Source organism: Zalophus californianus, chromosome 10, assembly GCF_009762305.2.
Source record: "Zalophus californianus isolate mZalCal1 chromosome 10, mZalCal1.pri.v2, whole genome shotgun sequence".
In the NCBI taxonomy this organism is placed as follows: Eukaryota; Metazoa; Chordata; class Mammalia; order Carnivora; family Otariidae; genus Zalophus; species Zalophus californianus.
This window is the reverse complement of record NC_045604.1, coordinates 9,710,171-9,854,349: the sequence shown is the minus strand read 5'-3', so window position 1 is coordinate 9,854,349 and position 144,179 is coordinate 9,710,171. Positions and strand designations below refer to the sequence as shown.

At 46.8% G+C, this 144,179-nt stretch overlaps 1 protein-coding gene across 1 annotated transcript; it reads right to left on the bottom strand.

Annotated features, from left to right (window-relative positions):
- Positions 1 to 74,916: 74,916 nt before the first annotated feature.
- UCK2 (uridine-cytidine kinase 2) lies at positions 74,917 to 141,114 on the bottom strand. Its single transcript, XM_027613941.2, has 7 exons — positions 140,704 to 141,114; positions 90,828 to 90,987; positions 89,469 to 89,565; positions 84,588 to 84,730; positions 78,693 to 78,790; positions 76,645 to 76,693; positions 74,917 to 75,358 (listed from the first exon to the last, which is right to left on the bottom strand). The coding sequence occupies exons 1-7, from the start codon at positions 140,800 to 140,802 to the stop codon at positions 75,219 to 75,221; spliced, it is 786 nt and encodes a 261-aa protein (XP_027469742.1). The 5' UTR covers positions 140,803 to 141,114; the 3' UTR covers positions 74,917 to 75,218.
- Positions 141,115 to 144,179: the final 3,065 nt, after the last annotated feature.

The window sequence follows — 144,179 nt, the reverse complement described above, 5'->3', positions numbered from 1 at the left end:
CACAAAAGGACTTATAGCCCCACAAACTGTATAGTGTAGCAGCCACCTTCATACCTCTCCTAGGGAAACCTCAAGAAGGTACTGCTTAGCCCCCTCCCTCCTGCCTGTCCCCAGATCAAACCCCCTCCACCACCCACTCAGAAGGCCGATTCCTGTGGCTCCATCCATGTAAAGAATTTTCCAAGACTATTAGATCCAGTATGGGTCTCTAGGAGGCAGACCCCTAAGTGGTACTAATTCCATTCTGTGTGCGGATGTCAGAAAGGCTTTCTTATCACTCACCCGGCATAGGAAAGTGAGTGCGGGGGAAGGAAAGGGCCCTGGCATTACTGTCCTCAAGTGCATGTCAGCCAAAAAGAGACCTGTCAGGCTTCAGCAGGGGCTGTTGATGGGCTAATTCAGTTAAAACCTCTCATTTCATTAGGGGGAGGAGACCATAATTATATCTTGAAGCCTATAAGTAAAGGGTCATAATACTTAAATAAGTGAGGAGGGCTCCAGAACATTCAATAATAAAATCAGGTTAGGACCAGAAAGAAAATATGATCATTGAGTCAGAGAGGACCCTTGGTTTTCATTAGTCCTTGCTAAGATTGCTGGTGGAGATGGTTTGTTTTCCATTCATTTCATCGGGGCTCTAAAGAGTATGCTATTTCCTTCAACAGCCCCGCCCCCATCGAAAAATACCATGAACCTCACCCAAGTTCATAAAACCAATGACAACAACAAGACTCGCTTTCATCAGAAATCGCTTAGGGATGCGGAAACCAACTCAGAGTTGACATGACCAGGTATGGATTCAAATCAACCGTTTCAAATCTGTATTGCCCTTTACCATTTACAGAGTTTTGTCCTGTGCTTTCATTTAATTTATCCTGACAGCAGCACTTAGTCCCATGTTGCAGGGGTAGAAAATAAACTTGGAGATGCTTAGATCAACATTCACTGAGGATCTACCCCTAATTAGGCAATATGTCAGGTGTGGGTAGGGAGGGTCACACAGATGACTTGCCTGTGGTCATACATCTAGCAAGAGGCAGGGCTAGGACTGGAGACTTACTCTTCCACCTCTTGATCTGGTTCTGACTGTGTCCTTGAAGCTGGGCCAACTGAATCAGCCCCTCTGACTGAGGGAAAGACATGCTGTCCCATAGCTAAGTACACATTTGCCTTCCTGTAACTCCGATCCTCTATTTTGAAAGATCCATCTTAAACCATTTAAGTGGAATTAATTTTAAAATAAGAGATTCTTTCTTTCTCTCTCTCTTTTTTTGCTCTTAAGGAGGATGAGCAGCCTGGAAAGATGAATGGAAATGTTCTGAAAGTAAATTAAAAAGTCCCATCATGTGAGCATCAGGATTTTGTAGTGTTCTGCATAACAAAGCTATCTGCCTTCCCTTGTAAATGGTTTTTGAAGCCTGGAATGTTCTGGTCTAGGGGACCAATATTTCCCTAAAAAGAATAATTCAATACAACAAAAGCTATGTCCTGTCACCAGTCCTTCCGTTATATGCATATGGAATTATCTCATAGGAAATAGGGTTTGTCTCACTTATTACACCACAAATTCCTCAGGGCAGCAGACTGTGCCTAGCACAGTGCCTGACAAACATGTGGAGCCCAATCAGTGTTCGTTCAACTTAGGTGATCTCTATAAGACATCTGTGTGTTTTAGGACTTCAATTATAGAACACACTCAGAAAATTAGGTTTTCTACATGTAAGAGAGTTTTCCAAGTAACTCGAAAATACTCAACTATAGAGAACACACTGATGGTTACCAAGGGGGAGGTGGGGCGGGATGAGTTAAACAGGTGACGGGGATTAAGGAGGGCACTTGTGATGAGCACTGGGTGTTGTATGGAAGTGATGAATCACTAAATTCTATACCTGATACAATATTGCACTGTATGTTAACTAGCTGGGATTTAAATAAAAACTTGGAGGGGGGAAAAAAGGAAATACTCCTTTATACACCAAAACTTTGCACATGAAATTTTCCTTAATGTCCTCAGGTGGAATTACCATCCCTTCCTCTCCACTCCTCCTCATTTTATTTTTACCTTATTATTACATTTGATTACAGTTGATAGGTTTACACTGGAAACACCTCAAACCCAGATCTAACATATGCTGATAAGGATGCCCCCTCCGTGTAAAGGTCTCTCCCACTAAACTATGAGTGCCCCATGTCTTTGCATCTGCTCCCTCATCATGAGGCCCAGCATAGAGTACATGAGGGCAAAGAGTATGGAAGGAAGGACGGACGAACTAACTGAACTGCTAAGAGAATAAACAAATCTATAAAAACAGGGGGAGATTTAAATATACCTCTGTCAGAAATTGATAGAACAAGCAGGCAGAAATCAGTAAGGATGTAGAAACTTTGAACAACATGTTTAACAAACTGAACTTAATTGACATATTTAGAACACTGTACCCAGCAACTGCAAATTACACATTCTTTTCAGGCACACTCAGAACACTTACAAAAATTAACCATATGCTGAGCCATAAAGCAAGTTTCAACACATTTCAAAGGACAGAAATCAAACTGAGTATCTTTAACCATAATGCAATTAAGCCAGACATCAATAACAGAAAGATTACAGGAAGTCTCCATATGTTTAGAATGAAAGAACTATACCATCTAAATAACCAATGAAGAAATCACAATAAAAATTAGAATATAGTTTAAATAACAGTGAAAAAATACTGCTTATCAAAACTTCTGGGATTCAACTAAACCACTGATGTATTAGAAAAGATATCATACCAGGGGTGCCTAGGTGGCTCAGTCGGTTAAAAGTGCTGGACTCTTGGTTTTGGCTCAGGTCTCGATCTCTTGGTTGTGAGATCGAGCCCCATGTCAGGCTCTGCACTAGCGGGGAGTCTGCTTGAAGATTCTCTCCCTCTGCCCCTCCCTGCACTTGTGCCCCCCTCTCTCAAATTAATAAATAAACCTTTATTTTAAAAAATATACTATACCACACAATCATACTATAGAGTTGGCAACTTTCCCTCTCAAAAGGCCTCTCCAAGTCCAATCTCCTGAGCCACACCCCAGGCCTGCTGAATGGACTCTGCCACTCTCCAGGGCTGGATGCACCATTTCCTGTCTTAGCATAGCCCTACATTCAAAAGTGGTGCACTCTCAAGCAACTTCCAGAGAAAACACGCATGGGAGATACTATTTCCCAGCCCTTACAAGTCGAAAAATAATTCTACCTTCATGTGTGATGATTAGTTTGAGATAATAGGACTTTAGGTTTAAAAATTCTTTTTCCCTCAGAACCTTGAGGACATGTCTCAATGGAATACTGACATCCAAGGTCACTGATGAGAAGGAGATGCCAGGCTGTTTCTTGTTTCCTTGTGGACTTTCTGTTTTTGTTTTCCTCTTTCCTCTCTGGAAGCTTTTAGGAGCTCCTTCAGTTTTGAGTTTCACGATGACAAGTCCAGATTTGAGTCACTTTGCACTGATTGCGTTGCAGGCTCTTTCAATATGGAGATGTTACTCTTTGACTCCAAGAATTTGCTTCTATTGTTTCTTTGACAATTTTCTCTCCTCGATTTTATCTGCTTTCTTTTTCTGGGACTCCTAGTAATCAGATGTTGAACTTCCTGTATTGCTTGATCTGCCATTCAGTTCATTTAACTTCTTTAACAATAATTCCCATTTTTTGTTTTTATGTGGTTGTTTGCCTAAGTTGAGAGAGTGTGTGTCTTGAGGCTAGACATTCAGTGTAGGGAGTACGGGAGAGGCTGACTTTCTGTATGTAGTTGCAATTACTTCTCCCCTTACAGACCCACAAAGCACGCCCCCCTCTGCTAGTCTGAGGTTCTCCTTCCAGTGCCTGTGGGCATCTAAGCTTTCCCCTTCCTTGTAGCCCCTCCTTTCCTCTCCTTCACCTGGTACTCCTTTTCCACCTATTTTCCATCTTCCAGAAAATGTTGAACTCTCTCTCTCTTTATTGTAGAGCGACGATAACTTTTTTGTGATTTAATATTATTTTAAGGGGTCTTGGGGGAGAAAAGATAAAGCTTTGTATTCAGTCTATCTTTACTTGGAAGCTCAGTTTCTATTTCCTTACCTGTTTGCCTGCTATAGGGCAGTAAACAAAGAGCTACCACATGTTTTTTTCTTCTGTCCCTAATTTGAGTGCCTAACACATGTGGCTAAACATCATTCCTTGAGTGTTTGCTGAATTGAATAGGAAAGCCCAGTGCATATTATGCATGCTCAGGCACCCTGAGATAACCGCCAAGTCCTTAAGGAAACCTATAAAGATATGCTTGTAATAACCTGAGTCTCCAAACTAAAGTCAGGATGAAATTTCTGACAGATTCCAGTGCACTGATGAGGACCACATAAGTGAATATTTTAAATCTGGACGATCCTAAGAAATCTAGCACTCTGGCTTAACCTGCTACTCCCCTGCCACTCCAGCACCTAATACAGCGCGCTCTACTTACAAGAAACCCTGTTAATGTGGCTTTTTTGGATGATAAATGGGGTTAGAAGAAACGTCACTTATGTCAATCCTGAGAATATCAGGCATTTTCCAAGTTGAAAGCAAGAATTTCTTCTTCTCTCAAAGTGAGTAATTGCTGAGTATTGTCCCAAAGGTTACTGCTTTTATTTTATTTGAGTTGATAAAACCCCAAGATTTTGATCAATGAATTGGGAGGTCTTCCATCTTATCAATGATATAGAATCTGGCTGATAGCTGATGAAAGAGTTTAATTCACAGAGGATTGATTTTCTAGGTATTTACAAGGAAGCAGCCATTCAACTCCCGGAAAGAATTATAGCTCATTTTTCTCCCTTTGTCTGAGCTGGCCAGTAACCTGGAAGAACCAGAGAACAGTCCAGATGGAAAGGTCAGGCTGGCAGTGTGTACTCAACTCTATGTGAAGAGAAAAGGTAAACCTTTGAAAGTCCTGAGATAATAAAAGCCCAGTGAAAATACAAGTAAAGTCATACGGGTCAGAATGTGAATCTCCTGGCTGCCAGTGTCTCTCCTGTACAGATGTTTCGTGGTACAGTGGAAAAAGCAAGAGCTTTGGAGTTGCACAGATTCACCCAACTCTGCTACCAACTCTTTGACCTTGGAGAAGTGTCTTGACCTCTCTGAGCTTCACTTTCCTTATTTAGAAGGCTATTGGAGGAAATTAAATAAGAAAGTGAATGTTAAAGAATATATCCAAGGCCCCATACATAGTAGTTGCTCAATAAATGCTAATTCCACCTTTCCCTTTATGTCCATGGAGCCTCACTGTGAAGCCACTCCTGTGGATAGACTACATTCTCACAGATCAGCCCTCCGCTCAGGCAATCAGAACTGATAACTCCAATCTGAATTTCCCTGATGGCTAATGATGGTGAACATTTTTCATGTGTCTGTTTCACTAGCCTAGTGAAATAAGTCAAGCAGAGAAAGTTAATTATCATATGGTTTCACTTATTTGTGGAACATAAGGAATAGAATGGAGGACATTAGGAGAAGGAAGGGAAAAATGAAGGGGTGGAAATCGGAGGGAGAGATGAACCATGAGAGACAATGGACTCTCAGAAACAAACTGAGGGTTCTAGAGGGGAGGGGGGTGGGGGGATGGGTTAGCCTGGTGATGGGTATTAAGGAGGGCACGTACTGCATGGAGCACTGGGTGTTACACGAAAACAATGAATCATGGACCACCGCATCAAAAACTAATGATGTACTGTATGGTGATTAACATAATGAAATAAAATTAAAAAAAAAAAAGAACTGGTAACTCTATGGGCAGATATGACACTGCTTCTCCATTTCCAGGCTTCCTTCCCATGACTCTTCCTCGAGTCCTTCTCCATTTTCTCCTTCTTTCTTTCCCTTTTCCCCTCCCCTCGCCCACCAAGTCCCATGTCATGTGATAAGAAAGGACATGGAATGCAGGCACAGTGTGACATCAAGAGTGGGAAGTACAAAGGAAAGGGAGAGAAGAGAAAGAATACATGGCCATCTGTCTCTTGACGGTTCCTTTCCCTCTCACTCAAGGCACTCTTGTCTCTGCCTTCTATTTCATCTGCCATGATAGGCTGGTGGTTTCCAATTCTGTCTCCATCCCAGACCTCTCTTCTCTAGATGTATATCCGACAGCCACTCAACGTCTCCACTTCTGTGTCCGTACACTCTTCATGCTCAATACTTTTAAACTGAACCCATAACTCCCCCAGCTGCCGGCTTTGTCCACAGCCCACTTTACTTCCAGAACAGCCCATTTCAGGTAGTGGCACTGCTGTCCACCCAACTGTCCAAACCAGAAGCCAAGGAGAGAGACATCCTTGTCATTTCTTCTCCATCCACTCCTGCTGGCACCAATCACCAAACTCTCCCTAGTTTGCCTCCTCCAGACTCCTATCATTCCCATGCTAAGCCTCCTGTATCTGCTCTCCAAATTTTATTTGCCCCTCATGATTTCTGTCTCTTTGTATTTTTGATCTTGTACTAAGATATTTCTTTCACTTGAACTTTTAGGTCATTAATATTGTTTTCAACAGTGATCATCCCTTCCTTAATTTTTAAATTCAAAAATTGTAACTATTGTTTGTTTTGGTTCTCTTTTTTTCCCAGTTCCAGGAGGTCTTTCTTTTTTTTAATGTTGTACAATTCTCCTTAAGTGCTTGTATTATTTTTAAATTAAGATCGATGTCTATCTCCTCTAGCAGTTTTATTCCAAAGGAGTTGCCTCTCTGAATGTTCTACTCACTATTGCTCTCTGCAGCTGTTGTGCATCCCTGGGCTCCTTGCATTTTCCTTTGTGAGCTCTTGGCTTGTTCTGTCTTAGAACCCAGGTCATTGCCTATCAAGGATGACAATGAACTTTGAAGCACTGGAAAGCACAGCAGCCTCTGACCCAGGTGACGAGTTGTCTCTCACCTGCTGAAACCTTTGGAGAAAGCGTCTCTGCAATCTATCTCCTCAGCAATAAAGACCACATCCCTCAAGGATGGAAGAGCCCAGTCCTTGCTGCAGTTCTACCTCAGCTCCTTCGAAGCAGGCACGCCAATAGGTGCCCTTAGAACCACACCAGGCTGGCAATGATTTTCTATGGGCAGTGGATCTCCACGGATCAAGCTCCCCGTAATAACTCTACTTTTTGCCCCATGGCTTTTCCGCTATCTCCTGATGTGCTCAAGAAATCTGGGCATTATTAACTGGACTGGAGCTAGGGCAGCAAGGCAGTAGGATAATTGCTCTAGCCACCATCTTCCCAGAATTCCTTCTACTCATCTCCCCTCCATTGTCATGTATCTAGACAAGGCACCATCATCTCTTGCCTTAACTACTGCCTCCTGAATGTTACCACTCCTGCCTTCCTACAATCCATTCTCCCCACTGCACCCAGATAGCTCTTTAGCAAATAAACAAAAATCTGTTCATCTTATTCTCCCACCTAAAATCTTTCAATGACTTAGGGTTCTTGGGATAAAGACACACATCTTTGACCTAACCTACCAGGCTCTGAATAATCTAGCTTTCTTTGAAGCCCATCTAGTCAGAGGCAAGGGAAGCAGCTGTATGAAGGGGGTCTCTTTCCTAGAAAGAGGAACAATGGCTCTAGAATCAGAATACCTGGGTTCTGGTCCTATTTCCTCCATTAGCCAATTGAGTATTATTGACCACACCACTTCATCTCTCCAGTCGTCCGCTTCTTCATCGGAAAAAAAGTGGTAAAGTCTACTGCCTACTTCACCAGGTTTTGTAAGCCTCTAATAAGAAAATGTTTGCCAGGGTGCCTGGGTTACTCAGTCAGTTAAGTGTCTGATTCATGATTTTGGCTCAGATCATGATCTCATGGGTAGGTAAGATCAAGTCCTGTGTCAGGCTCCATGCTCAGCCGGGAGTCTGCTTGAGATTTTCTCCTTCTCCCTCTGCCCATCCCCCTGCTTGTGCTTGTGCTCTCTCTCTCTCTCTAAAATAAATAAATAAATCTTTAAAAAAAATAAAATGTTTGCCAATATATGTTTTAAGAACCACAAAGCGGTATAAAAATTGAGCTCCCATAATAAATGGTGTGATTTTAGGGAAGCTATAACTTAAAAGCTGACTTCTATCAGCTTGTGACTGATGCCTCTAAGGGGCCACCATAAGAGGTGCTCCCTTGGACTGACACAGTATGTGACTCCAGTAAACTACTATTAAAATGCACATGATTCAGGAGAACGAAGGGAAAAGGAGAAAGCATTAACTGCTATGGAGTACTCTCACGGAATTCTTGCTCAGACTGGCCAATTCTGTGACGCTGAGCGATAGCAAAGGTAAGGTTTTATGAGTGAGAGAAGGAATAGAGAGGTTCCAGGTGACACCGAGACAGGGAGCCCCAGGTAAACACAGAATGGGCATCCCCCAGGCCAGTGCAGTGACAGCCAGAAGGCCAGCACCCTTCATCCTGGAACAGTGACTGTCTTCCTCTTAGTTTTATTTTAGGAAGTGTTTCTTCCTTTTAGACAACTATCTTCCTCCCCGTAAGACAGAATATTTAATGTATGAAAGACAAAAGTGAGAAAAAAAAAATCACAATCCCTAGCTTCCCCTCAGCCAAGAATGCTGTGTAGTATTTTACTCACAATATTTCATTTAATCGAAGACATCATCAATTGTAAGACACCAGTTTCATGTAATACTATGAAAGAAAAATTGTTTCCAGTTTAAACTCTGACATGACATCGATTACAAGATTTATCCCAATTTCAGAGATGATAAATGGGAAAAAAATGTACATCTTAAAATCTATGAAGTGTAACACCTATACATTGATTGGGTCAATGTGTCTAGGCTGCTGCCACTGCCGGACAGAATACCATTCATCCGCTAGAGTTGGGATTACAATGTGAAATTTTCCATATAGTCGGAGTAGAGAACAGTTGGTTGCTACCAAAGACTTTTGATCATGATTATGGTGATGGTAATTTTAAGCTTCAGTTTCTCCTGAAGTAAAATGGAGAAAATCCTACATACAAATACAAAGGATTTTATAAAGTATACAAATGGCTTTATTCCAAGCCATAAGAAACAAAATTAGTTCTAACCAGTATTTCTGAAATTGAGGTTCAGAGCTCTCCTGTACACCCAAATTGCCTTCCCAGGGTCCCTGAGAGCAATAAGCAACCCAGATCCCATGTGAAATCCTACAGAGGACCCACTTCAGTTCACAGGCCCCTGAGACCTCATCAGTCCACCAGTCATCTTGATGCAGGAACTCCCTCATTCCAAGGGACCCCGTGTACTGTAGGGACATTTAGTTCATCTTGTCTTTGTTAAATAATGACTAGGAGTCCAGCACCAGGTAATATTATTAGAGGTGAAAAGGAAGTTGACTACCCAGTCCCTGCCCTACTCTTCATGGAAATCCCAGAATAGAGAATAGGTTCTCAGCAAATGGTGAGGTCAGGGTAGTCTCTGGAAAAAGCCAACAGGATCCCCATAGTCAACATGGATGGTTGAAAGGTGCATCATTACTTAAGTGAGTTCACCCGCAATCCAGGCTCTGGCCCTGGCCCTCCCAGGGCCAGAAGCATGGCTTGCCAGTACAGAGAGAACAGACTCACTGTATAAAATCAGAATGTAAGTTCATTCACTTACAAGAGGAATTATAATTGCTCCATGGACTTGAATACTCTGGTCCCCATGACCTATGGGAGAGACCTATGTGGGAAACCATACCACAGCTAGGCTATTTGTTGAGCCTAGAAGCAGAAAAGGGTGTTAGATGGATCAAATGTGCAATGACAATAGGTTAAGTTTGCCCCTGGGGCACCTACTTCCATAGCAGGGTCTCACCTTACAGAAATTCTATAAACCCAGTGGCTGCAACTCTTTCTTACATCTCCACATTAGATACAGCCTTGCTTAATGGGATCGGAACAAGCAAAATTCCATGGCAAAGGCACCTCCTCCTGTATGCTGCTTGGATGGGCATTGTTCAAAGATCTGCTTTTTATTATTATTCGGAGGTGCCCAGCCCCCTTCTTTCTTTAGGTATGGTCCCTATTTCCATTAGGTCTTATTCTGGCCTGAGAGGAAATTTGTCTCTCCAACTCATACCCATTTCACCACTCATTCAACAATCAATCACTAATCGAGCAACTACTATGTGCCAGGGTTCAAGGCACTATGGTAGGCACTAGAGGCAGGAGAGGGAGCAGGTGTGACAAGTGTTACAATGGAGGAAGCACAGAATGGACTGGAGGCACACAGGAGAGAACCTGGAACAGACTCTGGGATGGAGAGCTGCGTGAGAAAGTTGATGGGAAGGTCACCTAGAAAAGGCTGAAGGATCTGTAAGGAAGTGACAATGATATAATTGGGCAGAGAGAGAAGCTGAGCTTCAGATGATCCTACAGGGAGCTCTGAAATTAAGAAGGCCCTTCAGAGTGCTCCTGTATCTAAATAAATACCTCTTTACCCAACTTCATGTTCTGGAGCCTTGACCTAGCACCTCAGGATTCAGTCCCGAGTGCAGTCCTCCAGCTCCTACTGGTACCTGTCAGACAGACCCTGAAGCACCTTTAGTGTAGAATCAGTCCCTCTCCTCTTTAGTGGGCCCAGCATACCCTCTGTCGAGTTGTGCTGGGATTTGGCCCTTGTGATTGGTCTGGTTGCCAGGAGAGGAGCCAGAGGTAGTTCTGAGAGAAACAAGCATCATCTTGGAAGACACCCGCCTCAACGGAAGCCTCCACATAATCATCAGCATCCACCCAGCAGAGGAGTGGGTCACGTCTGTGGCTCCAGGGGAATCTGTAAGCCGAAAATTCCCAACTGCATCTACCCAAATTTCCCCACTTGGTCTCAGGGTCACTTTATTCTCTATTAGGGCCCTGACTCTGGCATTACAGACCCGCCAGGGCTAGAATTCATCTTTCTCTGAAGATCTGTTCCTCCTACAACTGAGTTCTGAGCCTGATTCTCCATTCTTCCTGGCCCTTCTACAGAGATTAGGATTGTCTTAAATGCTGCCAAGGAGGCCTCTGGCTCTCACATTTTGCCTAGAATCGGTGATTAATCCCGCTCTGAGCCTGCCGTTCTCTCTCTTCAGTGAAACAATGGCATTCAGTGACTGACACCAATTCCATAATCCTACTAGTTACTATTGCCCTCAAACCTCTCTAGGGCCCAAGACACTACATGAGCCAGTGCAGCCCCTTCCACCAGTATCCTATCCTAGGCTTGACAACTGCACTGCTGCACACACCTGGGGCCCTCCTTCCTCCTCCTGCCATCAGTGTTGAGGTCCTCATTACCAGATGACTGGTTAGTGGGAGCTCCAAGATGGCATTTTAATATCTTCAAGGACTATGCCTGACGCCAACTGTCTTAGCTTGGGTTTCAGGGAAACAGACTAAGATGGACAGATGTGTACAGAAAGTTGAGTGGACAGTTTTCGAAGGAGATACACGTGTGAGAAAATGAGGAAGGTAGGGTTGGGAGACGGAGAAGCTGGACAGCAGTGAGGCTGAAGCCCAGGTCCCCGCCAATTTTATGGGGACTTGGGAGCTAAGACAGCCTTGCAGAGCAGGCCTGAACAGAGGCAAGGGAGCTAAGCCTCTAATTCCCAAACTAGCTGGTCACTGACTGTGTGCTGCCCCTCGGAAAGGGCACAACTTTGGGGAGGTGGTTCCTGTGGCTCAGAGCAGATCTCAGTGATAGCTGCAGCAGTTGCTGCCGTGCCCAGCATCTGGGGGTGAGTGCACTGACGCCAAAAAGGGGATCTGGGCGGAGCCCTATGGTGTCCACCCCCAGGGATATGGGATCCAGTCAAGAGAAGGGATTAAGGGAAGGGGGAGAAGGAGAGAAGGAAAGTATCTCAGGGAGAAGGAGGAGCATGTCCCAGACAGGGACAGCAAGTGGAAAGATGTTTGTTTGCTGGGATGCAAAGTACTGGGGGGAGCAGGGTGGCAGATGAGGCTGAAGAGGAAGGTAGGAGGAGGGAGGAGGGGCATGGGGTGTGTATGCATGGCATGCTCATTCCACCTTTCAGAGGGCATTCCTGTTTCTCCCATTTCTAAATTTTTGTAGCAGTAAGTCACTTCGTCCCCAAGTATTGACACAGAGCCCCTTTGAAGAATCTAGGCTTATGGACAAAAACAAGAAGAGCTCAACACCTGGCAGTATAATTGGAATGCCTGGAATAGGTAGAATGCCCTGAGACACACCATTTAACACACTCCACCTGCCCTATGCTGTGTTCTATGGGAGGGGCTGCAATTATTTCCCTGCTTTAGTGCATACAGAGCCAGAAAACTGAGGAGAGAATTTGCTCTGGCTTCCCTGGGCCCCACATAGGGCCCAAATCAGCATGCTCCATGAGGACAGCTGAGGACAGCTAAGGGCTGCAAAGGGAGAGAGAAAGAGAGAGAGAGAGATGTGAAAGAAGGTGCTGGACAGGAAGATGGGCAGAGTCTGTGGGGCTCTGGAAAAAACCCTACACCTCTTACTTAAGGCTCTAAAGAGTAGGAATAGATACAGTCCTGTGAGTTCAACGATCCTTTGATTGTATATTTCTGGTAAACATTTTACAACACACTTAATGAAAGCAAGACATCATCCTTTGATGACCAAAACAGTGTCTTTTCTTTTGGGTGAGGTTTGTGATAGTGGAAAGGGAGACCAGGTGGCCTGTAAGGCCTGTTGAGGGGTTTTTCCCCTCTAAATAATGGGATCAGTGAACCAGTTAAGCGTGTAACTCTCCAGTCTAAGGTTCCTTTCTGGACAGCACACTGACTTTCCACTGGGGCATCCCATCCCTCAGAAAGAGTTAAAGTCCCACACCCATCCTTACCTTCGTACCTCACCTAGCAATCAGCAAGCAGATGGCCCTTTCTGATTCCACCTGACTTCTCCCTGGTACATTCTTCTCTACACTCTCCTCCCTTTGTCCCTGCCTTGCAGTGTATGTTACTTGATTCACAAAAGTACTGCATTCTCGGCTCAGGCAAACATGTGGCAGGGCTTTGTTGAAGCAATAGGTAGAAAGGCAAATGCTACATCACAGATTTAAATTAGTAAAGCAAAGATCAATCTAGTATTTATAAAAAGAAGAAATCTATTAATTCCTTATCCTCAAATAGGGCAAATCGATGTCTTAAACAGTCTCGTTCTCTTAATAGCTGGTACTTTAAGACTAGCTTACTGCACTAGGCACCAACACACATTATCGGATTACACATATTATTGATTTTACCAATGTACTTCATTAGTGAGTTCAACTAACAATACCTAAAAACATAACTTATCTACCTAGCAGGTTTGCATCTGCCCCAACTATTCATTACCAATAGCAAATTTGCTTTACAAGAAGCCAAATGCTTCTCACAGTGACCAGATAATTTTGGACAATCAGCAGCAGTAGCAGATGGCATGTCTATTGGTCAAGCCACCCAAGGGGCTCCCATGTAGAAGATGCTCCCTATGATGTTTGTAAGCATCCTTCCACTCATCAATGAGCACCTGAGGGGCATCTGTTCCGTGCCCTGGCTGTGCGTGAGCAGGAGATGCAGTGAGAGGCTTGGCTTCTGGAATCCCTAAATCCAGTTCCTGTCCCACTGCTGTCTCCTGGGAGCTGCATGAACTCTGGCAAGGCTCTCCACCCCTTTAAGCTTTAGTCTCCTTGCCTGAAGAACAGGGCTGCCTTCAGTACTGCCATGAGGATTGACCACAACAGTGAAGTGAAGGTGCTGGGGAAAACTGAAAATCATCCTCTGGGGGACGTTGTTGCTGTTGCTGTTTTTGTGGTTGTTAGACATAAGACAACTTTTGCTTTTCCAGTTTTCTAGTCTCAATTATGTCACAGGTTTTTCCATGAAACACTAGAGACCGTCTTATTCATCTGATATCTTCAGTGCCTGGTATATCTCTGACATTCCATAACTGTTGGGTGAATGAGTGTTCATTATTAGTGATCATTTGTTTTATTTCTATTAAATAGATTTTAAGTAAAATAATTATAATAATCAATACAAATGATAATTATTAACAGATGGGCCATCGTTTGACAAAATTAAAGACAAATAAGATATTATATTGTACATGCATGCTTGCAATAAATACATATCAAGTCCATGCTAAGTGCTCAGCCCTGTCCTTGGTGCTGAAGACAAGAACAAGACACATAAGGTTCTCGTCCTAACAGCCGGGGCCCTATAGAAAGGGAAGACAAACAGGGGCATCTAGGTGCCTCAGTCATTAAGCGTCTGCCTTTGGCTGGGGTCGTGGTCCCAGGGTCCTGGATCGAGCCCCACATCCGCGGGAAGGCTGCTTCTCCCTCTCCTACTCCCCCCTGCTTGTGTTCCCTCTTGCTTCTCCCTCTCCCACTCCCACTGCTTGTGTTCCCTTTCTTGCTGTGTCTCTCTCTGTCAAACAGATAAAATCTTAAAAAAAGAAGAAGAAGAAGAAGGGGAAGATAAACAAACAGTAAATATACAGATATCGAGATAACTGGAAACGGGTGTAATGGAGGGAAGGTACGGATACTTCAGAGTGACTTCTCAGAAGAGATGATATTTGAGGGATTGAAATTTTAAAAGGCAGCTTGGCCCCTGAAGTTCTGCAATCAATTTTGTAGACAGAAGGAACAAGTGCAAATGGCTGTAGGCAGAAGTGAGTTGTTAAGTTCAAGATACAAACAATAACCTTGTGTGGCTAGAATGAAATGAAAGAGAGAAAGAATGATATGCGATGGGGCCAGAATCTGTACCATGCTGAGCTACAGGAAGGATTGAGGATATTAATTTAAGTGGAGTGGGAAATGAACAAAGACTTATAAGAAGGAAGGACATGATCCACTTCACATTTTTAGAGTTTCAGTCTGGCTAATATGCAGAGAAGGATTTGTAGGAGAGAAGAAGCTATTTCAACAAAACAGTCTTAGTTTGGGTTCCCCCAGAAGCAGCCCCTTGGTAGGACTGTGGGAAAGTGATACAGAGAAGGGGAGGCAAGCAACAAACAGCTCATTAATAACTATTACCATGTGAGTATCTGAAGTTTTAATCCTTTAGAGAAACTCAGGAAATGCTTTTTAAAAACCTCTGAATAGTCCCACCTAAAAGGCATGGGAGCTGGGGTATTTAGGCACCAACTCCCAAACTGAGGTTGCTCTTAGGGGGCAGTGGGTATTAACCCCCCAGCACTTCTAGCCTACAGCAGGTGGGCAGAGTGGCCTTTCAGGATTGGAGGAGGACAGCCCTCGGGCACTGGGATACCAAGTCTGAGGGAGAAGAGTGGGCATCAACATCATCTGCTACACCAGGTCAAGTGTAATGCTGGCTTGGAATAGGAGATAGTGCTGCAGATGGTGGGAAGTGGATAGATTTGAACTTGAGCTGACATAGCTTGCTAGCTGTGTGGGGACTGATGGAAAGAGAGAAGTCAAGGATGGCTCTTGGAGTGGGAACTTAATAAGCATCTGGGTGGATACTGGAGCCACCTTATGAAATGGGAATGACTGGAGGAGGCATCAGCTTTGAGGGTAAAGAATCAAGAAATTTATTTTTTTTTTTTTTAAAGATTTTATTTATTTATTTGAGAGAGAGAGAATGAGAGATAGAAAGCATGAGAGGGAAGAGGGTCAGAGGGAGAAGCAGACTCCCTGCTGAGCAGGGAGCCCGATGCGGGACTCGATCCCAGGACTCCAGGATCACGACCTGAGCCGAAGGCAGTCGCTTAACCGACTGAGCCACCCAGGCGCCCAAGAAATTTATTTTGAGATGCTTATTAGAAATCAAAATGGAACTGCCAAGTATACAGTTAGAAACAGAGGTTGAGCTTATGGAAAATGTCCCTGAACTCTGCCTCCCAACCCCCTGCAATAAGATAACATGCTTTATGCCAACTTATAGCCATTTTCTAGGTTGGTCTCCTTGAAAGATGTCATCTGAATTAATGATTCTGCCACCTTGGAAGTATTTGCAAAACACTACCAGTGAAAATAGGCTGGTTGCAGAAATTTGAGATCCAGTACTTACTGAACAGCTGTCATGTGCCTGGCCTTGTATTCCACCATGTCACATACATTATTGCATTTAAGCTTCCAGGAACCCAGGATATAGGTTTTATTGTTGCCATTTTAGAGCTGGGAAAACTGACTCAGAGAGGTGAGTTGACTTATCCAATATCACACAGCTAAGGAGAGGAGAAGCACTGGGCTCCCAGGCTCTAGATCCATGCTCATATTCCCCTGGCACCATGTTGCCTGGCTCAAGAGTCAAGAGCTAACCTTGCACTCCAGCTTGGATCCCAGAGTTTGGCTGCTGAAGGATTTCAGCATCAACTTTTAGTCTTTTGCTAGAGACCCCACCCAGGAGAAACCAAAAAGGAAGGTACCAGATGATCATTTCCCAGGTTATGTCTGAGGAACAGTGAAAACCAAATAAAGATCTCATGATCATCAACCTGAAGACTACATAGCATATTCTTTTCTTGGTGAGTCACAATGCACATTGGAACGTTAACAATGTGGATAACACTGTAGTTTAACAAAACAAAACCCGTCTACTTTTGTTTAATGTGGCATTTCCCAAATCTCCTCTGCCATTGTACCCTGATTTTATGACTGCCCCATTAACATAGCCAGAATTAGTGTTCTGAGGAACAGGCTCGAAAATCCCACACGTGAATAAGTCAGGATACCTTAGTTTTCATCCTGTCTCAGTCAGTTCACCCCTCCCCACTACGCCCATACACCCATTGCTCTATGACCTTGAATATTGTGCTTACGCTCTCTGAAACTCAGACTCCCCATTCTTAGGATGGCAGTCACAATTCCTCCATTTCACAAATGTTTGTTGAATTGGGCCAGGCCATGTAATAGGACTGGCAAGTCAGCAGTGAATGAATGGGCTCTTGACCGCTTGGCTCCTGGTGGCTCACCTCAGAAGAGGGGGCCACCTGTTGCCCCTAGATAATCTCCAGAGCTTTCTCTTTTACAAGAATGAACTCAAGACTTTTACCAAAGCAGATGAGAAAAGTGATCATTTTTCCACAATGAGTCCTAAGGCTAGCTGAGAAGTAGCCCTCAGAGCAGGGCTATTTACATAATTTGTCTGCCAGCACAAAATAACAATGCAGGGACACTTATTCAAAAAGCAGGGGGGAGTGCAACTAAAGGTACTAAAATATAAAGCTTTTCTCTTTAAAAATATTGTATTAAAAATATTGTATTACCTATAAACCATAATAGGCAGGATAGTGATATGTGAATAACATAAATTTATAAATTACAAAACCAATATTTTGGCATCATAATTTTATATAACACATTAAATAATACTTTATTATTTATTAATAATATAAATCAAATATAAATAAGTATAATAAATATAAATTAATAAATAATCTTAATGTAATACCTTGGTTGATATTTTTCCGGCTTGCTTTACTAGAAATTCATTTACTAGGTTATTGAAATTTATACTTTCAGCAACTTCATTTTTGCTTTACATAGGACTATTCTGAATAGTCTCTCTTGGCAAATGCAAGATTGCAAATAACTTTTGGTAATTTTTTATCTTGAGAAGGATCTTTCTGATGATGCAACTATTACTGGAACTGTTAAGAGTATTTTATAAGCTGTGACAACACTAGGATGCATTTCTGATAAATTCTTTCAAAATAGAAGTGTTAGTCCATCTAGAGCTGATAATTCTTGCAAAATAATTTTTCTAAAATGATTTAACCCTTCATATAATTCAGTTTTGTGTAAGTCTGAATTTACTTTTAAATACAAACTTATACAATGGCATTTTAATGTTTCTTCTGACATTTCTTGTAACTTATGGAAGATGTACAACAAATCAAAAGTGGCATCATGGTTTGTGTATCATTCAAAATGTCTGCACATGAATTATATGGCTGGATCTCAATTACAAGGAAAAAATAATTTCTCAATTTTCTTTTTTATTAATAATAGGTTCAGTCAAAGCATCATATGAAAGTATGGTTCTAGGGGCACCTGGGTGGCTCAGTCAGTTAAGCATCTGCCTTCAGCTCAGGTCATGATCCCGGGGTCCTGGGATCGAGCCCTGAGATGTCTCAGTGGGCAGCCTGCTTCTCCCTCTGCCTCTCCACCGGCTCATGCTCTCTCTCTCGCAAATAAATAAAGTCTTTTTTTAAAAAAGAAAATATGGTTCTTTTCCATTGAATGTGATGATCTTTAAATTTAATTTCTATTTCTAAGCCTGTGGATGTCTACTTTGCAATGCTGCAACAGCTTTCAAACCCAGAGGTTTAAAAGTCTTTGAAGAATTGTAATAGCTCTCTTGTACGCTTTATTGCAATGCCCATATGGATGCTTTCATTCTGTGATAATTTGCTCACAAAGTTTACTGCCTGTGCCTACAGTTCCTATCCAGGCACTCAGAGTTAATATCTGCTCAGAGGCCACTGGGATAGGCTCCAACTGCAGACCTCAGCACTGGCCAACGGGGAGCTCCTCCTGTCTCCCAGTCACGCACTACCACTGTGGCTGCAACAATCACCACCCGTCTGGCCTCAGTGCCCTGGAGTGCCCCAGGCATGCATAGGAGATAGTCAGGCCAACTGCTCAGCATGTGTGTTGCCCACTGCCTGCCATGTTTGGAGGCTTGGCCTACACTTGCATGTGTGCTGCCTGGAATATCTCCTCTGCTCACATGCGTGCTCCTTCGTACCATCAGACTTTCTTACAAAACACAAGTTCAATGATAAAATCATTACAAATTCCAAGATGGTAACAGCAGAGCATAACCAAGAGCCTGGCTCCTTCTGAGAGTAGACTGTGCAGGTCTCACTCCCATACAGCCAGCCCCTCCCCCCACCCCAGAGAGGCAGCAGCAGTAACACTATTTATTTGGTTTTCCAGAAACCCTCTGGCATCCTTTAGTGTCAGTTTTGCAGCCCTACCATGTGAGTCCACCTTGAAGAACTGCCTTGAGATGAATAGCTTGGCCTGGGGCTCTTCCATCAGATCCTTTGCTTGTGGGCATCAAATCAAGGCGTTTGCCATGCTGGATTCTTTGAGACCAAACCTTAGCCTATCTTCCTTTGACTTCCTAATTTACCCCTACCCAATAAAACCCTGTCTTTACTTTCAAAACCCTCCACTGGTAAGTCCCTCTGATCCTAAGATGTCATCCCTCTTGCAGGTTTTGCTCACTTGGCTTTGCTGGATTCCAACTTGGTTTTTCCAATGGCAGTGAGATTGGGTTTAAAAATAAAGCAAAGGAATCATAATTGTGATAAGAATTAGCCCAGGAGCAGTGACTAATGGAGGTGACTATGAATTAAGTGACTAAGCGTCAGTGGGCCAAGTAGCTATTATGAGATACATCTCAGCAGAGATAAAGAGCAACAAGCCCTGCTTCTCCAGCCCTTTTTCCACACTGGCTCTCTCTGCTCTCCACTGCTCTTGAAATTATGAATTTTAAATAGGAAAACCATCATCTTTCTCCTCACTGAGACAGCCCCTTGGAATGCACTATGAAACTGATGGGAACCAATATTCGTAAGCACCCACTATATACCAAACACAGTACTGGGCACTTTGTAAAATCTTACTTACTCTTCATGACAATCCTATAAATTGTCTGACTTCCCTCCCAAAAAGGCAGAGCCAGAGCATTCAGAAAGCCTGGCCCACACTGCCATAGTGGCCTGGCTAATTGTGTCCAAGGAGACCTGCTGGGTTCTGGGCCTATTCTATGAGGGTATCTGGCCTGAACCAAAGTGACAAGCTGATGTAAGGGTGCCAAATCCCACTAGGTTAACCAAGAAAAGAGATAACCAGCCAAGAGAGTGAGTGGCCCAGGGGACCCTCTTCATGAGAACATTTGAAGAGGATGCCAACAAGTCAACATCTGGAGGGCTCCCTAAGCTGTAGTTTGGGGCTGGATTCATGTGGTGCCCACAGCTACTGATGTGGGCAGGCTGGCACCAGTCAAGGGAGCCATGGCAGAGCATTCAATTCATAAGGTTAAGCAGGTTGCCCACAGTCATACCAAGAGAGCTTCAATTCCAACCTGGACCTGGCACATGAAGCTTCCACCATTAACTGGATATGACATTGACGCAAAGGGGTTTTTTTGTTAGCTTCCCCCACCCCCGTTCAGCTGAACTATAGGAGAACATAATCCTCCACCTCCATCTTGACAAAGTGCTTCATACAACCAAACTAACCTACCTGGGAGGCCTGGGGTCCCTGATACTCTGAGTTAAGGAACAATTCAAGTCCAAGTTACCCAATTTGCAAACTGAATAATAAAAATAGGCCATGTTTATTTCTCTGGATGCCAACAGACTTTGTCAGCCTGGCTCTTGCAAATCAGTTTTCAGACTGCTGTCTCTGCTATGGACTTAAACTCTATTTTTCAACAAAATGCTATTTTGAAACAAAACTGAGCAGTGATTCTTTTGTCTAGGCCATGTTTATTTTTCTCTAGAAACAATGACTACTATTGATTTAACGGGCAGAGGCCCTTGAGGAAAGTAGGAACTAGGAACAAACAAGATTTACCAAGAACAAAAAATAAATCAGTTAATATTTCAAAAAACATTATGCTATTCCATATTTAATGGAGGACAGTCCATGTGCCAGGAAGTGACTGAGGGAGGTAGTTGACGAAGGAGGAAGTAAATAGAAGTCACAGTGAGACTGGTACAGAATTAAAGAATGACACAGCGGGCTGGGGGGTGGGGGGCACTTCTTCCTGCTCCTGTTGTTTCTGTCCATGTGTGGCTGCGACACTCCTGCCACCCCCCCCACCTCTCATTGCTCTTCTCCAGGAGGCCAGCTCTCGTCCGTGCTGCCTGTGGCTGAGTGGATATGTCTGTCCAGTTGAGGGGTTTAACTGGTTCTCACACCAAGCTAAGTCTTCCAACTTAGCCTTTATCACGAATAAAGATGATGTTTCAGCTCTCATCTGCTCATTCTTTTGTCTTCTATCTCACTGTATTCAGAATGCAGGTAGGAAAGAGAGGTTCTTGTCATGGGGTCCATGCTGTCTGTGGCTGAGTGGATAGGTCTGTCCAGTTGAGAGGTTTAATTGGCTCTCATACCAAGCTAAGTCCTCCAACTTAGCCTTTATCACGAATAAAGATGATGTTTCAGCTCTCATCTGCTCATTCTTTTGTCTTCTATCTCACTGTATTCAGAATGCAGGTAGGGAAGAGAGGTGCTTGTCATGGGGTCCATGCTGTCTGTGGCTGAGTGGATAGGTCTGTCCAGTTGAGAGGTTTAATTGGCTCTCATACCAAGCTAAGTCCTCCAACTTAGCCTTTATCACTAATAAAGATGATGTTTCAGGTCTCATCTGCTGACTCTCTTGTCTTCTATCTCCCCATGTTCAGAACGCAGGTGGGGAAGGGAGGTGCTCGTCATGGAGCCTTCTCACACCCTAGCACCATCAGTCCCTTTACCAACACATTTTGGGAACAGGCATTCAACCTGCTTCCTCCTGGAGATGTCATTCAGACCGTACTCCTTCTTCTCATTCACAGGTTCATTCTGAGGAGCAGCACCAACCTCTTTGACCACGTGCTCTTCTTATCCACCACTCTAGTTCCCATCCCAAGAGAGGTCTTATGGTTACCTCAACTTACTTTGCCTTGTTTCAATGAACTTATACCAGCTCCACAGGGACACTGTTTCCTCTGCTAAGTCTACTTTGACTTCATGGTATGCTCGGGGATCTGGCCAAGTATCAGTACCAGGTCTTGGGAACCTAAGTTTTCCCTTTAGGAAAGAGAGGGAAGCCCACAGTTGTGTGGCCCCCTCATTCTCCGTGATTCTTCAGAGTTCAGGGCAGCATTTCTTTGTCACATCTGCAATTTCTTCCAGCTCCCTTGGAAGTAAATCATGGGGGTTTGAACTCATTTAAAGCTGCTTTGCACTATCACTTGACCTATCTTAGATTTCAGGTCCCTCTTAATCATGTTTGTTCTACCCTTTGCAGTTTTAAGTTCATCCTGCTTGACAGAGAAGACAGAAGCAAAACCAACTGCTTTCTCTGTCATCTGTTTACATCATACTATTGGCCTAGCATTTCAGCCCTTGTTTCAGCTTCTTGCTTCAGAGGTAGCTTCAATTTTGTTGTTGTTGTTGTTTGTTTGTTTGTTGTTTTTGGTCAGGAACAACTTCTGCAAGCTGCATCTCATCCTGGGCTTTACCTACTCTGATATGGTTTTTGTACATTCGTACTTCTCTTGTGCTTTCCTAGTTGTTTTGCAATTGTTCTATCTTTTATGAAAGGCTTTTATATATCTGAGTTCATGCAGGAGCCCTCTGTGGGGTCACTTTGCGCCCAAGTCTCCCCCTGGCTATACCTGCCCTTTTGCTTCCTCATCAAGTTTCTGTATCTGAGATACTCTGCGATCTTTCTTTGTTAAAATGCTAGAGTTTCCTTATTGATTCTCTATATCCTGCATATCACTAGATCTGTACATGAGACCTTAGTTATTGTCCGTGTCAAACTCCCTATTTCTCCCTCCTTAGAATAGCTGTACCTTTCCACTATTCTTCCTTCAGGGTCAGGACCCTTGTTCTCTATAGTTAACAATTAATAGTCTGCTTTTGCTCCTTATCCCCCAATTTTTAAAGCCACCTTAGTCAGGTTAACAATTCTCTTGCAAAACGCGTTCTTCCCCACCCTCCAAGCGTCTTCGGCTGCTGAGTAAGTGGCGAGCAGGTGGGATGCTCGGGGCATGCACAATGGGTCAGGTGTCCATGTGGACAACCCTTGCAAAATCCCCTCACCTCTCCAAAGACCTCAGGTTCATTGTCTGCAACATGCATAACTATCTACTTCCTACTTCTTGTCATTTTGTGACAATTAAATCAAGAGAAATCTATAGCCATCTATACAAATGCTCCCATGAGTCCATCTGTCTTTCTCTGCCAACCACCCCAAGCAGCAGGCCTGTCAGTTCTTGCTTCATCCTACTTCATGGATTTCTAAACCACACTCTTCTCTCTGACACTATATCTACACAGCTAGAATCTCATACAGGTCTGGGCTTCTAGGCCTGCTTTGTTCTTATTATCCTGAGGGAGAAGAAGACAGGCAGGAATAAGGGGCTACCCCAGGGCCTGTATTTTTTCTGAGTTCCAAAGTCTGATGTCAACTGCTCTTGCAGGAAGTTCCAGTGACCCTCCTCATGGGAGAAAAGGGAAAGCTGGCCTTTCCTAGATGAACACCATCTAGGGACATGGGCTCTTCAAAGAGAAGGCACCTGACCTGGTGCCAAAAGTCTCAGGGAATATCCTCTACTCATACTCTAAAAAATACTATAATGATGTAGGGAGATTCCAAAGGCAAACACGTCACCTGCAGAGATGTCTAGGAGGATACAGAGTTTGCTCACGGCTATAGTGTAAGAGAGAGGCGTACCTTCCACTCTTCGTGTTTTTGTACTATTTGAATTCTTTGTTTCAGGGCAAGCACGTGTAGGTCAGTGTTCTGCTATGACTGGCTGTGACCCTTGGCAGGGAGGTCCCTCCCAACCCAATGCCATGGTGGCTGGGATTAGGATGGCAGCTTATAAACTCTCCTGTGAGAACTGAGCTGATATTTCTGCAAGACCACTCACTGAACACTTAGGTACTGTGCTTAGGGCCTTACGTATAATCTCAGTCAACCTTCATGAGAACTATGAGAAGTCACTAGTGGCACTCCAGGTTTTCAGGTGAAGAAGCCTAGACTTGGTGAGGTTAAGTGACAGCATGTGGCAAGACACAGGTTTGAACATACACCTCTCCACTTCCAGAACTGATTCTGTTAGCCACTTCTCTATGCTATGCTGCCTCCTCCCCAGCCTGAATCTTCACCCCCTATACACACACACATACACACACATACATACACACACACACACACACACACACACACCATCACCATCATCAGCCCTCCACCTCAAAGTGATGTTTGAGACTGCTTGCAGGTGATCAGGGAGTGGCTTAAACACCATAGACACTCGTCCATGGGTGGAGAAACAGCTGTCCCCGCCCCGACTTGTCTCTGGAGGGTGAGAAGAGTTTGGTGAAGATGTCTAACCAAAGGGCTGTCTTTCAAGAGACTAGTTCCCTCATCTCCCTGCTGCTCATCTGAGGATGGTCCTGGGGTTGAAGTCCTGGCTCGGTGTAGCCCCTTCTCAAGCTTCTTACCCTGTTTGGCTGCTTCCCGAACACATGCTGTGTGACTTTTCAGAGGCCACCTCCTCTGAGCCAGCATTCCGTCAGTTGTAAAACGAGAAGTGTCATACTGAGTGATCACTAAGAACCTTCCAGGACTCCCTGACTCCTCTTTTCTAAATTTGAGCCTTTGTCCAGAGGAAGTACAACTGCTACCTGAGCACCCAGGTACTTTGGTTTCCTCTTCAGTAGCCACCTTGTGGGGCATGTGCCCAGGTCACAGCCCCTAAGAAGTAGGCCTGTGGCACAGTGTCTCTCTCTGTGGGCAAGGACCAAGGCTTGTACTAGTTTGGTATCAGGGAGGCAGGACATCAAAGTGGTCAAGCGAGAGGTCTCTGGAGTCAGAAAGACTTCAAGTCCCAATACTGCCTCTTCCTAGCTGAATGACCTAGAATACATTATTTAAAATCTCTGAGCTTCAGCTTCCTCATCAGTAAATTGGGCATAACATTCCTATTCCACAGAATTGTGAAAATCAAATGAGAATATGCATGTAATTAATTTAAGTGCTTAGAGCCTGGCATGCACATATGCATATACACACAAACACTCAATAAATTGATGGCTATTATTCCTCACAGTGCCTTGCAGGGAGGAGAGCACAGTAGGTGTGTAATTCTGCTGCTCTGGTCCATTGCTGTGCTTCAGGCTCCAGACCCATAGAGAGAGTGTGGTGAATGCCCCTCCGCAACAACGTTACTCTAGTGAGATTCGGCCAACACTGATGGGTCCAGAGTGGGAAGGTGGGGGTGGTGGGAAGGAAAGAGGGAAGCTCTCACTAGTCATAGACACCTCTTAGTCCAAGGACAGACACAGGAAAATCCTAAAATGGTCATCCTCTCATCCCCCGCCCCCAAAAGCAGAAATGATCAGTTCAGCAAGTTGACCAACAGGAGACCCAACAGACACACTATTATACAAGTGAAACAGTGAGTAATCTCAGCATGTCCATCTTTTCCATTACTGGAGGCCTCAGGGTCTCAGCTAGGCCAGCATTTCCTAGCATCATGGTCATTAGACAGAACTTGGGGATAAAAAGGGTGCAATTAGTTTGTATCAACTGAAAGGTCCGCTCAGTGAAACCCCATGTGCTGTCCTCTGCTCACATATAGTCCACATCAGGGGCCCACGTTTTGTTATCTTCCTCTAGTTTATAAGACAAGCCTTGGCCTGAAATTCAGTAAGAGTGAGGAATGACTCAGCAGGGGAATATATTGTTTGAATCCAGCTGTTGAAATGTGGCAGTTTGTGAATAATTAGTTGATTTGCTCTAGAGAATACACTGAAAATGCCCAGGATGGAAGCCCAGGATCCACCAGCTGTATGGAGTTCACCTTCCCTCTCCCAAGTTGTAAATGATTGTATTAGCCTATTCGAGCTACTGTAATGAAATGCCACAAAACACCACAAAGTGGCTGTGGATTTGTCACACGTGGTGGTTCCCGATCATCTCTGACCATCACCCTCACAGTCCTTCCCAATTCCTGAAGAGTAGCCCATGTTCCCCACTGACTGGCTACAGTCCTGCCCCATATGATCTAAGAAGGCTGACAGTCCTCCTGCCTGTTGTCGCATTTCTTCTTTCCCTTTAGTTCAAACTGTCAGTGTCTTTGCTGGCATAATCCCAGCTCTATTCCTGGCTTCTGTTGAAATGGCTGATTAAGTCCATGAGTCACACCCATGATTTGTTTATCAAACGGTTGTTCAGCCATGCTGTTCTCTTCACAAACTTTCTCACTTTCTGCAATATGGACAGGCTGAGAATTTTCCAAATCTCCAAGTGCTGGTTCCCTTTTGCTGAAAAGTTCCTTCTTCAATTCACCTTTCCTTTCCCCTTTCACTCTAAGCATTCAGAAGGAACAAAGCTGCTTCTTGAGCACTTTGCGTAGGAACCTCCTCTGCTAAATACCCAATTCCATTGCTCCCTAGTTCTACCTTCCACAAAACGCTAGAACATAATTCAACCAAGTTCTTTGCCACTTCCTAACAAGGATTGCTTCTCCTCCAATTTCCAACAACATGTTCCTCTTTTCTCTCCAGGGCTCACCAGAATCACCTTTAACATTTCTATAGCACACCTCTGGGGTGCCTGGGTGGCACGGTGGTTAAGTGTCTGACGTCGGCTCAGGCCCTGATCTCAGGGTCCTGGGATCAAGCCCCGCATCAAGCCTCATATCCGGTTCCACGCTCAGTGGGGAGTCTGCTTCTCCCTCTCCCTCTGCCCCTCCCCCTGCTTGTGTGCATTCTCTCTCTCAAATAAATAAAATCATTAAAAAAAAAATTTCTATAGCATGCCTCGAAACTCTTCCAGCCTCTACCCGCTACCCCGTTCCAAAGCTGCTTCCACACATTTAGGTGTTTTTTACAAAAGCACCCCTCTTTTTAGTACCAATATCTGTACTAGTCAGCTAGGGTTGCTATAACAAAATACCACAGACCAGGTGGTTTAAATAGCAGACATTTACTTCTCATAGTTCTGGATACTGGAGGTCCAAGATCAAGATGTTGGCCATTTCAGTTCCTGGTGAAAGTCCTCTTCCTGGCTTGTAGATGATCACCTTCTTGCTGTGTCCTCACATGGTAGAATGATATCTCCTTCTCTCTTCCTCTTCTTATAAAGCCATTAATCCCATCATGAGGGCCCCATCCTTATGACCTTGTCTGATCTTAATTACCTCCCACAGGCCCCATCTCCCAATACCATCATATTGGGGGTTAGGGTTTCAGCATAGGAATTTAGGGGTGGGGGACACAATTTAGTCCACAGCAATAATTTAACAGCTATTTTTTACTAAATCTTCACCTGGTCCTAGGACCCTCTCCCCTATATTATTTGACACCCATGAATATTCTTAAGGAAAAGTAAAAATAGCTGTGCCTCCCATTCTCCCCCATCCCTCTTTCTTTAATTCCTAAATATTTGGTCAAATGATAACCACTAGCATTTGCTGAGGATTTACCATGTGCCAGGTGCTGTTATAAGTAACTTACAAGTATCAATAATCCTCATAACAACCCTATGAGAAACGTATTATTAATAACTACACTTGACATGAGGAAACTGAGGCACAGAAAGTTGTGTCTTGAGCTGTCTAACTTCAGATTCTGAACCCTTAACCAGCACACCATATGTCTCTGAGCCTCTTAGATGCTGCCACACCTCTGTGCCTTTGTCCATGTTGTTCTCTCTGTCTAAACATCTCTTCTGCTCCTGTTGCCCATTTAGCCAGCTCCTGCACTACTGTGAGTGCAGCTCATGTGTCTGTCCCTCCCCAACCAGGTGAGACTGAAGATCCACAGCCACAGGCCTACATAGTCTTCATCTTTGTAACTTCAAAACCAAGCACTTGGGGTTTAGCACCTTATTGCTATTTTAAAAATTGTTGAAATTAAATTTAAAGAGCAATATTTAGTAATAAACTGTTCAAATTCAGCAAATTTAGTAAACTGCTTGAGTTCAAGATCTGACCCTCATAATGAAACAGCAGGCATCTAATTTTTCTGTGGCGAATTTGCCAAGGATGAAATAAGATCCTGGGTCCTATCAACTCCTGAGAAATAGTTGTTCCTCCCCTTTGCCACCACCTTCCTCAGCTCTTGACTGAAGAATTGTACTGTGCTCCTCCTGGGCCTCTGGCCTCTTGTCTTACCCATTCCAATTCATCCTCCTCAGCACCATCAGAACGATCTACATAAATAGATCCAATCATGTCATTTCGTACCATCCCTTAAACATCCCCAGCTCCCCTTTTACTTCCACACACCCAAGGATAACCCTCATACTCTGCTGGTAGGTGCGGTCCACTCATGCAGCTGCAGTGATGCATTTTGAAATATTTAAATTATATCACATTTCAACACTGGAATGCAGGGTTGAGGGAAGATTCTGAAGTCATCTTGTGGACTCAGAGTGGAGAAATTTTAAACTCATTGGTTTTCCATGCTGATCAAGTTCTATTCAGCTGGAAGCAAACAAATCAATCGCATCATTTTTCACTTAATTAGCCTTGAAGCTGCTGGCCTGGGCATTCTCCCTGCCAAGCCAGCAGAGGCCATGCCTGCTTCATTCTCCTCCATTCTTCATTAATCAGCAGAAGATGTCACCCCTCTGCAGTTAGCTCCCAGGCCTGCAGCCACTTCCCCACGACTCCTGTAGCTCTTTGCTCACATCTATACTGGGAAGCTTCTCTCAGTCTGCTTCATGGACTAGGTATCTGTCTCTCCACGAGGGTCTGAATTCTGAAGGGGCAAAGACAATGCTCACCCATGATATATCCCCAGGACCTGGCATAGAGCTGGTACCCAATTAATTTTGAATAAAGGATATCACATCCTGAAGCAAAATTCCCAAGAGCCATGCTTAAGAATTAAATTTAAACTTCTCATTCCACTAGAAGAACCTGATAAAGGTCTTGCTGGTCAACAGTGCAAGGTACTCTCTCTAGCTTTTCTCTTTAAGTAGGTATACACACTCTCTATGTGTCTAGCTACCCAAAGTTAAAGCCACACCCTGGCATCTCACTGGCATCTTCTCCTCAATCCATGTGGATAAACTCCTTGTTGGGTTGTTAAAAAATTAGTAACCAGCCTAAGGTCTTTCTCGTCTTAGGGGCAGTCAGAGAGTTAGAGGACAATTATGATAGGTGTCATGCAGAACATGAGTACTCTTTTTTGGGTCAGAGGTTTTTGGATGGTCCTAAGAAGAATGCAACCCAGAGCTCCTCCTTGATCCTAGTCTGCACATGAACCAATGGTTGCCAATAATAAGTCTATTTGTGCTCCTAATCTAAGGCCAAGCCTCCATTTATACAGTGGATCCTATTCCCTGCCACTTATGGAAGGACATCACTCTAGCAATTTTCCTATTCTCTCCCATATCATTTTATTTTTCTCTTTACTGGATCATTTTCATCATTATACAAAAGCACTGTAATACCTCCAATATTTAAAAAAGAAAATCCTCCCTTGACCCCATGTCTCCTTCCAGCTATATTGTCATCGCAAAGACTTGGTCTTGGTTTGTCTATACTCATGGCCTCTACTTCCTTTCATCCTCTTATTTTCAACCCATTCTGATTGAGCTAATACCCAACATTACACCATAACTGTGCTAATCAAAATCACTAAAGACCTTCATGTTGTCAAAAGCAATGCCACTTCTCAGTCTTAGTTGACAAGACCCACCAGCAGCACTCAATATAGTTGATTACTCCCTCCTTCCTGAAACTTTTCTCACTTCACTTTTGGGATACCAGTCTCTTGGCTTTCCTCCTCCATCACTAGTTACTTCTTCGTGACCTCTCAGCCTCATTTTCTACTCCTCCTCACCTCCCTACTTGTGCATGTTGCAGAGCCTCAAGGATCAGTCTTAGACCCCTTGTCTGCCTTATCTACATGCATTCCCTAAATGATCCCATCCTGTTCCATGTTTTTTAAAAACCATATAGTACTGATTTACGTATCTTTTGCTCTACATCTTCCTTAAACTTCAGACTCATCTAACCAGCTGACTACTAGACAACTCCTGTTGAATATACAAATAGAGCATCCCAAACCTCATATGACTATTGGTAACTGACTTAAGCCTATTTGGTCACACATAACACTCTGTTTCTCTTTGGAAAAAAAATTACACATCAGCATGAAACAATAGGAAATTAAACAAATATTGATAAGACAACTGGTTTTTCATGTGGAAGAAAATCAAATTAGAATTACTATAGGAGAAAATAAGCATGACATCTTTATGATATTGAGATAAGAAAACATTTCTTAAACAACACACAAAATCATGGATCATAAAAGCAAAAAAAAATCTAAAATGTAACTTAGAATATCTATACAACAAAAGTTACCCACCAGCAAGAGGCTGAGATGGAGAGTAACAAATGAAAGCATAAGTTAGAGGAGGTGATGAAGGAAGGCCTTTCAGAATGGCAATTTTAAGATGAGATTGGAAGGACCATGTGAAGAGCAGGAGAGAGACTGTTCTAAGCAAAAGGAAGACCACGCACAAAGCCCCACAGGCAGGAAGAGCTTGGTAGTTAGGAACTCAAAAAGACCAGTGTGACTGGAGGTATAGGCAAAGAAGAAGAGTCATGAATAATAAAGTTGAAGAGACAACAAGGAAAAATCCCCTGGGGCCTTGTGAGCCACAGTGAGAAGCATGGACTGACTTGAGGTGTGACAGGAAGCTGCTGAAAGGCTATGAGCAAGGAGCCCCATGAGCTGATCATGTACAGCAAGTACACACAGTGCACATTGTCACTGAAGCCTAGCTGACAAGGAGCTCTGAAGACCTCCCCGCTCCCATAACCTCCAAAACATGAGGACACATTCTCTGTCATCAGAGATCTCATAGAAGAAAGAGAAGGTCTCCACAAATGATGCCTCCCCCCAGATATATACATATGAATGTGAGCTTAGTCTGGAATGTCTGAAAATGCAGGTCGCAGAGGTGGGAGGCCAAAGCTTAAGAGGCAAGGATTCAGAGTGGGAGGGCTTCGGTGGGTGGTGAGGAGCTAGCCTAGATTGTTAGGAATTCAGAATGTGAAAGTTTAACTGATTTCTGTTAAGATTATTGAGGGGATTTTGATATTTAGGTAAATAAATTTAGGTGGGAAAGCTGAGATCCGGACTCTTGCTCTGAGCCAAACCTTCTACGTAGGCTTAAATGGTCCTGTTTCCAGGCAGCCCTTGTCCACTGTCTAAGAAAAGCAAAAGCAAACCATCTCTGCAGTAAGTTTCCCATGTTGGGCCTACAGAACTTCTACAAACTAAGATCAAGCAATGAGCTACATTTTTAAAAGCCTTAAGTACAGGAAAAGCCACTCTGAGTGAGAATCAGCATTGAAACAAGAATCAGGGGCGCCTGGGTGGCTCAGTAGGTTAAGTGACTGCCTTTGGCTCAGGTCATGGTCCTGGAGTCCCGGGATCGAGTCCCACATCGGGCTCCCGGCTCAGCGGGGAGCCTGCTTCTCCCTCTGACCCTCCCCCCTCTCATATGCTCTCTCTCTCTCTCATTCTCGATCTCTCAGATGAATAAATAAATAAAATCTTTTAAAAAGAAGAATTATTAGATTTAGATACCCAGAACCCCAAAGATATAAGAATGTATTTTTTAAGTTACATTTTTATGTTATATTAAAGAAATAAAAGATACAATTACAAAGATGAGCATTCAATAAGAAACTATTAGGAAAGAAGAAACAACTTTAGGGGGAAAAAACAAATAGAACCATTTAAAAATTTAAAAAATTACATAAAGGGGCACCTGGGTGGCTCATTCAGTTAAGCATCTGACTCCTGATTTCAGCTCAGGTCGTGATCTCAAAGTCGTGGGACCAAGCCCTGCATCAGGTTCCATGCTCAGTGCAGCATCTGCTTGTACCTATCCCTCTACTCCTCCCTGAGCTCTCTCTCTCTCTCTCTCTCTCTCTCTCTCTCTCTCTCTCTAAAATAAATAAATAAATAAAACCTTTAAAAAAAAGAAAAGAAACTATTAGGAAAGGAGAAACAATTTTCGGGGGAAAAACAAATGGAACCATTTAAAATTTTTAAAAAATACATAAAGGAGTGCCTGGGTGGCTCAGTTGGTTGGGCGTCTGCCTTCAGCTTAGGTCATGGTCCCAGGGTCCTGGGATGGAGCCCCACATTGGGCTCCCTACTCAGCAGGGAGCCTGCTTCTCCCTCTCCCTCTGCTGCTTCCCCTGCTTGTGCTCGCTCGCTCTCTCTCTCTCTCTCTCCCTCTTCCTGTCAAATAAATAAAATCTTTTTTAAAAATACATAAAATCAAAATCTCAGAAGACTGGCAAAAACAACAGTTTAGATGCAATTTGGGAGAGAATTAGTGAAGTGGAAGGTATGCAGAGAAATGTCAGAATATAGTGAAGATAAATGAAGAAGAAGGAAATATAAAAGAGGGCCTCAGAGGAATTGAAAATAGAATGAGAGAGGCTAACGTGTATACAACTGGAATCCCAAGAGGAGAGAATGGAGGAGAGGCAATATTTAACATGATGATTGTTCCACAGATTTGATAGAGCTAATGACAAGTACTGATCCAAAAATTCAGGAAGTAAAACATTCCAGATATGATCAAGAAAAGGAAATCCACACTGAGCATAGTAGTAAAACCGTGTAACACAAAAGACAAAGACAACATCTTTTTTTTTTTTAAGATTTCATTTATTTATTCATGAGAGACAGAGAGATAGAGGCAGAGGGAGAAGCAGGCTCCCAAGGAGCAGGGAGCCCGATGCGGGACTCGATCCCAGGACCCTGGGATCATGACCTGAGCCGAAGGCAGACGCTTAACCCTCTGAGCCACCCAGCCTCCCCAAAGACAACATCTTGAAAGCAGCCTGACAATGACAGATTACTTACAAGGAAGTGGTCATTAGAAAGCTGACTTCTCCATGGCAACAACAGAAATGAGAAACAGTGGAGTTACAACTTAAAGAAGTTGAGAGGAAATACCTGACAATTAAAAGTATATACCCAGAGGCACCTGGGTGGCTCAGTCAATTAAGTGTCTGACTCTTGATTTTGGCTCAGGTCATGATCTCAGGATTGTGAGATCTAGCCCTGTGTAAGGCTCCATGCTCTCTCTCCCTCTCCCTCTGCCCCTTACCACCCTCCCACTCATGCTCTTTCTCTCTTAAAAAAAAAAAAAAAAAGTATACACCCAGCAAAATTATCTTTAAAGAAAGAGAGTAAAAGAATAACATTTACAGAGGCACCTGGGTGGCTCAGTCAGTTAAGGGTCTGCCTTTGGCTCAGGTCATGATCCCAGGGTCCTGGGATCAAGCCCCACATGGGGCTCCCGGCTCAGTGGGGAGTCTGCCTCTCCCTCTCCCTCTGCCTGCTTCTCCCTCCGCTTGTGTGCTCTCTCTCTCTGTCAAATAAATAAATAAAATATTAAAAAAAAGAATAACATTTACAGAGAAACAAAAACTGGGAGAGTTTACTACTAAGAAACTAAAGGACATTCTTCAAAAAAAGAAAAAAGAAAGGAAAGAAGACTTAAGATGCAAAAAAGAATGGACAGCAAAGAAAACAATAAACATAGACAAGTTAAAACGAATACTAAGTAAAATAATAATCATGTTTAATTTGTGGGACTGAAAAGGTTATAACTAAAAGAATGAACAATAGTACAGAAGTTGATGGGCAAAGGTTAGAAATAAAGGGTTATGAAATCCTTAGAATATTTGGAACCTGGGGTCAAGATGCTGTTTAATTTGTTTTAATGATATGAGACTGGCAAAACTGGAAGGGGGGAGACATAGGAAGAGGTGGTTGCAGAGGCCCGGGAGGGAAATAGGGGTTTCCTGGACTAAGATGTGACAGTGAGGATGAAAAGGAACAGTTTTAAGATTTATTTTTAAGAGAAAAGGAATGGGAAGACCCAAAGGATAACGTGTAGGTTTTGCACTGACTCGCTGGGTAGATGGTGGTGCTGAGCAAGATGGAGAACCTGCGTTCAGTTGGGTGGGGGAGGGAGAGGAAGTCAAGTGTCCCCCTCAGACATGATCGAAGAAGTCTGTGAGATGATCAAGAAAGTAGGTAATGGGCAATTCTGTAGTTTTAAGTCGAATTCTGAGCTGGGGAGGTCAATGTGGTCATCATCAGCATAGAGATATCTTTTTTTTATTTTTTTGAGAAAGAGAGTGAGAGAGCATGTGAGCAGGGGAGAGGGAGAGAGAGAGACCATCTTAAGCATGTTCCATGCTCAGCGTGGAGCCCGACATGGGGCTCAATCTCACAACCATGAGATCACGACCTGAGCCAAAATCTAGAGTCGGACACAACCAACTGAGCCTCCCAGGTGCCCCAAGATGTCTTTTTAAATTTATGGAACCAGATAAAACTATTTAGGGAAAGAATTTAGAGAAAGTTGGAAAATGACCCAAGGCAAGTCCTAAGGTTCATTGGCCTCTAGAGGTCAGGTAGAGCAGAAAGAGCCAGCAAATAGGCTGGTGGGGAACAAGTAAGGGAAGAGGAAAAGGGGAGAGCATGGTATCAGCAGATCCAAAAGGAAAGAGTGTTTCAAGAATGATTTCACTGTGCTGGGAGGTCAAGTATGACAGGGACAGAATCAAGTACAACCCCGACAAGAGTTAATTCAGAGAAATGGTGAGTGGTAGAATTGAAGGGGAGGGGAGGAAGCAGGGAAGTATCTGAGACCTGTTCATAAAGGCTGGGTATGAAATGAAGCAGAGAATTGTAATAGTACCTAGATAGCAAAGTGAGGTCCATAGAAGATTTGTTAGATTGGGAGCTGTCAGAGTGTCCCTGTATAGTCTAGGGACGATTCAACAGAGAGACAGTCGTTGATGGTGCAATGCTGGAGAGAAACCAATCATCAGACAGGGTGTGATCCTTGAGGGAACTGAGAGGAGATCCAGAGAACAGTGGAAAGATTGGCTCTTAATGAGAAATAGATGCATGTTCTATTGCTAACTCAGGGGGAGAAAATGTGTTTACATTTTGAGATTTAACGGCGGGAAGATGAAGGAGTTTAAATCTGATGGCGCCTATTTTCTCAGTATGGCATGAGGCTCCATGATCACCTGGGGGTGAGGAGAAAGAAGCTACAAGTAACTGGGGGAGAAAGGTTCATTTTCCTCCATATCACAGCCCTCCACTTATCTTCTTTGTGGTAGTTATAACAATCTCCAAGAATTTTGTTTATTTTGCCATTTACTCCCTTATTATCTGCCTCCTCTACTAAAACAGAAGCTCCCAGAAGGGCAGGAACCAGAACTGCCTTGTCCAGTCAGACCCAATGCCTAGCAGAGAGCCCGGCACACAGTACATTGTGGAAAAATATTAGCTGAGAGCTGAGTGAATAAACGTATTTGTGCATCCATGCCCAGTGACTGTTGGAGAATAGAACACTGCTACATGGGGGTTGTTGTTCTGCTGAGTCCTTAACCAGAGCTGCTCTGTGACCAGGCAGAACAGCTGGGATCCTGCTTGGGCTGCCAAGAAGCAGACAGTGACCTGGACAGTGATACGAGCAACCCAAGGAGGACAACTGCCTTGACTGAAACCAAATTACCTTCCTCGGGAGGCAGAAAGGGGATTTATACCCCTGTCTCCACCTGGCCCTGCACGGCAGCCTCTGCCTGCCCTGGGTGGGGAAGGAAGAGAAGCCATTAATTGCATCAGGGCCCTTTAATCCAGGCACAATCTAATCAGGCTTGGGGCTGTCAGCAACAATGCAGCTTTCAAAGGACACTTTGATCTCCTGAGCTGTCCCTGCCAGAGCTGCCCGAATCAATCTCTCTGGAGCCAGAAGCTACCAGACTCATGTACCCATTAGACCAGGGACTGGTAAGAAGGCCAGCATTCCAGATACACCAGACCAGATGGGAACAGTCCCCAGATGATGAAATTGGGCATAGGCCCCTTAGGGAAGCGCCTGATGAGAGGAGCAAGCAGCTCTCTTCTGCCTCCAGGAAATTACTATTTTGCTTGATTTCTAATTATTAACACTGATGGCCATGTACACTAGAAATGACAAAATATTTCCCAATAAAAAGGCAGAATCAACTCTAAGGAGAGTGTCTTCCTTTCTTTAAAGTTAAGCGGGACAAGTACAGTAACTCACCTCCCCAGGGTTCAATCTACCTTCTCTCTAATCTATCCTTCAAAAAATAAACTTGTCTACCTAACAAATCTCGTTTGAGCATCCAATCTGTGGACCATTGAGGGACAAGATGAATAAGACCTGGAAACCAACATGGAGCAGACCATTCAGGGTAATATGGGCAACAATGGGCATGTGAACTTTGGGCACCCAGGCAGTTCAGAGGGTCATGCCACTCTCCTGTCCAAAAGCTTACAAGCACATCCCATGTCCTCCCTAACTGTAGTAATCAAGATTCTCTTCACCAGTACCCCGTTCTCTTCTTTCCACGTCCACAGTGGCACCAGCCTTCCCTGCCCTCCCCATGACCATATGACTTCCTTGGATCAAAAAATGTGAGTGGAAGTGACATGTTACTTTTGAATGGAAGCCTTTAAGCACTGATGGGTAAATTTCCGTGTCCCTTCCCTCTTACAAATGACAAGATTGTAAATGGTCGAGCTCCATCATTATCATGAGCCAGAGTGAGGAAGACAGGGAGCAGATTCCCTGCTGACTTGAGATGGATTTGTAGCATGAGTTAAAACGAAGCTTTGTTGATTCAAAGTCTTGACAATTTTAGTCTTTTTGTCCCTACAGCAGACTGCAGTCCAGCCAAATTCCTTAGGTTGGCATCGAAGGCCTCCGCGTGTATCAGAGCACTTACCCGTACAGGCTTTTCTTTCACAATACTTACAGGAGTCCTACACTCCAGCCAAACTGGTCTATTTACCATGCTCCAAACATATCCAGCAGCATCTGACAAGCAGGCCATTTCTCATGCTCATCCCCTTGCCTGAAATGCCACCTTCCCATCTCAATCCTACCAGCTTATAAAATTCACGTAGCAACTCCCTCTTCAAGAGGCCCTCCTGGATGACCTGAGTTAGAAATGAGTCCTCCTGTGGATTCCAACAACCCCTTCAGTGTCCCATTCATGGGTATTTATCTTATGGAGTTTTCTAAAATGTTTGGTTATTTGTTGACTGTGTTCCTGCTGACTATGAACTCCTTGAGAACAGGGCTTTGGGTCTCATTGATCTTTGGGACCCACACTCCATGTAACCCGCACTTTGAGTGCCTTCCACATCATTTGCACAGGCTGGAACACTCCCTAAACCAATGTTCGTGTGTCTATATAGAAAATATAGTGAGCTCTCTCAGTCACATTATAAATCTAAGCAGCTACTAAATTCAACCTTCCAGGCTTTATCTCAAATTTCTACTTTTTGGTCCACTGTCTTAACCTTCACTTTGCCTCCATCCTCAATACTAGTTGTTGCTTTCTTTCAAAGAGACCATTTTTCAACAAGACAGTAAGCTGTTATCATTTAATGAGTTATGACTTCTTGATGGGTTGAGGTGCGGACACAGAGCAGTGAGAAAGCCTCCTTCACTGGCTGAGTAACTCCATCTGCACCCAGCCTCACAGACTCCGCCTTGGCAACACCACAGATTGCCGCATACAGTGGACCTCCAGGTTTCTCCAGAATTGCTGAAACTGTAAGTGATAAATATTGTAATTCTCACCTTGCAGGGTTCTTGTGAGGATCAGAGACTAGTCTGGGCAATGCCTAGTACACAACAGGTACTCAAGTGACAAGTGACAACCATTGTTGTTACAAGGTAGCCTCCATCAGGCCACATGTGGACACACAGGTGCCCTAACCTAGTGGCCATGATGGGATCTAAGGGATGATCAGTAAGACCTCTGCCTTCTCACCATGCCCCTCCAGCCCTGGTGCTCACTCGCTCTCTCTCTCTCTCTCTCTCTCTCTCTCTCTCTCTCTCTCTCTCTCTCTCACACACACACACACACACACACACACACATGCTAGTCAACCCAATTCCTTTTAGTGTCTGAAATTCCAACACTAGAAATTCTATCTTTTATGTTTGGAAGTATTATATCTGTCCAAGAAAGGCCCCAAGGAAATGAAAATAAGCTTATGTGACAAGGTAAGCCTTCATCGCCTAATATCTAATAGACGATTTGTAGCCAGAACAAACCTAGGAAATGGGGCATAGGATTAGGCCCACTATCCCATGTTGGGATAATCAGGAGAGAGACCCAAAAATATGGAAAGAGAATCATTAGCAACAACTAAGCAACAACTAGCTTCTTCTAAGCTGACCTTAGAAGTCCTTTAGGTCAACCTCTCATCGTGTATATGAGGATGCTGCGTCCCAGGGATGTGAAGGAACTTGTCCACAGTCCCAGATCCATTAACAAGAATGTGGATTCCCCGTTCGAGATCTCCTGACCCCATTTACTGCTCTTCCTATACCATGCATCTCCTGGAGACTGAGATCGAAGGCCCCAAAGGCCATTTTGCTGAGGCCCACCTTGCACCACCATCCCTATCTCTTTCTCCCTCTGCCCTGGGTGTCCTCATCCTAAAAAAGTTCACACGCCCACAGCAATCTCCTTTCCTATATTATCATCATTGACAGAAAATTCCAGTAATGCAAAAAGGAAAGAAAGTTGGTAGGGAGTGGGGAAGAATGAAAAGGGGGCATCCTGCATGTACAAAGCCCTGGCAGGCCCCAAGGAAATATACAGCGGCTCTCACTTTCTGATTTGAGCTATTAGCAAGAATTCCAGAAATTCAGCTGCTAACAGCAGCAGCGGAAGTCTTGTCTGCTCAGCCTCCCACATCTGCTCCCAGGCTCCAGAAGGGAGAGAGGAGCCCAGCCCAGGAGGCCTCCGAGCAGATGGTAGCTCTGCACCCTGCGGATGACTTCACTGGGGTAATTACGACTGATGAGGGTGTTGGGAAGCCTCCCTGCCGAGGATAATTAGTCAGGATAAATAAACTGAGCCCTGCTCAGAAGTCTGGGAGAGCATAAAATATTAATAGTAGTAGCTGCTGGTCATGGAGCACCTACTAAGCACAGGCATTTTACAAATCTTTTTTTGGTTAATCCTCCCTACAGCCCTACAAGGTGTAGGCTTTGTGACTCCCATTTTACATGGGAAAAAAAACGAAAGCCCAGAAAACACTAAAGCAGCATGCCCAAGATCACACAAGCAGTACATAGCAGCTTAAAGATTCAAACCTTAGTCTGACCAAAGGGGGAGCGTAAGGGTTTTCTGGGGTGCCACACACGTATCATGTTGTCATGGTGGTCTAACAATGTGGGTCTCTTTAACCAGCACAAATCTAGTCTCTGTTCTGTGACAGACACTAAAATGGCCCTGAGCTTCCAAAGACAAATAAGACACCATCCCTCTCCCAGGGGCTCACAGTCTAGAGGAAAAATAAAAACAAAGACATCAAGAGTAATTGTACCACCAGGTGGGAGATTCCTTGACACAGGTGGGTAGTCACCTGGATGACTTTTTTTAGTTTGCTTCTTTTCCAATGTCCTCAAGATCCTAAAGCACCATAAGGACGATGGATAAATAATAAAATGTTTCTGAGATAAAAGAAGAAAGTCATAATAAATGCAGGAAAGAAAAAAAAGAAAAGGGAATTCGATATCTATGTGTGAGCACAGGAATCCCCAAACTAAACTTAGAGGATATAAGAGGGTACTAGTCACAGCCACTCAGGCCCTGGGAGAATTGGCTACAATAACCAGAGGTTCCTGCCACAGCTCAAAAACATTTATGGCATATAAAACGTAACTCAGATCAGACATCTGCCTCCCTTATTTGACAAGAGACTCTACGGCTTAACTCATGTCTTCCTACCATTAGTCTCAAAAAGTCCTCAGGTCTCCCCATTGCAATAATCTTTCCCCCTGAAAAGCAAGAATGGAAGTAGAGCAATTTCATACTCTTGTCAGCTCCTAGAAAGATCTGCAAAGGTTGGAAGGTCATCTTCCAGGATGGGACAGGAGGCTTCCTGCACTGAACAAGTCCAAGGATTAAATAATCTATAAGGTCCTGTTACACTCTGAGGGTCCTGTACTATGTAAGGTGATCCCAGTCAAAGAAAAATATGACAAGAAAACAAATCAAGGTTTTGCAGTTATTGGAAGATGACAAAGACCAAAAAAGAAAAGGCCAAGAATGTAAAAAGCCAATTGCACCTCTGAATCTATTTACTGAGCACTCATCATTCACCAGTCAGCAGTTCTTAGGAGCAGTGACCAGTACAGACCAGAAATATTCACCGTCAAGGCGCACGCATTTTAGTGGGAGGAGATAGACAATCAGCACATAAACAAACAAAAAAATGCAATAAAGTAATTTCAGGCACCACTAAATCCCAAGAAGAAAATTAAACAGAATGATATAGAGGCATTGAGAAGCAGCCTAACCAGAAAGCTCAGGAATCCATTCTCTAAGAAGGTGACATTTGAATTGGGTTATGACCCATGAGAAAGAGGTAGCTCAAAAAAGACTTGGGGAGAGAATATGGCCCAGGACAGAGGAAAATTAGTATGTTTAAAACCAATGCTGCCGGGGTGCCTGGGTGGCTCAATCGGTTAAGCATCTGCCTTCAGCTCAGGTCATGATCTCAGGGTTCCTGGATTGAGCCCCACATCAGGCTCCCTGCTCAGTGGGGAGTCTGCTTCTCCCTCTCACTCTGCCTCTCCCCATGCTTGTGCTCTCTCTCTTTCTCCTTTTTAAAAACAAAAAACAAAAAAAACAAAAAAACGCTGCTGAACTAGGGAACAAGGGGGAACATGGAGAGAGAGTTAGGGGGGAGTTAAACAATAAATGGTCTTACAGGTCAAGACAAAGAGTTTTATTTTATTCCCATTACAATGGAATGCTAGAAGTGTTTAAGCAGGAGAAAGACATCATGTGACTTATGCTATAGAAAGATAATTCTGGCTGTTTTGTGCAGTTTGGATCTCAAGAGTAGAGGCAGGAGGACAAATTAAAATATTACAAAGGGGATTTAGTACATTAAAAATAATCCTCAATAATAAAGCAAAGTTTATCCCATAAACATAAGGATAGTCCAACATTAAGACACCTATGACTATATCATATCACCAGTTATATCTGACAAAATGTATGAAAAGGGCAGTTGATAAAACTTGAATGCATTCTAAATAAACATTTTAAGATGTGAGACTAGATGTGTTTCTCAATAGGATAAAAAGATCCTATTTCCAACTGACATAACTGTTGTGTATAAAATACCAGAAGCCCTAAACAAAGATGCCCACCATTTTCTTTACAGTTTATTACCTTGTTCATAAAGTTCTAGACAATTCAATAAGACGTCAAAGAGAAATAAAAAGCATCCATTTGAAAAGAAGAAATTCATCATTATTGATAGTGTATTTATTCTCCTGCTGAGAATTTAACCCTTGACAGAAGCCTGTGTTCCAGATGTTTCTGATACGCAACCTCTCTGACTCCCACAACATGTTAGGAGTGACATCTTTCTTCATGTAGGTAAAGATAAGTAGTCTTCCTCACTATTAAGCAGGGAAACTGAGATCTGAACCTAAGACTGTGATTACGAGGTCTGTGATTACAAGGTCTGTGATTACGAGGTCTGTACTCTTACACCATGTTGCCAAGACATAAAAAGATAAAGCCAGAAGCTGTCAGCACTTTCTCTGTCCTGTGGCCCCAGAGCTGTGGAAATTTCAGCTCACCCGCAGGATCAAGGTAGGAGCTAGAGACCCCCAGCATCTCAGAAACTCTCGTGCCAGAAGAAGATGATATAGCTGGCAGTTGCTTCCTTCCCTGCATCCCATGGCCCATTCCAACTGGGAAGAGGCCCCAGAACTTCAGCTGCTCAGTATAAATAATGTGAGGAACTTCATTTAAGTGTGAGTCTTGGCCCTTCCAGGAAATATTTAAATTTTAAAGGAAGAACATTTTTTTTACCCCGATGAATCTATAATTGGTTGAGTTGTGTGAACAATATTGTAATGGGGGGCACGGGCGGGGGAGGAGGTAGGTCTCTGGGTCTTTGTAGTTTCTACTGCCTCCTCCATGTGGCTGCCAAAGTCACTTCCCTTCTACACTAGAAGAGGGTATAACCTTGGCCCCCATCTTTGGAAGTGTGCCAACCCTGCCCAGAAGTCACATGTTGCTGCATAAAGTGACTTGAAGAAAGAGCCCAGGCCCTTGAGCTATGACTACACAACCTGATTGGTCTCTTCAGACCCTGTGGAGGCTCTACCCAACACCCAGGGATGCTAAGAGTTGTCCTAAACCAAGGAACTCTGCTGCCCAAAGCTCCAAGTTCCTGCCAGGACCACAGAACTTTCTCTTTCCATTTCTGATGGCATCAGAGTAAAGTATATATCTTGCCATTTTCAAATGAAAACCTCAATTTAAGGAAGTGAGGCCTATTGAATGAACTGACAGCTCTACATTTTCCTCATTTCTCATGAAATGCCAGTGTCAGGGGCAACAGGTATTCCACCAGCTGCCTCCTATCTGCCTGAATCCAAAGTTGGCAGCCCAAACAGGCCTCTTCCCAGTGCCAGTCACTTTGAAGCTTTTCAGTTTCTTTTGGATGTTTTCTTTCCTCCCACCCTGAACAACACAATACCCACCTGCAGGCAGCTGCTTGGCCCTTCTTCCATTTCAGCCCTCCAGCATGTAGCAGGTGTGAAACTTGATATGGTAAAAAGGAGATGGGAGGGACAGATAGGGTATGGGGAGGGAGAGGAGGAGTATCTGGAGAAGGGCCAAGAGGGCACCAACAGAAGACTCTGAATCCACAAGGTGGTGGCTCGCAGCACCAGCTGTGTCTTAGAAGCACAGGTTGTAGAAGTTTCTGTCATAGCCTAAAGCACCTGTTGCTGTACCATGAGGGCCAAGCTGTTGCCAGTTGCCTCGATTCATATTCCAACCAAGCAGTTGGTGGAATGTGGTACTTTACCCTCCTGGAACCTAAGGAAATCTACCCTCAAGGAGGGCACTGAGGAATGTGGTACTTTACCCTCCTGGAACCTAAGGAAATCTGCCCTCAAGGAGGGCTCCCATTTCCTCCTAAACAAATCCTGCTGGGCACCCTGGAAGGAAGGCCCGCAGCGCCTGAGCAGCTCCTTCCCACCCCATCCAGTACCTTGGACAGCTCCCTGCCGCCATGCAGCCCATCCCTTTCAGATTTCCAGCAAAGCTAGGCAGTTTGCTTCTCTTGGAGTCCAGTCACATAAACAATAAAGACAGACAGACTTTAAAAAATAAATTTGGGGCCACCTAATCCACAGGCAGGGTTGGTTATTCTGCAGAAAAAGTCTCTTTAAACATGGCTCCCACGTCCCCCTCAAGTTGCCCCGTTTATCATTTATGACAAGATATTTATTAGCAGCAGAGCAGTAAACGGTGAGTGAACATCTGAAAACAGGGCTATAAAATCCTGTAAATCACAACTCTGTGCAGGCAGCCGGCAGCACTGGGACGACCCCTCCCTCCCTGGCTCTGGAAACCATGGCAGACCTCCATCTGTACTGGAGTCATTTAACCCTGCTCAGGTGCTGCGTGATATGATGTGGATGGCTTTTTCCTAGGTGGATTCACTTTGTCTCCTCCTCACTTTGTTTGCAGAGACCCTACTCTGAGTCAGATGCTGCACTCAGGGTGAGGACCTGAAAATGGCTCCAGCTTTCCAGGAGCTAATAAACCATAAGCAAGAGGCAGAGAGCCAATACCATAGTTGTATCCTTTGCTCTCAGAGGGACCCAGTCCCTGCTTCTTCTGTCTCCCATCAACCAGCATGCCCCCTTCATCAGCACGGGCAATTGGGACCACCACTGCAGCTGCTTCTGGTCTCCTATGCTGCTCCAGGCTTGGTATGGCAGTGTCGCTCATGTATCGCATGCCATGTCCCATGCCTCATGCACCCAACCCCCTACACTGCAGCACCCACTCAGTCTCACTGAGCTGCTATGCATACACACTGGCTGGCCCACAAGCTTCTGCTATAGGCAGGCAGGGAGGGAAGGTGTGCCTCTGGCTCACACCATAACCACCTATGTCATGGGCTCTGGATTCCCCAGCAGCTGCCCACAGGGGCAGGTAACACAGCCTGAGAATACAAAGGAATTAAGGCCTCATGGGGGAACTTTGGCTGATCAGAGCAGGAAGATAAGAAGGAGACAGTGGATCAATTCTTCTCCTTTCCTCCTCCCAACAGACTACTATCAGACTCAGTATTTCTTTACTATTATTATTATTACAAGATTTTATTTATTTATTTATTATTTATTTAAAAGAGGCAAGGGGAGGGGCAGCAGGAGGGAGGAGGACAAACAGACTCCTCGCTGAGCACAGAGCCTGACACGGGGCTCAATCGCAGGACCCTGAGATCATGACCTGAGCCAAAATCAGAGTCAGATGATCAACTGACTGAGCCACTCAGGCACCCGAGAGTCCCCTCCAGGGGCCTCCCATTTGATGAATCAATAGTAATCCTTCTTGGTTAAACTGCAGCCAGTTTGCTAACACTCCTCCCCATATTTGCTTTCCCTTCCTACTTGCATTATTTCACTTTCCCCTCACTCTAACTTCCCTGGGGTTGCATTCCTGCACCCCTGTGAGCATTAGCTCATAAGTTTTGCCTCAGGCTCTGTTTCCTAGGGAACTCAGGCCAAGATTCTTTTCAATCATAAATGACCAAAAATAACTTCCTGACAACCTCCTAGCTGCCCTGTTCAGCCTGTCTCCACAAAGCCTGCTTCAGACTTTGCCTCAGAGCCAGCTCCCTGCTACAGGGTGGAGAGGAAACCAGGAACTTTTTAAATGGAGTCACAATGGAAGGTGAAGAAAGTTTACTCTCTAAAAAATAGAGTAAAAGCCTTTATCAGCCTGGTAGGCCGGGCTCCTCTGTCCCAACCTAGGAAAGCTAGCTTATAACTTATACACCAACTGTTATCTTAAGTTCTCAGGGAGGATGATGGTGTGTGGGGGGGAGAAGGCAGAGAAGCTATAAGGTTCCCTTCAATTTAGAGCACCATGAGAAGCCACTTCCCAGCCGGCCTCTGATGGAGCAGTGCTTGCATTAGTGGGTCCTTATGACACGCTTGGCCCTTTACTGAAGATACAGCAGTAAGATTGTGCCTGATTTTTAGGAGCTTACATTTCAGTAGAGTGCATCAGACTTCAAAATTAGCTATCCTTTGCATATACCCCCTAAACCTTAACAAAACTGATTCAGACCCATAGTCTCATCAAGCTCCTCTTGTGATAAATGGCATGCTCTTGCAATACAACGGTCCAAGATACAAGGTGAAGAGTTAGTCCACAAAATGGCCCATTGACTGAGGTAAGGTGAAGGCCAATTTGCAATATGAACCTATTTTTAAAACCTGTATTCTGTGCTTACTATATACCAGCCCTCTAGAGGCTAAAAAATACCATGATAAATAAGACCGAGATCCTGACTTCAAAAAGTTTAAGTCTGGGTGGCTCAGTTGGTTAAGCATCTGCCTTCAGTTCAGGTCATGATCCCAGGGTCCTGGGATCGAGCCCTACAACGGGCTCCCTGCTCTTTAAAAAAAAAAAAAAAAAAAAAAAAATTTAAGTCTGTTCCAGGGCACCAACACATTCAGTTTTAGTATGATATGTTATCATAATGGAAATGCATGCTGGGAGTAAAAAGGAGGCTATCTGGTCTAATCAGGAATGCTGAACTAAGTCTTGAGGGATATCTAAGAGGCAGTCTGATAAGAGGTGATACAGGACAAAGGAATGGTATATGAAAAGGCTTGGAAGAATTAAACCATTCCAGAATCTCCTACCAAACATTACTCCCAATGTTCCCCATTCAGGAGCCCCTTGCTGCGGCTGCCAGTGCTCTTACTACCCTACCACCAGTCACACCCTACAATGACATCATCTGCCAAATCTATTAGGGACACCACTTACCTCTGGCCATTTCTCCCAAAGCTCTCATGACTATTTACTCTACTTGTACATGGAACAGTGGAAGGATGGGTCAGGCAGATACGTAGGCAGCCTCCCACATTCCCATCTGAAACACTGGCTCTTCTGGGCAGTGATTGCCAGGCTTGGGTGGGGGCAGGGACAAGGCAAGATATTGGAGCACGTGAAGTATAAAAAGAAAAATCTGAGGGGGTTTACTAGGAAGGCCATGAGGGACTTTCTGGGAAGATAGAAAGTTCTATATTGTGATAAGGATGGGGGCTACAGGGACATAAAGATCTGTCAAAATTGAACTGATAAAAGTTATGCATTTCAATGTATACAAATGTTATAACCATCAAAGGATAATGAAATGGAGTGTAAGTTGATGAGTAGGTAGAGGTATGGATGAAACAAGGGTGGCAAAATGTTGATAATTTTGGACACTGGATGCTGGGCACATATACTATTTTGTTTACTGTGTATATGTCAAGACTGTATTTTCTGTCATGTGTGGCCACTGACGTTTGTTCTGTTGGCTTAATGCTTACTTAGCTAGTGATTTGACAGAGATGTCCTTAAACACCTGGAGGCAAAAAAGTAAAGTAAAAAAAAAAAAAATTGTATGCAGGGCCTCTGAGTGGCTCAGTCAGTTAAATGTCCAGCTCTTGATTTCAGCTCAGGTCATGATCTCAGAGTCGTTAAGACTGAGCCCCACATTGGGATCCGTGCTCAGTGCAGAGTCTGCTTGAGATTCTCTCCCACTACCTCTGCTCCTACCCGCCCCCCACTCATGTGTGTATGCATGCTCACCCTCTCTCTCAAATAAATAAATAAATAAATTTTTTAAAAAGATTATCCTGATTTTTGCATTTTGGCTGTGTGTTACTCCTTCTGTACTTAGCCAGGTGTTTACAACTCTACCTTAGCCTTCTCTTCCTAGAGGATGGAACCTAAAGGTTACCCAGAGGTGAAAGCTTAGGTCTTCTCAGGTCTTTTCTGAGCATGTGTCCATCCTTGGGCACACGTGTGGCCTTCTAGGTGCCCTGGTAGATGGGAGCTTTTCAAAACCCTTATTCTGTATCTCCTTCCCAGCCTTTTCCTTTCTGGGATTTCCTGTCTGTCCCTGCCTGTCCTCACTGTCATCTCTTGCAGCAGATGGCTGCAGCTAGTATATTTGCCTTTCAGTGCTTTCAAAAAACCCCATCCAGGGAAGCTGCTTCAGCCCTGAGAAAGCTCAAAAGAAGGAGAAACAAAAGCAAGCCATTCAACCTGTCTTCAGGAAGCTATCTGTCAAAACACACGCCACAACCCTTTGAAAATAAGGTCCACAGGGGCGCCCAGATGGCACAGTCCATTGAGGGTCCAACTTTTGCTTTCAGCTCAGGTCATGATCTCAGAATCGTGAGATTGAGCCCTGTGTTGGGCTCTGCACTCAGCAGGGATCCTGCTTGAGATTCTCTCTCCCTCTCCCTCTGCCCCTCCTGCTCATGCACTCTTTCTCTCTCTCTAAAATAAATAAATCTAGAAAGGAAAGAAAGGAAAGAAAGAGAGAGAAAGAGAGAGAAAGAGAGAGAGAAAGAGAGAGAGAAAGAGAGAGAGAAAGAGAGAGAGAAAGAGAGAGAGAAAGAGAGAGAGAAAGAGAGAGAGAAAGAGAGAGAAAGAAAGAAAGAAAGAAAGAAAGAAAGAAAGAAAGAAAGAAAGAAAGAAAGAAAGAAAGAAAGAAAGAAAAGAAGGTCTGCACTGCTCCCTCTAGTACACCAGCCCAGTTGAGGAGTGGGGGTTGGGAAGTGGTTAACTTAACACAATGCAGTGTTCTCTTCCTGAAATTCAGCAGCTTCTTTCTTCATTAGGCATGCCCCTAGTCATTGAAAGTTTTTTATTAGGGTTCCACAGTTCTGAAAAAATTGATCCTGACAGTTTTTGCCTGCTTAACCATTGCTTTAGTCAAGAAACAATGTGTGAGTTCCCCATTCTGTCATTTTTGATGATGCCACTCCTGTTTATTCTGTAGGTGTTTCCATTTTTCTATAATAAAAAGTTGTTTTGTAAAACCTTCAGGTAACTGATGAATTACAACCACTTCCCCTCATCCAAGCTATCAAAACTCACTAGTTTAAATGAATTCTGGCTTTCTCTTTTTCGGTTTGAGCAACTTTAACTCACTGTCCCACTGTGATTGTTTGGGATTAATGAACCCTAGAACCACCAGTTATCAGTGCCCCCCACCAAGTCTCCAGGGACCTCAGGTTATTCCCTGGGTGGCCCAGGACACCCTAGGTCAGCCAGCTCTGCTGGCTCATCTACAGGTCCAGAGGATGGGAAGTGACCAGGCATTACACAGAGCACACAGACCAGGGATGATGGCTGGGGGCGGTTTTCTTCCCTCCCAAAGCGGAGCACCCCAGATTCAGACTTTCTTCTCTTGTGAGAAGCAGCACACAAGAGGAAAATGAGGAAATTGTCCTACGGGTAGCACATCTGCAATCCCAAGGACTATTCCTTGCTAAACAGGGTTTAGTTTTGTTGTCATTTTGTTTTGGTTTTCATCGGTGTGAATGTTACTCACTCCCACTTCCCCAGAATCCCCACCAGACCCCTGGCAGATAGGCACTGAAGGGATCAGGCATTTCTCCTCTTGAATACCCTCAGAAGAAATCTCTTCTAACAGCCACAAACACTGCTAAGCAGCTGAGTACTTTTGAATGCTTTCTCTGACTTCTTTCTTTCTTTTTCATTTAACCATTATAGGGGCTGTTTCCGGCCACCTAGAGGGAACTCAGGAACAAACAGCTCTCCACGTGCTTGTTTTTCCTAAGCCAGATGCACACAGCACCTGGCAACTGAGTGAACTGGGGAAAACAGCTTCTCGTCACACCTCTCTGCACTCCGCAGTCCCGGGAATCATGAGGGATTTCAGAAATGGCGGCAAGGAGCTTGGTTTGGCCACTTCTTCCTCTTCACGAAACTATGAGGAATGTGAAACGCTGCCATCCTCCTTTTGTAGAGCTTCTTGGTTTCGTCTCAGAACAAGATGGGAGTATATTCCTTCTCACTTGTTAATTAATGTATAACTCTATATATCATGCGACCCCGTGCCCAAAAGAAACTTCAATGCTGCCCCACTGCCAGCAAATTCAACCCAGCATCTTTTCAGGTCTCAAAACAAGCCGAACCTGACCTGTTTTTCTAATGGCATTTCATGTTGCGTAGGACGTTGTGATCCAGACAAAATCAAACATCGTTCATTTTCTGAACTTGCCCTTCATTATTCCTCCTGAGCAGTTTTGCTCGTGTCGGCCCCTCTGCCTCTGATACCCTCAGGTACTCACTGTGCCTACTGCGCATCTGGCCATCCTTCTGGAGACAGTGCTAACGCCAACCAAGCCACAGCTCACCTCTGCCCGACCTCCACAGCACTTTGGGGTGGGTGTGGGGGCTGCTCGCTTACTGTCTTCCACATCCCATTTCACAGTTACTGTGACAACCCCCTCAGCAGTTACTGAGCCGTCTGTCTGATCTCTCACTGTGTGAAAAGTTTCTCCCAGTTAGGGTAGGTGGTAGAGCCCCTTTCGTTAGTGACATCATCTCGTATGGACTAGGCCCTCAAAACTGTTCTCATGAATGAATAAATGTTCAGTGAAAAGAAAACGAACAAGCATGTCCCCCATCTCTCTTGGGCATCCAGCAGCCCCCCCAAGTAAAACGACACCAACATCTGCCTCCTTGCAGTAATCTATTTAGTGCCTGCGAAGGTGCTGACTTTACTGCCCCATCGAAGTCCTGACCAGCCAGTGTAGTGCTCATGGAATTGACTGATCAATGCCTAAGGGACTAGAAAAACTCTTTTCTGGATGCACTGCCTCCTCTCTTGCCAATTATCTTCAGTGTCTCCCGAACAAATTGCTCCCTAATCAGTAACTTCATCCTCTGCAGGGAGGGAGCCTGGGTCTAACTTAAGATGTCTGAAAACCAACTCTGTCCTCTCCCACCTCCACCAGGGATGGGGCGGGGGGGGGGGGGGGGGGCGCAGTCAACAGCCCTGAGCATGGGGCCTTGGCACAACGTGGGCTGGGCACACAGAAAGGAAAGCTGCAAGAGCCCACAGGGGGCTCTGAGACTATCTGGCCCAGTGCTCTCCTTGTAGGCACCAGGAAAATGAAGGTGGAGGCTAGGTGTGGAGGGGCCCTTGTCCAAGGTCATGTGTGGCTCCCTAAGGGTGGAAATGGGACCAACCAGCACCCTGGAGTCCTGACTCCTGGGACTGCTCTTGCCAATCACTATGCCAGCATTCTCCCAAATCCACGTGGCACACAAATCACCCAGTATTTTTGTTAAGAAGAAAGAATCATCAAAACTTTGTTACCACGGAGTTACGGATAATAGAGATTGCAGGCTGAAAAGTGACTGAGGTTTCACGCCTAGGGTACTGGAAAAGAAGAGGGCTTTAAACACAGAACAGGAAACCACAGGCTGATGCTGAATTCCGGAGGGGAGCAGAGAGGAGTTCAGGATTGGGCACATTGACAGTTGCCAACCAAGCCCTGAGCTGGACACTGCAGGCAACTCAGAGGGCAGAAAAATGTTTTATGATCTAATTGTTAAAAACTAGACAAGGGTATGCCATGCCAGTGGCTTGATGTGGAGCATTCCTGACGTTAGGAGAAGAGACGTGCGTGCTTACTGAATGATTAGCAAAGGCTTCTTGGAGGAGGAAGCAATGCTTGAGCGAGACCTTGAAGGAAGACCACGTTTCAGGAGGTTTCAGGGCTGTGGCAGGAGTGAGGGGCTGTAGCACTGGGCATCTGAGATAAGCCATCACCAACCAGCAGTCAGGGAGACTTGAGAAAAATGTTAGAATGCTTCTCTTCCAGTTGTCTCCTCCCTCCCCTCCTCGTGGTACTGCTTACACAGCCCTGCACACCGGCTTTCCCCACCCACATCACCCACTGCCTGCTCTCAACAATGCCCCACTTCCACCTGTCTTGCCCGAGACAATGCCCGTATTTCCAACCTTCTTAGTCCTTCTCCCACATAAACCAGACGCACTCCACTTCTGATCACCCCCTGGCCTTTCCAAATGGCTGGCTGATAAAATACCAATGTGTCGATGGTAGAGAGTAACTCAATATTCCAATAATAACTAGTTAACAGTTACTGAGGGCTTCCTATGTGCCAGGATCTGTGCCAAACAAAGGACATACAGGATCTAATTTAGAACTCACAATTTAGGCTCAGTCAGTTAAGTGTCCAACTCTTGATTTCAGCTCAGGCCATGACCTCTGGGTCATGAGATCAAGCCCTGTGTCAGGCTCCATGCTGGGTATGGAGCCTGCTTGGGATTCTCTCTCTCTCCCTCTGCCCCAGTACCTCCCTCTCTAAAAAAAAAAAAAAAGAAGAAGAAGAAGAAGAAGAAGAGAAGAAAGAACTCACAATTTAGTACTTATAATAGATATTATTATTATTATTGCTGTTAAACAGAATAAATCAGGAGTTGTAGCCCAAAGAATGCCCCAATCAAAGATGCCCACATCCCAATCCCCAGCACATATGAATCTGCCACCTTGCCTGGCAGAAAGGACTTTGCATATGTGATTAGTATCTTGGGATGGGGGGATTATCCTGGATTTGTTGAGGGGGCCCAGGGTAATCACAAGTGTCCTTACAAGAATGAGGTAGAAACATCCAAGTCAGGGAGGAGATGTGATGGTAGAAACAGGGGCTGGAATAGTGTACCCTGAAGGTGGAGGAAGGGGCTGTGAGCCAAAGAATCCAGGCAGCCCTAGATGCCGTAAAGGCAAGGGATTTGCTTTTCTTCAAACCACCAGAAGGATCGAAGCCCCACTGACACCCCGATCTGGCCCCATCAGCCCCATTTCAGACTTCTGCCCTCCAGACTCTAATGATAATAAATTTGCATAATTTTAAGCTACTAGGTGTGTACAAATTTATTACAGCAGCAACAGAAAACTGATACACTGAGTTTAAACAACATTCGCAACTTGAACAGAAATCTTTACTATCTTAACTCAGTGGCATTTCTTTCAACAGAGGAAATTTTTGTCAAATCTGTCAGGCCAGTGGGGGAGACGTGTGTGTCTGGTGCCTGTCTTGTGGGTGTGAGCGGGAGAGTGTTGTAAGGAGGGGCTGTCGGAGTACTTGGGATATTCATCGGAATGGCAACAGTCTGTTCTGCCGGGGAGAATTTCCCAGGGCAGTTAACACGGCACCCAGGACGCAGTTCTGACCCCGGCGCCTAAGAAGACCAGGCCAGAATGCGCCACGCAGAAACCTCACCCTTCACGGGGCTGTCTGGACCTCGCACTGCCTTTCTAAGGGAATCTGCCGCTGCCGCCTTTGTTCTCCGGGAGTCTGCTGTCAACCGGCCTAATGAGGACGGTGCAGTGATCGGAAACGGGAACCTTAAAAGGAAAATCACTAGCGGCTGGCTGCTCATTACGGAAGGGCTGTGCCTATCACTCCCCATTAATGAATGAAAGGTGGGACTTTGTGTCAAGTCGCAGCTCCACCAGTGCCTGGCGGCCTTCACTGACCACGGGAGGCTCTGGGCAGAAGATGCTGGAACACTGCAAAAGCACTTTATCATACAAGATTTATTTTGCATCCAACAAGGCAAAGTAAAGTTGCTCTGCTGGTGGGTAGCTGCGGGGCAGGGGTGTGTGGGGGGGGGGCATACCTGAGCATTTTGCTTTTTGGAAAATACAAACAGTTATTGGGAAAAAGAAGTAAAATCTACCCACTGACATGATTAGAGGTAAGTGACTCTTTACCTCTATGGTTTCCCCCCAAACCCATATCCCAGTCTAATCATGAGAAAAATATCAGACAAATCCCAACTGCGGGACAGTCTACAAAAGATCAAATCAGATCTCAAAGTCGCTGTACGTACCGGCCACTATGGACACTGCCATGAAGAAGCCTGGCTCACAGCTAGAGGTCCCTCTGCGCCCAAGGCCTCCAAAAACTGTGGCCTCAGGATCCACGTGGGCAGTTCTCCTAACTTCAGAAATAACCAAAGAAAACAAGCACCTAGACATGACCTTGGAGACATGACCTTGAGGAAGTCATTCCCTTTAGAGTGCCGTCTCCCCATCTGTAAAATGAGGCAGTCAGTTTAGGTCAGTGTGTCAATCTCTAACTGCAGATGAGTCACCTGAGGACCTTGTTCAGGGCCAATTCTGATTCAGGATATTTGGGGTGGGGCCGGCATCTTTGTTTCTACCAAGTTCCTAGATGAGGCCAATGCTACTGGGCCACTGGCCACGTTTGAGAAGGAAGGGTCTGGGTCCACAGTTCTCAAAGGGACAATTTTGCCTCAGAGGAGACATTGGGCAATGTGTGAAGACACTTTTGGTGACTTCACCATAAAAGGGTGGAGGGGGTCAACTCCATCTTGAAGAATATTCCTGATGTATCTGGCCTCATGCTTAGGTAGATCCACTTTTGAAAGAAACTAAGGACAGTCCTTCTCCTCAGGCTATAAACCAAGTATTGGGAGCCAGTCTACCTCCAGTTTTACTGCTTCCTCCAGTTCCTCCAATTCCCCACAAGTGGACCATTAAATGTCAGAAACATGCGCAGGGATTCAGTTAATCGGCAGAGTTGGCGGTCCACTTAGGATAACATCTGGGCGGGTCACACTGTGACCTTGGTGTACAATCTGTGACTAAGAATGATACGAGTACTTTGTAGGGCCACGGTGGGGACTTGCATCTGAGGTGACATGTTATGGACACCCTACACTGTGCCAGAACCATTATCCACCTTGATGCCACAGCCATGAACAAATCAGACAAAAATTCCTGCCCAGTGTAGGCCCTCAAGGTTTTTTGTTGAATTTACCCAAGGAAAATGAATGGGGGCACGAGGAGATCCATCAAACACGGCCTCCAATCCACTCACAAAGTAAAGCTCCAATAGGCAAGGCAGCTAAAGCAGAGAAAATGGAGCCCAGCGAGGTCTTCTCTGGGATGACTTAGCTTTAGCTCCATATGGTACAGGGCTGTGGCTCTCTGAGCATTAAATATTCAGGGTTCCGTTAGGACTATTTCATTACCCCAAGCAGTACATTGTAAGAGACAAGTGTGACCGAGGCAGGAGGTGAGGCTGGCTGGGGTGGGAAGGCTGGTCCTGCTGGGCCCTGTCGAGAGCTCCTAGAGGGCAGGGCCAAGTCTGGTTCATCTGTGCAATCATGTGGAGTGGGCCCCGCTTTGTGCCAGGCACTGCTGGGTTCTGGGAACACAGGGCACTCCGGGAACGGGTGTTGAGTGGCTGGCTCTGCAGCTGACTCCCAGAGCTGCCCCAGGGCCTCTGAGAACCAGAGTCCTTTCTGGATGAAGTCTTCTAGAAGATGGCTGTGAGCTTCTGGCTGGTCAACATAGCAGATTGCTCCCCAGCCTCTGCAGGCCCAACATCATGGGTTCAGTTCATGGGGCCAACAGCCCTAAGCCAATCCCGGCCCTTGTCTGCTTCTGGTCCTCCATCACCACTCCTCTTCCAGAGCTTCACCTGGCCCCACCACACTGCTTCTCCGTTACTCTTTCCCCCAAGGTAAGACTTCTCCCATGGTCTAGGCCTGTCTAGCCACATCTTTCAATGCTTACTCAGCCTGTGTCTTTCTCTCTGTCCCCTCCCTGCTGTCAATAGCTAACTAGGTGGGATCAGCTATCCCCGGGGCTGGGGTCAGTGGATGCAGGTTACCAGTGTGGCCCCTCCTTGCAACACTGACTCAGTAAACATAGAGAGAACTCACCTATAGATCTTCTGGAGACCATTTCTGAACCCAAGGAAACAACAAATGTGAAAATTTGCAGCATCATGTAAGAAATGTAGGGGGAATAAAGGCAGGATATTGGGGGGGGCCTGGAGATGCAGGATATGGGAGGGCTGGAGATGCAGGATATAGGGGGGCAGCCTGGAGATGCAGGATATGGCAGGGCTGGAGGTGCAGGATATAGGGGGGCAGCCTGGAGGTGTAGGATATGGCAGGGCTGGAGATGTAGGATATGGGGGAGGGGAAGCCTGGAGATGCAGGTTATAGGGGGAGGCCTTGAGATGTAGGATATAGGGGAGGGGAAGCCTGGCGATGCAAGGCTGCCCCAACTCCACCACCAAACTCACTTTCGCTCCGAGACCCTGAAGCCGTATCCTGTGGGGTGGAGCTGAAGCAACCAGAGGAAGAGAAGCAGGGAGGCAGGTGTTCTCTGCCAGGAACCGCAGCCCGCATCCAGGGAGAGCTCATGGGGTCCAAACGAGCCCCGCCTAGGACAGCTGGCCCTCTGGAGTGCCCCCCACCCCAGCCCCCGCCCAGCCCCGGCGGCCTATCAGAGCCCCACTGGCCAGCTGAAGCCGGTTTCAGCCTTACAGCTGGCCGTGGCTGGGAACGCCAGCCCTCCTGGGTCACAGCGCATCCTAATGGCCATCCTCACGTTGCCACACTGGGGAAATGGGGATGTATTTGTGAGAGAAGCAGGGCCTCTCCTACACCCAGCAAAGTTTCTGACTCCCCAAGTGCTCTTTTTCTGTTTCTTCCACAAGACTTCCCACTAAGGCCGCCTCTCATTTCTTTCCCAGCGGCGGTGGGAAGGGCTGGCTGGCTTCAGGGCCCCCTGCCTGTCCCTTTCCAGCCGGTCAGCTTAGCCTCAGCTGGGGCTCTGGCTAATAGGCTCCGCTGGCTCCTTCCCCAGCCCGGGCTGAAAGGCTGGGAGGCGTCTCTAGTGCCCCTTTCTGTTGCCTCCCTCCCCCTGACTCTGGCCACCTCCTCCCCAAACTGGATTTCTGTGTCTCAGACGCAGTGCCTTTGACTGCCGGGCCCCAGCCAGCAGCAGAGCAGACCTGCCATGCCTGTCCTCCGCCGTGCCCTCCCCCGACGCATGGGATGACCACATGTCACCCACACGTGCCCGTGGCAAATTGGAAAGGGACTAGGGCTCAGAGCTAGCCGGCTCAGGGGTGACTCCCAGCTCTGCCACTTGTTAAGTGTGTGGCCTGACTCAGGCCACGCCGTCCCTAAGCCTCCGTGTCCTCACCTGAGAAAGGGGGAGGAAAGTAATACCTCCCTATCCTACGGAGTTGCTGGGAAGGCCAAGCAAGATCATGCACTGGGGGGCAAGTAAATAATGCCCCTCCTGAGCTCAGAACTAATGAGAAAAAAGACAAAGATGAAATAGTTTTGTTTTTAAGTCCGATTTATTGCAAGAGCTGAGTTGGAGAACATGGACTGAATTTACGGCCAAGAGTGGGGGCCCTACTATATTGCTCCTGTCCCTCCTGAATGAGGCGTGAAGGTGGAAGGAATCTGTGAGTGGCAGGGGGACATGCGGCTTCTGTCTCCAGGCATCCCCGACCAGCCCTGGGACAGGCGTGACTGGCATGAGTTAATGATAGGGGTACGAAGGCCCAAAGATCTGGTAGCTTATCGAAGCTCACACAGCGAGCAAGTTGCAGAGCTGGGGTCCACAGCCCACGCTTTCCGCGCTGGCCTGGGAGAAACCAGGGCCCAACCCACAGGAGACTTTACTGGCCCTGGAAGCAGAGGCACAGACAGCAACCCCCACCGAGGGGTAACGCTTCACTTTTCGGGGAGATTTCACACACGCTCTCCCTGCCTTCATTCACCCGCTCAGGAAATATGTACTGAGCATGGCTGTGTGCCAATCTTCCCGCCTCAGAGGATACAGCAGAAAAACCCTACAAGTCCTTGCGCGCCAAACTTACACGCGAGTGAAGAGACAGACCCAACGGAATTATCTACACAGAAGGAAAGGTAGGCAGATGGAGCAAGCCCTGCGCGTAGAGACAATCTCAGTTTAAAGATGAGACCAGGGCTGGAGACAGGCTGAGCGGTCAAGGATGACTACTCTGAGCATCACCTCCAGCAGAGACCCAAATGAAGCCAGACAATGTGACTCTCGGGGAAGAACATTCCAGGCAGAGGGAACAGCCAAAGCAAAGTTCCCAAGAAAGGAGCAATGCAGGGATCCAGTATGAGCAAGTAAGACCTGGATGGAAACCGGCAAGAAGGTGGGCGGCAGGAGGTGAGGTCTTAGAGCTGGGGGCTGGGAGAGGGACGCGGGGGGTGAGCCAAGGGATATTCAGCCTTGTTGATCACAGGACGCATTTGAGGTTTTATTCTTAAATGTGTTGAGAGTTGAAGGATTATGGAACAAGGGAGTGGCTTGATTGGACTTATACTCTTTTTTTAAAAATATTTTATTTATTGGGGCGCCTGGGTGGCTCAGTTGGTTAAGCGACTGCCTTCGGCTCAGGTCATGATCCTGGAGTCCCGGGATCAAGTCCCACATCGGGCTCCCTGCTCAGCAGGGAGTCTGCTTCTCCCTCTAACCCTCCCTCCTCTCATGTGCTCTCTCTCTCTCATTCTCTCTCTCAAATAAATAAATAAAATCTTTAAAATATATATATTTTTTATTTCTTTATTTTCTTGAGAGAGAGCAGGAGCAGAGGCAGGGCAGAGGGAGAAGCAGACTCCCCGCTGAGCAGGAAGCCCAATGTGGGGCTCACATGGGGCTCACGTCAGGCTGATCCCAGGACCCGGAGATCATGGCCTGAGCCAAAGGCAGACACTTAACCCACTGAGCCACCCCAGGCACCCCTTGACTTATATTCTTAAAATATGGTGACGGCTGTTATGGAGGGACAGGCTGTAAAGGGCAAGAATGGGAGCAGGAAGCCCAGTCCAGGGACGAAGCCACGGGAGTGTTGCATCTGCCAGACCAGGGCGGCCTGTGCCAAGAGGGTAAGCAAGCGGGCATGTTGAGAAGTGAAGGGTTCGGGATAGTTAACAGGATCGTAATCCTAACAACCTGCCTGTGAAGACAAGGGGGTGGGTTTCATCCCCCAAAACAAAAGAGGAAACCCAGAGCTGCAGAGCAGGAAGGAGAGGATGAGTGTGCAGTGTGTGGGGTGGCCGGTCCTGAGAGATGAGCCTGCTCTGGAAGCAGCTCCCTCAGCCCTGGCCAGGGACCTCTGCTTTGGAGGCCACGGAATCACACAGACTGTCCAGCTGGAGGCCCAGCACCAGCCACGAAACCGCCCTGGGCTTCCCTTTCAAGATGGCAGGCCAGATGCACCATCTAACACTTGCTGTGTATTTTTCAGATGACATTTCCCCAGTAGTGAAAACACAGCATGCCACTTTAATGCAAGATGGTGGAACAAAGGCACAACTCTGGGGAGGCGCTTCCGGGGAGCTGGGCCGTATGTCCCACAGAGGAGCTAACGACGCTTCATTTCAATACATGTTCTTGAGAGCACCTGCTTGCCAGGCGCTTGCTGAGGGGCCAAGTAGTACATTACAGGGTGCTGGGTTCTCAGTCTGATGGTGGGAGAGGGGTTGCAGGGCCCCAGGGGAAGGAGCAAGGATGAATCTAGGGTGGAGGGAAAAGGACCAGGAAAAGGTCTTCGGTGTGTGCCCTGAACAAGATTTGGTGCCAGTGGGTAGGGAGGGGGCAATCGGGCAGGACCATGTGTGAACAGAGGCACGAGATGTGAACAAGTACGTGCAGAGCAGCCCTGAGAGGCCTGAGCAACTGCAGCCACGACAGAAACAACTCGCATTTGCTGAGCGATGAGCCAGGCAGGCCCTAAGAACTTGAAGGCATCTGCTCACGGAGTCCTCACAACACCCGGAGGCAGGAGGAGCAAGCTGAGGCTCAGAGAGTTTAAGTGACTTGACCCAGACCCTACAGCTAGTAAGAGGAGAAATGGAGATTTTTTTTTTTAAATAAATGTTTTTGCTTACATACAACACACACAGAAAAGATTACAGACCCTAAGTGTACAGCTGGATGCCGTCTCGCAAGGAGGATACATGTAGTAACCACAGCCCAGGTCGAGAAACAGAATCCTATCCATCTGAACCTCCCTCCTGGTGCCCCCAACCCTCTCCTTCTCCCCTCCCCAAAGCTAAGCCCTTTAATCTATGCTGACTTCTGACTCCATAGATTTGTTTCTGGAGTTGAGATTCGCACCCAGGTCTGTGGGAACCCAGACAACAGGATTTTTTGTGGGCACGATAACAGTGCGCAGACTTCCCAGTCTGGTCAGGTCTGCACATGGTTGCCAGCATTGTTTTCCCAACCACATCTCCATCTGGACGGTGCTCCCTGCAGGCTCCCTGGTGGCTAGTGGCAGACCGGTGACCCCTCTAAAGAGAGTTCTGGAAACCGATGGCCGAGCCACCTGCATCCTGTCCAGAAAAGCCCCTTCCTGTGCTCAGGGACACAGCTCACGGCCATGCGCAGACTGCAGGTCAGTGAGGTTTCCCCCACTTTCCATCTTCAGGAAAACGTGATCTAATGACAAGTATGTCCTTTTGGAGAGAGTAAATCAATATCCCTGAGCGGTGTCCTTGAATAGATGTAACCATCTTCTCAAAGCTAAGGGTTTTAACCTGTGAGATGTAAAGAAAACTCTATAGTCATAGCAAAATAAAATACAAAGACTCTTGTTTCTCAACTGGATAATAAGACTCATCCCCTACTCCCTCACCTCACACGCCCTCCAACCCCAGGTCTGTGTTCTGGTACAAAGCCAAAAAAAAAGGCACAAACTTTGCTGAGAACATGATCAGCCTGGGTTCTTCTGAAGTCCTGAGCAACACAAGCCCTAAGCCATCTGCTGCTTCCTTCACCCCCAGGCACATCTCAGCCACACCCTCAACACACAGTGCCCTGGGCCTGGCCTTTGCTGATCCCTCTCCTCTCGGCAAACCTTATTTTTCCTGTGTCCTTCCACTCAGGACAAGATCAACCCCTCCCTTTCTCAGGCAGCATCCATCGAGGTCCTTCTTCCCCTCACCTGACTGAGTACTGTGTGTTGGAAACGGTCTGAGGAGTAACACCCCCTCCCCTACGGACTGCTGGGAGTCCAAGGAGCGGTACCCAAAGGGGCCCGGCGCTCAGCCATGGAGCCAATTAAAAGGCAGTGGAGTTGGAGAAGTCCGCGATGAGGGCCCGTACATCGCAGATACAAATGCTCCGGTCCCAGATGGGGATGCTACATGGGGACTGGAGGGAACGATCACCTGCTGGGAAGGTGAACAGGGGCCTCCAAGGGGCACTAGCTTAGTGCGGGGCAGGGCCCTTGGAAGGACATCCAGGTGGGGGAGGGTGGTCTTTGAGATAGCATGACACAGAGGCGGCGGCAGGGAGTGAGGTGTAGAGTTTAAGCTTTGCAATCAGAAAAGCACAGGTCAAATCCCAGCTTCTCCACGCATTGCTGACTTGATATAATTTACTTAACCTTTCCTAAACCTCAGTCCCTTTCGCAGGAAATGAGGTAATGTAATCCACTTCACAGAAGTCAAGTGAGATTTGAAACTAACGAATTTCAGTGACATACATACAGTAGGAGCAGACTGGATAAATGGCTGATGAATGAAAGGATTGGGAGACTGTTCAGTCACGCCCCCTGGTGGAGTCTTGAAGCCTAACACATTGGAGAATGAAAGGAGCATTCAGGAGATGGCGTAACTGACAGGGTGTGTTGTGGCCAACACACACTCACACATGCACACTCACACACATACACACTCACACACACACTCTCATACATCCACAATACACATTCACACCTACATACTCACACTCTCACACTCTCGCTCTCTCTCTCTCTCTCACACACACACACACACACACACACACACACACACAGAAGCTACCCCTCTGCCAGATCCTCCCTGATGCTATGGAGGCAACCGTGTGCTAACCGCTTCTCCCGGTGCTCACACACACAAAATGCAGCCAAGAGAGAAGTCTCCAGATCTGAGTGTGTCCAGAAGCCACGTTACAGAATGTCTGTTAGTAAACTGGAGGATGCGGTTGCTGACTGAGAGATCCTTGCAGGAACAAACGAATCTCTAACAGAACAGTCTCAGAGGAAATGCTCTTCTAACACAGGTGCTTACTCCCGCCCCAGCAGCCGACACTCACACCGACACACACTCACACCCAAATGTCTGCCCGGAAACCGCACTCTAAGTGAAGTTTTAAAAACACTGGTTGTGATCGAATTGACAGGTTGTTTTTAAAAGACACTCTGGTGGCAGAAGACCTAGCGGTCTTACTGGAATGTTCCCCACTGTGACAGGGAGGTAGGCATGGGCACCTCTGCAGGCTGCCCTCTTGCCCCTTCCGCCCAGGGACCCGAAACCTCCCATCGGCTGGAGGAGGAGTCTCCCCCCAAGAGCGAGCAGGGATGGGAAAGTCCCCGCTAGCCAGCCGGCCCTTGTCACATTGGTCCTGAAAGGCGACTGTGGCTTTCCTTGCTGGGAGCTTGTTTCAGGGGCCCTGTACCCTTACAGCCCGACTGCCCCCCGTCTCCTCTTCCTCAGGGGAAGGAAAGGCAGGCCCTCCCCGGGCGGCCTGACACAGGAGCTCCTACTGTGGGAGACACACCGCCCCCTGAAGGCCAGGCCAGCCCCCTCCCGGGGAGCATCAGTGCCTGACGCCAAACCCGGCACGTCAGGGACACGGCTCTTCTCTCCGCTCTGAAGTTGGTCGGAACCAGCCTGGCATGCATCAGCTGGTTATGGGTCTCCTCTTTTGGAAGGCTTTACGTTCCAATCAGCTCAGTAAATGCCCACAATGGTCCCAACCGGCCCTGAAGAAATTTTAGGGAAATGCATATGGACAATTATCTTAATGCCTCATAAATGTATGACACTAATGAATGTTCAAAGCATGAACCTTTATTACTTAAAGATGACACAACCCTGTGAAGCAGCAACGACCAATCCTGTCATCCAAAAATAAGGAAATTGGGGCTTAGGAAGTAGTTAATCCAGGGTCACGCAACTAGTCACTTGCAAAACCAGGCCTAGGAGGCCTCTAGCCGGAAAACTAATGGGAATGCTAAGACTTGCTCACATGGAACGACCACATAAGGGGTTGGATGAGATGGAGGTGGTGACACAGGTACTGGAGCTTTCCTTCTTAGTGACCAACATGGGTTCCGCTGGGAAGGTGTCAACGGTTTCTCCTACCTCCAGGAACCGGAATCATCCCTCTTTGTGGATGCTCCATTCTGCTCCATACGAGTGCTGTGTCTACACGTGAGTGGCTGCTGGCCATGTGTGAGGTCCCTGAGGGCAGGGAGGGCTTGGCGCAGTGCCGGGCACACAGTAAATGGTCAGTATTTGTGAACTGACTGTCCTCCCGCCGATCTGAAGGTGAAAGCAGGACTTGACTGTACTGTGGCTCACTGCTGCCATCTCGTGGCCAGTTCTAAGAAACAGAGCACAGATGGAGCCGTGTCCCCCGCCCCATCCCCACCCCCAATCTGCCAGCAGGGCCACCCCCAGGCCACAGTCGATTCACGCACAGATTTTCACGACCCACTTTAAAAATATATGTGTATCTCGGGCGCCTGGGTGACTCAGTCGGTTAGGCGTCTGCCTTCTGCTCAGGTCGTGGTCCTAGGGTCCTGGGATGGAGTCCCCGTGTCCAGCTCCTTGCTCAGTGGGGAGTCTGCTGCTCCTTCTGCCCCCCTCCCCCCTGCTCGTGCTCTCTCTCTCTCGCAAAAATAAATAAAATCTTTTAAAAAAATAAAAATAAAAATATATGTGTATCTCATGCTAGCACAGTATCTGGCTCCAAAAGAAAAGTCAAATAAGGAAATCAGCTAACAGGTAGACATTGATTATGTGGACAAGTATATGTTAGAGCACATTAAAATACAGGAAAAGCACACTTCCAGTTCCTGATTTTAAAGAGCCTACAGTTTAATCTGGAGTCAACACTCCACAGCGCCAACATCCCAGCACACTTCACTTAGAGCAGCGGAAGTTTGAAAATTCCAGGTGACATTTGACCCAGTAGACAAAGCAAAGATTTTCTGGAGCAAAAAATCTGAGAAAACGAATAGCATACTTTTATATATTTTTTTTCACTATGATGATTCAGATAAACAGAAAACCCTCTTGCTACAAAATACTTAGAAATTCTAGATAAAATATTAAAAAGCCCTGCTTAATGCAGTGGGGAACAAACAAGAAGATGAAGACATTTTACAGGAGCCAAGAATAGGAATTGAAACATAAGGATAAGACACTGTAGAAAATCAATGAGCAGACTTGTAACATGATGAAGTAGTTTTTCTGAAAGCTAAAAATAAAGTCAATGAAATTAAAAACTCGACGGTTACATTTTAGATGGCAGACTAAACATGGCTGAAGAAATAATAAGGCAACTGGAAATAGATCTGAGAAACTTTGCAAAAATGTAGCCTCGAGAAGCTAAAAACGTGAAAAATAAAAAGAGTACGAGACTCAGAGGAGAGAATAAAGGGTCCTACATCTATGTAACCACATAGCTAGAGGGAGAGAACAGAGAAAGGTGAGTAGACATGAGAAAAGGTAACAGCTATGATTTTCTAGACTAGAGGAAACACAGAGATCTTGCTACTAGAAAGCACAAGTAGGATAATTAAAAATAAATCCATACCCGAACACTTCATGACAAATTGCAGAACATCAAAGACAAAGAGAAGTCTTTAAAAAAAAAAAAAAAGACAGGAGAAAGTAGAAAATACGTTCAAAATGTTGAGAGAAAATACACAGCTAAATTTTCACTCAAAAGTGAAGGTAAGGGCCGCCTGGCTGGCTCGGCCAGTAGAACACGCAATTCTTGATCTTGGGGTTGTTAAGTTTGAGCCCCGCACTGGGTGTAGAGATTATCTAAAAATAAAATCTTTAAAAAAAAAATTTTTTTTTTAAGTGAAAGTGAAATAAAGACATTTTCCAACAAAGCATGGACCACTAACACCCTCTGTGAGGGGATCACTTACAGGATGTACTTTAGGAAGAAAATCGATTCCAGAACAAAGAATAATGCAAAATGACATTGGAAGTAAAGGCATTTTAGCACAATTCTGGGTAAATTTAAACAAGCACTGACAGCATATAGCAATAACGATTTTTGAAAAATAATGGTAACTAACTTACGGGATATAAAAGAACAAGGTGGAACTAAAACACTTAGCAACACGAACGTGTAGGATGGACAGTGTGATCAGAGTTAAGGCTTTCTAAAGCTCTTACATTGTTTGGGAGGAGGAGGTTAGGGATTCTGTCAAGTATGCTAATGCTTTCACATTAATTTTACAAGATAATCACAAAAGAAAAATATAATGTGTAATTTCCAAACCTGTAGAGATGATACAAGTGAATATAGAAATCTCAAGAACTTCTGGTTAAACACAATAGATGTAACCACCGTTCTATCTCTGCTTCTTCCTGAAAACACTCTAAAGATAATACTGACACAAATAAGGGAGTTCCGCAAGATGAAAGACCAGTATGCAAAAATCATGTATATTTCTATATGCTAGCAACAACATTGGAATTTGGAATTTTAAAAAAATACTATTTACAATAGCATCAAAAAATACGAAATACGTAAAAACAAATTTGATAAAAGATGTACAATACCTTTAAACTGAAAACTACAAAACATTGCTGAGACAAATCAAAGAAGATGAAAAAAATGGACAGACAGACTTTGTTCAGGGGTCAAAAGACACAACATTGTTAAGATAGCAATTGTCCCCAATTTAATCTATGGGTTCAACACCATCCCAATTATAGCCTCAGCAGGACATTCTGTAGAAACTGACAAACTGATTCTAAAATGTATATAGAAATGCAAAGGACCTATAATAGCCAAAACTATTTTGAAAAAGAAGAACAAAGTTAGAAGGCAAACACTACCTGATTTCAAGACTTATTATGAAGCTGCCGTAATCAAGACAGTGTGGACACCAAAATAGACAAAAAGATCAGTGGAACAGAGTCCAGAAACAGACCCACAAATATAAACAGCTGATTTTTTAGGAAGGTGCAAAAGCAATTCAAAGTCTTTACAACAATGGTGCTGGAACAAATGGATACTGCACACAAAATAATGAATTTCCATCTACAGCTCACACCATCAACCAAAATTAACAGAAAATGGATCGTAGACCTCTTTGACCAGAGGTAAAGAAATGAACACTGTCTTCGTGCTTGTGGCCGGGTCACAGATGCTGCCCCAAAGCCACGGTCTCTGAGTGGCTGCTACAGGCTTGGACTCCATGAACTCACTGCACTGTTTTCATCTGTTCTACTCTTCTTTCTGGCTGTGTGTGTACAGACATTTTATTTTCCTCGCCAGCACTTGGCCTGAGTCAAAGTTGATCATTTCTAAATACCGCTTTGGCCTCGTTACACTTTACACTGAAGATAAATAACACATTTTATGTTTATATCATAGTTTTTACTGTTTCTAATTCAGGTTCTATATATACTCTCCCATCATGTACTAAACCATTAAGTGGAGCAGGGCAGAGATGACACTCTCATTTCCCAGATGGAGAGCCTGGCAGGACGAATGACAGGACCTGCCAACATCACAGGCAAGTTCAGACCAGAGTGAGGCTGCCTGACTCCGTGCCCATCCTGCACCGCCCACCCCGTGCCAGGGCTGGGGCCTGGCCTGCTTAAGACATGTACTGAAAGGGGACACTTTTGTCCACTTTAGTCACCAGGTGACTCATAAGATTTGGATCTCACCCAGGGGTTCTTAGTCTGAGGATTAAGGACAGAATGACAGAAGGGCAAAATTCAGGCGGTCTATGAATTTAAAACTTACCTCTTTATTTTCACCAGCCTCTGAAATGTTTGCATTTCCTTACGTTATGAATGTAGGCAACAAACCACAGGAATATTAGCTGTCCTTATACTTGTTTATCAGCAGTAGAAATCAGTCATTTTCATAACATATTATATAGTTGTTACAGAATTTCGAAATATCATTTAGGTTCATTAATTCTACATAATTGCGCTAGTTCTTAGACCTGACACAAGATCTTGTTACTTGATGGGTTAATAAAGAAGCACATGTGGGTGCCTGGGTGGCTCAGTTGGTTAAGTGACTGCCTTCAGCTCAGGTCATGATCCTGGAGTTCCGGGATCGAGTCCCTCATTGGGCTCCCTGCTCAGCAGGGAGTCTGCTTCTCCCTCCAACCCTCCCCCCTCTCATGTGCTCTCTCTCTCTTTCTCTCTCAAATAAATAAATAAAATCTTTAAAAAATAAATAAATAAATAAAGAAGCACATGTATTACCATATCATAGCATTTGTTTCTATATTTCAGTAACTGTGTTTCAATATAATTCATTTCCTGGGGTGCCTGGGTGGCTCAGTCGGGGGACCGTCCGACTCTTGATTTTGGCTTGGGTCATAATCTCGGGGTCTTGGGATGAGGCCCCACATCAGGCTCCATGCTCAGCACAGAGTCTGCATGAGATTCTCTCTCTCCCTTTGCCCCTCCCCCTGTTCACGCACAAACTCTCTCTCTCAAATAAATAAAATAACAAATCTTTAAAAAATATATTTATATATATGGGCAGCTGGGTGGCTCAGTCGGTTAAGCATCTGCCTTCGGCTCAGGTCATGATCCCAGGGTCCTGGAATGGAGCCCCACATCGGGCTCTCTGCTCAGTGGGGAGTCTGCTTCTCCCTCTCCCTCTGCCTGCCCCCCTTGCTTGTGCTCTCTAATAAATACAATCTTAAAAATTAAATAAAGAAAAAAATTTTATATATAGATATAATTTTTTTCCTTCAGTGTTTTGGGGTGTTATTTCATGTATCCTGAGAGGGGGTCCTTAGAAGGCACACTGCTAGAGGGGCCTAGGGACAAAAAGAAATTAAAAACCCTAATTGAGAAAAGAGAGGTGCTTTCATCAGCCCGGGTACATCCTGAGAGAGGGGGACACCGTCCTGAAGGGCGTGCCAGGCACAACACAGGCTGTCCCACTGAAGATGCCCAGTGCCCACTCAGCTCGTCCACCCAATAGACAGACTCTTCAACTACAGAACCAGAGGACACGATATCCGACCCCTTCATTTTGATGCCAGGACTGTCCGATACTATTTTGAGGTCTTAAAGAGCACACCACTAAGTTTTCGGATCCATTTTAAATTACTAGGTAATACCTACACAGATACCTTTCCTTACTCCATCCCTCCCACATCACAGAGGCATCAGAGTTGAGGAGACGCCCAGAAAGGGGCGAGTCTCAGCCTGGGCGGCTCAGAGCCCTGGGGCATGTCTCCACAGCAAAAGAGCCTATTTCAGTTTTGTTAAACCCTTCTCTGTCAATAGATGAGGCTACCCTCAGGGCAGGGCTTTAGCAACAGCTGCAGAGAATTCTAGTTTAGGGATTTTCCCCATGCCAGCCAGCTTCTCCCAGATTCCCTGAGCTCCAGAGAAGAAATGGCCTTCCCAGAACTCAGTCTCATCCATGCAGCCCAATTCCCAAGAGCACAAAAACAGCCACCACTCACTGGGCACTTACACCACGCAAGGTCCTGCCTCTCTGCCTACACACTCTCATTCCATACTCTGGGCCAAGCAGGGGGCTTTTGCCCCTCGGTTACTGCCTGCCCGATACCACCCAGCTATTATGTGAAAGAGCACACACCTTAAGCTAGGTCAGCTGACTCCAGAGTTATTTACCCCAATTGGCTGGCTCTCCTTGTAGCAGACGCTAGACAACACCAAAATCATTAAACGCAGGTGGAACCCCTTTCACAAAATTCAGTTGACACCAACTCACTAAACTTAATCTTTTTAAGTAGAAGGCATTCAATTCTCTCTTCTCATTCTGCTGCCTTCTGCCGACCAAGTAAGTATGACTTAGGTCCTTCTTCCTGCCAAAAAGAATCAGTCCAAGAGCGGAGATCCATCCCAACTTTTGCCAACAATGCCTGCCCCTGAGAAGCCCCAAGATGAAACCCAGGAGAAGGGAATTCTTTTTTTTAAAGCCCTAATCAAGTCCACTGCTGGCCAAGTGCCCCGGTGGTAGGATCTTGACCCAGTCACTTTGCCTCTGGGCCCTGGTTTCCTCATCTGTAAAATGAAGGCCTTGGATTCCTGGATCCCAAGAAAACTCAGAATTCCCAAGGGAGAGGCTGCGTGATTCTCAAGACGCCCTCTTGCCAACTTTAACCACATTTCCGTTTTCTCTATTGAGACTTCAGATAAAATGTCGCGAAGGGCACTATGACTAAAACCTGCTTGAGGATGACTCCTTGCCCACCCCTGAGGACATCCTGAGGAACTCTCCTCGGGAAGCCACGGTTTAGCATCTCCTGGGGTAGGGGTTGGGGTGGGGGTCTTGCAACCTGAGAGGGCAGTGCTCGCCTTGAATGGGCTTAAAAGCAGACTCAAACCTTTCCGGTCCCCACACAAGCAGAGAGGGGCCTTACAGCACAGACATTTCTGGGAGAAATGGGGCCCCCAGTGCAATGAACACCACAGATCCGAACGGTCTGTATGATGAGATACACAAGGCCCTTCCTTTCCAGCCCTGCCTATGCATCTGATTCACCTGCACAGTTTGTTATAAAAGATCTTCTCCCCAGTCCTACAGAATCAGAATTCCCAGGAATGGGATCACAGTGATCTTTTCAACAACCCCCCACTGACTGTGATGACCAGCTCGGAGAACCACTTCCAATAGGTTACAGCAATAGAGATACCAAGAGGATCATTTCTGATCGGCCCTAATGAAGGCTCTCATAAAGGCCCTCCAAGGAAGAACAAAAGAGAAATCACATCAGCAGCCAGAAGTCTGGGGACACTGACAACTCTCTTAAAACCACAGAAGCCAAGCAAAGGACATAAGCCCAGCCACGCCAGGCCACCCTCCTGTTGCGATCCAAATCCCACCACAAGATGGCAGACACGCACCAGACAGCCTTACCTGCCAGGGTGCTTCCTTCCCAGCAGCTCCGGGTTAAATCCGTCCCCTCCGCGGCGAAACCCGAGCAGGACCGCATTCCTTACATACCTTGCAGGAGGCTGAAGCACAGTGAAGGTGTACGGAAGGTTGGAAAAGTCGGAAGGGAGTACTGCCATGAAAGTCGGGAATTTCACGAACTGAAAAGAAAGTACACGGCACTGATAAAGAGGCATCTTGAAACGTCCACAGGTGTTATTACCTTCCTTGAGAGAATCCTGGACTTTTCAGCATAAAACCCACGGAGACACGTGAGATTTGAAGGCAGAGGCCACGCTGGTTTTCCCTGGCCGCGGGCGGTCTGCATTCAACAAAGATCGCACTGAACCCCAGGCCATTGTCATTCTGCAACACATCAGAGGACGCGCTGATCTAGCCTAAGCACCCTCAGTATCAGAGGCGAATGAATGCTGAACAGGAACTGGACTGTGGAACAGTGAGTTTGTCAGGCAGTGGCATGTTCTCCGGCCCCTCACCTCCCACTCATTGCACTGCGAATGGATGTCTGGGTTTAGTCCTAACTCAAGCGGACTCATTTGGCTATGTTTTTTTTAGGTTCGCAGTGGATTGAAAAAATATCTTGAGTATATATAGAGGCATCGCCCAAGATTTAGCAAGTGAATTAACTTCATTCGAGGTTAACTTCATTCTAAGCAAGTGATCTGTTGAAACTCAGCTTCAAAAAGAGAAATCTTAAAGAACAAAACAGCAACAACAAAATAGGGGTGCCTGGGTGGCTCAGTCGGTTAAGCATCCGACTCTTGATTTCAGCACAGGTCATGATCTCACCGTTGTGAGATCGAGCCCCAGGTAAGGCTCCACACTCAGTGGGGACTCTGCTCGAGATTCTCTCTCCCTCCCCCTCTGCGCTTCCCACCACGCCTGCGCACTCTCTCAATTTTTTTTTTAAAGCAAAAAATTCTAAACATCTTCCACCACATGATGATAGAAATGTGAACTTTTCCACCTCCCAGGTCCCTTTCTCCACCCCTCCCCCTTCCGTAGAACCTTCGAACAGGTTTATTTTCATCTGAACCAAGGGAGGGTTTGACTAAAGCAGCACTGGTCAAACGGGCGTCTCCAAGCTGTGGAGCATTAGGTTGGATGGGAGGATGTTGCGACAGAGGGTGGAGAGACAAAGCAACGCAAATTTTGCTAAGGGCCTCACTGGCCTGCCCCACTGTCCCTCCACTTACAAGGGAGAACTGAAATCTGAGGAACGAGCTGAGTCCCAAGCAAAGCACCCAGCTCCAGAGGTGGTCTGCCAAGAACTGAGGAGGTGGAGAGCAAGGCAAAGGGGAAACACAGCTAAATCGGCTTGCACAAGCACTACCTGTTTTACACCAGGCAAGGCACTTGCTCCGTGACTGATCATGTCTTCACTGGCCTGAAGAGGACAGTCCTGCCTGACGATAATAGCAGCTCTTGTAGAGGCACCTAGGTGTTATTTAAAAACACAGCAGCCTTCTGAGGGTGGATCCTCTTAAATGAAAGTTCCCTTGGATCTGCTACATTCCTTGATGGGTTTGCATGTATCCGTGAAACAAGTGCCTGGAAACAGCAGAGTGGCTCTGCACTGTTAACCTTAAAAATAAAATCGCCAGATTTTTTACCAGCAAAAGATGGATTTATTCGGGAACAGCAAAGACCTCCAAGCTGGGATAAACCAACTATGGGAACAAAGGAGAGGTGTCGGCTTTTATAGAGGAAAGCGGAAGTCGGGAGCGCTGTTACAAACAAGTCCATTGGAGGAAACTGGGGGTGGGTGGGAAGTATCATGGCCTCTCATTGGCTGAGCTATGCGGGTCTCTCATTGGCTGAGCTGTGCGGATCTCCCATTGGTTGGGCTGTTGCTGGCGGGAGAGGAGGTAAGCCTCTTTTCCTCCATTCGGGATAGCCAAGTAGTATCCCTGTGCAAAGTCCTCTCTTCCTGTTGGATTTGCAGTTGACAAGGAGTGGTTCGTGGGTAGGGTGCGAGAACACCCGGCCGGACCTCCTGACTCCATTTTAGCGAGGTTTCCCTTTATTAATTTTCACTGCATGGTAATGAAGGTGATTGGAAGGCAGTGGTGAAGGGATGGAAGCCGAGGAGGCGCAGGGTTGGTGGGGGACTGGAGGCTAAGAAGAGCACAAAAGCCAATTATTTTACAATCTTTGGTGGTGGGTGATCTAGGTCTTTTAAAGACAGGGAGATGGGGCGCCTGGGTGGCTCAGTTGGTTAAGCAACTGCCTTCGGCTCAGGTCATGATCCTGGAGTCCCGGGATCGAGTCCCACATCGGGCTCCCTGCTCAGCAGAGAGTCTGCTTCTCCTTCTCACCCTCCTCCCTCTCATGCTCTCTGTCTCTCATTCTCTCTCTCAAATAAATAAATAAAATCTTTTAAAAAAAGAGAGAGACAGGGAGATGTATGGGGCGCCTGGATGGTTCAGTCAGTCGAGTGTCTGACTCTCGGTTTTGGCTCAAGTCATGATCTTGGGTCTCAGGATCGAGCCCAGGTCAGGCTCTGTGCTCAGTGGGGAGTCTGCTGGAGATTCTCTCCCCCTCTACCCCTCCCCTGGCCCACAGACGCGCTCTCTCAAAATCTTAAAAAAATAAAAAAACAGGGAGATGAATGAATATCTACATTGATATGTATCAAGAGATATATTCAGAGTAATCACACACACACACGAGTTCTCTTGAAGTTGTTCACCTTGTTAGAAACTTCCTCCACCCACCCCCATAAAGTTTTCTTCCTTTAGAGGGTTGCTTGGGGTTTCAATGTGGGAGTTAAGGAAAGGGTGGTGAATGGCCCAGGGCCGGCAGTGAGGGAGGAGCTAGGCGACTTGGAGCCAGAACATCCCAGAGATCAGAAGCCTCCCAGAAACCTTGGCCCTGGCTTTGGGGGACAGAGGAGAAATGCACAAGTGCACGTCTCACCAGCATTCCAGGACAGCTGAGCTCTGGGGGGTCCAGCCCCACACCACGAGACTTAGCAACAGCAGGCTGGGTGCACTCAGCCTCCTAGTCACATCCACTGAGTCGCTGAGCCCTCACGCCTGCTGGCCTCAGTCACGCTCCTCCTGCCCAAACACCACAAAGGAGACAAGAATTGGCTCTTTTTTTGTCCAGTCTTTATTTACAGCAAAGTACATAGTATGTGGTCATTTTTGTAACTACTAACAATAAAGGCAGGGTGGTAGAAAGGAGGAAGAGCAAGCATCTGAAAGAAAGAAAAAAGCCTACGTCTTTATTTAGCTACTCACCCTGTTCCTGAGGCAGTCACCACCTCTAAGAGCAGCAAGGAAGCTGATCTGAACACCAGCCACCTGGCCTAAGGAGGGCAGCACAGGGCCCAGAGACAAAAGATCAAAGAAGGGGACTCTGAGCTCCAGACTGACCCCAATGCTTTTCCCAACCTCTCTCTGCCTCGTTGTACCGGACACCAAGCCTGTTTCCCCCACTCCACCCTGAGACAGGGTAAAAGGCAGTCAGGGAAGCCCAGCGGGTCCTCCCCAGCAGCAGAGCCCTGCAATCCAGGACCTGTCCTAGCCTGCCTAACCCACCGCGGGTCCTTGGTGCTGGAACCATTGAGAGGCAGGTGCGAGACTCCAGAGCAGAAGAAAATACCGCCCTGCCAGGGACTACTACTTCCCTCCGCTGGCCTTAGGTGCTAGCCCAGGTCAAGGCTGCTAGATCATGGGCGCTGAACAAGGACAGCGAAGGAGGTGATACAAACCGACTGGGCTCCAGGCCCTCCTGCTTCCCAACCACTCTGAGCAGCATGCAAGCCTTCAGCCTGACCTAGTAGCCTCATGAGAGACTGGCAGTCTGCCCTGGGCACAGAGGCAAGTGTTCAGTGCCGAGCCAAGGAGAGGCAGGACAGCGGCATCCACATGACCACTGGGCAGCCAAGACCAGAGCAGGTTGTTGGAGGAATGATGGGCTCTGAAGGATGAACTGAGTCCTTCCCCTACCACCCTCCCCTGGCCTGTTCTTCGGGGATCCCCTTGTCTAACCACTGCCTCTTTGAGGGCCTACCCTATCCACTCCAAACCAAAGTTCCAAACACTTGTGATCTCCTCCTACAGAATCCAATCTCTCTGCCCCTACTGGCCTCAGGCTGCCCAAGAAAAAAACCTGGGTCAGCACAAGTTCCATTAGCATGAAGGAGTGTGAGGTCTTCCCATGACACAAAGCTTGGATGCTTGTTCCCTAAACACTTGGTCTATGGGTAATACCCGGGGGGGGGGGGGGGGGAGAGAAGCAAGCACCATTGAGCAGCTCTTAAGACCCAGGACTCCCGTGCACACATGACCAACATTACCCCACCCTGCTTGTTGGTACCTCCCCCCCTGGACTGCAGAGAGGACCCAGAGGACTCGGGTCATGGTTTCTGGCCTAATGATCCTACTGCCGACTTTCCAGTGGAATCAGAGATCTAATGACTCTCAAAATACCAAGTCCAGATTTGTCCTATAGAAAGCTCAAGTTCAGATAGTTGGCTAAATGCTGAGGGGGCCACGCAGGGGCGGAGCTTCTCATCCCTTCCTTGCCCCAGTGTGTCATAGAACCAAGGGAGTTGTCAGCGTTGCCCAGTGAGCTCAGCCCAGTGCCCCAAGCCAAGCCACCAAGAATTGGTGACAGTGTTTACCAGGAGGCAAGGCAGCCCTAGAGCCTTTTCCCAGCTAGGACTGGGCTACTCAGAGAGACTGGAGGCTTGGTCCCAACACCACAGGTAGATGAGGAAGCAGCTAAGGACGTCAAGGCTCAGAGACGAGAAGACTCCATTTTCCAAGGCAGTGGGACAGACAGCCAAGGCACTAAATGGTTTGGCACCTGGGAGCTTCAAGTAAAGTTGAATGTGCTACCCACCGAAAGGCCAAGGCTCCCCCAGACAGGGGTGGGCTGCCCCTGAGCACAGAGAGGCCCCATCAAGGCCAGAGGCCTTGAGTCCTCAGGATCCTAACCCAGGCCTGCCACCCACCCTTCATCTCAGAACCATGCAAGGCATGACGAGAAAGAAAATATTGATTCTGAAGCACTCCAGAACGTATTCATCCCAGTGAGTACTGGCCTCAGACGTAGGCACCTCAGGAGCCTTCCCTTGCTCCAACCCTAGCAAGCCCCCTCCAGAGCCTGCAGCTGTCTCCGCAATGTCTCGGGAGTGGCAAAGCTCTGCCGGGGAGGAGGTTTGACTTCTTGAAACGGCCAGAGTGAGAGTCACAATGAGTCCAGAAAGGGGGAATCAAAACTGGATGGCGGTTGAGTCTGAGGGACAATTCAGTGTGACTAGAGAGACATGGTGTCAGATGTACCCGAATGGCCCCAGCAGGCTAGGAAAGCCGGGGGGGCGGGGGGTGGACAGAAGTTTCCCCCAAAACATTTCAGGCGGTGGAAAGGCTGCGGGCATGGCCTGCCGAGCACTGAGATGGTCAACAGAGAAATGAAAGGCTCTGGCTCGTCTGTAGTTAACAGTGGAGGCTTTAGGACCCGAGCATCATCCCTTCTGGGTCTCACTTGGTCCCCCTACTTCCTCCACCAAGAATCTTCAGGGATCTGTACTTCTCTCAAAGAGGGAGCCCTCAGGAGAGGTGGGAGTCTCTCCCCAGTAACCATGGCCATCCGCTTGGCTGGCATGCTGCTAGCAAGCATTCCTGCTGAAAGGTGCGTACTGTCCTCACCCCGTCGCCAGGCCCTGTGTCTCAGTGAGCAGAAACTACCACTCACTCCCCATGCCCCCCTGCGAAGGGCTGTCGGCTGTCCTTCTGCCAGCAGAAGTCCTCAACCAAAGCCCAGACTCAAGAGGCCACTGTGCACGCCACCCTCTGGGAAAAGGCCCAAGGAGTCTGATCGCAGACTTCCCTGGGAGGCACGGGAGCCAGCATTTCCTCAGACCCCACACCAGGTACCGTTCTACTCTCTCCTTCCCCATCTTACCAGAAGAGAGCCTGTCAAATCCCTGTCAGGGAAGGAGAGAGAGGCAGCTTTGGCTTTTGGAGAGACTGAGAAACAGGTGGGTCTGGAGGGAGTGGCTGAGCTACCCGGGCAGCCAGAGGTGGGGCACTGGGCAAGAAGAAAACACAGAAGACTTGTTCTCCTCAGTGGGCGTCTTCCCTGAGTTTGATTTTTGAGCTGAGGTCTTGCCTAATTTCAACTCAAAAAAGAAAGAAGAAAGAAAGAAAGAAGAAAAGAATTATCTCTTGTCGACACATCACTAAGCTCCAGCTCCAAGAATGTGGCATCTAGCAGGGCAGGGGCAATCCAAGGCTCCCAACTCCATCGTCCTCGAGCCACACAGGCCTGAGAATCATGAGCCGGGAGCCTCCCTTCTCCACTGCCCCCCCCCACCCCCCACCGCCCCGGAACACAGCGACCATGGCCCCTCGGTGAGACTCCAGCTCGAGTCCCGAACACTCAAGTACAGGCCCTCCTGCACAATACTTAACAGCAAACAGCTTTACAGTATTTGTACATTTACACAAAAATAGATCCTTTTATATATATATATGTATTTATAACTGGTTACACGTTGGATTCATAATTAGGCATCACCAGTAGTAGTTGGCACAGTTTGTCATTTAAGCTCAGGGTCAAATTCGGTTTCATTTCGCCGCTCCAAAGCACAAAAAACAAAAACAAAACAAAAAAAGGAAAAACAAAGGCATGTCATCTCCATGGTGTGTTCTTAAATACAGCAATGTCCTAGGAAAGCACATGTACGGATGAGCAGTGCCTCCTGATCCCTCCTCCTGTCTCCTGAAGATAGGGGCCAGGCCTGAAGGAGACAGGGGTCAATGGGGCCGGCTGCTGGACTCGGACGACTGCCTCTTGCGTGAAGGGATGTAGCCGTTGAGATAGCCATTGGTCTGCCGTTTGGAGAGCCCTCCGTTCAGGATGTCCTGAATGTGCTGCACAATGAGGTTGATGGCCACTGTGGGGCAAAGAGCGGCCACGTCAGGGACAGTGCGGGGAGAAGCCAAGCCTTCTACCGGGGAACCCACCAGCTCCCCGTCCCAAGTAGCCTGATTCCCGCAGAAGGCTCTTTCCTCTAAAGGAAATGTAATATGGGACTCTCTGTTCCTAGCGTGAGAAATAAATGATACATCTCAAGCAAGTGATTGATGGTAACATCACCAGACATGGAATAAACATCAAGTGCTCCCTGAGATGCTGCGAAGAACACGCAACACATCTCTCCTACAGTATTCTCCCCAGCTTGTATAAACTGGAATCCAATCACGAGGAAACAAAGATGAACCCAAATTGAGGGCCATTTTACAAAACAACGGGCCTATACTCCTCAAATCTGTCAAAGGAGACTATCAATCTTCACTTCCCTGAAGGGCATGGCTGTTCCATGGCTATGAATGAAAATGCCCTTCTCTTTTTTAAGAAATACACGGTGAGGGGTGCCTGGGGCGCTCAGCTGGTTGGGCATCCGACTCTTGGTTTCGGCTCAGGTCATGATCCCGGGGTCATGAGGTCGAGCCCCTCATCGGGCTCCACACTCAGTGGGGAGTCGGTCTGAAATTTTCTCTCTTCTCCCTCTGCCCTTCCCCCTTTCTCTCTCTCTAAAATAAATTAATTAAATCTTAAAAAAAAAAAGAAAAGAAATACACAGTGAAATATTCATCGCTATGATGGGCTCTCAAATGGCTCAGCAAAAAAAAAAATTAACTGTTTAAATGCAGGAAAGTTGAAATTAATTTAAAAAAGAGAATGAGAAGGTAGGGACTTCTCACAGATCATGCCCCAGCCTGCCTCAGTCCAGAGGTACCCCTACTTCTCAGACAAGCCGAAACCAATAAATAAATACATGCAAACAGCTCCCTTTTGGAAAGGCTACCTTGATGGCAGGTCATTCTAAATTAAGAAGAAAATGTGCTTTTGCTAAAAGGTGGCCTTGGATGCAAGGCCCCAAAGTGTCATCACTGGGAGGGACAGCAGAGGAGAGTCTCCAGCCCTCTGCTTTCTGCTAGAGAAGCACGAATTCCTGCTTGTCACCATGCCCATACACACGTATGCACAGGGGCCTGTTCCCAAGGCTAAACGTGCAGGCAAAAATTCCTTTCTGGCTCCCAATTGCCGACCAGTGGTTCAGCCACATCCATGGAGCCTTGGTCGGTCACCACATCCTGTCCCAAAGTACAACTGACATAGGGTATAGGTTATGCCCCAGGGGATAACCCCCTACCCCCCAACCCGACCAGGACTCACCTAGATTATCTGCACCTCTAGGAATGATCACATCAGCGTATTTCTTTGTCTGTGGAGAAAGATATTCACAATTCGTTAAAGAGGAGTTCCAGGGAAACTGGCCCAAGCCCCTCTTGAGGGGCCATGAGGGAAGGGTCAGCCTCTCTACCACTGATCCCAGAGGGTGGCAGCTTGAGGCTGTGAACATAGTATTTTCTATCCCCTTTATCTCAATTACAATAAATCAGCTCTCTTGATTTCTCATTATTAATGCTTTAATACTGTTTAAGCTTATGACCTGCACAGAAAACGTGGTCTTTGAAACCAAACTTATAACTGCCTCCACCCTACTAAGAAAGATATGAGTTAGAAAAACCCAAATCAAAAAGGGAAGTGGTTCACCTTGGACTTCTACACACAGTCTGAAAGGTGACACCATTGATCCTAACGCAAGGGTAAAGCCAAGAAAAATAACCTCCCCCATGACCATTTTCATTGGCTCTCTTATCACACTTAAATATTCTGGTATATGACCCAAGTTTAGGATAAGACCACATTAAAAAAAAATGCCTTCAGCACGTGAGCATCTTCTGTCCTAGAACCATTCAAATGCAACTGTGTCAGGCCCAAACCCAACCTGAACTAGGCAGACAATTTATCAGATCCAAGCTCCTGCCTTTCCTTGAGCACAGAGTGGCTGGACAGTGGGAACAAGCAGAAACCACCCAGAAAACGTGCAGAATTTTAAGCTCATTACAACTAAGTGAAACAGCAGAAAATTGGCAGTTAACTCGAATTTATGTCCAGTAAGTTTACCTTGAGCTATTATTAAGGTAAAAAGAGCAGGAGAAGTCCTCAGATGGACAGATGGATAGACAGAATTTCCTGGCTTCTCCACTCCCTCTGCCCTCTGCCCAGAAACCTAATCATGTGACCCAATCCTCTCCAGGGGAATGACTATGGCATCAGCGTTACTCAGGCTGACTCAGAAAGTCCACCTGTCCCCAATCTGAAACAAAAGTCTAGTCTGGTTTGACGCAAAGCCTTCTAACAGACTTGAAGGAACAGATAGTTTGAGATCATACTTTTCCAGGAGAAAGACAAGTTCATTACAACGAGAAAGAGAGAAATTTCCACACTCAGCCTCACTCTACTCTCGATGCCGTCAGATTCCAGTCTCCCCAAAAAAAGAGATCACCCAAGTTCAGGCTAAGCCCCAATGTCTCCCCACTCCCACCTGCAGCTTAATTATAAATCGTTAGGGAGTTAGACCGTGGTGAGGCCAACCTGGTGAAGACACACGACACAGGTGCAGGCGTCTCAAGCAACATCATCTCCTACATCTTCCTCTACCACTCCCCCCGCCCCCACCACCACTCTGCACTTCTTGTCCCAAGTGGTCCTCCCTCAACACTCACCTGTCTGTCCCCAAGGAGCCGAGAGTGTTACCTGTGCTAAGGGTTAATTCACTAAACGCTGAAAATTCCCCATATCCCCAACCTTCCTTCTCTGAAAGCCACCTCCCCAGAGAGTTCCCAGCTGCCATAGGAGGAATGATGAACCTGAGCCAGGGCAGAAGTATGGAAGCTTATTCGAGCATGGCAGGATACTTCCCATAGGGGAACGTATCCAGGGGCCCAAGACAAGCTCAAAGGGGCGGGGAGGCTCAATGCAGTGGCAGAAGAGATTCAGAAGGAAATACCCTATTGCTGAGCCCTCCCTGCACCAATACTGCAACCATCACAGACCTTTTGAAGATCCAAATGGCTGAGTCTGTGCTTAGGTATGGCACACCCTCACACCCTGAGCCCACCAAGCAAGAAGTGCAGAACTTGCTGGAGTCAGACAGCAGGACCCTGAAGGACCATTCTGACAAAGACGGTGACCTACAGCTCCCAGAGAACACAAAGCCTCAAAGGTCACCCTTTCTTGGGACTGGAGGGAGGACAGGCTCATTCAGAGAGGAATGAAATTCAGGCTGGGGGCTCCATCAGCTTACATATCTTTATGTGTGCGATTCAGTTTTAAATTCTAAATTCAACAAAAAACAAACCAGGAACACAACTCACTGGCAAGCAGAATTCCTCAAAGGCAGGCTTGACGAACGTAATGTACTGAGATAAAATCTGCTCAAGGTCCCTCCCTCTTTCGCTGATGTCCCTTAATACTATAAGAAAAGGAAAAACAAGAATCAAGAAAATGGTGCATGAGCCAACACATGTCCGCCCTTCGTTGAGGCAGACCAGGCTCACATGGACTCCACAATTACTCTGGGATTCACAAGCCGGATTCCTGAGAGACTTGACCAAGAGCAGGTCAGCAGCAGCTTCAAGAAAAACAAGTTACATTTTTATTGCTACAGTCAAATTTGGCTATGACATAAGGATCTCTGAAGCAAAGGCTGTCCAGCCTCAGCCAACAGTCTTCTGGTTTCAAGCAGCATTTGACCCAAATAAATTTGCAGTGTGAACAACATAAAAAGCAGGACAGTCCTGTGGAGCTCGTAACAGGAAGTAGACGGGGCCCAGAGAGGTGGTGGGGCTCCCTGGCAAAGGAGCCCCTTGCTCACCTGGATGCTGTCCCCTTGCACTTACCTGTGTGCAGTCCACTGACCTACTGCTGATGTGCCACCTTATCGTGCCTGGCTCCCCCCACATTCCAGCCCCTATAGGGGTGGAGGGCAGACAGAGGGTCCAGCTGTGGTCAGCCATTCCTGCTAACCTCAAGCACGGAGGCTTGCCAAATAGAAAACCACTTAGTGAAAGATGGCAATACCATGGTTTTGGAAATGGTGGGCTGGAGGTGTAAAGCCACCCGGATTGATCCACACTCACCATCTTCTACCTTCTTCGTCTGGGACAGTGTCATTCAGGGACTTTCATCCAACACCTTTATTATTTTAATAGTCTTTTGTCAAAAATAAATAAATAAAAAAAAAACAGAAAAGGGGTCTGACCATCTAAGGGATTGGAATCCTAGCTCTGCCACTTGGCACTAATGTCCCTGAGCCTCAGTTTCCCCCCAAACTCAGTAGTGAGAGTTTGGAAGGAGATTCTCTCCGTCCAAACAGTGCCTCCCTAACAGGTGTTGTAAATCTTAGTACCACGGCTGCTCAGTCCTCCAGCCCCACCTTGAAAGGGTACCCTGTCCATCAACAATCATTTGTGAAGGCCCCTTGGCTCCTCTCGACCACTGCTCAGGTTACAGACCGAGCAAGGGATGCACCTCCCTGCAAACGAACTAGGGAACACTTGTGAGTGAATTTCTGGACAGCCACGTCTCTAGATAATTCCATGCGTCCACACGCACGCACGCACGCACACACGCACACACACGCATGCACGCAGGGGCAGGAAAGAGGGAGGCTGTTGCGGGTAGGATTCGGGCTGGCGTGCACTGTGAGGATTAGATGACTAGAAGACCACATTCCAGAGCATGAGGTGCTGCTGCTAGACCTCCTGCCTCCTCCATCAGCCCCTCCATTTACAAGGAGCCTTCTCCACATGAACCCTGGCCTTTAATGCGCTGTCAGGACTTGCCTCACAGCCCCTCCCGGCCCTGGGGCTGGTGGACGTGCCTCCCCCAGCCGGGAAACGGTGTTCTCAGGCATTCGGGCGCCGGGGGCCGGCGGCTCTGCCAGGGAGACGGGGCCAAGGAGGAGGCCGAAGAGCTGCCACGTGGCTCACCCCCACAGGCCTCGGGAGCCCTGGCACGCCGGCTAGCAGGCTCCCCTGGGCCAAAACACACAGCCAGTGTGGCCTCCAATTTCTTCACGTCCCCAGATAAAGTACAAAGAAAAAAGGAAGCCAGGGCAAAGGGTATCAGAGCTGGGGGAAAAAACAAACACACGCCTGCACTCAGGCAGCCTTTACTTAAAAGCCCTGCAAAAGCCTGATGTGCTTGTTTCACAAGACATGCTTTTCACGCTCTCCCGCTGCCCTCGGCCCCAGGCCTGTGGCCCCCTTGTCACCTGTAGCCCCGACAGTTCCCCCCGCCAGGCCACTGCAGGAGGGAGGTGCCGGGGGAAAAGTGCGGGGAGCAGGAGAGTCACACGGAGGCTGCTCCAGGGCCCAGAGCGACCCCTTGGCCTGCCATCGGGAGCAATGCAGGCAAAAGTGACCCGGGCTGGAATCCTGACCCCACTCATACCTCTGTGACTCTCATTTTCCTTAACTGTAAAATAGAGACATAATACACAGAGGCTTTCTCATCAAGTCGTTACTCCTCGGAATACAGGGGGATGGACACGAAACTTGTCAGCGCTGTGGCTGGCATATAGTATGCATTCAATAAACCTGAGTTTCTGCCACGGATTATCATGGTAACAGAATCTGGGAAGCTTCAGGAGAGGGATGGCTCCCTGACAGAGCAGACCCCTGGAAGGGCAGCATCTGTGAGCTCAGGCGAGCCCAGGGGAACACAGCAGACTCAGCCGAGAGCGGGGTCCCGCAGAACAGCAGGAAAGGTGGGAGTGGGGGGTGCAGTGCGGGAGGGACAGCAGGGCACAGACACATGGGAAGACACAGTGGGGAGGGCGAACAGGGAAGACAGGGAGGAGCCATCCTACAGTTTCTACCCTGGAAAAAGGAAAACAGGAAACGGGTGAGAATGTTGCCCAGACACTGGGAACGTGTAAAATCAAAAGGCATCCCCCACCTCTGCTCCCCAAGAGCCTTCCACTGAGTTATCACCTCAAACAGCCCGAGACCCCTCCTCGAGCCAAGGACAACACAAGGCCAGCCCATTCACTGCACCTAAGTGCCGTGCTCCTCAGGCGAAGTCAGGAAATAGGGCCAAGCCAAGGACTGAGTCAGAACAAGGTCTTGGCACAAACCGGAAACTCCAGGGACTCAAAACCGGCTCCCTGATCATCACTCTGACCCAGCACATTTGCTTGGAAAGGAAAGGCCCTTTCAGAAGAGGGGGGAAAGGGCAGGAAACTACCCGTCTGCCCACCTTCCCTGCTTGGCTCTCACGGCCGCCCTTCCAAAGCCACCAGGGCTCCTCTGGTCAGCCAAAGCCAAGAACAAAAATTTAGAAGGACCCAGAATAAATACAATTCCTCAGTGGTTCAGCTGATTCACTTTAACAATTAGTCGAGGAAATGTGTTACTCTAGTAACAGAACAGACTATCTCAAGGTCCACTGCAGCCCTGAAGCTATGGGAACTGGACACAGAGAATTAGAGCAGGAGAGAGAGTAGGTGTCAGCCCTCCTTGGTCCCGTCTCAGTTCTTCCCTGTCCCCGAATTGTAGGGTGGGTTAGAGTAAGTAACACACACGGAGGGAAGGTGAAAGCTGGGAGAAACCAATACCCCCAAAAGTATGAGGGGTTCCCATGATGGAGGTAAGTGTTCCAAGGCTGCATGGCTCAAAGGCAAATCCCCCGTGCCACATGATAGTCAACTCTGACCTCGAGGGTCACCAGCCCAGGAACTGTGACAGTGGAAGGGTAAAACCACGGCACTAACTCAAGTCTCCAGGACTGTTCTGAGGCCCAGCAGCTGCTCCCGACTAACCCACCCTCCCATCCCACAAAGCACATGCCAGGTATGTTTTCTGTCCTACGTGGACAGAGAATGAACTTGTAGAAGCTGCATGTGGAAAGGCCGCACAAGCCCACCAGAAAGTGACTCGCCAGCAGGTGACAGGAGAAGACAGAGGTCTGAGAGGGAAAGCGGCCGGAGAAACCCCACAGAAAGCCACCATCACCTCCTGTCTCCTTCCCCCCACCCGCCCCGTTTCGCACAATGATCCAAGTATAAGAGAGCAAGGGAGAATTTTCCGTGTCATCAGTGCCATGATGATTTGTTTGAATTAAGAGGCCAAGATCGTCTGATTTCCAAGGATTCTGAATTCTGTATTTCTCAAACTGGTTCTATTTTCCTGGGCCACGGCTCGCATGCGCTCCTCCCTCAAGCGTTAGTAACTGCACCGCCCGGGACTTCAGTACCATGTACTGACCGAACAATGGGATCAGGCCGGTGCCCCAGCTCCTGAGGATGCGATGACAACTCAGAGGCTCTGACCAGTCCTGATGGAAGAAAACTCAGGCAGAACACCTACCGTCTCAGGCAAAGCCTGATCTAACACAGACTGTTACCAGCTAATGCACCGCCAGGCATTTAACCTGCGTTACGGCTCATCCTCACAACCCAGGGATACTGATCAATATGTAATCAACCAACTTGAGTATCCCTATTTATGAAGTACAAAGAGGTAACAACATAACCTGCCCGAGGTCACATATCTACTAAATGGTGAAATCAGGATTTAAGTCCAGTTCATCTGATTCCAATTTCTCCCCAGGTGCATCATGCTGCCTCCCTGATTTGACAGACTAATGGGGACATAGAGTAGAGCAACCACGGCAGGACCTGGGTCTGGGGACTAAGGTGGTAAGCCAGGTTCTGGGGCAGATGCATGAGGGACTATCAGGCTCGGGCCTCGATTATCTATTAAAAAAGACCATGCAACTCTTTCCTGGCCAAAGTCATGACCCTAAAAATAGTCCTGTTTCCTTCATCTTACCCATAAAGAAACCCAAGCCTGGGAGGTCACACGAGTCCCAAGAGCCACCAAAGTCACAAAGCTAGCCGGAGGCTTTGGGACTAGAATTTGGGCCTCCCACTCTCCTTTCTTCCATCGAGGAGTTCTACCCCTCCCCCACCCCACCTGGGAGTAGAGTGTAACAACAATTCACTTAATAGCGTGCAGACACTACTCCTTGGGAGGACAAAACCCAGGGACTCGTTTCTCTATATTCTGCCGGTTCCATTTATAGTTCTTGCAAAGAGAGGACGTTTAAGTGGATAAACCACAAATCTGTCATGAACTGAGAAGAGAAAACGTCACAGGATTTGAGGTCAGAAGGCTCTGGGCTGGAACTTATAAAATTCCAATCTGCCCATGATTTGCTCTGTGACTAGGAGCCACCTTGTCACTCCTGGGGTCTCGTTCCTCTTCCACGCAACAGGGACTCGAAGCCTGGCTCACTTTCCTCACCTTCTGTTGCTCTCTTCCTCGCCCCCAACCCTACGGCCCCCACCGGGCAGGGGGCGGTTGTCATTTTCTGACTGCTGGTACCTTCTCATCCCTGCCACCTCCTACAGCAGCCCTACCTGCAGTCTTCACTTCTACTCCCTCCATCAGAGTCATCTCCCAACAGAGAGCTGAGGCCCTTTCACCTGCCCTGCTCAAAACCCCTTGGTAGCTCACCTTCGTGACCAGGGACCAAATGGGAAGCCACAGTCCCCGTAATCTGCCTCAAGCAATTTCCAGCATCTCTTCGGACAGCCCTCTAGGAACTCCAGCCCCCTGCTTCCCGGAACAAGCCCAATGTGTCTGTATCTGCACCATGTAATTTCTTGGGTTGTCTGTCATCACCCTACCCCATCCCCCATGAAGCCTCCTGATCCCCGCAGTGGGGGGGTTCCACTCCATGTCCTGCAGGGCTGAATTCACGGGCTCCACTCCCCACCGAAGGGCGGCTGTCCCTGAGGACACCAGGCACAGGGACCTGCACAGGCACACCCTCAGTAAGGCCTACAGAGGGAATGACCGAGCAACTTTGCTCCGCAGCTGGCTGGACAAGAGTCACCAAACCTCCACAGAGCCTTCTGAAAAATAAAAAGGGCTAGAGAAGTGGGCTGGTGGGACAAGTTGCCCAGTGCTGCGGGCACTAGGATTCCTGCCCCCAGACATCCTAGTTAGTTCCTGTCTTGATTATGATGCCTGTGGGAAAACCATAAAGGACTGGGCATTTAATCAAACTTTTCTCCAGCAAAACCACAATGTAAACTTCTGATCTCATCTCCGTGATCTCACAGGCCTTTCGTTACCCAACACAGCGACTAACCCCTTCTCAGATGTCACCAAGTGTTTGAGAAGCAGGACATCCTGGGGCTGAACTGACTCAGCTGGACTGGGCCACCAACAGGGCCACTGGAGGCTTTTAGAACGCACCTCTGCGGGAGAGCCGGGTGTCCGCATCTGTGTCCACAAAAAGCTTCATCTGGAAGAGGTCTCGCACCTCCTGCGAGTAGAATGCCAGGATCCCTTCAAAGAGCACCACATCCGCGGGGTAGACAGTAACCGTCTCCTCCTTCCTGCAAAGCACAGAGCAGATGGTGGGCCGAACCAGGCAGAGTGAGCAAAGGGAGGACGGCAGCAGTGTCTGTCTGGGAGTCTGGCGCCCCCTCCCTGTAGACCTACAGCAGGACCGAAAGGGGGAGCTATAACGCAGCCTTGCAGGGCCCTTGGACCACCACTGAAGACCGACCAAAGGGCCCTCACGACTGGGGCCAAGGTCTCTCTGACCAGCTCTTCTGAGCTCTCACCATAAAAAGAGAAGACAGTCATCCCTCTCCTTGGGATAAAAAAAAAAAAAAACATGCCGCTGAACACACAGTGGAGACAGACAGAAGCAGATGTGATTTCTTCTTCTCTCTGGGGGCGTCTCCGGGAATGCTCTCTGGCCCAGCATTCATGGAAGCTAACACTGAACTTTCACAAACAGAAATTCACAGTCTTCTCCCAACAGCCCCACCCCCTCCCCTTGTCCGGAGGCAACTGAAGGAGGCAGGAAGGGATGGGAGAGGAGGCGGCAGAAAAAGGAAGTTGCAGAGAAGAGAGAGGGGAGGAAGCATTCTACAGGGAAGGAAAGCGACCCGAGCTCCGTCTGGTCTGGCTCGGGCATGAGCAGCACTGTGGCTGTGGGTCTGGGCCTGGAGGCCCTCCCCCTCCTCCTCAGTGAGGCAGGGGTGCGCACTACCTCCCCATCTGCCCCACAGGGTCGCCATCTGCTTCGGTCCTAACCATCCTCTACTGCCTCTTGCTCAAGTCACTGAAAGGAAGGTAATAGTTTCCACTGCAAGGTTTACTACTCAGGCGGACATTGAGGAATTAAACCAAATAAAACATTTTTTTAAGGTTCCTTAAGACAATGGCTTTATCTGTGCAAACATGGGGACATCAGCAGCTGCCCATGCAAGAGGATGCACTGAACTTCCCTCCCATAAACACCCTTTGATTCCTTATTAGCTCAGACCCTTGGGTTCCTGTCTAAGTTCTAAGGCGGGCACTGCTGGAGCAACTACCAAGTGGCAGAACATGAGGCATAAAAGATAACAGAAGAGGACCAGGTGAGTATGATGAGACTTCTAGAGCAACGATGGAACTGTGGATGCACACAGAACCGTCTGGGGAGGGGAGCTTTAAACAAATATGTATGCCTGGAGGCATCTGGGTGGCTCAGTCGGTTCGGACTTGGTTTTGGCTCAGGTCGTGATCTCAGGGTTTTGAGACTGAGCCTCTGTGCTGAGCATGGAGTCTGCTTAAGATTCTCCCTCTCCCTCTGCACCCCCCGCCCCCACCGCACATGGGCGCACGTGCTCTCTTTCTCTCAAATAAATAAAATCTTAAAAAAAAAAAAAATGTATGCCTGGGGCGCCTCGGTCAGTTAAGCATCTGCCTTTGGCCCAGGTCATGATCTCAGGGTCCTGGGATCAAGTCCCACATCAGGCTCCCTGCTCAGCGGGGAGCCTGCTTCTCCCTCTCCCTCTGCTGCTCCCCCTGCTTGTGCGTTGTCAAATAAGTAAATAAAATCTTTAAAAGAAAAAAAAATGTATAGTTGGGCCCTACCCCTCAGGGCTCTGATTTCATTTGCCTGGGGTAGAGTCAGAGCGCTAGTATTTTATAAAACCGCCCCAGGTGTTTCTAACATGTGGCCAGCGGTGAGGAGCACCAGTCTGGAGGAATGTCAGCTACCAGAAAACAGGGTGCCCACTGTGGTTTAGGATAAAGAACCCAACTGGACAGAGCTCAGAAGGGAAATGGGCTAGAAAATAGGATCAGTGAGTGAGTGAAATTATGAGCCGCTGTAGGCAACTGCCCTACATGAAGGAGGGTGGAAAAGTCTCTGCCAGGAAATGGAGAATGTTTCCGTTTTCGTGGGGGAGGGGAAACTCCCAGGGCTCCGTCTGGAAAACACTGTACAAAACACTCTACCAGAGAGCACTGTGACTGTGCTAGGTGTACGTGTGCTCACACCACAATCAGGACACCTAGCTGGTGATTATGAACAAGGAACAGGTGGTTTTCCAACTCAACAAACATGCCTCTTCAATCCTGGGAAAGCAAGGAGAATGCTGTCCGTGCTGTTGCTGATGCCCCAAGAAGCTGGGATCCATCCCTTCCCAAGTGCACATGTACATCTAGGGAGGAGAACCCTTCAAAACAGCCCAGCGCTAAAAACAACATCGAATGAGCAACTACCAGCCCAGAACACGAGAGGAGCCACACTTGGTGCAATATTCCGTGACGAAGTTCAGAGTCTGGCTGGCAAGTCCACATAAGATACCGAGACAATTAGAGCATTTGAGATAACCTGAATCCAAGCTTCTCGTTTGGCTTATGAGGAGGGGCAAGGCCAGAGAAGGGTATTTAACCGCAAACAAGAGTCTTCTCTGTCTAGTCCAACATCTGTTTGTATGTCAACCATGAAAGGCCCGTGGATGGGTCGGGAGCAGTAAACTCTTAACAGCTGGGTCCCTAACGAGTGGCCCTTGAGAGCTGAGGGACTGCTGTGGCCAAAAGTGGTCAGGCAGAGTTTCACAAAGAAATGGGCTGTGGGCCACTAAAGAATAAGGCTATAAAATATATGGTTGCGAAGGAATTGGGGCGGGGGGTGAATCACATCTGGATGGGGAATTCTGCTGGGGTTTCAGTGGTTAATCCATGAACCTGATGGAGCTCATGCTGCACACGCTACCCCCTCCCCCGGCCACCTCCTCCATCTGGTCAGGTCCTGCCTCCTGCCAACCACCCAGATTTCCGCCGCCTGACCTCAGGCCCTCAGGAGTCTCTCGCCTGGGCTACGACTCCAAGGGCTTCATAAATAGCATCGTGGATCCTCTCTTCCTGCCACCAGAATGATCTGCTCCCACGTAACAGCCGTCTGTGACTCCCTACTGCCAACACATTTGCGCTCTGGCCCTGGCGTCCCCAGCCTCTCCTCTCTGGGGCCTGCCTGCCTCCCAGCCACTCTTCCTGCACACTCACCCCCATCCCGCCACTCCTAACCAGCTGCAATTCCCCACCAAGCTCGTCCCTGAAATGCTTCCCTACCCGTTACCTTGAAAATCCCCTCCCCCAACGACTTCTTACGCTTTCCAACATACAGCTTAAAGATCACCTCCTCTATACAACCTGCTCTAAATACTCCAGCCCTTCCTCCCTCCTTCACACTCCTCCATAGGCCCTTACTTTAGTTGTCAGCTGCATTTTAATTCTGAAGCAGTGCCCGCCCGGCCCTGGACCTGAGAGCTGCTGGGCTCCCTTGTGTCTCCTGTGGACAAGACATCACCACCACTCCCTGCTAGGGCTAGAAACTACAATTCCCAGAATCCTTTTCCCTCTGGGGTCCCAGGGTCCTTTGCCAATGGGAAATGTAGAAGATGAAACAAAACACAGCTAATTTTTAGGAGACCTTAATAGCCACACGAGGCAACTTTGCAGCTACTCCGCAAGTCGCCCCCCTTGGAGGCTAGGGCTCAGATGTGGCAGCTTCTTGAACTCGCCATGGACCCTAGACCCTTAGACTACAGCCTCTCGGATCTTAGCTCTCCCAGCACCCCCAGCCCCCAACACTCTTAAAAGCTCCAATTCCTGTACTAAGCCCCTTTATTCCTGCACGGTCTGTGGTGGCTTGAGGCTGGAGGTGCATCTTGTTCTTTGAGTTTTTGGCACAGTAGCATCTGGTCCATAGTAGGACACGCTTCAGAAGATACTGGTGAGGGATGAAGGCTAGGCGCTAAGCAGCCTGGCTTTCTAGCACAATGTGTTCACTCTCTTCCTCCTCCAACCAATCTCTGCCACACCCTCAAGTTCTGGGAAAGGCACAGAACATGTGAGGAATCCCGCATCAAAGGCTGGCTGAGATGTGTACTCAAGGAACACACAGGGAGATAAAGATGGGCTTTTAATTACAGAGGCATTTGGTACTAAAAGATGCATGAAATCTAATTTCCCATTAAAAAAAAAAATTCCACTCGAGAGAATGAAAGAAAGGAACCAAGAGGTAAGGATGAAAGGCAGGTGGGAGAAAACTTTCAGAACAGCGCAGGGCTGAAAACAACACTTACTGAGCAATTACTAGCCCAGAATAAGGAGCAGCTACGCGTGCTTTAAATGCCATTCAGGAGTTTATAGAGTCTGCCTGGGAAGTCCCCAAGGAGACAGAGCGAGTAGAGAGTCCTAGGAGGCTCGAGGGAGCTTTGGATGCCTGGCCAGCAGGCGTGAAGTCCTCTAGGAGCCTTGGGCAACCACTCAGAGGGAAAGAAGATGAGCCCCTCCTCTAGACCTAACCAGGAGCACGAACACAGATCAGCAGAAAGGACACGACCGACCAAGAAACTCAACTCTCCTGGGAGTTGAGCGGCTGCTCTCTGGTGACCTCAGCGCCCTCACAGCTCTCTGCCCGGTCCAACCAGGAGAGAAGAAAGAACAGTTTTCTTTGTTCTTCTTCCTATGTCCTCTGCCCGGCCCCTTTACATCTTATTCCGGGAACAACCGCTCAGGGCTGTGAATCAGGACAAGTGTAGAGTCCCTCACCCAAGCTCCAATTCATGAGCTTGTCCTTTCAGAGTCAGCAAAACGTGATGAGCAGACTGTTCCAGGAAGCGCCAGGTAAACTCCCCAACCCGTGCACACCCGCAGCACACGCTGCTGCCACTCACACAGACGGCCGTGGGCGCAGGGGAGGGGAGGACACAGCCTGCAGCCTGGGAAACCGGACTGCTCTGGGAGCTGCGAGGAGCAACGCCCAGCCCCCAAAAGCTCACTTACCGGGAATGGGAGACAAAGTCATACACAGGAATCTGCACCGTCTTCCCTTCGGTGATTTCTTTGAGTGTTTTGAAGATGAGTTCATTGTCAAAGGCATCTGAAGGAAATCAGACTGTTAAAATGCTGCTGAATTTTGGGCGCCTGGGTGGCTCAGTTGGTTAAGCGACTGCCTTCGGCTCAGGTCATGATCCTGGAGTCCCAGGATCGAGTCCCACATCGGGCTCCCTTCTCAGCGGGGAGTCTGCTTCTCCCTCTGACCCTCTTCCCTCTCATGCTCTCTATTTCTCATTCTCTCTCAAATGGGTAAATAAAATCTTTAAAAAAAAAAAAATGCTGCTGAATTTTAAAGTGATTTCTCCTATAATCATCCACATCTATTTCCTGGACGTATATCCCACCCTAGAGGAGCCCCCACCGAAAAAAACCCAAATCTCTACCCAAAGCAGAAGGTAAACTCCCTGGATCTCAAAATAGAACGTATGAATGCATTCCAAGAAACTCACTTCTCTTTTCTACCTTTCTATCCACCCTTGGCCTCAGCCACCTCTCTCCCCGCAAGTTCAGCTGCTGTCTTGGGAGCTGGAATACGTTCACCCAGAAAGCATACACACGACTCGGGGAGCCGTAAGGGGCACCAAGTTTTGATTCCAACAGTTGTAAGAACCAAAACCAAGGATGCCTGGGTGGCTCAGTCGGTTAAGCATCTGCCTTCAGCTCAGGTCATGAGATCCTGGAGTCCTGGGATTGAGCCCCACATGGGGCTCCCTGCTCAGCGGGGAGCCTCCTTCTCCCTCTGCCTGCCGCTCCCCCGGCTTGTGCTCTCTCTCTCTCTGACAAATAAATAAAATCTTAAAAAAAAAAAAAAAAAAAAGAACCAAAACCAGCTAAAAGGCAATGTGCTGATCTGGGACTGTCAAGGTAAACGTCACACAGGCAGACATCCTGGACCCTCCACTGTCCTTTCCGCCAGTCAGTGAGTTTCACACCCTGCCATGTGCACGCATGTGTGTGGGGGGCGGTGGGGGCACGGGCTGCTTCAGATCAGAGGAGGCAGAAGAACCAGCTCTGTCTGTGCTGTCCTATGTCTGGCCAATCTCAAACAACAGGCTCACAAGGAGTCACCCTCGTTCAGATGCAGATTCAATCCATATTTTACTGAGCCATGCAACTGTGAAATGTGTTTCAAAATTCTTTCTTGAGGCCCCACCATAACCCTGCAAGGTATTTATACATCCCCCATTTTATCAATAGAAACAGATTCCAAGAGGTCATTTTCTCAGTGCGCGCGCGCGCGCACACACACACGCACGCACGCGCGCGCACACACACACACACACACACCCTCAACTCCTGACTCACCCGGGTGATCAAAATTGAACTGGCCCTTCAGGGCTTTGGCCTTCTGCTCCGACGTAAGGACGCGGTAGAAGCTGTCCTGGCTCAGGATGACCACCTGTTTCTGGTGACAGTCCACCTCATTCTGTCCCAGGAGCTGCACAATCTTAGCACAGACGGAAGACTGTAGGAGAGAACGAACGCCGAGGATTAAAGGGGCGTGCAGAGTCGCTCACAGATGCACACGCCCTGCGCCAGGGCCCTCTGGAAGGAAGAATCCGGAGGCTACCATCTTGTATGATGGGGGCTACCATCTTGTATGATGGATTAGAAGCCTGAAGGAGAAAGTCGGCTGAGCGGGGGGTGTCCCAGAGTCTCTTCCTCCCTTCCTGAACACAGTTTACTACTTGCAGGTATCTGCAGGGGCCACAGGGGGAGGAGGGCAGTAATTTTTACCTCCTCTTCCGTAAAGTCTCTCCTAAAGCTACCAATACAAAGGAACACAAATTTATTTATCCCTGCTTGTGCCCTGGATAGACACTCACAAAACAGCAGAAAGTAGAAAAGAAGACACACCGATGATGTTGCTGATGGCTCAAAGGGCTCTGGGTCACGAAGTGATGGAGCACACATGTGGAATCAAAAACACGGGCCAGAGAACTCGGCCAGTTAGCAGGCCAAGGTCATGGCTTTCGTCCCACTTCCGTGGCTTACTTTTGCTCTAGTGCCTCGCCATGGACTTGTTCACACTCACACTCATGGTAAGCCTCGTGGCCGCTTCACGAATACGCACCACCACTTATGAGCTGGAGTGACATGGGACACAAAACATGACCAACCCCTAAACCAACATGGGGTATCCCTGCCGCGAAGGGGACAGCGGCTTCCAAATGAATTCAAACCTACACACTTTGTGTCGTGTTGTCAGCAATACACATATCTACCTGTGATGCTGTGAAAATGGGAAATACCGTATTTAGTCCTCCTCGCATTTCTGGCACAGAGTTCTTAAAACCCTTGAATTCCCTAAGTGAGGGGAGCAGTGCACCGACTTTGCTATGTTAAGGAGGCGGCTTCTGAAAAGTACCTAAGGATAGGGGCTGGTTGCCAGGGGAACCAGCCTGGTGGAGAAGCAGGTTAGAACTTTCCATCCTGACCTCCAGGGAGGGGAGGCAGAGGGGAGGAGGGGGAGGCTGAGTCAGGGGCCAACAACGATATAACCAGAAATGCGTATGTCATGAAGCGTCCACACAAACCCAAATGGATGAGGTTTGTTGAGGCTTCTGGTTGGTAAACGCGTGGAAATGGGACAGCGGCCCGCTCGGAGAGCACGGTAACTCCACTCCTCTTCACACCTGGGCCTACAAGGCATCTCTTCCACCTGGCTGGTCCTGCCTTATAACCTTTTATAATCGACCATTAACCTTGTAAGTAAAATGTCTTGAGTTCTGTGAGCTGCTCTAGCAAATTAATCAAACCTAAGGAAGGTGCAGCTAGAACCTTCAATCTTTGGCCAGCCAGTAAACATAGGTGACAACAGGTGTTTCGACGGACACCTGACGGCAAGGCAGAGGGGGGTGGGGGGCGGTCTCACGGGACTGAGCCCTACCTGTGCGGCCTGAGCCTATCTCCAGGTAGTGTCAGAATTACTGGGGTGAATTCTCAGATAACCTGCTCGTGTCCGAGAAATACGTGTTGATGTGTGGAAGGCCCCCCCCCACAAACACACACACTGGAATTGCAATTGGATACAGAACCTAAAATCTACCTCAGTGCACTCAAAAGAATGAGAGAGTGAAGGACAGTAGTTACCAAATTAACTCATTCCTTTTTTTCACTGTATACAGATTAATTTAAAAATAAGAATGCCTACATTACGAAAACCCTACAAGCCACAGCCAAGCCTCCTTATGGAGCTGGCTGACCTAATTACAAGAGATGAAAAGAGTGGCATAGTTAGAGATTTCTTGGGCTCAGTCTTGGGAGCTTGCTTCACTATCGAACTTACTTTACCAACTGGTTTTAATAAGGAAAAACCAGGACACTTTAGAAGTTCCATTTCTCATAAGCTCCGTATTTGATTTGTCCAAGCATAAGGAAAACTGGACATTCCTGTTGCCCTAGTCAATCCACATCAAACTATTTTGCACAGTATTTCCTGTTGCACAAATTGTGACACACAACCAAATAAGGATCTTTGGAGGGGGGCGCCTGGGTGGCTCAGACGGTTAAGCATCTGCCTTCGGCTCAGGTCATGATCTCAGGGTCCTGGGATCAAGGCCCACATCAGGCTCCCTGCTCAGAGGGGAGCCTGCTTCTGCCTCTGCCTGCTGCTTCCTTTGCTTGTGCTCTCTCTCTGGCAAAAAAAATTAAAAAAATTAAGGATCTTTGGAGGAACAATATTTTGACTCAATTGCTAATTATTTTGAAAACTACTGGGACACCTTGGTGGCTCAGTTGGTTAAGCATCTGCCTCCAGCTCAAGTCATGATCCTAGGGTCCTGGGAGCGAGCCCTGCGTCGGGCTCTCTGCTCACCGGGGAGCCTACCTTCTCCCTCTGCTTGTGCTTGTACTCTCTCTGTCAAATAAATAAAATCTTAAAAAAAAAAAAGAAAACTATTTTACCTTTCTGACATTTTCACATATTATCAGAAAAGCATTTAAAACAGGATTTTTGGAACAGCACCTATTCCGGGAAAAGATCACAGAAAATCACAGAAAATCAGAGAAAGGTAAAACTTGCACAAGACAAGCTAGTTTCAAAAATGAAAATACCACAACAGAATCAAAGCCTCTAAACAATTATAAATAATACATTTTTAAACAGGTACAAGCTCATCATTTCCTTTTCCTAACTTACATCTGTTTCTTACATCCTAAGGCTATGCAGGGTAAAGTCTACACACCTGTAGCTTTTATTAGAAGACAAAAATGAAGAGGGCTTCATGGAGCCAAATGTATTTAATCTACTTGATTATTCAAAAAGTGGTATTTTTTACTTCTAGTTAAAACCCATTAAATGTTCTTTAGAAAAAATATGAGTAGCAATCTCGCTACGACCAAAAAACGTGTGTATAATAGAAGTTACATTACCTAATTTTGCAGGTAAACAATCATTTCCCTTCACTCAGTTACAACCTAGGACAAATAGATATAATGGCCAATAAAACCAGGTTCATGAGCACATTTAGAAAGCCAGTGTTCATCGCCATTTCTTATCAAGGATAAAGTCTTCGGGCTGTTTTGTTGGTCCACGGCTGTTATGTCTTGGTTCCATGTTTTCATGGGCCTGTCTGGTGATCCTACTTTCTACAAACACACCACCATCACCTAGAACAAATTTTATTAAAGTCAGGCCCCAGGCTAAGTGCTCCACGACAACCACCCTTGTAAGTCACAAGAGCTGTCCTTCCCAGATGTGGAAACCGGGTGAAATGACTTGCCTACAATCCTGCTTCCTTTCGTCCTGAACCTATGGGGTAGTCAGAAGTCCCAAGGCAGAAATCCTTTATCATAAACACCACTGCGTGAACAAGCAAAGAAACACCTGTCTCCAGGTTAGTCTAGACTTCTCCAGTATTTTCTTCCTCCTGGAACTTGTCAAAAATGGCCTCTAAAAAATCTAGACAGCTGTTGAATTGGGGGCAACAGGTAAACAGGAGTTCGTTATACTCTTCCTCTACTTGAGGAGAGGTTTGAATTTTCACGAGATCGGGAGGGAAGGAGCCCTACAGAGACTGCCTGGTGCCATGACCGAATGGTCTTTGCCTTATTCAATGTCCTCTTCTTAGGTCTCTTTCATATTAATTTCCCTTTCCCCTACTCCCGCCCTCTTCAAAAGGAATGAACTGGAACTCCAAGGTGTCTCGTTCACTCAAGAAAAGAAATAAGGTATTAATGACTAGGGTTGGAGAAGGCAGACAGTCGTGAGCTTACAGAAAATGCCAAGAGTGGGCAAGGGTGCAATCGGTGTGGTGGGCTAAGATTTAAAATAATTATGTCACAGGAAGACAAAAGCTATAGGATTCCAGTTAAAGAAGGTATCTAGAATAGTCAAATTCTCAGAAACAGAGTAGAATAGAGGTTGCCAGGGGCTGGGGGAGGGGAGGAGGTGGGGAGGTATTCAATGGATATAGTTTCACTTTTACATGACAAAAAAGTTTAGGAGATTGGTTGCCCAACGATGTACTTAATACTACAGAACTGTACTCCTAAACATGGCTAAGGTGGTGAATGTCACCAAACGTGTGGATTACAATTAAAAGCATTATTATTATAAGAAGAGCAATATGGGCAGTTTCTTCCTAGATGATACTCGGCTCGGTATTTTAAAATGATCTCACTTATTTATGGCTACCCTCTGTGATAGAAAGGATTATCAATACCCACTCCAATGATGGCAAGACTGAGATGCAGACAGGTTAAATGACTTGCACAGGGCATGGGTGGTAGGGCCAGGACTCAACCCTAGTGGTCCAAACCCCAGAGCTCACCCCCTCACTGGCTGCACCCCACAGGCAAACATCTACTGCCCACTGGAGCTGGAGCTGAGCTTAGTTTATGTGGTATCTCCATATTCAGTGCAACGTATCCAGAGTATATTCTGTTCCTGACACTTCTAGAACCTTTTTCTAGAGGTGAGGTGGAAAATAAGCCAGCTAGGACTGCTGGTTGCTGTCTGAATATGAAGTGAAATCCAGGTCAACATGGGGTTAACTTTAGAAAAGCGTGAGTATATGTATGTATACACACACGCACGGACACACACATATCTGTGAAGGGGATTTACAATTTCTTCACCTGTATGGCATTTGAAGACACCATCTCCTTTAATTCCATTACAAAAAGATGTTACTATTTTATCTCTTTTTTATCTAATGAGGAACCTGAAGCTTAGAGTCCATCAGTTAAATGCCTAGTTCAAGGTCCCAGAGCTGAATCTCAAAACCATAGCTCTTCTAACTTCAAATGCCCAATTCTTTTCACTATTCCAGAGCCGAAGCCCCGATATTCTCCATGAACAGACTCTACTTCCAGAGATCAGCGATGGGGGAAAGGAGACACGGAGGGAAGTGGTTAGGAATATAACACAGCTCTGTCCCACAGCATCATGAGACAACATAACGGTAAATGTCATAGAATTTCAGAGAACTAAAGGCAGGCCAAGGGATTTGTGTTATCGAAAAGAAGCTGAAAGTACACACACACACACACACACACACACACTATTCAAGATATTTGGAGTCTGTTCAAAAGAACCAAGCTGTAAGTAAGCTGGTAACTGGGAGCCCAAAGGCTCTGTAGTTCTGAGAACATTCCAGCATTCGACTCCATGATCAGGCCAGTCCCTCAGATGTGAACAATGCGCTAGCCTCGTTTCTCAGAGACACACACTTCCTATTCGGGAAGCCCCAGGAGCAAGCAGTCAACAGACACTTCAGCTGGCCCTTCCAAGAGGGCAGCTGAGGGGCCGCAGGTTCCTGTCCTGCCATAGGAAGTATGATTTCTCTAAAGTGATTCTCATGTAGGAGGTGGCTCGGACGGCCCGGACACCATCTAACTGCTATTGCTGGTGTGTGTCTGTTCCACACACACATATCTAATCCTTCAGGTCCTCTGTCCAGTTCCAGTATCACTGACAGAGTAAAACTAACAAACAGGGCAACGGAGCTCTGGGTGGCTTCTTTGTTAAGAGCCCTCCACCCTCAACACTTAGCTCGATGGAGGCCAGCAGAGAGCCAGGAGGCCTTCAGGCTGGGTGTGTCCCTAGAGCAATGGGCTAGTATTTCACAAGCGCTGCCTCATAGAAGAACACAGACGAAGGGACGTGCTGCCCAACATTTAGGAATCCCAACAAGATGCCTATCCCACTCTCGGTAAGCTGCTTCAGGATCTGGTGGAGGGCTGCTGAGACAGAGAAAAGTCTAGCAACCACCCAACCCAGGGCTGAAAAGAGCCAGCCAGCTCCAGGTGAAGTGCGTTGACTCACCATGTCCTCCCCAGCCTTAGGAATGGGTTGTGGACGTCCCTTAACACCTGCCCTGAACTTGCCACCACCATTAGCTAACAGGGCAAGAAGGCCAGATGCTCAGCCTCTTCAAGCAGGGAGCACCCCATCTAGCTCCTTCACTCTGGGACTGTTTGCAAGTTACCCCAATTACTCTAGACAGCAGCTTTCACTGTCACTAAGATTAAGCAAGAAACACACCACTAACTGATATGGCGTCTAGCACGGCCCCCAGACATTACATCACTCCTTTGGGGGCAGAGGTTGCCCAACACCCCAGCTCTGAAGCTCTAATTTACAGGCACGAGAAAACTAAAGCACCAGTAATTTGCCCTGGATAAACTAAAACAAAGCTCAAACATGCTGATGGGATTCCCAATCAAACTGCCACATGGTAGCAACCAGGAGGTGGCATTCAATGTGCTCTGGTATATCTGTAAGGCCATCAGTCTTGGGGACCTGGATGCCCCAGAACCCATGCATTGCAAATGGGTTTTCCTGGCACCACCACCCCTCCCCCGCCCCCCATATATAAACACCTAAGTCAGAAACTCACTGAATTGTTATGTAATGAAAGTGTCTTAGGTACCAAAAAGCAGCCACAGGTCAATCCAATAACCTACAACCCCTGGAGCAGAGAGACCAACTGTGACTCAGCATTCGCTCCCAGAGCTTGGCAGGACTGGGCACCTGGAGGGATCGTTCAAATGTATGTCACAATTACCACAGAAAATGTCTGAATTCATCCAGCAGACCTCTTTTTCAATCAGAGCTGGTATTTTTTTAAGATTTTACTTATTCATTTGAGAGAGAGCGCAAGCGAGCACAGAGGGAGAGGGAGAGGGAGAGGGAGAAGCAGACTCCCTGCTGAGCAGAGAGCCTGACATGGGGCTCGTCCCAGGACCCCGGGATCATGACCTGAGCCGAAGGCAGATGCTTAACCAACCGAGCCACCCAGGCGCCCCCACACCTGGTTATTTGTAAAAGCATACCTTGCCCTCATTCTTAGCACGAGCCTCCACGTCATCCTAAAGCACTCAGGCCTGGGCAGCTAGTTGTGCACCTCAGTCTCACTCCCAACAGTTTTAGCTGGGCACCCGGCCCTGCTTCCCAGCCTCCCTTGCTGCTTCTGGTGACTGTGCTAAGTTCTAATCAATTTGATAAGCCGGGAGTGTGGAGTGGCAGCTTCCTGGAATCTCCTTAAAGCATCAGGGTCCCTGTCGACTTTCCTTCCTGGTGGCTGGAATGCAGACTGGACAGCTGGAGCTTGACAAGTAGCCACTTCGCAGCCTTGGTATGTGACTAAAGGAGCAGCTAAATTAAGGGAGTCCCAGACGCCAATGATCATAGAGCTGAGAGAGGAAGGACAGTGAGGTAACTCATCTTGCTTAAACTCTGTCACTTGGGGTTTTCTGTCCTCTCCAACCAAAATGACCCTAATACTGAGGTCAACCCTCACATACCCAGTATGCCTCAGTGTAAATATTCTCTTGAAAGCTAGGGTAATTCTCATGTCCTGGGCCATGAAGCTGCCTTACTCATCATAGAAGCCACGATATCTCATCGGCCAAGTCATTTCCATGTCATGAGTTTTAAAAGGTGGGGTGAGGAGGACCATTGGGCACCTCTCTGCACCTGCGAGCATCTCTGTATCTACCCTGAGGTGTCAGAGCAGAATTCAACACCCTCCCCACCGTTCTGTACTTGCTTGTGCTACAGGCTAAGCTCCACAGAGGAAGCAGTACCTAGGAGGGGGGAACCCAGAACATAAACAATACCAGATAAGAAACTCCCCACAACAGACGCTCTCAGTTTTAATTCCCGATCCATATGCAAAGGTAGTTTAGCCTAGAAAAACCCGGGTATTCAACTGCATGAGAAAAATCCTGGTTGATCAAGTCACCAACATAAACATGCTCCCTCTGACCCTCTCCCCTCTCATGCTTACTCTCTAAATAAAATCTTAAAAACAAAATGAAATAAAACCTCGCCACGTTAAAACAGAGGCACACGCGCTGGCATGTTACCAACTGGTGAAACCCTTCCAGAAAGCAGTACGGAGAAAGGATCGTGAACATTCCAACCCTCTGACCAGGTATCAGACTTACGGTGGGATCAGTGAGGATTACAGGAAGATGACATGTCAACGTGTAAGCAGGAAACAGAATACAGACTGGTGTGTACACCAGGACCATAACCATGTAACATATATGTGAACATGATGGGGGAAATCTGGAAGGCAAACAGGTCAAAACTGAAAACTGCTGTAGTTCTTCGACACCATCTTCAAGGAAAAAAAGGCCGGGGGGCGGAGGGGTGGAGGGGTAGTACCCATGCTCCTCCTGTAAAGCCAAGTGCTTGTTTCATCCACAGCCTGGTAAACAGGTGCCACCAAACAAAGGCCAAATATCGGGCAAGAGAGGGCTGTGCTTGTCCCCAAGCAGCCAGGAGGCCTCACAACTGGATTTAAATGATTCAGTACAAAACAGTGATTGATTCCAGTCTCCTCTGGCTGATTCTGAGCCTGAATACTCAATTTGTGGCTATGTCTTTGTATCCCTCACAGGATAAGCACAAGAAGGCACCCCCACCACGTACACACACTCTTTAAAGCATCTAGGATTATTGCAAGCTTCGATGACTTGGCTGCTTAGGAACCCCTTTTGGAAAGGTGGGAACAAAGAGGAAGTCGGCCGGTCAATTCTTATTGCCTCCTGGCTGCCAAGTGAGGCTGGATCTATTTCCTTCCCCTTTTTTTTACTTGAGGGTCAGGAGGCTGGTTGAGAGGGTTAAGACCCAGCAAACCAAGCCCCTTGTCCTAGGAAAAGACAAGGATGTCTTTGAACAGGCATACCCAAACCCGCCTACCTGCTGTAGTCTGGCTTACTGGACAAGAATAATAGGTCTAGCACAGAAATTATGGCCCAGGATTCAAAGTCCTTCTGAGGGAGAGACACACAAAAAAAGTTGACTTTCTCCCCCGGTTTAAAATAATAATAATAAAATAAAATAAATGGGATAAAGGAGAGCACAGTGTGCCAGTTGGATCCTCTGCTGAATCTTTCCAAATTGAAGGCCACCCATGGGTAAACGTTTAATGAAGACTTAACAGCACAACGGTGCTTTGTTGTACCAGCTTTATGTGAGTTAACTCTTCCTTCCCAGCAATCCTCATCTACGCTGTGGAAAACCGGAAGTCAAATTAGCAGGTTATCAAAAGATTTTTTTTTTTTTAATTTCCTCTTTAGGTCTCCTCCAGCACCCAGGCCTAAATACAGAGCAGCAGGAAAGGAAACTGAAAACATTGTGCCAAGCACCCACTTCCCTTCCTTTTTGAAAGTCTCTTTTAGTGTCTTTGAAAACTCAACTTAGTATTTATTCTTCATAGCCTTGAAGAAAGGAATTCAAAAATCCCCTTCCCCGTCCCCCACTCACACTCTCTCTAAAATAAATATATCAATCCTTAAAAAAAAAAAAAATGGACCAGGGGCGCCCGGGCGGCTCAGTAAGTTAAGCAGCTGCCTTCAGCTCGGGTCATGGTCCCAGGGTCCAGGGATCGAGTCCGCACTGGGCTCCTTGCTCTGCGGGGGGCCTGCTTCTCCCTCTGCCTGCCACACCCCCTGCTTGTGCTCTCTCTGACAAATAAATAAAATCTTAAAAAATATAAAATAAAATAAAAAATGGACCACAGGCAAAAATTTATCAAATTTGGGGCGCCTGGATGGCTCAGTCGCTTAAGTGTCTGACTTCAGCTCAAGTCATGATCTCAGGGTCCTGGGATCGAGCCCCCTGTTGGGTTCCCCACTCAGTGGAGAGTCTGCTTCTCCCCCTGCCCCTCCTCCCTTTCATGTGCTCCCTCTCTCTCTCTAAATATAAATCTTTAAAGAAAATCGATCAGATTTACTAAGGAAAAAACACGGGAGAAAATCTTCAGGATCTAGTGCTTGGCAAAGTTTTCTTTTTCTTTTTCTTTTTTTTTTTTTTTTTTAAGATTTTATTTATCTGGGACGCCTGGGTGGCTCAGTCGTTAAGCGTCTGCCTTCGGCTCAGGTCATGATCCCAGGGTCCTGGGATTGAGTCCCATATCCGGCTCCTTGCTCAGTGAGGAGCCTGCTTCTCCCTCTCCCTCTGCTGCTCCCCCTGCCTGTGCTCACTCTCTCTCTCTCTCTGACAAATAAATAAAAAAAATCTTTAAAAAAAAAAAAAGAATTTATTTATTTATTTATTTATTTGACAGAGAGAGACACAGCGAGAGAGTAAACACAAGCAGGGGGAGTGGGAGAGGGAGAAGCAGGCTTCCCGCAGAGCAGGGAGCCCGATGCGGGGCTCGATCCCAGGACCCTGGGATCATGACCTGAGCCAAAGGCAGACGCTTAACGACTGAGCCACCCAGGCACCCCACTGGCGAAGTTTTCTTAAGCTTGATACCAAAAGCATTATCCATAAAAGGGGAAATTGATAAAATGAATTTCATCAAAAATAAAATGTGCTTGCACATATTGAATGGAGCACTAGGTGTTATACGCAAACAATGAATCGTGGAACACTATATCAAAAACTAATGATGTAATGTATGGTAATTAACATAACATAATAAAATAAAATGTGCTCAGTGAAAACATTCTTCGAATGAACAAACAAGCTACAGATGGGGAAGAAATACTTGTAACACACATGTCCAACAAAGGATTAGTATCTAGAATACATAAAGAATTCTCAAAACTCAACAGCAGAAAAACAAATAATCAATCCCAATTAGAATACGGGCAAAAGACATGAAGAGACATTTCACCCAAGAGGATACACAGCTGGCAAATAAGCACATGGAGATATATTCAACATCATTAGCCACTAGGGAAATGTAAATTAAAGTCAAGACGACATGTCACTACACACCCATCAGAATAGCCAAGAAAAGATAGTGACAACACCAAATGCTGGTGACAATAGGGAGAAATGATCAGTCATACACTGCTGGTAGAAATGCAAACAGTTCATCTCCTCAGGAGAACAATTTGGCTCTTTCTTATTTATTTATTTTTTTAAGTAATCTCTACACCCAACGTGGGGCTTGAATTCACAACCCCGAGATCAAGAGTCATATACTCTACCGACAGAGCCAGGTGCCCCCAACAATTTGGTGCTTTCTTAAAAAACTAAACATGTAACTACCATATGACCCTGCAAATTGTACTCCTGGGCATTTATATCACAGAAATGAACACATGCTCACCCTAGAACATGTGCACAAATGTTCACAGAAGCTTTATTCCTAACAGCCAAAATTGGAGACCACTCAGATGTTCCTCAAGGGGTAAATGGTTAAACGAATTGTGGTGTGTCCATACCATGGAACACTATTTAGCAATGAAAAGGAACAAACTACCACCTGTATAAATTTCCAGATAATTTTGCTAAGGAAAATAAAGGCAATCCCAAAAGGGTACATATTGTAGGATTCCATTTACATCACATTTTAGAAATGACAACTATGGAAATGGTGAGCAGGTTAGTGGTTGGCAGGAATTAGGGACAAGAGGGAATGGAAGTGCAGAGAGGCAGGGGTGACAAGAATGTTCTGTATCTTCACTGTGTATCAATATCAATACCCTGGTTGTGTTTTGTAAGCCATTACCATTGGGGAAACTATGGAAAAGGTACATGGGATCCCTCTGTATTACTTCTTACAACTGTATGTGAATGGACAATGATCTCAAAAAAAAAAAAAAAGTTAAATGACCCTCCGTCTTCTGCAATGTGTTTTTTAATACCAGAAATTCAGGCTCTCCCCTCTCAAAATTCTTTTTTCTCACAAACCCCAAATAACTAATTGGTATGGAGTGAATGTATTCTGTATGTGGGACAGACATGGGATTGGGGGGGAGCACAAAAGAACAGACTATTGTGGGTTGAATTGTGGCCCCCAAAAACATAGGACTATGTTCCAACCTTCAGAACCTCAGAATGTGACCTTATTTGGAATAAAGGTCTTCACAGATGTAACTAAGGTTAAGAATCTCAAGATCATCCCAGATTAGGATGGATACTAAACCCAACGACAAGGGTCTTTAAAAGAAACAGAAAAGGACAAAACACAAAGACATACAGGGAATGCCATGTCAAGACAGGGGTAGGGACCAGAATCTATAAGCCAAGGAACTCGACCAGCACCCAGGAGAAAAGCACAGACCAGATTTGCCTTCAGAACCTCCAGAAGAAATCAACACTGCCAAACCCCTAGATTTTGGGCTTCTGGCCTCTGGGACTATTAAGAGAATAAAAAATTGTTTTGTTTTAAGCCACCACATTTGTGGCAATTTGTTACTGCAGCCCTAGGAAGTGAATGCACCTGTCACTTTTTAGTGGGCTCGATTTCTCTCTTTTTTTCATCACAGAGGATGTGAGCACTTTCTCCAACTTCTATTTTTATATACTCCCGGACACAATTTTTTTTTCTTCTTCCAGAGGCTATGTGCCATAATGACGTACCGTTTCACTTTACAATCTTTTCCTGCAGAATTTTTCCTGGTGTTTCTGTTTGCTCTAAGGGTAAACTATCACTAACTGGCATTATCGAGTGTCGACTTCCTCAAATATCCTGGTTAATCATCATCATGCATCCTCAACAAGATTCAACCCATTTTTGAACACTTCAGCTATACTTAAAAGTAAAACTGCACAGCACTGAACTTAAATCTATGGTTTGCATCATGACCAAGAAGTTGCTTCTAGGTCTAGCAATATGCTTCAGGGCCTTTAAAATGAGAATCAGGGATGCCTGGGTGGCTCAGTGGGTTAAGGTATGCCTTGGGCTCAGTCATGACCTCAGGGTCCTGAGATTGAATCCCACATCGGGCTCCTTGCTGAGCGAGGCGTCTGCTTCTCCCTCCCCCGCTCATGCTAGCTATCTCACGCGCACCGTCTCTCTCTCTCTCTCAAATAAAGAAATAAAATATTTAAAAAATAAAAATAAAAAATAAAACAAGCTTTATATAAATAGGACAAGTTTCTAGTACTGGATTTGCTAAAGCAAAGAATCTGCATTTTTAAAAATTTCCATACATAAGCCCAATAGCCCCCTTCAATGATTCACATACTTCCTCCTACTCTTGAGGAATATCTAACGTCATGCTATCGACCTAATTTACCACTGTTTTAAGTAAGAATAAACATCTTTTATATGCCTAAAATCCCTCTGTTTTTCTGAAACCACGCTGTTGATACCTTATCCTCACTTTCCTGCTCAGTTATGGGTCTCTTCTTCCTGATTCACAAAAGGTTTTTATATACTAAGAAAATGGGCTGTTTCTCATTGTATCACCAATATTTTTTCCAGTTTACTGTCTTTTTACTTTGAAGTGGTATTTCCCCAAGATATTATTTCTGTAAATTGATACATTTTCCAATGTTTCTTTATCCTGTTATAGTTAGAGAGAACTTCCTTACACAAAAATTTATAATAAATTGCCCTATGATGTCTTCTCCTCCATGACCCTCACACCCTTGCTTTGCCTTCAGCTCCTGAGATCCTGCCTGGGTCGAGGGAGGACCACGAGAGGGCATGAGGAGCTTCCAGCCAGACGGCCACGGACTCGGACGGCAAGCAACTGAACGGAAATGAGATGTAGCACTGTGGGTTGTAAGAACTTCCTGTGCACATACAAACAGTTATAGAAAAACCTGCAGCTGTGTCCCTCTGGAATTCCTCCGGAAAGAGACAAAGGCTCTACGTTCAACCCTCAGGCCCACAGCTGCACACAGGCTAAGGGATCAGGCCTGTGGCCCCACAGTAAGGGTGGGAATGCGCAGCCAGTATGGGGTACGTCACAGATGAAGGCCATGTGTAAAGTTACCTTTCTTTACAAGGTGTATTTTTCCCACCCCGTGCAGGATATTCTGTTAAGAGTATGAAATCCTGTCTCTCCCTACCAAGGCAAATAGCTAAAATAAGCACACAACCCCACCAAAAAAAAACACCACAAACTACAGACCCATGGGGAGTTTCAGTCCAAACAAGCCTTCCATAAATGATGCAGCCATAACTGAAGACAGGAAAGGAAGAAGCACACTGCATACCAAGTGTTTATAATCTACCTTAATGATATCCTCACCCCCCTTCCCCATCTCACTTGAAATGGCTCCTGCACATTTCCAGGAAACGGTACTCAAGACAGTTCCTTTGGGAAAGCGTCCTATAGTGTGCTCACTCTCCAGAACGGAGTGAGAGTCTTGCATCTCTTCTTCCTACATCATTCAAACAGAACCCTCCTGCCAGAGACTGGCTCAATAACCCCTGTGAGCAGGAGCTAAGCATCATCTTTCATATATTAAAAATTATCTTTAGGGCGTCTGGGTGGCTCAGTCGTTAAGCATCTGCCTTCGGCTCGGGTCGTGATCCCAGCGTCCTGGGATCGAGTCCCACCCCACATCGGGCTCCCTGCTCGGCGGGAAGCCTGCTTCTCCCTCTCCCACTCCCCCTGCTTGTGTTCCTGCTCTCTCTCTCTCTCTGTCAAATAAAAAAATAAAATCTTTAAAGAAAATAAATTTAAAAATCACTTTTAAAAAAATTATCTTTAAAATCGTTATTAGGAAAACTGGATACACACACACACACACACACAAAATGCAGCTGGAACCCCACCTGTCACAATATACAAAAATTAACTCAAAATGGATCAAGGGCCTAAATATTAAGAGCTGAAACTATAAAAGTCCTAGAAGAAAACACAGGAGAAAAGCGTCATGGCACTGGATTTGGCAATGATTTTTTGGATATGATGCCAAAAACACAGGCAACAAAAGAAAAAATAATTAAGATGGACTTCATCAAAAATTAAAAGCTTTTATGCATCAAAGGATGCTATCAACAGAGTAAAAAAGCAAACTAAGGAATGAGAGAAAATATTTGTAATGCTCATATCCGATAAGGAATTAGTATCCACAATATATAAAGAACTCCTATGGGGCGCCTGGGTGGCTCAGTTGGTTAAGCGACTGCTTTCGGCTCAGGTCATGATCCTGGAGTCCCGGGATCGAGTCCCACATCGGGCTCCCTGCTCGGCAGGGAGTCTGCTTCTCCCTCTGACCCTCCCCCCTCTCATGTGCTCTCTCTCTCTCATTCTCGCTCTCTCAAATAAATAAATAAAATCTTTAAAAAAAAAAAAAAAGAACTCCTATGAGTGAACAACAAAAAACCAATTAAAAAATTGACAAAAGACTTGAACAGACACTTCGCCCAAGAATATATACAGACAGCCGGTAAGTACATGAAAAGATGTTCAACAGCACTAATCATTAGGGAAATGCAATTCAAAACTACAGTGAGGTATCTCTTCGCACCTATTTTGGATGAGATATCTTTTTGCACCCATTTAGGATGGCTACTATCAGAAAAGAAAAAAAAAACATGGAAAATAATAAAGGTTAGTGAGGATATGGGGAAACCAGAACCCTGTGCACTACTGGTGGAAAGCAATATGGCGACTCCTCAAAACATTAAACATAGAATTACCATAGAGCCAGCAATTCCACTTGTAGGTATATACCCAAAAGAATTGAAAGCAGGAGTAGGTATTTGTATACTTGTGTTCACAGCAGCATTATTCACAATAGCGAAAAGATGGAAACAACCCAAGTGTCTATTGATGGATGAATAAACAAACAAAATGTGGTATATACAAAGAAATACTTATTCACCCTAAAGAAATAAGAAAATTCTGACCCATGCTATACCACGGATGAACCTTGAAAGAATTTCCCGAAGAATTAAGCCAAATGAAATAAGCCAATCGCGGAAGGACAAGTACTATTCGATTCCACTTAAATGAGGTACTGAGCGTAGTCAAATCCATAGAGACAGAAGGTAGAATGGTGGTTTCCAGGGGCTGGAGGCAGAGGGAAATGAAGAGTTATTGTTTAACAAGTGTACAGAGTTTAAAATGGAGAAGACGAGGGCGCCTGGGTGGCTCAGTTGGTTAAGCAACTGCCTTCGGCTCGGGTAATGATCCTGGAGTCCCGGGATCGGGTCCCACGTTGGGCTCCCTGCTCAGCGGGGAGTCTGCTTCTCCCTCTGACCCTCCCCCCTCATGTATTCTCGCTCTCTCAAGTAAGTAAATAAAATCTTTTTAAAAATAAATAAATAAAATGGAGAAGACGAGAAAGTTCTGGAGATGGATGGTGGTGACGGCTGTACAAGAATGTGAGTGCACATAATGCCACAGAACTTTACACTTAAAAATGGCTCCAATGGCAATCTTATGTCATGTATATTTACCATGATAAAATAATTATATTCCTACTCTCTTCTCTACCACTAAATCAAGGGCAAGGATCTCATCTCCTTAATCTTTGTACACCTATCCCAGTGCCAACCATTCAATAAAAGTATTCTGAACGGAAGTCACATTTCTCAGGCAGAGTCTCTAAAACCAAGATGTCCTCCAGGGTCCGAGTCTGAGGACGGAAACCATGACAGGGGCAGGTGGGGGAGGAGGCAAAGACCTTATCAAAACACCTTTCTCTCAATTACAGAAATCAATTCCCTCATTAACAAACACTTAATTAAAACAAATCAATAGCCTGTATTACTAGTTACCAACTTCAGGCCCCGCTCTTAAGGGGTACTTACTTCCTGGCATGGGGAAAACACAAGCACAGGCTTCAATCTCCCAGAGATAACTTCCTCCTCCAGGAAGATTTAAAGGATTGCCCCCACAAGTACTTCTGCTCCTAGTCCTTTTCTTACTCTCCCTAATCCCACACCGGACAACCACTCCCTTTCCGGCCACACACCAAGTATCTGTGGAAGAAACAGTTAGTGAAGGAGAACTAGAGCCTTCTGCTAAGCAGGCGGAAGCATTAAGCTTGGTCTCACCTTCCTAGAACCAAGAATCCTGGCAGGACTTCTGTCACTACTGATGGGAGACGAGTCTGATTATGGGTATTCTGTAATTCGTTGTTACGGCTGGGGTTATCCTCGTTAACCATGCCCCTTCCTCCTCCAAGTGTTCGCACGGGGTCCCTGGTGACAATCACAAGTGTGCTCATTTCAGATCACCTTTATGATGCTCTCAGGGTAGACACTTTGTTTAAAGAGCTTCCTACTGAAATGGAATGCATAGCCACTGGCTCACTTTTTTATGTGGGAGAGGTTGAGAGAGACAGTATGAGACAAGCCTATCTTTTTACATGAAAAAAGGTAAGGAATATATAAATGGGGCTGAGTGAAAAAGAACACCAAGCCCCCTTTCTCCACCAAAAAAAAAAAAAAAAAAAAAAAAAAAAAGGCAAGAGCAGGGACACCTGGGTGGCTCAGTAGGTTAAGCGTCTGCCTTCGGCTCAGGTCATGGTCCCGGGGTCCAAGGATCGAGTCCCATATCCGGCTCCTTGCTCAGCAGGGAGCCTGCTTCTCCCTCTGCCTGCCGCTGCCCCTGCTTGTACCCCCCCCCCCCCTTTCTCTCTCTCTCTGGCACATAAATAAAATCTTGAAAAAAAGGGCAAGAACAGAAAATGTGAGGAATGACAGTTCTCCGAGTGTTTTCTCCAGTGGCTCTCACCATGCCTGCTGGGGGAGGCTCACTGCCTTGCCACCCCGCGCAACACCCTGCATCTGGGACCCGGCTGTCCTGAGAAACCGCTCACAGCACTGCCAAAGGCAAGCACCAAGAATTCTGCCCGCCAGGCAGCAGTATGAAAAACGTTCATCCCTCTAACCAATAATTCGACTTTTAGGAATCGATCTTAAGGAAATAATTAAAGAGGAACCAAATGTCCATCACTGCAAAACACTTGATGACAACCTACCCAGTCAAACAATGAGGAGGGTGGGATTGTTCAGTAAGTCTTGGCTACCTAGTCACGTTTGCATAGAATATTTGGTAATATGGGGGGGCGCCTGGGTGGCTCAGTCGGTTAAGTGTCTGACTTCGGCTCAGGTCATGATATCAGGGTCCTGGGATCAAGCCCCACGACAGGCTCTGTGCTTTCGGGAGTTGCCTTGGGATTCTCTCTCCCTCTGCCCCTTCCCCCCATCCCCCAGCCAGCACACACACACACTCTCTTTCTCTCAACTAAATAAATCTTTTTTAAAAAAAAGAGTATTTGGTAATATGGAAAAATGCTCAGGAGACATGAAGTTTAAGAAATTATGATACAAAACTATTTTTTTCTCAGTCTCATCCAAAGACAAAATAAGTTTCATGGATGTATATATATTAAAGTTCAGAAAGAAATAGTAACAGTTTCAACAAGATTAGGTCTGGGTGAAGGAAGCAGAAGTCACTTTTTTCTTCTTTATACTATTCTAATTAATTTTTTATACACCAAATGACACAGCTCAGGCAGCAAGAGGTCCAACCCAAAATCCCACATGTGAGATGCCAATACTCATCCAAATCATAAAATGACATTTGTGTCTGAAATGTTATTTTAAAAAATCAGGCTGTTTACAACGCTTAAAAATGACCGCTAAGAGGAAAAGCCATGCTCTCTGGGGAGGTTTACCATCCATTATCGTTAGGATATGTGGTGCTTGTGTGGAGACGGGAAAATGTCTGTGGTTTCCTACTCTCATTTGGCACTCCGAGTCTGACCACTACAAAAGCCAAAGAATGCACAAAAACAGGTGGCAGATCTAGAACCGTGATACGTGGGGCCGCTTACCTGGTAACTGGAAAAATCAAGGCAGGAACTATTAAAAAATAAATGACATGATTTTTGTAACACATGCAAGGTGACTGCCATGTTTAACAAATACATAATGTAACTGACATACATCATAAATGCTATCTTTTTTTTGAGATTTATTTATGTGAGAGAGAGCACGTACATGAGCACTAGAGGGGGAGGGGCAGAGGGACAAGCAGACTCCCCACTGAGCAGGGAGCCCTATGTGGGGGCTCGATCCCAGGACCCTGAGATCATGACCTGAGCCGAAGTCAGACGCTTAGCCAACTGAGCCACCCAGGCACCCCACATAATGTGCTTTCTATAGACATTTTGGAGAACGTAATCTTTATCAATGACAAAGCCAGTCTGCAATCCAGCAGTTAGGAAGACCAGATGATCTCTATGCCCCCAACATTCTTCATTTCTAGAACATCCTGTTTAAGGTTATTCAGGCTCTGCCCTATCAAGGTCAATTCCAAAACTAATTTAGGGGCGGCTAGGTGGCTCAGTCAGTTAAGTGTTCAACTCTTGATTTCAGCTCAGGTCTTGATCCTAGGTCATGAGTTCAAGCTCCGCGTTGGGGGCTCCACGCTGGGTGTGGTGGCGCCTACTTAAGAACAAAAAAACAAAACAAAACAAAACAAAAAAACAAAATAATTTCAAGTATGCTTTTTTAGCATCGGGTTCCAGTGACAACTCCCCTATAACCCATGGAAGGCCTTGGCTTGAAAAGAAGGTTTCCTTCTTTACAAAATACCCTACAAGTAGCCCCCAACTTAAAAACACACTGCCATCCGAAAGTTCACGGGCTGTGCAAAGGCAGGAACACATTTTCTGTACAAATGAGTAAGGATTAGGTTCCCAGCACAGCTTCTGATGTCAACTTGACCCATACTGCTGACAAAATACTGACAATCTGTCTACAAAATAGAGAAAACAATGCTGCTGCGATTGTCAATTTAAGGAAAAAAGAGAATCTGTACAAGTAAATGCTGGTGCTGGAGGATATAGAAAGACCTCTGTTTCTGAAGCGTTATTCTGAAGTGGCTTGTTCAACACACAACCGGCCCACTTCCCTCTAGACTGTTCTCCTCCGTGCTTCTCTGCCCTGCCACTTTTTGTGCATCCCCCCAGAGGGACGCCCTCAAGTGCATCACACCTCTTAGGGTCAACGTGCAAAGCAGACCTCTAGCATAGCTGGCTCCAGGCACAGGAAAAGGCAGTGCCCTCTGAATGGACATCCCTGAACCTGTGCATCTCCTTTCTTGGCGCCCAGAGGCTTGCACGGAATTACATGTTTTCTAGGTTCCAGATCTGGCTGGGGCAGCTGAGAACCAGATAGTTAAAAAAAAAAAAAAAAAATCCCTAAACAGCCAAATGCCTACCAAGGTCCCTAATCTAAATAAAGCTTTGTTGTGGTTTTTTTTCCTATGCTGGGAGATCCTCAATTAGAGGTTATTTATGCGTTATTTTCACACGCAACTCTTAACAAGATGCTCTTCCAGATTTCAAGTGAAAGGAAAGGTAACAATTGTTGAGCTTCTCTGTAGGACAATATTTTCTTCTCACTGATGGTTTAAGGTTTAAGCATCTTGTCAAGGCCACTCAGCAATGACATTCAGACCTGGGTCCTGAAACTAGGCGCCACCTGGCTGGTGCTGAAGTCAGCGGAGGCTGAGTCATGGCCAGCAGCCAGCAACCACCTGACTGGACAATTAAGGCAGTAAAAAAAAAAAGCTGACTTAAGTCTCAGACTGTAGCTGTTCCATTCACTAACTGCTCCTTATGGAAACAAAGGTGCTTAGAATCCTTTTCAATCATTTCTCTCTACAACTGAAGCCTTCCAAGGTGTCAGGACTTGAAAGAGGCGTATCTGAAACACGATGGCCTTGAGGTTCAGGGCTGATGGGGGTTTTCCTCCCAAGCACCTCGGAGCAGTGGAGGTGTGGCCAGAAGACAGCCTGGGGACATTTTCGGTCCTGGCCCGGGGCTGCCTTAGCAAGGGCAAGAGTGTTCGGGATGCAGCAGAAGGCACACTATAGAGCACAGGTGCAGGGCTTAGCTTCCAGGACTTTTCTCTCTGAGACCACTCGGAAGGAAGCGAAGATGGAGAATAAGAGATTGAACATGAGCAGAGAGACTGCTGGGAGCACAGAGCAGGGGACTCTCATGTTTCATTCAAGTATTTAGTGAGGATCTCTGCCAAGGCTGATGGGAGGACTTAGGACTTTCCTTCCAATGACCAACGACCTTCAAGTGGGAGTCATTACAGAATAAAAATGATGGGGACCTCCAGCCCAGCTTTCTATTCCCACGGGCCACCTGATAATTATCAGTTTACCAAAAATGTAACATAATTTACTGAAATGATAAAAGTGGTATCATGAAATTGGTATTATTTCCCTGGAGACTGGATAGCATGATGAAGAGAAATTAGGCTGGAGTTCCACAGATCTGTGTTTGCATCCAGATGCGGCTGGGTGACCTTGAGCCAAGCAGTTAACCTCCTTTGGCCTAAGTTTCTCCTAAGATGGCCAGGTAGGGGACACCTACCTTACAGGCACGTCCTAGTGGTCAATAAACCATAGCTAATCCCATCATTGCTTGTTGCTGATACAAATCATTTTGGGGATGGGTCTTTCGCTTTTGATCCAGTTGACCCTTTTAACAGGGTGCTACTGAGGTCTGAAATGCAGGGGAAGGTTCAGAGATGGGACCCAAAGGACAGATGACACTTGCCTGAACACATAACACGTAACAAGGAGAGCACGTAACAGGCAGCAGCAGAGGGCAGGACCAATTCCGAGAGCAGCTAAGGATGGAGGCCAAGAGTCTCCAACAAAAGGAGGAAGGTGACAGCTATGAGCCTCTCCCTAGACATCCCACAAATTCAGGGGTAGCCACTGGTGTCACGCTCCACTCTCCAATCACCAGTAGCCTCCACCGGCAGCCTCCTTAAGCAGGAGAGGATGGCACCCACTCGAACACCTGTCCCAGGATGTTCAAAGTGCACGTGAAGAACAAGGCCTTAGGGCTACTGGGTGGCTCAGTCGGTTTAGTGTCCGACTCTTCATCTCAGCTCAGGTCTTGATCTCAGGGTCGTGAGTTCCAGCCCCACACCGGGCTCCACGCTGGCCTAGACCTCATTCATTATAGTCCTTCATTCCCTGTGTCAGAACTCAGCAAACGATCTTACCTCGCTCATCCCTCAAAACGTATGGTTAGTAAACACGTCGTAGCAACAAAAAGCAACCCCAGCAGAGGTTATCCAGCAGAAGCCAACAGTTTACTCAGCCCCTTTCGACACGCTCACTTTGCTAACCGAACAGGCCTTGCTCACCCTGAAGGCCTCAGACAGATGAGTCCAGAATCCAGCACCAGCTCCCACGGTCAACTTTTGTTGCTTTGAACAGAGCTGGAATGCCTAGGTCACCCTCGGCCCATCAGCCACTGATCTGTGTTCTTGCCTGCCTTGGCCTCTGTGAACACCTTCTCAGAGGTAAGGAAGGAATGTTCCTCTGGCACAGGTGCAAAGTCTGAAACTCTCCCTCCCGCCGGTGGTCCTCTCCTGGGCAGAGGGAGGCGCAGCAGGGAGTCAGCACAGGAACCACCTGCACATCTGCAGAATGGCTGATGAAACAGGTATTGCTGACCCAGCAGATCCTACAGCATGCCCAGACACTTCCACGGCAAAGCCTGATATAACCTTCTTGGACTTGGCCGGTCTCCCCAGGGACAAGCTCCCAGGCCTGTCAGAGCAGCCGGCGGCCTGCTTGTTCATCTGTCTGCAAAACTGAGCCTCATGGGCCAGGCTGCCAAGGGGGCGGACAGGGAACCACAGTCACTCACTGCGTGACACACAGGGCCAGTCCCAACAGAGCAACAACACATGCACGAGGTGCAGGAGGTACGAAGGAAGAACTGGACAGACCCACACGTCAACGCTTGGTTCCACCCCTCATTGGCTGAGCCACCTTGAGCAGATTACTTAAAACCTCTCTCAGACTCCACTCCCTCCCCTGAAAGAGAAGACCAATGCCTACACCTCAGACATAAGTAAATGGGCACCTTTTCTTTTTCCAATTTATTTATTTATATATTAATTTGACCGGGGTGGGGTGGTACAAGCAGGCTGAGCAACAGGCAGAGGGAGGGGGAGAAACAGGCTCCCCGCTGAGCAGGGAGCCCAACACGGGGCTCGATCCCAGTACCCTGAGAGCATGACCTGAGCTCAAGGCAGACACTCAACCAACGGGAGCCACCCAGGCGCCCCAAATGGGCACCTTTTAATCTGTATGTTCATCTGGCAGAAGTGGCTCCAACACTCAGTAATGCTGGTGGTCCCTTATGTGCCTACCTCACGCCCAAACCTGGATATTGCCTACCTCGAGATTTTTTTGTAATGGTCTGGAAGAACCCACCACTTTTCTCCAGTCCTCAGACCACGCTCACCTCCCTCACTTCCTCAGAGTGCTAATTCTAGAGGCTAGGATCCTTGGAACTCCTCCAGACCACTCTCTCAGTCCCTCCAGCAGAAATAGACATAAGGGAAGCTGTTCCCAGATGACAGGGCTGGCCTGGTGACAGCATCTAACCCTTTAAGGTTTTTTTAAAGGTTTATTTATTTTAGAGAGAGAGAGACAGCACGAGCCAGGGGAGCGGCAGAGGGAGAGGGAGAAGCAGGCTCCCCGCAGAGCAGGGAGCCCGACGGGGGGCTTGATCCCAGGACCCCGAGATCATGACCTGAGCTGATATCAAGAGTTGGATGCTCAACCGACTGAGCCACCCAGGTGTCCCCAATACTAACCCTTTAATACGCGAGGCCACCAACAGCCTAAGGCAAGAGCTGAGAGGTAAAAGGGACAAAGAGAGCTGGGGGGGTAGGAGGGTGGGTACGCAGAATGATCCTCAGAGGGCAGCCAGAGCAGCAGGTGAAGGACACGTCAAGGACACCATTCAAACACCGTGGCTTGGCACACAGGCCAGTCCAGCGGGGCTGGCACTGCTGTTCCTGCCTCTCACCCCTGCTGTGGACCAGGTGGGAGCACACACTGCTCATCCCTCCTACTCCCGCTCGGACATCACCTCAGCCGCCTGTCTCCCTCTGGGCGCTCCCAGCATACACCACGCTGCGAGTCACACCAAGTCACCAGGTGGATGCACGGCCACCCCCTCTATCCGATCCCTGTCCTCATCGCTCAATGAGGAACACAACAGGCACTCTGGCTCTGCTGAATACACTAGGGACTCAGGGTGATACTCAGGGCCGCAGCTTGCCTACCCAAGGCACCTCGTCAGCTTCTAGCCCCCGGGACTCAGAGAGAACAGGGGTCAAGTAGCAAGTGCCAGCTATGTGTGCCTAAGGAAGACATTTTCACTTCCACACCTCAGTTTTACCACACATTAAAAGAAGGAAGAGGAATAAGGCCATCTACTTCACATGACTGTGGCTGACCTCAGGATCACTAAAGCAAGCAGGTGCGAGAAGGCTAGTAGCTGCTAGCGCTCTCGAGTCCAAATGTTTTCTCAAGCCCCCAAAAGGTTCTTTTTAAAAAAAAAAAAAAAAAGATTTTATTTATTTATTTGACAGAGACACAGCGAGAGAGGGAACACAAGCAGGGGAAGTGGGAGAGGGAGAAGCAGGCTTCCCGCTGAGCAGGGAGCCTGATGCGGGGCTGGATCCCAGGACGTTGGGATCATGACCTGAGCCGAAGGCAAACGCTCAACGACTGAGCCACCCAGGCGCCCCAAGCCCCCAAAAGGTTCTGTCTGCAGAGAATGAAGCCACGGCACAGGTCGGACTGCTTCTGAGTCTCATCCGCGTCAACATGTGACCAAACGTGAAAAAGAAAGCCCCCAAGCCTCAGATCTCCCAGAGGGCTGTATTTAATGTATACATCCTTAATTCTCAGGCTCTAATATGGGTCTCTGTCAACAGGTGCGGCTGCTGAAGGAGTGACATTTGACTCTCACAGTGTTTTCCAATTAATGCATCAATTAAAGCCTTCCCACTCCCACTGGATGAGCCCAAAGCTGGAGCCAGGAAGGCCAACAGTTAAATCACCACCTGGCCGACTGGAACACAAGCAAGCTGACACATGTCACAACTCCTCATCTGCTCACTGAAGTCATTCCAAGTCTCTTTTCCTAAGAGACACCCCCCTGGCCAGCTGCAAGATAAATAAACATACACGAGAATGTCAACTAAGAAATTAAGAAACACGGGTGGAGTGGTTACGGAGAGGAAGATTTTTTTTTTTTTGAGCCTTTAAAGCTCATTACAAGTTACTTAAGGGAAAAAAATTAAAAAAAAAACAAAAAACTCAGGGGCGCCTGGGTGGCTCAGTCATTAGGCGTCTGCCTTCGGCTCAGGTCATGATCCCAGGGTCCTGGGATCGAGCCCTGCATTGGGCTCCCTGCTCGGCGGGAAGCCTGCTTCTCCCTCTCCCACTCCCCCTGCTTGTGTTCCCTCTCTCACTGTGTCTCTCTCTGTCCAATAAATAAATAAAATTTTAAAAAAAAGAAGAAAAAAGAAATACATATTTAAAAAAAACCCAATACCTCAAATGTCAGGTATTAGGGATACAAGAGGCACTTAATGTTTGCTGAAAAAATTAATGTGTTAACCATAAGTTGCCTACTACTTCAGGGGACCCTGATTAGGTTAGTAGAAACCAGGCTTCGAAGCTGCAGGACTGGCTATGCCACAGACTAGCTGTGTGGGCACCGGACTAGCTGTGTGGGCATGGTAAGAAACTTCTGAAGTCTTCATTTTATCACCTATTATAGGTGGGGATGGTTATACAATTTATATAATATGTAACATTGTTTAGAACATATAATACACAGTTTCTTCTGCACGGGAAGACACACACCACTTTGCCAAGGGAGAGTTCTTTATGAGTCAAACACATTTTCATACCTCTTTTCACATTTTCTTCTCTCAACACCACGGTGCCAGGGACACCTTGCATTTACAGAGAGGATCGAAAATTGTGGGGGTTAGCTGGCTGGGACCAGGGCACACCCAGGGGCTGGGCAGGGGCAGTCACAGTATTCTGACTGCTCTACTCAGCGACTCTCACCCCTGCCCCATGCCGGCCGGGGCCAGGAAACGGAGTTCCAGGTCTTCCCCGCCCAGGGCAGCTCGAGGATGCTGCACAGACTCACCATCCTCACCCTTGCACCCACCAGCTGTCCCAGAACCTCCATGCTGTACCTCACACGTGGCCCCTGCTTTCTGCACACCACAGTGTCACACGCGGTGACTCCTGGCACACCACCCGGAGCAAGGTTCAAAAAGTACATATTCGGGGCACCTGGGTGGCTCAGTCGTTAAGCGTCTGCCTTCGGCTCAGGTCATGATCCCAGGGACCTGGGATCGAGGCCCAGATCAGGCTCCCTGCTCCGTGGGAAGCCCGCTTCTCCCTCTCCCACTCCCCGTGCTTGTGTTCCCTCTCTCGCTGTGTCTCTGTCAAATAAATAAAAATAAAATCTAAAAAAAAAAATACATATTCTGGGACGCCTGGGTGGCTCAATCGGTGAAGAGTCTGCCTTCAGCTCAGGTTGGCTCAGGTCATATCTCGGGCTCCCGGCTCAGCAGGAGCCTGCTTCTCCTCCTCCCTCTGCCATTCCCCCCACCTGCCTTGTGCTCTCTGGCTCTCTCTATCTCTCTGTCAAATAAATAAGATCTGGAAAAAAAAAAAAAAAAAGGACATACTCTACTGCCCTGCGTGCATGTAACGGCCAGCTGACAGAGGCTATGTGGGTCCCTGTTAGACAGGACAGAAGAAGCTGGAGATGGAAGATGCAGGAACTGGGAAAGGTCTGAGTTATGCAAAGACGGTTTCACTTCCTACCATGGTGAATTCTGTGCCTGCTAAAATGTGTGAACAGTAAGCTCTTCTGAAACAAGATGGCAAGGCTGTAGGATCTGTTGCTATATATAAGCGCCTTATTTGGGGACATCTTTGCTGCAAAATAAATGGAGATTTAGACAGGGACTGGAAATAGGCTTTAAATGAGGATGAATTCAGGAAGCCTGACTCGTTGCAACTAACCTTCACACACTCAGGTCTGCTACTTCTGGAAAGAAGTCCTAAAGAGAGCTAGCTGGACCCTGCCAATTTCAATCTATGTCATTCCAGAGATAAAGAGGGTCCTTTTCATGTATTTATTTTACAAGTGTCCATCCAAGGGAGAACAGTTCAAAACAAGGAAAACAACAGACGCTGCCAAACATTCTGTACTACTTACTGTTCAAAGCTGAAAAAAATGGCAATCCTCATTTCCCCCAGTGAGATACTTTACAGATTCTGTCCCTTCTCTCTTCAGCGTCCATGTGTTCAAGGTATTTAGCAAATTATTAGAAACACCTGTTACAAAGAAAACCACAAGCCCAAAATGGCATCATCACTTGGGCCAAGCCGGGTCATCAAACCAGGGCTTAAGGCCTAACCTAACTGTGGTTTCCATCTTCCCCAGAAATGTGGTCTTAACCTGTCAGTAATTTTTTGTTGAGCACCAATGAGGGAATGGGTCTCATGGGCCCTGGGGGAAGCTGCGGGTCATCCACCTAATAAGACCCCCAGTCCCTCCCCTAAGGGAAGGTCACAATGCCTGGAACAATCTTTTCTCTTGCTAGTAACTTCCTTGCCCTCACTCCTTCCTATAAAAACCTTCCATTTTGTACAACTCCTCCAAACTCCCCCTCGACTCGCTAGGTGGGATGCTGCCCGATTTATGAATCATGTAATAAAGCCAACGAGATCTTCTAATTCACTTGGTTGAATTCTTGTTCTTAAGTTACTTTTCAAACCCAGTTAAAACCTTCTCAGTTAGGTGCTCTCAAAGTAGGGTGTAATAAATGTTGGGGATCTATTAGAAAAACAGAAGCCCAAAGGAAAAAGTTTGCGAACTGGACTAAAGAAAGGTATTATCTATGGACTAGAAAAGATGTATGTAGGGGCGCCTGGGTGGCTCAGTCGTTGAGCGTCTGCCTTTGGCTCGGGTCATGATCCTGGGGTCCTGGGGTCCGGGGATCGAGCCCTGCATCGGGCTCCCTGCTCCGCGGGAAGCCTGCTTCTCCCTCTCCCACTCCCCCTGCTTGTGTTCCCTCTCTCGCTATGGTTAAAAAAAAAAAAAAAAAAAAAAAAAGAGATGTGGTGTAGTAAAGGCTAGCAGGGAGCTGCTTCAGAGTGGCTTAAAGAACAAAAATCAACAATAATATAGGAAAAGACACTTTTTAATCTAAAGAGATTCCAAAATTACATTTAAGAAAAAAAAGACTGGGGTGCCTGGCTGACTCAGTCAGTGAAGCGTGCGACTCTTGATCTCGGGGTTATGGGGTTGAGCCCCACATTGGGTGTAGAGATCACTTAGAAATAAAATCTTTTTTTTTTTTTTTTAGAGAGAGCAAGGGAGGGTGGTCACAGGGACAGGGAGAGAATCTTAAGCAGGCTTCACTCCCAAGTACCTTAAAAATAAAATGTTTTAAAAAACAAAAGATCAAGAGGCGCCTGGATGGCTCAGTCAGTTGAGCATCTGACTCTTGATCAGGTCATAATGTCAGAGTCCTGAGATCCAGCCCCACGACGAGCTCCACGCTGGGCATGGAGCCTGCTTGGGATTCTCTTTCTCCATCTCCCTCTGCCCCTCCCCCCTGCACTCTCTCCCTTTCCCAAAATAATAAAACAAACAGAATAAAATAAAATAAAATACCGGGTTAGTCATGAACTCTGAGAGAGGGAGTTAGGGCCTGGGGGTGGGGATACACCTCACTGAGAAGGCCACAGACACAGTGCTGCCCTGGTCAGGTTAGTAACGGGGACTTACACGGCCGGTCAGTTCTCCGCATTCCAGTGATCAGGTCCCAGAGGGAAATCACAGTTCACCTTCCCACAGCGTGCATGGAATCACCTGAATGAAGTTAATGACTATCCCAGGACCCGACATCCCTTACTGCAGGGCTAGTTCAGAGACCAAGCCCAGGCTTTCTGTGGGAGACAGCACAGGGATTCTCAAGCCTCCAAGGTGCTCCAAGGTCCCTGGGCAAAACCATTCCAGAAACCACTGCTTCACTGCTTCCTGCCTCTCCCTCAGGGCCAAAGGGAAGGCGACTGGGAAAGGGGCCTGAACGTTCACACTGCCCAGAGAGCACAGATCTCTGACTGTACACACAGCTCCGGCTGAGCAGGTTGGAGGCAGCTCAGGACCCCAGACGCCGGAACTGTTAAGGAAGACACTTGGCAAGATGAAATCTTTACATTCAAGTTAACTCAGTACAAACCGCTCTCATAAACAGACATTCCAAAAGCCCTGTGTAGCCAGAGCCTTGAGCTTGCCTGTCAGTGAAGAGCTCCCAAGAAGATAACTCATTTGTCCCGAGTTGTGAAATACTCAAGAAGGGAGACACAGTTAGGGTGTGGAGAGTAAAATGAAGAGGTTCCGTGACATCACTAGTACCTAAATCTGGTAAACACTGGGCAACTGTTCTGGGACATGGCGAGATCTCCAGGTTCTCGGCCATTCCTGCCATTTCTCGGTCCCCCTCCTCGAATCTCTTACCTGTTAAGCCAGTCAATCTCCCTGAGTCATGGTGCTGTGAATCACACTTTGTACAGAAGATGACAAAGCTGCAGAAGCTTTTGACTTGCTAGTAGCTATTCAGCAAAACCCAGCAGAGGCTGGGTGAAACCATGGATTTGAGGCACCACACCAAGAATAGGAGAGAAGAAAAACTACCCCGAACAAGAAAACTCCCTGCGACTCACTCGAAGGGACAGGTTTTCCTGTTGAAAACTAGCTTTTCCAGTTTCTACAGGTAGTCCAGATTCCCTCACTACCATCACCCTATAAAATTGGCCTCTAACTCTCGACACAAAAACTTTAGAGCCAAAGATGGGGAAGGAACTGTTTGACGCAGAAATTCATCTCATTTTCCTGCCAATGTTGGATCTTGTAATTTTGTTTAAAACTATACCTAGTACCCAAGCACTGGCTTTCTCCTCTTGCTTCTGTACCACCTCCTCCACCACCCTGCCCTGCCCCCTTCCCTCGAAATCTCAGAGGCCTGGAAGTCCCAGAACCAAGTTCACTCGAGGACCACCACCTACATTAGTGCTGTTAGTGCGGCTTCAGAGAGAAACTCTGCCTTGTTCTGGGTTTCCCCCGACTCCTTCCCGGATCCAGAACACAAGGCTTTGCCTCCTGTTGTGATTCTAAGAGCAGGACACCTGACCTCCTCCATCGGGGTCACTGGTAAACAAGAGAGAACCACAGAACTACAACTCCACCTTTTTCCTTAATCCCCTGCCCCTCCCCCCACCCTGGTAACCTGTACCGAGTAAATCAATATTGACATTCCAACAGTGAGAATCTGCCTAGTCCTTCCGTCGAGGGCACTTCTAAGACTCTGCTCTTCCCTGTTATCATTCTTACTTACTTTTCCATCACCACATTCATCTGCCCTTTCCCACAATGAGCTTATTTTGTTCCATGTCCACTGAGGCAGCCCCATCTCTGTGCCTTCCTGTGACTCCCCCATGGAGCTAAGGCTTTCTATCCACAGACGAAATCAGCTTAAGGGTAAGAAGGTGAAGGGCAGCCAGTCCCAAAAGTTGACGCAGACCTAAGGATCATCCATTGCTACTCCAAACTCCCAGTCTATCTTAACTGTCGCCATTTCTTCTAGAAGCTTAACTTCTACCAGTTCTTCCTAAGATTCTAGAACGGTTATGCAAACGAACGAGTTGAGACTGAACATCGGAGGAGAATAAACCTAGAGAGACAGCAACCACATGGCCAACTTTAACTTCACTCATCATTAAGGGCAAATCAACAATTCCCCATTCTGGTTCTCTTCAACTCAGAGCCACAGTTCAAATGTTTGATAACATCCAGGCACCCCCACACGTGATTCCATGATTCAGCTGTGAACATTGTTTATGTGATCGTAATGTAAAACACTACTTGTCGCTCTAACCAGACCTGATATAATCATAGCAGAAGAGACGTGCAGGGAAGGGGAAAGTTGTCACTTAAAACCTAATCATCTACCATAGGAAGTCAATAATGCATGCCTGGTATTGAGAGGGGGAAATCAGAATAATGCCATGTGAATGTGATACGGAGACAAATAAAAGGAGGAAAGAACAAAAGAGCTGAAAGTGGTGGTCTCTGGGAAGTGGGAAAATGGGATGGGGTGAAGGAGGAGGGCCAACTGGTTTCTGGCCTCACAGCAGGGTGGGGGAGAAGCGGTCCTGACTGTCGTCAACATCTTCCTAAGAACTAACACTAATTGGCTGCTGCCCACTTACCAAACAGCGTTTCAACTGCTTTCTATTATTTCATATAATCCTTCCAACCTTTGATAGGCAGGCACTATTCTGTACCTATCTTACAGATGAGAAAAACGAGGCACATAGCAAGTCACGTGCCCAAGATCACTGCACTAGGAAGTAGCAGAGCTGAGGCAATACTATCTTTTTATACTATATACTTTATTTTTTTATTTTTAAAGATTTTATTTATTTGAGAGAGAGAGAGATGGAGCATGAGAAGGGGGAGCAGCAGTGGGAGAGGGAGAAGCAGACTCTGTGCTGAGCAGGGAAGGAGCCCGACGTGGGGCTCGATCCCAGGACCCTGAGATCATGAACTGAGCAGAAGGCAGACACTTAAACTGACTGAGCCACCCAGGCGCCCCACCATATACTTTTTTAAATGTCTACCAAAGTAACAATATACAGGTTAAATCTTTTTTTTTTTTTTTTTTGTCTGTCTGTTTTAAGAGAGAGGGAGGGACAGAGGGAGAGAGAGAGAATCTCAAGCAGGCTCCAAGCTCAGCACAGAGCCCGACGCGGAGCTCGATCTCACAACCCTGAGATCATGACCAGAGCCAAATTCAAGAGTCAGATGCCTAACCCACTGAGTCACCCAGGCGCCCCCCAGGTTATTTTTAATCGTGTACTTGCACACAAGCAGTAGCGTGTGGACATAAGAAAAGCAGTTACACATGAGGGTGTGAGCTATTTCCAGTCTCCATGAGAGAAGGCTCAGATGCGGACAAAGCAAGCGTTAACAGTGCTGTCACACCAAAATGTGATTATTTAATTTGAATAGGTGCCCCCCCTATAACAGGCCAAGCCCATGTATCCACCCGATTAGTGAGAAAAGTCCAAACTATCCACTCCTGAGTTTTAGTCACACCACCACCTTATTTTAGGGACTAGAAAAAAAGATTTCTAATCTTTAAATCAAGCCAGTTTCCAGGATTCTTGCAGCCAGAGACTGAGAGTATGTTAATGCTCATATCAAAGATGGCTCTTTGCGGTCCTCACAGTCCTGGGATGGAATGCTGCCCCAGCAAAATGTGCACACTTGACAAAATTCTGCACTAAAGTTTCAAGAGATTGACAGCCCTTCTGAAGCCCATCCATGGACCCCAGGCTAATCTAAGAACCCCTCCCCTACAGGACAACCCTGTGCTCCTGCTGGAGGGGAAGAAAAGGAAAGACAAGACTTAACCACCTTCTAAGTATTACTATAAAATAATACAAAAAATTTTTGAGCAGTCTTTTTTCCTACCAGCCCAATTACAGAAACCTAGAAAAGATCAGTCAGTACCCAGGATGCTCAAAACTCCAAATAAGGTATATGCTTAGAGTTCAGTGACATTGACTTTCTTTACAGGGATGACATCTACCAGCAAAAAACAACAGCAAGATACAGCAGCAACCATCTGCTAGACCATCCCTCTCCCCAGGATACTGCTGCTGAGGCTAAAATGTTTCCCAAATCTCAAGGAGACTGACAAATTTAGGTAACATAAATTGACCTCAGATCCTGTTAATTGTTGCAGAGTTAAGATAATGTCACACCTCTAGGGACAGGGTCCCCAGGGAGTCATGGAGGAAAAAATATGTTTCCCAAGAGGGGCAACATTTATGTAAAAAAGACTGTATCTGTGTATAAGCGTATGTTTGTAACTGAAAAGAGCGAGCTCTTGTGTTGGGGAAAACAACCAGATCGGAGGATCTGTGATGCGAGGTTACGCGCAGACTCAGTACAGCAGAGTGGACTCCAGCGAGGCGGCTACCCTCTAAATTCCAGTCCCACCACTTAGTGCTGCCTCCACGAGGTAGTTACTTCACTTCTCTGGGCTGCCATCTGCTCATCTGGAAATTGGGGACAATCACAGTCATTTAGCCCTTGGGGCTGTCAAGGAATTCAAAGGAGCTAGAACGTGTTGAACACTTAGAATGGCACCTAGCACAGAGTCGGTGCTCAGAAAGTTGAGCTTTTAGTAGCAGATGGATTTTGAAAGGAAACAGATAATAAACACATATAAATAATTTCAGATGGCATTAAATTAGGAAAATAAAATAAGGCAGTGGAATGCAGAGATGCCCTGTTAGTAATATGTCAATGTTTTGCAAGAGCATGTATCACTTTTGATTGAGAAAGAAAACTGGCAAGACATGATGAAAGTTATTTCCAATAAATTAAAAATCTGCGCCACCCTTCAAAATACCTCAATTCAAACCTGAAACTCAAACAACTGCCTAAGAGCCCAATAGCTATGGTTTTTGCTCTAAGTGCAGGGGTCACTTAAAGCTGAGTTGTCCACACTGAACTACAAGAACTCTTCAGATGAACTAATAGTTTTTAATCTCACAAGGTCAAAGTCTTTTGCACCAGTCCTGTGTTCCAAAGTAACAGTGACAGTCCGTCTGCCATCCCTCCGCCCACGCCTACCCCCCTCACCCTCCACACACCGACACACTCACGGGGCCCAACTCACAAGACAAGCAAGGCAGAGGGCAAACTGTTCCCAACATAAACAAGGGGGCCTCCTGCAAGAACACTTCTCACCCACACTAGCCTAATGTTCAGCTCTGTGGAGAGCAACCACCGTGACGATGAGGAGCTTTATCGACCAAGAACTACAGATGTAAGATTAACTTTTCAGATCTCAAAATCAGATGAAAAGCCCGAGACAAAATAAAAGCAAAAACAAAAAACAAAAAGCCACCACCACCACCAACAACAACAAAAAAACAAGCCAGATGAACTCCGTATGTGACCCCATCCCATGCTCGTGGCAAAAACAAAACAAAACAAAACAAAACAAAACCAAAAACAACACCTCCTTACACTCCCTCGAGTATTTCTGAGCACCTATGATATTCTAAGCACGGTGGGTAGAGATAAAGACATTGCTCTTGGGGCGCCTGGGTGGCTCAGTCAGTTCAGTGACTGCCTCCAGCTCAGGTCATGATCCTGGAGTCCCGGGATCGAGTCCCACATCGGGCTCCCTGCTCAGCACAGAGCCTGCTTCTCCCTCTGACCCTCCTCCCTCTGGTGCTCTCTCTCTCTCATTCTCTCTCTCTCTCAAATAAATAAATAAAATCTTTAAAAAAAAAAATTATAGGGGACTGACAGACACTTCCTCTGGCTTTGAAGTGACCAGACAGAAGAGGAGGGGACAGCATGTAAGACACGCAGCAACGTGTCCAGACGTGCGGAGGTGAGCGCTCTGAGATCTGGGAACAGGAAGGAGCTGAGAATGAGTTTTGTGAAAGGACAGGATGGCATAGGGAGGGTGGCAGGAAGGAAGGCTGGAGAGATTAAGCTAGAAGCCTGGGGGGCGGGGGCAGGCAGTGCCGACTGCAAGACCAAAGGTGAAGGAGAACCCCCCGCCAAAGAATTTTTGGGCAGTGACAGGCTTGATCACAGCTGCATTTTTTCAAAAGGCTGCTCTGCTCCAACACCAATGTGGAGAATGTTTTGAAAAAGGTCCAGGTTGGCAGCTGGGAATTGGCCACTGCAGAGTGATCCGGGCAAGAAATGATGGATGCAGGGAAGAGAGGTGAATTTCAGGAGAAAGCAGAACTGACCAGACTCCGGGGGATGAGGGAAGATGCAGGAGCGCTGGCTGGACCCCGGGTTTCTGTGCCGTGCCTTTGTGCAGAAAGACAACACAGACGGCGCAGGTCTGTGCGTGGTACCAGGTGAGGTGACACATGACTGCTGGATGAACGGGAAAAGGACTCGGGACAAGAAATAACGTGGAAGTCATCAACAGATGGAGGATCCAGAGATGGAGCAGGAGAAAACCACTGACCCGAGCAGGGGGTCCTGAAACACGATGCAGTCACAGGCACACAAGAACCCAGAGAGATGGCTGAGAAAATAACAGGGAGAGAGGCAGAAAACCAGCCAAGAGCAGGGACATAAAAAGAAAGTTCCCTGGAGGAAAATGGTCATTGTCAAATGTTATAGAAAAGTGAGCTCCTTATCAACAGCTTTAACAGGACTTGGGGACTAGGGGACTACTGGGGAAGCTTTTCCAACAGCCGTTAACACGTTCCCACTCCTCTAGATCTCTGACAGCGCTTACTGACTGACTACAGACTTACGGGGCCCTTGTCACGCCTTCCATAATCAGAACAAAGTCCTTTCTGTGCACAAGGCTAAGGATACAAAGATGCACAAGGCTAAGGATACAAAGATGGATAGCCTGCCATCCAGACCCTAGAATCCAGCAGTCACAGATCTGCCAGCCGACCACAACATAAGAGGATGAATGCTACCAGAGAGTGAGGCGAGGCTGTTCAGTTGGGTTTGGCAGACATTTATTAAATACCCGCCATGTGGTCAGGTACTATGCTGGGCCCTGGGTGAGCAGAGATGAGCCAGACCCAGACATGTAAGTTCCATGAGGTCACGGGCTTTATCTACTGCACTGCTGTATTCCCAGCACCTAACAGTGCCTGGTGCTTAGTAAGCAATCAGTGAGCATTTACTGGATGAATAAATGAATGGAAGACATGACCTATTCTCTCAGGGGCGGACAAGGGTAAAAACCTTTTAAGATTTATTTATTTATTTTATAAAATAAAAAGATACATGCTACTATTTTATAAGAAAATTAAGTGCTACATAAATAAAAGTGCTACTACACTAATATAGTATATTTTTCTAGGAATTGATACCAATGGGAAATATTAAAAATTTGAATGTGTTTTGATAAATCTAGTTCCACAATAAATGTATTAAGTCAATATCTTCCAAATTGTTTCACTTAGAGATGTTAATGTGCTTATTTGCAGAAAGGTTAGCTGTCAAACACATTTGTAAAATGCTGCACGTAATTTTCTCTGAAGATTATAATGCATATTTCCAATAAACCTGTTTAATTTGACTAAAAAAATTTACTTATTTGAGAGAGAGCGCACGCGCGCAAGCAGGGGCAGGGGGAGAGAGAATCCTCAAGCAGACTCCATACTGTGCACAGAGCCCGACGCGGGGCTCGATCCCGGGACCCTGAGATCATGACCTGAGCCAGATGCTCAACCCACTGAGCCACCCAGGCACCCCCAAGGGTAAAAACTTTAGTAAGAGGCATCTGTGATCTGGATTTGAGGAGCAGCAGGATTTTGCTAGGCACATGATGACTGAATGTTTTCTAATGTATCTTCTATACAAGACCAAGTTCCTAGAGTCACACAAGTAAGTCTTGGTGATCTCACAGCCATAAAACAGGCCTTGTCTCTACCATCTCATCAATTCACTGATGGAAGGGGCAGTGAGGGCAGTGATGACAACGGGCTACCTGTGGTGCTGGGCACACTCTATTCCTTGACTTGGCAAGTACCTCCCCAGGTGTGTTCACGCTGGGATAATTCACTGAACCATACACTTAAAATCTGTACACTTTGCCACAGGTTCTATTTTTAATTAGGAGGGTTTTTAAAAAGGAGTGTAAGTACGCTGCTCTTTCTTCCCCTAACCACCCATCAGAAAACAAGTCTGCTTGTTTTTCAAGAAAAGGCCCAACTGGACAAGGGCAGACAAGGGCAGAAAAGGAGTGCTAAGGCCTCCAGCAAGCTGGTAATGAGAGAAGAGATGAGACGCCGTGGCCCACGGAAGGGAGTGGCCAGTATCTGACTCTCTGGGCACTTTATCAGCAAAGGGCCACCGCCTAAAGCAAGTCACATCACCTTCGTAAGTAGAAATCAAACTGTCCTAACAGGTCCTCATCGTTATCAGTGACAACACACCTGGACACATCTGGCTCACGTGTCCAGGAAGCTGGGCTGATTAGAAGCGGACAGAGAGCAAGACAGCCACACACCTGCCTGGAGCACAAACCATGGTCCCCCCGCAGAAAGGGAACAATGGAGAAACTTCTGCATGCCTTTTCTCATTGCGTCCTCCCAGCAACTCTCCAAACCAGACAGTATCTGCTTTTCACAGATGTAGAAATGGGTTCAGGGGAAAGAGATTAAACGTGGTAGAGCTGGGATGTTGACACAATCGTGGCTGACTCCAAAGCCCATGTTTGTTCAACCACTACAAGCTGTCTGGACTTAGGGCAAGAAAGCATTTTCCAGAAGAGACCTCATTAAGCCTCAATTCTATCACACCATACAGACCTTAAACCCCACCAAGACTGCAAAAGGAGCCTCGTCGCAGGCCTGATTTAGCTCTTCTTAGAGGACACATCCACAACACAAGTTTCCGCAGGTCAAGCGTGACCTCTCCTGATCACAGCCTCCAGAAACCAAATGGCCCACCCAGCACGCACACAGGCTTGTGTCCTTCATAGTGAGCCAAGCAGAGCACTAATGCTTGCATTTCCTTCCAGAGGAATATTCACTGCCTCTCTTGTTCAAATACTCTGTGTTCAATACTATGTGTCAAATACTATTCTGTCCTGTCTGGTTTCAAATATTTACTCTCTCTACCAAGACGTGGAGAAAAATAAAGCCACTAACTTGTCAAAACAGCATGTTTTGCCTCAGTAGAAAAATCAATAGGTCCTTAGGAGATAGGCCTCACCCTAAAGGGCAAGGCTCTTGGCCAATCTCCTCAGCAAACTCTATGCATGGAGAAAGTTCTCTTAGACAACCAATATGCCACCCAAGAGAAACACACCCTCAGAAGCCCCCACAGAGACAAAGGGCAGTCATGCCCTTTGCTGCTTTGATAAATGTCCACTGATTCCCAGGCACCTGTTGGTGGAGATGCCAACCCATGAGCCATACAGATGGGGCAGGCCACCCCCGGCCCCTGGGTATATTCCCCGGGTTCTGAGTTCTATTCCTGCTCAGTCAGAAGTACTTATTACCAATCCTGTCATAAATTGACTTGAACAGTAAAGACCTTAACGACTCCAGTTTACTGTGTTTGCATTTCTTTTGTTCAAAAAAAAAAAAAAATGTTTTAAATGGCAGCATCTCAGATCTTAAAATTGCTGTTTTACAGCAGAAACTGAAGTTTATAATACATGTAATTACTTATCATCTGTGTTGCTGAACGGAAGAACATTAATAATCCCAATAGGATGATAGCTTTGGAAAGTGTCTTTGTCATGTCAAATCTCTACAACTCAACAAGGATATATATGCTACTCTGTACAAGCCACACTAAACTCAAGCTAAAAAGCGACCATGCCCCCACCCGTAGCTCTGCTCAGCCCTTTCCTGGCTCCAATCCTAGCTACAGAAGGCCTAGTATTCAGACTAAGGCGAGCTGCCCCAAAGTGGAGATAGCTTTTCTCCAGAGATGATGGATGTGTCTTCCCCTAAGATAGGGAAGATGAACATTTTGGCTTAAAAGACCTACTCTTCTAGGGGCGCCTGGGTGGCTCGGTCGGGTAAGCATCTGCCTTCGGCTCAGGTCACGATCCCAGGGTCCTGGGATCGAGCCCCGAGTCAGGCTTCCTGCTCAGCAGGGAGCCTCCTTCTCCTCCTCCTCGCTTGTGTTCTCTCTCGCTATCTGTTTCTCTCTCTCAAATAAGTACTTGAAATATTTCAAATAAAATATTTTTTTTTAAAAAAAGGATCTACTCTTCTACTTGCATTTCTTGAGTTAAAGATCCAGTTCATATGAACAAGCACTCAAACAAAATAGGTAGCATCCGTAATAAGAATTTGGTAAGATGTGAAGGTTACCCTCCGGTTGATTTCATATTTTTACAAATGCACCATTAAACAGGCACCTAAGCCATCTAGCATGTACACCTACACTGAGCTCTGTGATTGACAATGTGCCAGTAATCCTACCCAGGTAAAGGGACCCCAAGAAGAAGTACAAGTATGAACAGTCAAGGGACAACTATCTACATCTCCGGACAACTATCCACATCTCCCGGCAACAGCCAAAGCAACCAGGTTTAAATGCTGAAAACTAATATTAGAAGAGATAACTGAGCGAAGAAGGAATACATTCTTCAACCATTTATTCAACAAGTAATTGAGTGCCTACCGTGTGCAATTTTTTTAAAGATTTTGTTTATTTACTTATTTGAGAGAGGAAGAGCACATACGCACAAGCGGGAGGGAGAAGGAGAGAGAATCTGGAGCAGACTCCACACTGAACGCAGAGCCCGATGGAGGGCTCAATCCCAGGACCACGACATCAGGACCTGAGCCCAAACCAAGAGTCGGACACTCCACCGCCTGAGCGACCCAGGCACCCCTGCAATTTTAAACACTGTGACCATGAGGAGGTGAGAGAGCCAACCATACTGCTATCTGAGGGAGGTGCCAACCTGGCAGAAGGAACAGCCAGTGCGAAGCCATCTTGAGGACCCCGTGGGTCTTGGCAAGGACTTTGGCTTCTCTGTTGGGAGTAAAATGGGAAGCCATAGCAGGGTTTTAAGCAGAGCAGGGAAATTATTATCCAATCTTCACCTGAGCAGGATCACTCTGGCCGCTGTGAGGAGAGTGGAATGTACAAGGACAGAGGCAGGAGGGGGAAAGGAGCCAGGAGCTACTGCAATGACCCAACTCTGAGATGGTGGCTTAGACCGAGGCAGGGAAGCAGTGGAGGCGAACAGGGACAGACTGAGGACATGCTGTGATGGTAAGAACCAACAAACTCTCTTAATGCACTAGAAACCAATGGAAGAGAGTAGTCAAGAATGACTCCAAGGTTGAGGTCTCAGCAACCAGAAGAAGGCTGAAGCTGTAAGCAGCCGAGATGGGGAAGGGGGCAGGGTGAACACACGTGAGGGTAAGCTCAGGAGTTAAATATTGGCCGTACCAAGATTCCCGTGGGGATCCCAAGAGAAAATGGCAAGGAGTTTCAGAAAGAGGTCCTTAATATCTGGCTACTCAACAAATATTTATTGAGGACCTACCTAGACTTTCTAGCCCACGTGTTAGCCTCAGGGAACAGTGAGGAGAAACAAAGTCTCTGATGCAGAGACTCGGTCTCAGGAGTGGAAGACAGACTCAACAAGCAAGGGCAACACGGGCTGGGGGAAATCCTATGACTGAGGTCTGTTAGGATGCTTCAGCCACACAGAAGAGGGACACCCAAGCATGCCTGGGATGACTTCCCAAGAGAGGCCAAGAGAGAACACATATAGAAAGATGAGCAGGGGTTACCCAGGTAAGGAAAAGGAAGGTGGGTAGAGGGAGGGACGCTAGCAGCAACATCTCTGACAGTGAAGATACAGGGTCCCCCATCTACAAGAAACCCAGTTAATATCCAGCAGAAGTGAATGTTGGCCCATGGCAGGAGGTTAAAAGCCTTTTAGGACCCCACCACAAGATCACAAACGCCAACTGCATTGTGCAGGTGCGGACGGGAGAAGTACTTGGTATGTGTGACCAATGGTGAGAAAAACACGATAGAACACGAGGCTAGCTACAGAATTGAGAAATGTTAAGGGATGACAGGAGCCTCTCCTGGAGATGAATATACAGATAGCTACTAAGTACCTGGCAAAGCTAGGCTGGAACCCATGTTCCCTAAATGAGTGGCCATACGAAGGGGCAATGTGAAATACGAGCGCTGATACTAAAAAATGAATGGCTAATGATGTAACAAAACCCTTTTACAAATCTGAAGGTCTCTTACTTTCTGCTTTTGACAAAATTATAGGAGGTGGGTGGCAAGCTAGTTGAGTCCTCAAAATATACTGGGTTTTGACACACATTTTGAAAGGTAAAAACTGAATGACCCTGACATAACAAAAGCCCTCCCATTCCCATCTACTTATGCCAACAGGGCTTCTTGAAGTTTCTACCTATACAAGAGAAAAATCTTTTCTAGCATTAAGTGGTAATAACCCACCTATACTTGACCTACTTGGGTTGGGGAGCTCCATCGATCTCATCAAGTTGCTTTCCAACAAAAGTCTACCTTCTATGTTTTAAGAATTTATCAAAATGTTTATCTACATGTTCTAATTAACTTACGGCAAAAACCATAGTAATATAATCTGAAAGAACTTAACACTGAAGAGACTTGTAATGGGAAATAAAATCATTCCAGGGCGCCTGGGTGGCTCAGTTGGTTAGGCGACTGCCTTCGGCTCAGGTCATGATCCTGGAGTCCCGGGATCGAGTCCCACATCGGGCTTCCTGCTCAGCAGGGAGTCTGCTTCTCCCTCTGACCCTCTTCCCTCTCGTGCTTTCTATCTCTCGTTCTCTCTCTCTCTCAAATAAATAAATAAAATCTTTAACAAAAAAAAAAATAAAAAAAAAATAAAATCATTCCAATGTACACATCTATTTTTATGGCATAAGGATGATAGAATGATCAATATTGCATAAAAATAGATGAGATTAAGTTAATATTTTGCGGGGAAAATGGAATTGAAGTGTGATTTCATGGAGGGGGAAAAATGAAGCTTTCTGGCTCAAATAAGAGCTTATTTGTGTATTTTTTTAATGGATAACAATAGGCCAAACAAATTATTACAGTATTCAGAGCCCACTAGATACACTTAAAAGAATGAAACAATTATTAGTTCAGAGTGTCAGTATTTACAATATATCAGAAATATATCCTTTGCAACTCTTTAATCAGGGTGAAAAACACTTATAGCAAAAGTATGCAATGGGATAAAGAATTCTCCAAAACTTCTTTTAGCTGTTAGAGGATGCAAACGTGTTTGAAGACCAGAGTGCAAATCACAAGTCAGGACTCTTAGCCTGCCATTCTTCTACAGGCTCTCTCTCTATAGCCTGAGACTTACCAAACTGGACAGGGCAGAGACAGCACTCACCCTCCACTACGGGGAAGGAGGCCATGCTAGAGACATCTGCAAAACTTGGGGCTTCCTAGAGGACAGGCCGACAGCAGATGTGTGTTGGGATGTGACAGAATGGCCCTTCAGCTAAGGGGAAAAGAAAGGCCAAAATTTCAGAAAAGATAGCACACTTACGGACTGATTAAAGCAATGAAGAAGCACAACCCCACTTCACCTGCACACACAAAACTCTTACGGATCTAGTGTCCTACAGAAGTCCTCCCATGTTTCCACAAGTCACACAAAGGGCATGTGGCAGAACCCTCCATCACCACTCCTGTGAAAAGGAATACCCTACCACAAATGAAGTGGGGGACCACACAGGGCAGGAATAAAATTGCTGACCACCTGCTCCACAGGGTACTCAAGGTTACCATGTAGGGGAGGCAAGGTTACTACAGAAGGTATGGGAGGTTCAGAGACACTCCTGATTACTTCTCCTGCAGTTTCAGAGCTTGTAACCATATGGAAATAACTGCTTTTTCCCTATACTATGGAAAGACCACTTTTAGTAGCCAGAAACAGAGCAACCCTCATTTTTTTAGAATTATCACTTTTTCCCATCATCATTCAAAATTCTCAAAGCACATGTGATCCACTTTAGAACCAATGCCCCCATATCTCATCAAATTACTGCTCAGGAGAAGCCTGAAGGTTCAGTGCTTTCTAGGATCCTTCAGACTTTTTGGTTATTATGTTAACTCGTCTACTGATGGCAATCTTATGATTTTTAAGTACTTTGGCTTTCTCTGTGTGAACTTTCATGTTCACTTAACTTCTGTAAGCATGTGACCTAAACACAGATTAGTATTTTTTTGTCAACACCTGACAAATGGGGCGCCTGGGTGGCTCAGTCAGCTGGGTTTCTGCCTTCGGCTTGGGACGTGATCCCAGGGTCCTGGGATCGAGCCCCACATCGGGCTCCCTGCTTAGCGGGGGGCCTGCTTCTCCCGCTCCCTCCACCTGCCGCTCTGCCTACTTGTGCACTCTCTCTCTCTGTGTCCAATAAATAAATAAATAATCTTAAAAAAAAAAAAAAAAAAAAACAAGCCTGACGACTGTTACACCTTTTATTTTGTCTTTTAGAAACTGTCTTTGGGGCACCTCGGTGGCTCAGTGGGTTAAGCATCTGCCTTTGGATCAAGTCATGATCCCAGGGTCCTGGGATCGAGCCCCACATCAGGATCCCTGCCCAGCGGAGAGCCCGCTTCTCCCTCTCCTGCTCCCCCTGCTTGCATTCTCTCTCTCTCTCTGTCAAAAAAAAAAAAAAAAAAGCTAGACACTCCTGTCTTTCCCTTTTTATTTTCATGTAAACTTTGCAGTTATTTGTTCATTTAGAAATACTTCTCTTAAAAATAAAGGTTTGAGGGGTGCCTGGGTGGCTCAGTCGGTTGGGCATCTGCCTTTGGCTCAGATCATGATCCCAGGGTCCTGGGATCAAGCCCCCAATGGGCTCCCTGGCTCAGCTCCCTCTCCCTCTGCCACTCCCCCGGCTTGTGCTCTCTCTCAAATAAATAAAACCTTTAAAGAAAATAAGTAAATAAAGTTTTGACTTTCTAGTTTTACATAGGAATGAAAGAAAACAAATACATTTATTTAAGTTAGATGACCAAATTATCTGTTAGAGATTTGAAAATGCTTCCACTGTTGAGCAACTCTGTTGCCAAAAACTGTGTGTGCACCTATAAAACCTGTAAACAGAAACTTGTTAAAACTTGTAGAATATTCCAGGGGCTCCTGGGTGGCTCAGTCCTTAAGCGTCTGCCTTCGGCTCAGGTCATGATCCCAGGGTCCTGGGATGGAGCCCCCCGTCGGGCTCCCTGCTCCACGGGAAGCCTGCTTCTCCCTCTCCCTCTGCTTGTGTTTCTTCTCTCGCTGTCTGTCAAATAAATAAAAATTTAAAAAATCTTTAAAAAAAAAAGGATTCAAAGGACTAAACTTAGAACCAAACCTTCAGCCTTGTAGTCACCAAGACTAATATCACCAAGATCATCCAAGATCCATGAATCATCATGTATGAAACAAGATTTTTAAAAATAAAACACTCTTTAGTCACAAATAAAAAATATTTTAGTAACAATCAAAAGGTTTTATACCGGGGCGCCTGGGTGGCTCAGTCATTAAGCGCCTGCCTTGGGCTCAGGTCGTTGTCCTGGGATCCAGGCCCACATCGGGCTCCCTGCTCGGCGGAGAGCCTGCTTCTCCCTCTCCCACTCCGCCACTTGTGTTCCCTCTCTCACTGTCTCTCTCTGTCAAATAAATAAATAAAATCCTTAAAAAAAAAAAAAAAACGTTTTATACCATTAAAGAAACCACCATTTTAAGTGTTTCTTTTTCCTCAGTTTTATAATTCCTATTTTTGTTTTATAGTTACAGATTATACTTATGCAGTTCATATATACTTATACACGATATATGATAAAGATGATCAAATCCTTAATAAAGTTGGCTTAATGATAAAAATGGTTTGACGGACAAGAAAGCATGCACACGCACAAAGGAGTACACCCTTCAAGCTTTCTTACTGGTTTCAAACACTGAAGACACACATCTGGAAGACCTCACAGATCTAAATGGTCCAATAGCACCATCTCAGAGGCCACTAGCAAGAAACGTCAGGCCCTCGGGCGCCTGGGTGGCTCAGTTGTTAAGCGTCTGCCTTCAGCTCAGGTCATGATCCCAGGGTCCCGGGATCGAGTCCCACATCGGGCTCCCTGCTCAGTGGGAAGCCTGCTTCTCCCTCTCCCACTCCCCCTGCTTGTGTTCCCTCTCTCACTGTGTCTCTATCTGTCAAATAAATAAATAAAATCTTAAAAAAAAAAAAAAAAAAAGAAACGTCAGGCCCTCAACAGTGAAACTCCCCAATACAATCTGTCCCCAGCCCAGAACTTCATACAAGCAAGACTCAACAAAAAAATGAGGACATCAGGCAGAAGATCTCAGCAAATGCTCTAGAGCGAGCTGGAGTTAGGTGACCACAGAGAGCGAGCATCAGAAGCCACACTTCAAAGACACACAAGCAAGGAATGAAAGAGAAGGCAGCTGAGCACAGGCACAGCTGGGGGAAGCCAAGCAGCAAAAGAGGAACCGACCGGACACCTCAAGGCAGGCTGCTGCTGCTTCCCTCTCCCAGGAACCATGCTAGGCACTGGCACAAGGAATAGGAGAATTTCCCGCAGAGCCAGCAGTATTCCTGGGGCAGAGGGAAAGCCAGGCATGCTGGGCAGCCAATATGGCTGCAAGAGAGAGAGCGAAGGGGGAGAGGGGCAAGAGGTCAGCAGGGCCAGATCACACACGGCCTTGATGGCCATGGGAGCAGTTCAGGGTGGTCTCTGAGAAAAACAGCAGGACCAAACCAGTCCCGTGGTTCTCAAAGTACCTACAGAAGGACAGTGTGGAGTGAACAAGCTGGCCAGATGGGGATGGCTGCTGAGGTCTCAGGAACAGGGTGATGGAGCCAAGGAGATGCGGGCCCACGGCATATTCCAAGAGTGCTCCAAAGCAGATGCTGAGTCACGGCCAAGGAGAGCTGAGGTGACAGCCCACACCTCTGAGGGGACTGCAGTTTTCCTTTCTTGGTCTGTCTTACTGATACACAGTCAGACCGACCTCCCCCAAAATACCTCAGAGGACTGGTTGCTGCCTGCGAAGACAGCTCAGAACAGACACAGATTTAGGAAAGGAAAAATCTGGATTCCAATCCAAGAAGTATCACTTACCAGCCACGTGAGGTCAGGCAAGTCAAAAACTCTAACCTCATCTTCCACTGCTATCCATCAAGGGGAAACACACCTGTCTGACTTCAAAGGGAAGAGATAATCCAAGGATTTAAAAGTAAACTGGCTTAGGGGCACCTGGCTGGCTCAGTCAGTGGAGCATGCAACTCCTGATCTCAGGGTTGTAGGTTCGAGCCCAGATTGGGAGTAGAGATTACTTCAAAAAAAAAAATGGAGAGAAACTATCTTAAAAAAAAAAAAAAGATAAACTGCTTGGTTTAAGCAAGTTTTAACTATAAATACTAACAGAGACTTTCTCTCAGGTATCCTCATATCCTGACTTCTCCTCAAAAGCACTTAATACAGGGCGCCTGGGTGGCTCAGTCGGTGAAGCATCTGCCTTAGGCTCAGGTCATGATCCCAGGGTCCTGGGATCGAGCCCCGCATCGGGCTCCCTGCTCAGTGGGGAGTCTGCTTCTCCCTCTGCCATTCCCCCCCCACCCCAGTGCATGGGCTCTCTCTCAAATAAATAAAATCTTTTTTTTTAAACACTTAATACAGTATTTCACACAATGACATTCATTCAGCAAGTACCTACTTAGTACATATTAAATAAATACCAGGCTCTGAATAAGCAATACCAATGTATTAGCGTTTGGGGAGCTTTTTATATTTGGGTCATTGCAACACGAGTAACAGTTAAACAGGGTTTCCACTGTGGCCTCAAATCCTAATTCAAATAGTCTTATGAATTAAATAATAAAAGAGTAATACAAATTTTGGCCTGCCTAACTCAGTTCAACACACACCAAACACCAATGCTGTATCAAACATCCAAATAAGGCTCAAATAAATACGTGAGATGCTCTTATAGAACTTCCATTAGGGTGTGGGAAGTAGTCTACGGGTAGCCACACTACAAGGCAACCACACTGCAAGGCAAACTGCGGTATAACTAGGGAAGCATTAGACACACAAAACAATTCTGACTAAGGAAGTGAATAACAGAGTTCCCTGGAGCAAGTATTTGCAGAACTGAAGGCTTAAAAGGATTATAGGTCATTCTGGAGAAGACCCAGAGCAAAAGTAAGTGAAAGCAGTTCCAGAGATGTATGTGTCTGTGTGCATTCGGGTTGGGGGGTGGGGAATAATGAGGGTCAAGGGGATGTGCACTGTGTGCTGAAACATTTGACCAGCAGTCTGGGTGATGGAGAGTGGCCCAAGGTTTCCAGAAAGGAGAGTGACACAGTCAGAACTACAGCTAAGGAAGCCCACTCTGATGGCAGTGTGAAGGAGCAGACTGAGAAGCTATTTTCATCGTCTGGGGAAGAAGTCACAGCAAGGAGGAGAGGGAATGGCCCCCACTGTCATGGACATAGACGCAGGCAGAGAAGTTTACTTTTTCCCTCTTCCAGTGACTTCCTGCTCTCTCCAGACCCGTCCTTTCCGAGGAAACACGAGAACCTGGTTTTTAACACAGATCAGAACAACTTTCTCAACCTACTACAGTTTTGAGATGAGTTTCTAACCGTGACTTGCCATGTCAGCCTGGCAAGGCTTACTCTCAAGTTCTAATTCATCTTCACCTATAAAACAAATTTAAAAAATGTATCTACAGAGCTGCAATCACTATTTTTGCCTTGCACAACCAAAATAATTTAGTCTGAGAGACAACACTTGTACTTAGGGCAGCCACAACATTGAGACATTTTAGGGCCATCAAGAGAAGCTGAACAGGGAGTTGTTTTTTCTTATAAAGGAGGGATGGGGGGGAACAATCAAGATCTACAGGGCTGGGCCCAGGGTACAAAGCAATCTGCATTTCCATTTCCCTTTGGATCAAGTGCTTCTGAAATCATTCCACAGCCATTTCCAAGCAGCCCCTTTCCAAGGTGAAGGTTGTAAACATGTGTCCCTCCCTGCCCCCCAGCACCTTAAGTCTTATTTTTCCTTATTAGTCAATTCTTCCTCAACAAGGCAACAGCAGGGAACGAACATCACCAGTCTACAAACTAGAAACTGGCTCCGCCACTAAATATATGACCTGGATACATTATTTTTCTCATCTATAAGTGATGAGACTATGTTGGACTCCAGAGACTCTGAGGTGCCTTCTAGGTCTAAGATTGTCATTTTTGATGATGTTCTTAGATCCTTTGGCTTCTTCCAAATTCTCTTTTAACAGGCGCATAATAAAAACCCAGGGAGCAGAGGATCAATCCTGCTTCCAGATCCTCTTGTCCTACTATGCTCAGACTGCCAAAGGAGGTCCAGCCTGTTGATGCTGATCATCTTCTAAAAGAAAAAAAAAAAAAAAAACAAAAAACCAATATCTGAATTCTTTGCAGGAAAGGCACTAAGGACTGGAATAAGAGAACCAAGATAGAATTGCAGCAAATGGACTACAATATGGAATTACAGAAGTCCAATGCTCCTTTGGACCTTTTTTTAACAACAACAACAACAACAAAATGATTAAAATAATCTTAAAACAATGACTAGTATTTATCAGTGCCGAAAGTGTACAACATGCTTTACGCTGTTGCTTTTCTTCTCTTCCAGCTGACTTCTTGCTCTCGCTAGACCTGTCCTTTTGGAGGAAATACAAGAACCTGGTTTTTAAGACAGACCCTTTCTTGAGAGTTTCTATAATCTTCCTCCTTGATGAGAACCCCAGGGACAGCGCTTACCACTCACATCATGGGTAACCACTAGCTCCCATTTGACACATTATAGCAGTTAACACTTAGGACTTACACTGAGTATCAACTGCGACCAGGTGACGACTCAGGGCCACAAAAATAAAGAGAATGGACTTATTTCCCCCTTTAGGGTCTCAGTTTCCCCCTCCGCAGTGACTTTATCATTTAGGTGACTGCCAAGAACACTGTTTCTAAATGCCACACTCATCTGCCAGTTTAAGTCTCCCTCCCCCCAGGAAGACCGGACCTCAGGTAAATATTTGGGACCAACTGTGTCAGACATCATGCTAGGAGTGCTGGGAATACAGCCATGAACAACAAAAACGTCCCATGCAACAGGCATATGCTATAAAAAGAGAGCAAGGATAATCCTAAAAGAATAGGGAAAACTTCCTAAGAGCTGACATCGTGGTTTTGTTTTTTAATTACGACTAACAGAACGAGCAGAGAACAGAGAACAATTGGGGGGGGGGGTGCATTCAGCCCGGGGCAGATGCCACATCAGCTTCTGGGACCTGAAGCGGCCAGATTCCTAGCCCCGGGAGCTAGAGAGACGAGATTAACTTGATCTAGAAAGAAGTTTCAGAGCGCCAGCCGCCGGATCTGGGCCCCACGCGCCCAGGTAGTCGGGACCTGGAGTGGAAACTGCGAGGCCAAGATGGAGGAGGGGCTCGGGAGGAGTCAGCTCCGGCGCGAGAACCTCGTGGCTCGCTCCTCATGGCGCCAAGCAGCCTTCCTGCTCCGCGCTCCCGGGCCCTGGGAGGCAGCATCCCACGTCGCCAGACGCGGCGCGCACGGCCCCAGCTCGCAGGCTCCCCTGCAGGAAGGAGCCCGTGCTCCCACCGCGAGCCGAAGCTGCTAAACGCCCAAGGAAACAAGTACCCACACCTTAAAGGCAGCATGGGGGGGGGGGGGGGGCGAAAAAGAAACATCTGGGAGGACTCCACCCTTCCCCACCTGCAGAAAAAGACCGGGATAAAGCTAAAAGAGCATTTCCCTAGTTTCTCCTTGCCTTGCTGATAAAACAAAGAGAGGCACGTAGGGGAGTCGGACACCCAGACGATGACCCCTTTCGGTGGACCCCAGACGCTTAAGCCCCGGACACCGAGGAGCACGGAGCCAGTACAACTTTCTCCTTGAAGCCGGCCACGTTTCCTCTTATAACCATAAAAATCCAGAAGCCCCTGCTATTAGCATTTCGTTGATGTCACCGCACCTAGTTGGCGCTCAGGATTTTCCCCAGAAAGCCCTGCAATCCCCAGCCCAAGACAGGCTCCCGTCCCCGGGACGCCGCCTCGCGCGCTCTCGCAGCCCTCCAGGTCCGGCTCCCCGGCTCGCCCCATCCTGGGTACCGGGGACCTCCAGGCGGGGCTGGGGCGCATTGGGGGCTCGCCGGCGACCCTGCCTAAAGCCCTCTCCCCCACCGTCGGACCCGCAAAACAATAAGCATCCGCTTTCCCAGCTGGTCCCCCATAGGAGCCGGGCCACGAGTTACCGCAGCTGAGAAAAAGAGCGAGCGGGAGCGCGCCAGCCCCGCGACCGGGGGTCGGCGGCACCCTGGGACCCCGATGACCGGAATCCCCGCCCGGCCGGCCGGCCCGCAGTCGGCGCGGAGAAGACTGGGCGCTGGAGCGCGGCCAGGAGCGGAGGCGCGCGGGCCACGCGGTGGCTGCAGCAACTGACACGGCCCGCGACCGCGCCACATGCGCCGCCGCCCGGCCCCAGGCCCGGGAGCGCGGCACCGCGACCCCCGCCGTACCTTGCCGCTGGCCGTGCCCCCGCTGACGCCGATCAGGAAGGGCTCGCCGCCGTTGGGCTGCTGGTGGTTCTGCAGGGTCTGCTCGCTGTCCCCGGCCATGGCTGGCGCCGCCCCTCCTCCCGCTGCTGCCGACGGACGCACGTTCCCCGCCCGCGCCCGCGTCGGGCTCCCCCACTGCCCCGCAGCCGCCGCAGGGCGCTGCCCGGGTCCCTGCGAGCCGCCCGGAACTCGGCCGTAGGGCTGCCTTTCTCGGAGGCGCCGAGAGCCTGCCTCTGCCCGCAGCGGCCGGCTCGGTTTACAGCCCAGGCGGGGGTCAGCGTGATGCTAATGCTCCAATCCGGGCGGGCAGCGCGCTGCTATTCGCCGAGGCGGAGGCGGCGAGGCGGCCGGCCCCAGCCTCCGCCCCTCCCGGGCCCCGCCGCCGCCGCCCGAGGTCTCCCAGAGAGGTGTGAGCCCGGCCCTCCCCCCAACCCGCCCGGTTAACCCTTTCCCCGGCGACCTCCGGCGGACCGAAGGAAGGCAAACACGCGCTCGGCGCTTTAACTAGGTGTGCTACCCCCTCTTTCAAAGGGGATACGAAGCTACCAGGGCAGAATGCCAGCGCCCCAGGTTTGGGAAGCAAAATTCGAACAAGCAGGGAAGATTAAGACGAAGCAAAGAGTTAATGTCATTTGCCCATTATTCAGGCTAAAAACTTGTGTTTTCCCCAAATGAAAAATTTTCCCCCTCCCGTTTGCCAAAATATGTCAGACGCTGGCTTTCAATATTTCCTCTCTTGGAAACACCATCCTCCTTAGCAGGCGACTCCCTAGAGTCCTTGTCCCTAGAGAAGGATAATGGGGGGGTATCTGAAGGGCACACTCCCTCCAAAAAGCAAGGCAGTTTCAAACCATAGTTTGAAATCACAAATACTGAGGTTCCTGTGGAATTAGGATTTGTGGAAACATTAAAATAATAATGCCATTTTGACCCATTAATACCTTTAAGTGAACTGGTTTTTCATTCAGAGATGGGCAATTAGTCACTTGATTAGAAAGGCAGGATCCACTGGTGACTCAGCAGCCCCCACCTCTGAAGGCAGATTTCTCCATTCACAGGCAGTTCCACCAGCAAGTTACCTAATCTCCCTGTGCCTCAGTGTTCTCATCTGTTACATGGGAATAATAATGGCCACTCTATCCTAGGATTGTTGTATTAAATGAATAGTTATATCAAAGTTCTTAGAATAGCTGCTGGCACAGTCTAGGCCCTATGTAAGAGTTGGAAGAAAAGAGGCCCCTACAAAGCTGGGACCCCAAAGGGAACTTTTGTTGGGGTACAGGGGGGAGAGGTAGGATTAGATGGGTAGCCTCCAGTCTCTGCCCCTGTGAATTTGGAACCGATGAGCTGACTGGCTACTACAGGCTAAAAGAGAGTTGAAGTCAACAGCATTCTTTTCAAACTTAGTTACCTTAAATTCAGAATTATTTTGAAAAAAAAAATTGCTAAATAAAATTAAGATTAGAAAGCACAATGTTCTTTTCACTTCTGACATTATTTCGTGTCTCCATCCAAAATCAAACTCCACAAAAGCTCAGAAAGGAGGCTAAGATGGAGAGAGTGGCTCACTGGTTGGGAGAGGTCAGTTAGAAGGAGGGTGCCTTACCACAGGGCTGTGGGGTGGGCGGGTTGTAGCTGATTCAGGAGGCTGCCTCTTCTCCCCAACGTCTTTTCTCCACTAAAGAGATCTAAGTCTTCAAGGACTTTTGCAGAGCTCTTTAGAGCCCAAGATAAAGCCTGTTGGGGGCGCCTGGGTGGCTCAGATGGTTAAGTGTTTGCCTTCGGCTCAGGTCATGATCCCAGGGTCCTGGGATCGAGTCCCGCATCGGGCTCCCTGCTCCTTGGAAGCCTGCTTCTCCCTCTGCTTCTCTCTCTCTCTCTCTGTCCCTCTCTCTCTCTCATGAATGAATAAATAAAATCTTAAAAAAAAAAAAAAAAAAAGCCTGTTGGAACTTGGACAATTCGATGGACCCAGAGCTAAGGGGATATCAGGTAGCTAGAGAAAGAACAGGAGGATGAGAGGATGCCACATCCTCTATGAACTTTTCCCAAATCCCCACCTTCCTTCTCTAGCTTTTTTCCCATGATATTTCATAAAAATTTTGAAACACTGAAATATTTTACAATAAACACTGATAAAACCACCATCTGGATTCTACCATGAACATTGTACCATACTTATCACACTAGTCATCGGCCCATCCCTCTATCCGGCACAACATTTTTATTGGAGTATTTATTTGCCTTTACCTGGTTAGTCTGAAGTGGCTTATATACATTTCTTGGTTTTTTTTTTTTGGGGGGGGGGTTTGTTTGTTTTAATTACTGTATTCCCAGCATCTAAAACAGTTTCTGGCACTGGTAGGGCCTTCGCAAATATTTGTTGAACAAATGAAGAAACGCCATGTCTCATTTCTACATTCCCAGGGCTAAATGAGCAGAATGACAGGCAGGTAGGAAACATTCAATACGTGTTCACTGTATTGAATGAACAAATGAAGAATATGGAAAAGGTCAAAAAGTACCAACAAGTAAACTTCACTGCCACCATTTTGGAATGAAAGGTGGTATTCCCTAGATGGTATTTACATGGTTACTACTCTTATTTCCAAATGTTTTGTTTTCCCAGCATTCCAAGTGACTGTGTACAGCTAGTCCTCTATGTGCGTCTATTACCTAGTTGAACCAACTCATTAACTGAGCTAACCCATTAAACTTATCTGTACCTTGTTTAAAGATTTATCTTTTTTTTTTTTTGTAATCTCTACCCCCAATGTGGGGCTTGAACTCACAACCCCAACCAAGATAAAGAGTCACATTCTGTACTGAGTCAGCCAGGCACCCTTTCTGTACCTTGTTTAATAATTTTGACCTCTGTGCGTAAGTTAATATACATAAAAGTGTCCTGAAAAAAAAACCAAAAGATGTCTATACAAAGGTAAGGCCTAATTAGCAAGGACATCCCGCTGCACTCTGCACTCCCTGTTTTCACTCTCTTCTGTCCCTAGGGCTGCCTTACCTACAGGTAAGGAAGTTACCCAAGTCCATTTAAATTAAGAGTATTCTGAGCACTGCTGACCTCGACAAGGACTTTTGTGTGTCTGTTCTCTATAAAGCCAGCCAGGCTGTCTGTGCTATTCCCTGTGCTGTGTCATCCTCACTCAGGAGCCTGGTCACCAAATCCCATAGCTGGGGATGTTCAAATCACGTTTGAATCTCCTATAGCAATTACACTGCAGATTCTGAATTAAAGGATCTCTAACTGTCCTCCTTCCCCTCCCACCAGGAAAAAAAAAAAATCAAACATGTTCAGTAAAATCCAGGGTTAGAACAGATTCAAGGAAATACTATTTTCTCGGTATCTGTGATCATTTTCGTTTCTATACAGATTTCCGTCTGATCAAGTTCTGGCCTAGTTAACATATGGGGATGAAGTC

Bases quoted from the DNA above. Each gene is read 5' to 3' on its own strand.
- UCK2 (XM_027613941.2), bottom strand. From the start codon at position 140,802: ATGGCCGGGGACAGCGAGCAGACCCTGCAGAACCACCAGCAGCCCAAC. The intron at 84,731-89,468 runs GTAAGTGAGCTT...TGTGCTTTGCAG, and splicing joins GACTTTGTCTCCCATTCCCG to GAAGGAGGAGACGGTTACTG. The intron at 76,694-78,692 runs GTGAGTTGTGTT...CTTTCTCCACAG, and splicing joins TTGAGGAATTCTGCTTGCCA to ACAAAGAAATACGCTGATGT.